This window comes from Prionailurus bengalensis, chromosome B2, assembly GCF_016509475.1.
Source record: "Prionailurus bengalensis isolate Pbe53 chromosome B2, Fcat_Pben_1.1_paternal_pri, whole genome shotgun sequence".
In the NCBI taxonomy this organism is placed as follows: Eukaryota; Metazoa; Chordata; class Mammalia; order Carnivora; family Felidae; genus Prionailurus; species Prionailurus bengalensis.
In genome coordinates, this window is record NC_057349.1 from 32,842,243 (window position 1) to 32,966,131 (window position 123,889).

The 123,889-nt window shown below is 42.8% G+C and overlaps 1 protein-coding gene and 1 non-coding gene across 3 annotated transcripts; one reads left to right on the forward strand and one right to left on the reverse strand.

The window, feature by feature from the left end:
* Nucleotides 1–21,656: 21,656 nt before the first annotated feature.
* ILRUN (inflammation and lipid regulator with UBA-like and NBR1-like domains) lies at nucleotides 21,657–118,297 on the reverse strand. Of its 2 annotated transcripts, XM_043591212.1 has the most exons (5): nucleotides 117,863–118,297; nucleotides 80,298–80,452; nucleotides 74,489–74,686; nucleotides 41,413–41,741; nucleotides 21,657–24,987 (listed from the first exon to the last, which is right to left on the reverse strand). In XM_043591212.1, the coding sequence occupies exons 1-5, from the start codon at nucleotides 118,018–118,020 to the stop codon at nucleotides 24,952–24,954; spliced, it is 876 nt and encodes a 291-aa protein (XP_043447147.1). In that variant the 5' UTR covers nucleotides 118,021–118,297; the 3' UTR covers nucleotides 21,657–24,951. The 2 variants fall into 2 exon arrangements, with proteins under 2 accessions (XP_043447147.1, XP_043447148.1); XM_043591213.1 differs by lacking the exon at nucleotides 74,489–74,686 and having other exon boundaries at nucleotides 117,863–118,265.
* LOC122490657 lies at nucleotides 46,235–46,337 on the forward strand. Its single transcript, XR_006299201.1, has one exon. It is a non-coding gene; the product is annotated as a U6 spliceosomal RNA (small nuclear RNA).
* Nucleotides 118,298–123,889: the final 5,592 nt, after the last annotated feature.

Sequence of the window (123,889 nt, forward strand, 5' to 3'; positions counted from 1 at the left end):
GCAGCATCAAATTCGGTGGTCAGGGCAGATCCCCTTGAGAAGGCGGGATTCGAGCAAAAACATGAAGGAGATGAAGGCATGAGCGCCGTGGTTATCTGTAAGCATTCCAGGCACCAAAGGTTGAGCAAAGGCCCTGAGGTGGGCTTGTGCCCTGTGGGCTTGTGGAACAGGGAGGGGGCAGTGTGGCTGCGGTGGAAAGAGAAGGCAGCGGAGGGAGAGGAGGCCAGGAAAGCAGTGTGGATGGAGCCAGACTTCAGCGCCTCGAAGCCCCGGCCCCTTCATCTCCTGGGTCCTCTCTGCCAAGCGCCTCACTTACTGGGGCTCACTTACTGTGAGCCAGGTGCCATGTCAATTGCTTTACAGCATTAATCTATTTCATCGCCTTAACAGCCCTTTGAGGTAGCACCCCTATCATTAGCATGCCCATTTTAACCTGAGTGAGGAAACTGAGGCACAGAGAGGGAAGCAGCCTACGTGGTGAGGCCTGGGGCCTGGCTCTGAAGCAAAGCCTGGCTCTTGGCCCCTGCGGGGGGGCCCCCTTGCTGCTCGGGTGCCTTGCGTCAGCCGCCAGCCGGTCCCTCCGGCCAGAGTGCCAGGTGCACCCCCCGGCCCGCCGCCGCGGGGGGTGGGGATGGAGGGGCCGCGTCACCGCCCACACCTGGAGCGCCTTTCCCCCCATTAGCGCAGAGCCAGCGGGGCCTTACAAAACCGCAGGCCCAGATAAGAGCACAATCGGAAACTGTTCTGCTCTCGGGCCGGCTGTGGGGCTGGGCCGCCGGCCATGAGGTGCAGGGGGAGGCCGCTGGCAGCACCCCGGCCCTGCTATCAGCAGCCCTGCCCACCCCCTTCCCCATTAGCCCCTTTGAAATTTACCCACCTTATCGGGGCACGAGCTTGCCCAGGGTCGGCTGTTATGCCTTTGTGTCCGGCTGCGGAAGGCCGCCTTCCTCCCGGCCTGGCCTCTGCCCGTAGACCGTGCGGGGGGACACGGGCTGGAAGGAGGACCCGGTCCTCAGACACCGAGGGGCCCTCCTTGTGCACACACAAGATTGCCGGAGGCGCTGCACGGCCCTCCCGACGCACGCCCCCTGCACCGAGCCTGCAGGACCCCGTGCCTTCCTCCCTTCCTGCAGACGAATCAGCCAGCGGTTCCTACTCGATGTCTGGGGGGCATGTACGGCCTCCTCCTCCTTCTCCTCCTGTCCCTGACCGGTTTCCTCGGCAACTCATGCCTCCAGTCACACCCTCAGCAAATGTTTATTGAGCACCTACTACAGCCAGGCACTGGGGCGCAGCCGTGCAGACTGACCAATGTCACTCTCCTACGGGGCTGACGTTGGCGTGCTGGGGAGAGATGATAAATAAACACAAATAAGTAGGACATAGAGTGTGTTAGAGGTGATAACTGCTGCTATGGGGCAAAAATAAGCAAAAACACAGGGTGTGTTGGGCAGTTTTAGGTGTGTGTGTGTGAGGAGAGTGACGGGTCCAGGGAAGGCCTGCCTGAAAGGGCAATGTTTGAATCAAGATCCAAAGGATTCTCCTTTGCTCCCTGTCTATGGGGTTAGAATCACAAACACAGACGGCAGAGCCAGGAGGAGAATAGAGATCAACCAGTCCTACAGACTCCTTTTTCACTGTGGTTCAGAGAGGGCAGTGAAGTGCCCAAGGTCACACAGCACAACAGCAGCAGAGCCCAATAGGAGTTAGAGCCCAGTCAGGACACTTCCCACCATTCCAGCTGCCCCTCACCGGGGGCACCGCCAGGGCCCTGGGCAGGACAGTATGGCCATTGCTGGGCAGCTCTGGGGAGTGGGCTAAGCCTGGAGGGCAGATGCTTGTGGCCATTTGACTCTGCCTTTTGCAGCCAAGGGACATTCCAGGTCTTCTCTGAGGGTGAGAGTCTTGCCCCCCTGCCCAGTGTCATGGTCCTCCTGCTCCCTCACCCACCCATGTATTCTCTGTCCTTCTCTGGATGTCCACGTCTACCAGGACCTTAAGGGTCCTCTAGGAGAGGCTCCTTTCTGCCCTCTACCCCTCACTCCCAACACACACTTGCTCTCCAGCAAAGGGGCGAGTGGCCTGGAAGGGGGGAGGGAGCAGCGGCTGCCTCTGCGGGCACATAGCACGTGCGGCCACGGGGCCGGGATGGGCAGACTTGTGCCCATGGGCTTTGAGGAGACAGGTGACAGAATGGAGGCTGCAGGCGGCTCAGGCTAGCAGGCTGTTGGGTGGGCCTTCTCCTTGGGTCGTGGGGTTGTGGGGCATCACAGACCCTCAGGGTGCCGTTTCCATGGAGCCGAAGAAGCCAGGCTGCTGGGAAAGAGGGCCGAGTCTCAAGACCAAGTTCAAATTTCAGCTCTGCTGCATTCTCGCTGCGTGACCTTGGGCAAAGCACTTGCCCTCTCGGCCTGCATCTCCGCTCAGTAAAAGGGGAACAAGGGTTCCTTCTTCAAAGGGGTGTCATAGAGAGCAAAGAAAAGGAGCCAAGGAGAGGCCAGTGGGCTCTCCCTTGTGGGGGCTTCTGGGTCACTCAACGAGACCATGGCCAGAGTTTAGGGAACACTCTGCATGTGCCAAGTACTTCAGAAGCTTTTCTTAAGGACCCATGTTAGTCGGACTTACCGAGATCCTGGCTTTATGACACCCACTCACTGTGCATGCATGGTCCTCTCTTAATTTTTAATAATATATTGAACACGGTGAATGCACTGCCCATCCAGGATCAAGGTTATCACCAGCAATGCTACATGTATTAACTTACTCATTTCTCACATCGGTCCTATAGTTTAGCTCTGAATTGTCCCTGTTTTACAGATGAGGAAACTGAGGCACAATTGAGGGTGTAGGGCACCCTCTCCACTGGGTGATGCTGGAGATGCACTGGGTATGTTCTTCAGGTTGACTTCCCCTTCTGGGCTCCGGGGAGACCTGCCCCTACCAGGTTGGGTAGCTCGGTTGAGGGGATTCCAGCCACCGGTCAGCTCTGCCCCCCTGCAGGGCGCCCTCTTCCACCTGGGGGAGCTGTGAGGAGCAGCCTGCCTAGTCCAGGGCTCCCTGCCTTATGGGCCTCCTCTGGCCCTGTTGGGGCCCCAGTGCTCCCCTTAGCCGAGCTCAATGACCCAAGAGCTTGTCACTCCTACGCTTTCTCCTATCCTCTTTCTTGGTGGAGCCCAAGAACAGATGAAAGAAATTAAGCACATGAATGAAGAGGGAAAGGGGTTTTAAAAAGAAATAGGGAGCATTTCTGAGAGGAGGGAGTGGGAGGGGTGGAGGTGGGCAAGGCGGGACTCAGCCCCTCTCCCGGCTGCCTCACTCAGGGAGCCCCTGGCCCCTTTGCTTGTGTGGATCTGACCTTCAGATCTTACTGCCTGAGTCCCGCTCCCTCTCCCGTGGTGATTTCCCAGATACAGTGACAGTCACGGTGTTCCCAGAAACCTCCTAAAAATAGTACGGCTGAGGTTGCTCCAGGGGCCTGGGTGGTGGGCGGGACAACCCAGCTGGGCATCAGGCACCACCAGCCAGGAAGGGCTTGGTGGCCCTCGCCTGCTGCCAGGAATGGCCAGCCCCTGACTTAGGGTTGGGGAGGGTTTGGCAGAGCCGAGGCTAGGCTAAGATTGGGAAGTTCTGGGGCCTGAGCTTTTTTGCAAGTGTCTAGATGCAATGTCAGGGGCAGGAACTTTCTGCCTCACACATGTGGGTCTTGACCTATATGGGGAAGTGGTCACTCTTGAGAACCTACTAAAAGCTGTGGACTCCCCACCTCTGAACTCTCTCTCCCTTCTTCCCGCCTCTCTCTCTCTCTCTCTCACACACACACACACACACCAATTCCAAGGGCTCACAGACCCCCTGAAACCTCTCCATGAACTCCGGATTAAGAGTCCTCACCCTAGATCAAGGGTAATTGCTGGCAGGACGGCCTGATTCACCTCCAGCTCACGGCAAAACATCTGGCTCGTGGTAAGTGCTTGATATGTGCTTACTTCCACAAATCCGCAGACATCAACTTGTTGGATGAAGGAAAGAGGAGCTGCAGGAACACACGCGGGATCAGAGTCAGGGGAAGGGAAGGGAAGGGAAGGGAAAGGAAGGGAAGGGAAGGGAAGGAAAGGGAAGGGAAGGGAAGGGAAGGGAAAGGAAGGGAGGCTGCGGTGAGGGCTCACTCTGCCACTTACCAGACTCCCGTGGCTCTCCGGGGCCCTCAGAGGAATTGGAAGAGCCAATTCCTGGGGCCATTTTGTGGGGCCTGGGAGGCTCGGTTGGACCTGCCCCAGTTGTCCGATTTGCAACCGCATGTGCAGGTCCTGCTCTAGGAGCTGCCGGAAGCCCTCCCTAAACATTTGCCCTTTCTTACATTTGCTGAGCATCAGTTGCGCGTCACACTGTTCTAGACGCTGGGGACACAGCGGCGAACAAAACAGAGGCCTTGCCCTTGTGGGGCTGACAGTGGCTCTTGCTTCCCAACTTGCTATATGCACTCGTACTTGGTCTTCAGAATCCGTGAGCATCATCTCCTCTGAGAAGCATTCCCCGATCCTACCATTCTTGGGACCCTGAGATGACAATATCCCACCTTAGCAAATTGTCCTTCTCTTGGTCTGTCTCCTGCACTGGACTAGGGTTCCATAGAGACAGGGCTTTGTCCTATATGCACTTGGACTCCAGTGCAGTGCCTGGAAAACAGCTGTGCATGGAGTAAAGGGATGGATGGTTGGATGGATGGATGGATGGATGCATGGATGGAATGAATTTATTAGGGCTGGGGCTATCAACCAGGAAGTAGAGGGGAATGAGGGCTTGGCTGAGGTAGACCTGGGAATGTCCCTGGGGAGGCCAAAGAGTGTCGGGAGGGTGCAGGGCTGGGTTCCCTCCTCTTGGTTCCCATGTGAGACCTAATTGGTCTGGACAACAATGGCTACAGGCGTGTGGGAAGGAAGGTCAGGGAAGGGGTGACAGAGAATAGGATCTGTTTCCTCGTCTGGGGTTTCCAGCTACTCTCACCCCACCCTCGTCTGGGGTTTCTAGCTGCTCTCACCCTTCCCCTGCAGTGACTTAAGCTCTGCCAAGCAGGGGGGGCTGTAAGAGAGGTGGGCAATACAAGACCACCTGTGTGGGGCTTCTGAGGGCGGGGGACATTGAACTCTTACCTCCTTGGGTTGCGACCTCTGTGTCACCAGCTCCAGGAGGGGCTGAGACATTGTCTACCCTGTGCTCAGAACTCAAGAGAGCCTCAGAGAGAATACGAGGGCTGCCCACGGTCACACGGTAGGCCAGGGCTTGACTCATTCTTGACTCATTGGCCTCTGCTGTCTTCATTCTCAGGCGGGTCCTACCCAGCTCTGTCAAGCCATGGAGGGGCTTCTTCTTTGAGGATCCCCTCTCCTCACCGAGGGGCAAGCCAGGCCTGCCTCTGAGGTCCCCAACCCAGCTGGAGATGAGCAGGGGCTGGGCCCATCCCTGGGATACCAGTGAGCAGAAACAGGACAGAGGGTTGGAGGGAAAGGATCTATCCCTCTCCTTCCCACCATCCCAACGCTGTGACTGCCTCCCCGTTTCCTTCACCACTAAGGCCACCTCTCTCCTTTGGCTGCCATCCTGGAGGAGGGGAAAGGAGACAGGGAGAGAGAACAGAAGCCGGGGAGGGGTCTTGTCCTCAGGTGTTCAAGGACGGTAAGAAGGGAGAGGGCATGGGGCGCCTGGGTGGCTCGGTCTGTTAAGTGTCTGACTTCAGCTCAGGTCGTGGTCTCATGGTCGGCGAGTTCGGGCCCCACGTCGGGCTCTGTGCTGACAGTTCAGACCCTGCAGCCTGCTTCATATTCTGTGTCTCCTTCTCTCTGTGCCCCTCCTCCACTCATGCTTTCTCTCTCTCTGTCTCTGAAAAATGAATAGACCTTAAAAAATTTAAAAAAAAAAAAAAAGAAGAAGAAGAAGAAGAAGGGAGAGGGCATTATGTGAACATAGCATGCCTCCACTCCCCAGAACTATGATCTCAGAGCTAGAAGGAGCCTCCAGCTGAACTAGTCTAATGATTCATTTTACAGGGATGCAGCAGAGGCCCAGAGAGGAAAGGGACTTGCTCAAGATCACACAGCACTCTAACTGCTCAGCTTAGAGAGTGTTTGCTCTGGTACCAGACATTCTTCCATGCCCTTTACACATATTTAAAAGAATTTTTTTAAACGTTTATTTTTGAGGGAGAGAGAGCAACAGAGTGTGAGCAGGGGAGGAGCAAAGAGGGGGACACAGATTCGGAAGCAGGCTCCAGGCTCTGAGCTGTCAGCACAGAGCCCGACGCGGGGCTCGAACTCACGAGCTGTGAGATCATGACCTGAGCTGAACTCGGATGCTCAGCCGACTGAGCCACCCGGGCGCCCCATGCCCTTTGCACATATTAACTCCTGAATCCTTCCAACACCCTTATGAGACAGGGGCACTATCATATCCCCATTTTACAGATGGCAAAACTGAGGTAGAGAGAGGTTAAGAAGGTTGCTTGGAATCAACAGCTTGAGTGGCAGAGCAGATCTTTGAGCCCAGGCAGCCTGGCTCCAGTGCCTCATGCATAATCCCATGCTTTGCTGTCTCGTGCTACAGATACTAAGTAGGAGTCTCCCTCCAGTCTCTCCTTGGCTTCTGCCTGCCGCGGGGCTTCAACTCAGTCTCATGGTCTCTGTGCATCTATACTGATAAATATAATAATAACATTGCTATTTGCACTTCCTGAATGCTTTCAGTGATCTAGGCACTGTGAACAAATGCCTTTTCTACAAAATGCCATCCATTCTCACAATAATCCTACGGGGTGGGTATCATAGCCTCCATTTGCAGATGAGGAAACGAAGCCCAGAGGAGTTAACTGACTTTCCAGGACACACAGCCGGTAAGAAACCGTAGGATGCAAACGCAGCCAAGCGCAAGCTGATCACCACCCGGTCCTGCCTGTACAGGGGCCGGGCTGGACCAGGGGTCACCGTCAGTCCCAGGAAGGTCGTTCTGACCAGGCCCTCCCTCCACCTTTGGACACCTCTCGCCGCGTGCGCCCTTCACTGGACCCAGCGGCCCGGTGGCCCGCGATCTGCCCTACCCCTTGCTGGTGACCCTTGCCCCCTTCTGCCGCCTGACGCCACTCCTGCGTCACGTCGGGGAAGCCAGCATCCCCGCGCCCAGTCTGGGACGCGGTTGGCAGCAGCTGCAGGAAGCAGGGATCAACGGGCATCTCAGGTGTCACTCAGAAGCCGTCACCCTGCTGTCCTCGCTCACGCAGTCTGTCACTCCTTCTGCATTCAGCCCCAGCTGCGTGCCGGGCCTGGAGCCTCGCCCCCGGGGAGCTGAGAGCAGCCCTGTGCGAACAGGAAGGACTCCAGGAGCAGGAAGGGGCACCTGGGAGGCTGGCCTGGCATTGTGGAGGGGGCGGCAGGGGCTAGGACTTAGAGAGGGTGCAAGGAAGTGGAGGGAACACACACGTGCTCTACTCCCCGAGGGGGTGCTGTGCTCGGAGCTCCTCACGTGTGAGCGGAGTGGAGGGGGGGACAGATGACTTACGCACCCTTCCCCGCGGTCTCAGTGCGACCCTCGCTAACTCAGAGAACGCATAGTCAGTGCTGTAAAGGGGGCCCTGGGTCACCGCTGGGTCCTCCTAACAACCCTGTGTGGGCTTCTCTTCTGAATCCCATTTCAGAGGTGAACAAGCTGAGGCAGGGTAGGGGCGAGGTGAGCTGCCCGTAGCTGAGCAGTAGCATAGCTGATTAGAGCCAGGGCCTGCCTAACCATGAATCTCAGAGCCTGAGGCAGGGGTGGGTGGGAAGTCTGGGGGCTGGAGGGAGGCTGAGGCTGGAGACTCTCTTCACAGCCCCAAGGTGGGTGGGCCAAGGGCTGGGACCCAGCCCTCAGACCCAGTCCTCAGACCCAGCTGTGCCTCTGACTTGCTGTGCAACCTCCACAAGTTCCTTTCTCTCTCTGGTCTTCTGAAAGCCAAGAGACTGGATTAGACAGTCTGTCACAAGGTCCTTTGTGGGCCCACAAAACCGTACCTTTGTGGGGAGGGACTCCCCATCTTCCCCTCACTGAATTTATTCTCCATCGCCATCCCCAATGCTGTCACATTGATTGGGCAGGCTCTTTACATATGTTGTTTCATTTCATCTCCACACACCCTTGGGAGGAAACCTTCATCTCCAGCTTACAGATGAAGAAACTGAGACCCAGAGAAGGTAAGTGGGTAAGAATGAGGAGCCTAAATCCCCATGCCCCTGCCTCTCCTCCCAGCTAGGTCACCTGGCCTAGTGGAGACCGGGACTGACTTGTCCTCCAGCCACAGACCTGGGGGAGCCAGGTTTCAGGACGGGGGTGCCTCTCACTCCGCCTGAGGCTGCTCAGGCCTCAGCCAGGATGGCGGGGGCTGCTCCAGCACCATCGCCCCATGGGTCAGCCTTTCCACATTTGAGGGCTGGCTGCGTGCCTCATGGGGAGTTGCAATTACTGTCCCTCTGCATTGCTGCATCTGGGAGCTTCCCTGGGGGCCTCCATGGAGGGTGAGCGCTGCCCTCGGGGAGGCCCCATTCTCAATAACTGGACAAGACTAACAACAAGACCATGCACAGACCCTCGAAATTCTCAGCACGTTAACACAGTTTAACAGTTGAAGCCACACATCGGCCCTAGGAGGTGGGCACCATTATCAACTCCCTTTTGCAGAGGAGGGAACCGAGGCAGAGGAGAGGTTACATTACCTCCCAGGGAGCAGGGCTGGCAGATGCAGAGTGAGGACTTAAACCTGGCAGTTTGGCCCGAAAACCACCATGCCCGACTCCCTCCCAACACGCGAAACAAAGGAAAGCGATAGTGGACACACAATCTGTAATGACCAATTTAACTGTACAGGACAGACTCTCCGTGCCCGAGAGAAGCTGAGGCGGGAGGCAGATCAAAGTTTCCGAGAAGGAAGCCCGAGTCCTGGTGATCGAGGTGTTGGAAGGGGTGGGTCCGGGTGGAGGCACAGGTCTTCTGGCAAGGGTGTTTGATCCTTTCAAGATACTGGGTCTCCGTCTCATAGGTGCCAGGCCCTTTACCCAGTCCACCTCCCTATCCCCACACCCACCTCAACACTTCCATTGCACAGATGGGAAAACTGAGGCCTGAGCTCTTTCCAGCGGGGCCCTCTGAGTCACAGAGGATGGGGGGTATCAGCTAAAGGGATGAGTTTCTGGGGGTCCAGGAGGAGGGGCTGTGGGCCCTGAACCTCAGGGCTCCAGGCTTCCTTTCCCAGCCCACGTGGGGAAGGATCACCCCTCCTCCTCTCCCCTTCTCCCTGCCCTCTGCCACATCAGTAGGCCATAGAAGGAGCTAGGCAGCTGGGAGGCCAGCATCTTTCAGCTTCCACAGCCAGCCCAGGAAGGGGGCCATTTCACAGAGGGAAACATTTAGAGCTCATCAACTTTTGGCCTTGCCCAAGGTCACAACAGCTGATGGGAAGTGGGTCAATTTGCCTCTCTTGACAAGGGGGAGGAAGGGCAGAGAACAGAGAGGAGAGGAGAGAGGAAGGGAAAGAGGAGGGGCAGTCTCAGGTGTCCTGAGCCCAGTTTTCACAGGTCCCTGCCCTGGCCTCAGTCTCCCCAGTTGGCTTCCCTCCCCCTTCCCATAAAGGACAGACCATAGCCTCAGCCCCAGGCATAAGGCATCCTGGGAGGGAACATGCTGATGACGGTTCCAGTGGGGTGTGGGTCCTGGGAGGGGCCAGGGAGGGACTGTTTGTTCCTCGGGTGGCCCAGGTTTGGGGACTGCTTTATGGTGCCATCTGGAAGATGTGGCCTGGGCGGGCCTAGCTGGCACAGGGCCATGGCGGGGAAGGGGGCACTGGGCACAGTGGGGAGCTGCCCCCCAGCTGTTGCCTGGCCCGGAGAGGAGGGTGGAGTCCCCTGGTGAGCATGAACCCAGCGTAGTCTGACAAAGATTCTGTGAAGCGGGAACTAGTCCCATTTCATGGGCCGGGACACTGAGGCCCAGCAGATCAGTGAACTGCCCAAGGTGACACCTGGCCAGGTATGAATGACATCTGAGCTCATGTCCTACCTTCATACCCGCCTCCCAGCACTGCCACACAGGCGTTGGGCACCAATGGCAAGCCTGGAACCAGAGGACCTGGCCCAGATGCTCTGAAACCTTGGGCAAGGGTCCCTACCTCCTTAGGGATCAGTTTCCTATACTGTAAAATGGGGAGAATATATGCCTTCTGGGTCGATCAATGGGAGAAACAGCCGAGATGGTATTTGGGAACACTGTCAGAAGGATGAAAGGACAGTGGTCCCAGGGATGGATGTGGGGGTGCTTTTTAACCGTGGAGCTTTATAGCTGACAGACCCATGGTGCTCACACTGCTGCCACGGGGTGAAGTCCTCACCTGGCATCCGAGACCCTTGACTGCAGGATTCAGCTGTGCCCTCTCGTCAGCCATTGCTGCTTTCCGTCTGGGGGAACCTGAGCAACTTTGTCCCTTCTCTCTGAGCCTGTCTTCTCCTGTGTGAGGTGGTGGGCAGATGACATTGTCTACAGAGGGTCCATGGGAGGCCCCAGGAAGCCCCTGCATGAGAAAAAGCATCATGTAGACACATAAGGTATTATTACTCGGTAACATTGACACCGTAAGCTGTATCAGTCCTTAGCTCCTAGGGGAAGAGTTTTGATCTTCCTAAGGCCTCAGAGACATTAGGGTGAGAGACAAGGTCTCTGGCAGCAGGACCTGCAGAAAGAGACGATTTGGGGCACCAGCCCATTCTTACTCCTTGCCTAGCACCCCGAGGCAGCTTTCTCCACGGAGACGTGTGCTCAGGGCTTAGGGTCCCTGCCCTTGGTGGTGAAAGTGACTTCTCTCATATGGCTGGTTTGGGCGTAGGGCTGGCTCCCTTCCAGGTCCAGTGAGAGGCCAGGAGGGTCTGCCTGGAGATGTAGGATCTGAGGGGAGGGAGGCCCTGTCTCCTTCATCACGTGTCCACCATTCAACCACACACATGGGACCCAACCCACCAGAGAGGACTGCCTAGGGGATCCCACTCAGACCAGTCTTGGACCCTCAGCATTTGCTGGGCAGCTCCTCTGAACAGCTTCGGTATTGATGCAGGAGCCCCTCCCCACACCTCCTTGTGAGTTTTCTTTCTGTCGCTTCTCCGGGCTTGGGCCAGCCCCTGGGCTGAGGACCCTCGCACTTGACATCTGCCCTGGGGCCTTCCCTCTGGAGCTGTGTTCTATCACCTGCCTCTCAAGGATCTACAGCCTTTGGATTCTGGGCCACTTTTCTGGGGGCTACACACATGTATCACACACATTTATTCACACACATTGTTTTTTTTTAAAGTTTACTTATTTATTTTGAGAGAGCGAGCATGCGGGCAGGGAAGTGGCAGAGAGGGAGACACAGAATCCCAAGCAGGTTCCACTCTATCAGCACAGAGCCTGACGTGGTGCTTAAACTCATGAAGTGCAAGATCATGACCTGAGCCGAGATCAAGAGTCAGACACTCAACTGCCTGAGCCACCCAGGTGCCCCTATTCACGTACATTTATTGAGTGCCAACTGTGTGCCTGGTGTTCCTTGACCACCTGGTTAATCACTGTCTACCTACCACCTTTCCCTGGTTTATCTTCTTGGTACATAGAGGAGGCTGAAAAGACCTTCTTTAGGTCTTGGTCTGTGTGATGCTATCTCTCCCCATCAGGATGTCAGCTCCTTGGAGGCAGGGATCGGATCGGGCTTGTCCACTGCTGTCTCCAGTTCTGGTCCTTGCTGAGCAGGGGAGTGGGGAGGCCCCGCACTGCCCCTCTGAGGGACATCATAGGTTGGTGTTCTGTGTTCTTACAAGTAACTCCACCACCCCCCCTTTCACTCGAGCAACCCTGGGGGGTTTCTATTACTGGAAACCCCAACAGGTTCAGAAAATGTGCTGTGGTCTCCTTACCAGAGAACAGAAGGGTGGGGGTGAGGACAGAGGGCCCCACAGGTGGAGGGATCACCATGGCACAGATGGAAGAGTGCAGGGCATGCATACAGAAGAGAGTGCTAGTTGCCTCCCCAATATCCATTCTCTCCTTTCTTACTAACAGAACCCCAATTTTCCTGGGTAAAGTAACGCCAGCATTCCTTGCAGACAGAAGGAATAGTTGTTATGGAGGGATTCCAGGACAGTTCCTTAGAAAGAGAACGGATTCAGTCTTTCCTCCTTTCTGCCTGGAACTGGGATGTGATGGCTGGAGCTGGGGTGGCTACATTGTGACCATGAAGAGGCCTTGAGGGTGAAAGCCAGACCTGTAATTGCCTTCAGACTTCACATATGAGAGAAAATAACTCCCTATCTTGCTTAAGCCACTGTGTTTCAGGACTATGTTACTTGCAGCTTAAATGTAATTCCTAAATGACTCCAGAGGGTCTGTCAATATCTTCTTCTTTGCCATCTCCTTTGTCTAGATGGTCTTGGGTGACCACTTCCCTTAAGGAGGCCTTTGAGAAGCAAAGGGGACGAAGCCAATTCATTGGATGTGAAGCCAATACCGGGAGGTGATCAGGGGGTACCCAGGAGAGAGTACCTATAGAGATGGGCCATGCCTGGGAGTGTCCAGGGAGAATAGAGTCTGAAGGGACCCTGAACTCAGTTCTCATCCACTGTTCCCCTCACCAATAAATCTGCAGATAAACATATGATATCCAAAGCACATAGAAATCTCCAGTAACACCACCCATTCTCCCAAATACACAGAGCCAATATCAGAAAATGCTCTCATATCCAGGAACTATGCCAGGGTCTCCCTTATGGCAATCCTGCCCACTACATCCAGAGGGGTCAGGAGCATGGACTGAGGCTGTGGCCAGCCCAGGAGTGAAGGCGGCTAGGCCAGAGGCACTGCTGTGGGACTCTGCTAGGCCCGGTGACCAGACCTGCGGGTGACCACAGATGCTCCTCTGCTGGTTAGGGCAGGCCCTTGAGGGCAGCGTGCTCAGGTGGACACAGCAGCTCATTGTCTAAGCCTCGAATGATGTGGGTGAAGAGACAGAGCCCAGAGATGGGGATTGCTTCCGTCAAAGTCACACAGGCCTAACGGTGGGGCAAGGTGAAATGCCAGAATCTCCATTTCACAGAAGCCACAACTGGCTCAAAATACAACCTTTTCCCCTTTCTTGGCTGTTCGCCTTTTCTGGAATGCTCTTTTCCCGGACATCACAGTGATCACTCCCTCAGCCGCTTCACACCTTGTCTTCACACATCACCTTCTCGGTGGGGGCCTCCCTGACCTCCTGTCTAAAGTTGTACTTCGCCTTTCCTTTCCTAACCTCTCTGTTTCTCCAAATCCCTTCTCATCATCCAATACACCACATATTTCACATATTTTGGTTCCATGACGCAGGGTAATTTTTTGTCTGCTTCACTTTTCATCAACACCTAGGACAGGGCTGAGCCCAAGGTAGGTAAGTGCTCCATATTTCTTTCTTTCTTTCTTTCTTTCTTTCTTTCTTTCTTTCTTTCTTCTTTCTTTCTTTCTTTCTCTCTCTTCCTTCCTTCCTTCCTTCCTTCCTTCCTTCCTTCCTTTCTTTTTAATGTTTTTATTTATTTCTGAGACAGAGAGAGACAGAGCATGAGCGGGGGAGGGGCAGAGAGAGAGGGAGACACAGAATCCGAAGCAGGCTCCAGGCTCCGAGCTGTCAGCACAGAGCCCGACGCGGGGCTCGAACTCACAAACCGTGAGATTGTGACCTGAACTGAGGTCGGTCGCTCAACCGACTGAGCCACCCAGGCGCCCAGTGCTCCATATTTATTTCTTAACAGAATGAATAAAAGAAGGATGTCAAGCTTCACCCATAGCACTTCCACACATGGAGAGCACGATGAAAACGCTCGAGCGGCTTCTTCTTCCCAGTGGATGTAGTCGGCCCCAGGGCGGGAGCTGTAGCCCCTGAGCGCACCGGAGCTAGCTGATCCTCCGGAGCCAAGACGTGCCCTTTTAACGGCAGACTGAAAACAAAGCTTAAATTGTGTCTGCTGCTTTCTTCATGGAAAAAAAAACAGGCCTTTCCACCTCTTTTGTAGTCATGGCCCTCTATGAACGTGAGGGTGTGCACGTGCACATTGCTGGGTATTTGTGCAGTGTCGTAGTCTGGAGTCACAGAGCTTCATCTAGGCCACACCTTTGTGTGTGACTGTGGGCCTGAGCCTCAGTTTTCTCACCTCTTAAATGGGAATAATAATGGTGCTTACCGTAACCAAATATTGGTTCTTCTTGTGTGGGCCATCGACTGGGAGGGCACACATGGGAGCCTGCTGGGGCACTGGACATGTTCTAGACCTTGACGTGGGTGATGGTGACGCAGGGTGTTGATAGGAAAGAGTTCATCAAGCTGAACCCGTACGTTTTGTGTTCCTTTATGTACGTAAAATATGCAAAAATAACAGCATTTGCAGTGAGGCTGAAACAGAAAAATTTCAACTACACTCGAGTTACAGCAAAAACTAGTAAAAAAAAAAAAAACCAACCCAAAACACCCCAGCTATTATTAAGTATGAACGTGTGCATAGGGTGTGAACTTTTTGCAGGCACATGGTGGTGTGAGACTACATGACCCTAAGGGTGTGGCGGTGTCCCTGGGTATGAACTAAGGTAATGAGCACGCACCTGTGTCAGTAGGTGGGTGCACGTGTGCGGTGTGAACACACTTGTGAACGTGCCCGTGCACGTGCAGGTGTGGAGGGCTCTGTTCCTCGGACCCCAAATACTGAGCCAGGGGGACTGGGACGCAGCTCACACCACACATAAGGTAGGGGCTGGCTGGTCCAGGGCCTGCTCCCCGTTCCCACCCCACACACGGGGAGGCGGGAGACCGAAGGCCTGGCCGAGGGCTCCCAGGCCCCCTTCTCTTCCCGTAGCTGTAACTTCGCAAAGATGCAAATTCCTCTTCACTCCATGCAAAAGAGTCCTGAGAGCCAAGGCTGCCTCCCCTGGAGCCCAACCACCACGACTGGGCCTCACCAGACACTTGGCTGCACGGCTTGGGGATCGGGGCCAGCTGGAGTCGGTTCTTGTTTCCCAGCCACTGATTCTTTCTCTCCCCTGGGGACTGTGGCTCTCCCTGCTGGCTCAGGTGTCCTGGAGACAGCCTGGGCTGGGAGTGACCCACACTGGCTGTGGGACTCTGGGGAAGGCAGTGCCTCCTCTGGTTTCTAAGGCTCTTCCTGGTTTCGTGTTTGGGGATGCTCTGGAAAGGTCACTGTCCCCAACCCCAGGCTGCTGGGGAGATGCCTGGCTCTCCCAGACCCTCCTGGAGGGCATATTTACTATGGGTCCCCTCACAGGACTTAGCTGAGCCAGTGGCCACTGGTGCTCACTTCTCCCATCTCGTACGTCCTGTCTCCCCACAGGGACGTGTGTCTTCATCAGCCCTGGATGACCCACATCGGGGTGGCGGGGGGCCTGGGAGAGGCCCTTCTGACCTATCTCGGTAACAACCGCCCCCAACCCCGAGCCTTCACCCCCATGGCTTCCGGTTAAAGTGTGCTCAACTAACCGGAAGCCAGGATGTGTGGGAGTAGAGAAGTGAAGGAAGCAGCACAGAAGCAAGGGCTGGAGATGTTCAGAGGATTTCTGCGCTCTTTGACCCCAGCACCTGCCATGAGGATGGGGTGCAATGCCCTTGTGGTGCCCACTTGTGGCCTGGACTCCATCCCTGGCCCTGGTTCTGATATGGGCCCTTGAGGGCACCTGGAAGCAAACGTATCACCTCCACTGCTCCACCCTCGGAAGTGGTAAACCACAGTGGCCAAACCAGTTCCCAGGCATAGGTTTCAGGCTGTCAGGCTGTCATTCTCAACCTCAGGCGCACCTGTGATGCCCCCTCCCTCCAGGAATCCCGCTGTCCGGGGTCTGAGCTGGGTTGGGCAGTGCCTGCCTCCAGAAATCAGGCCACACAAAACCACCTCTCCTACACGTTTCTCCACTCAGCACACGTGTGTTAGGAGCCTACTGCCCACATGACTAACACGGCCTCCGCCCTGAGAGCCTCTTCTTGGAGGGAATTAGGATCTCCTAGACTTCTTTCTAGAATGGTCCTTTCCTGCAACCCAACTCCAAACCCAGACCAAGAAATACCCACAAGGATTTGCTCGAAATAAAGGCTGTGGTGCAGGGGGAGACTCCTGAACAGGCTATGGATTTTTTTTGGACTCTGCCTCCCATATGCCCAGTGTCCCAGTCCCAGACCCTCAGGAGCCTGGGCCTCCCACATCTAGCAGGTCACAAAAATGGAACAACAGCTCACCTCATATTGGACACTTACCATGTGCCAGGTATACGGTGCTAAACTTTTATGATGGGTTTTAATTCTCACGAGACCTCTGGAACTGTCCTGAGGTTCTGGGCGCATAACCTGACCACTCACACCATGGAAAAGCAGCAGGGCCTAGATTCAAACTCAAGCTCCCCTACTTGGAGTGGAGAGCCGGGGCAACACGCCCTGGAGGAGTGGGTATCTGGAAAATCTACTTGGCAGGCGGAGCCAGGCCAGGGCAGTGTCCCTCCTTTCTGGACAGGGCCTGGGCCACATGGCGCCCTCTGCCGGCCTCAGGCCCACCCAGCAGCAGCTCGGGGTGGCCATGCTCCCGGCACCCCCAAGGGATGGCTCCTGCTCTCCACACATCCCCCTGAGAAGGCGTTCCTCATAGCTCAGCTGCAAACCCTCCCAGGCCCTTGCTGCCCCACTGCCCTCTTACTGTATTGGGGGGGAGGGAGGGGGAGGGCTCTCAGCTGCTTAGAGGCCCCATGCAGTGACAGCCCAGCCTTTCAGACCTCTTGGCAGTCTTGGTTGTTTGACCAGGGCTGGGGGCCCCCGCTCAGACACAGCCCCCATCTTCTCTCAGACTTCCCTCTCCCACAGCCCAGCAGGAAGAATTCCTAGAACTTGGCTCCAGGGCCCTAGGCCGTCCTTGGGAGGACGTGACCACAGGAACTAAGTTACAACCTACCAGGTCCCTGGCTTCACTTCTCCATGCCCCTGCCACCTGGCTCCTGGGTGGAGCCACCCCTGGCCTGGACAGCATCTAGCCCTCGTGCTATCCACGAGGATAGCATTCGTGGATTCGTGCAGATATCCATCTGCAGGAATGAGCTGCAGAGAGGGCTGGGACAGAAGAGTCTAGGGACAGGGACGGGAGAGGGATTGCCAGGAGAGGTCAACTGCAGTCATCAGAGCTCTGAGTCCAAGGAAGAGTCTTCTTGGTCAGAGAAGATCATCACAAGGGAGCTGGAGCAAGGAGCAGGCTTTGAGAGAGCGCAGCTGACAGATGAGGTCACACCTGGGGGCACTCCTTCCATGGAGATCTCCTTTGGTCCTGTGGATTTAAATTCCGCCCTCTGGTTGACGACTCCCACGCTGTCTCCCGCTCCCACCTCCCCGGGGGACCGGAGACTTGCATGTCCGGGGCTGCCCAGCACCTCCCACAGATGCCAACAGGCATGTCACACTGAACAGGTCTGGACCGGACTCCCGATCCTACCCACGAGGATCATGCAGTCCTGTCTGTCTTAGGGAGCAGCACTCCAGCCACTAGAGAGGTCCCAGCTGTTCAGGCCTCCCATCTCCCGCATCGTCCCTCTCCTCACACTGGGCATCTTACCCATCGGCAAATACCGGTGGTTCAACTTTCTTCCTTTTTTAATGTTTATTCATTTTTGCGAGAGAGCATGAGCTGGGGAGGGGCAGACAGAGAGGAAGACAGAGGATCCGAAGCGGGCTCCTCACTGACAGCAGCAAGCCTGATATGGGGCTTGAACTCACGAACCGTGAGATCATGACCTGAGCTGAACTTGTACACTCAACCGACTCAACTGAGCCACCCAGCTGCCCCATTGGCTCAACTTTCAAAGTGTTCCGAGGACCTAGTCACTTCTCACCACCCCACTGACAGCACCCAGTCAACACTGGGTCTCCCGGCTTCTGCCCTCGTAACCTACAGTGTAGTCTCGACACAGCAGCCAGAGAAATCTTTTAAAGGATGTCAGATGTGTCCCTCTCTGTGCTCACAACCCTTCAATGGCTCCTGTCTCTCTGTCTTGCCCAGAGTGAAAGCCAGAGCCGTTTCAATCACCTGAAGGCCCCACATGACTTGACTGCTTCCCCCCCACTCCCCGCCCCTGCTCTGACTTCATCTTACTATTCTTGTTCACCCTGCAACAGCCCACATTCCCACCCCAGGGCCTTTGCATCTGCTGTTCTGCCTACACCACATATCCATAAGGTGTACTTCATGCACGTCAGCGAAGGCTCCTCTGGCCGTCCCGTACACAGTAGCGATCCCCTCCCTCACCAGCGCTCCCTATCCTTTGCTTTCTCTCCACAGCACCTGTCATCTCTTGACATACTACATCTTTGTTACTTGTCTGACCACCCCGACTAGGATGTCAGCTCTATGAGCACAGGGATTTTTGTCTCTTTCGGTCACTGCTCTATCTCCAGCACCTAGAACAGTGCTTGGCACATAAGTAATGCCCAATAAAAGAGTGAGTCCATGAACTGAGAAGGGGCAAGGGCAGCAGAACTCTCCCGAACGGTAACTGGGATGGCCATTCTACCTCTTCCCCTCCAGACACAGACAGAAATAGGAGCACAGGACGGTCCTCGTACAGGCGCAGACCTCCTTTGTGGGTCTCGGTGCACCAGCCCCTCTCCCACCTTCCCGCAGGTGGCTTCCTCCACCCCCTTCCCATCTCTGCAGGTTCAGCTGAAGTGCCGTTTCCTCCCGGGCGGCCCTGGACTAAGCTCCACGGTACCTGCACTTCCATTGTCACGAGCCATGACATCAAGGAGTTACCTGTTCACACACCGAGCACTACACCGGCCTGCCCTCGACTGTCTCGTGGGTGTGAGGACTTAATGAGGGTAATTCACGGAAATAGTTTAATAGGGGCTGGTTAACAGCAGTCGACCGATATAAGCATAGTTGCAGTGGACACTCAGACATCTGCTGTTTGTGACAGAAAAGCAGTATGCTGGAAGTAACGCTTAAGGCAGAAATCACAGCCTAGGATAAACCCTGGGAAACTACTCACATTTTGAATATTACTGTTCTAGCTACTGAGTATTACTGTTCGACTCCCTCAAATTCTAGTGGGCCTGGGGCGCCTGGGTAGCGCAGTCGGTTAAGCGTCCGACTTCAGCCAGGTCACGATCTCGCGGTCCGTGAGTTCGAGCCCCACGTCAGGCTCTGGGCTGATGGCTCAGAGCCTGGAGCCTGTTTCCGATTCTGTGTCTCCCTCTCTCTCTGCCCCTCCCCCATTCATGCTCTGTCTCTCTCTGTCCCAAAAATAAATAAACGTTGAAAAAAAAAATTCTAGTGGGCCTGGCCAACACAGCCCTGGCTAGATCTGGCTCGGTCCCACAGACCCAGGACATGGGGGGGGCTTGCACCCCTTCGGGCCATCCTCCACTGTCCCCATGCAAAGTGCAGTCCCAGGACCAACAGCATCTGCTTGCCTGGGAGCTTGTTAGAGACACAGAACCTTGCCTTCTTCCCCAAGATCTACTAAATCAGAAATTGTATTCTAACACATACAAGCTTGAGAAGCACTGCCCCAGATCACAGCATTGCAGACTTAGTTGGGCTAAAAAGGGTATTAACTGCCCCCGACCCTGCCAAAACCCAGGAGCTCCATCTCAGTCCTGGTTTTTAAACACGTCCATGTGCATTTTTTAGAGGAGGCAACTGAGACCTGTCAGTCATGCTAGCCTGCCAGAAACCATTCTCTGGACATCTTGACTCCCAAACTCACACACACTCTCCCGTCTCAAGGCAGCCTCACCTGCTCCCTGCTCCACTCCCCTGAGTGCCCTGGGTGCCTGTTCTTGGCCACCAGCCAGGGCTGGACACCAGGTGGTGTCAGGGAAATGGCCGGGTCACAGCAAGCAGGTGAGCAGGTGAAGGAGGGGCCTTCTAGAGAACAGGGTGGGAGGCACCCAGGTACAACCTGAGCTGGGGCAGGGAAGTGGCTTCAGGATCTGTTTGCTCTGCCAGGAGGGCTGGGCCTCGGCCACTGCAACTGCCTACCCAACGCCACCCACCAAGGCAAGAGAGCCCCCTCCCTGTCACCTAGCCCCCGTGGGAATGGCTTGATCCAGGAGCTGCCATCAAACCTGCTCCCCTCTCCCAGGGCCTGGTGACTTCTTGACAGGTTACAGCCCCAAAGACAAACAGATTCTGCCAAGCAAATAAGTGTCCAGTGGTAGGGGTGCTGAAGAAGGCCTGGGAGGGGTCTGAGCTGCCAGAAGACCCAGGTGACAGGGTGGGGGCGCCTCTCCTGCAGAGAACAAATAGCCCAGGGCACCTGGAAGGAAGCAGGGTGCTGGTGTGCTGTCACAGTGCTGGCTGGGGGCTGGGGTAAGGGCAGCTCACCACAGGGGTCTCTGGGCCAGTCTCCCACACCCTGGGCTCTGTTATCAGGCAGAGAAACCAGTCTTGCATTTAGGCCCTTGGGGCAGAGGCCAGTTCTTATGCTGTGCCTTCATCTCTCATGAATCCGTGGCTACCGGTTCCCTCAATGAACCGTCCACAGGGAGATGGCCAGGGCATCCCCTCCTGCACTCTAGGTGGCACCCAGGACCACCATCATTTAGAACACACAGCTTTGCCAGCCAGGGTGAAGGCCCAATTCGGGTCTGCAATTAGGTGAAATTAATGCCAGCATCTGGGAGCCGAGGCCACGGGTCTGAGCCTATACCACCTAAGCCAACTCCCTTTGTCTCTGATCCCACTTTCTCTTCAACACAGGGGTGATCATGTGGCTTGAGTTCTGAGCTCTTACAAGTGCTTCAGACATGAAGAGATGGGTCCAGTGAACCCACCTGCCATCATGCCAATTAAGTTTTTTTCATGTTATCCGACCACCATGTAACCTGCCTCCCCATCTCCTGGCCAAGGTCACAAGTCTATCTCACAGAAGTACACGGGTAGGTTCTAATTTGTTTGCCAATTGCCTAGAATATGGTCCCTACCTGACTCAGGTTCCCAGGCCAGTCCACAAAAATTTACCTAATCCATTTTATGTCAGAAGGAGCGCCTCATGCATCCAAGAACTACACCCAACAACCACGGAAAACATGTAAGGGAAGATGCGTTCCCTCTTCTATCTAAATCCAGGATGCCAAGGGCCCAGCTGGGACTGAGAAGGAGGACTCCTCAACTCAACTCTTTCTTCGCAGGAGGAAAGATGCCGTGATGCTGTACCTTCTCCCTGTGCTATTTGCACTCCTGTGCTCTGGACCTGACACGCAGTAAATGCCCAAACAATGCCTGCTGGCTGATTGACACTAACTTGGCTGGCTCTTCTTACGTGCGGGGAACAGATGCACAATAGATGTGCTCAATAGATGCACAGTACCCTGTGAACCTAAGGGCCACCGGAAATTGTTTCCCCACCTTTTTGATCATTGAGCCAGGAAGGGCAGCAGATCTAATTATAAGCCCAGGGCTAATTTCCCAAACACAATGAACCTCAGGGTCTCGGTTTTCCCATTCGCAAAAGGAAGACCCAGAGACCAAAAAGCGCACATTGGAGTCACTGTGGGGGCAAGCTGGTACACAGGGTGCCTGAAGGTACAATAAAACTCACTGACACACATGAAAATAGTATTTTTTTTTTTTTTTTGGTGTGTGTGTTAATTTAATCATACAAATATTCATTTATACAGTAAGGAAAAGCCTCCCCATCTTCGTCTCCTCCCAGGCACCATGAGGCCCCACCACAAACACCCACCGAGCTTGCTTGCTACACACCACTGTCCAGGTGGAGAGGCAGCCACTGCTGCTCCAGCATTCATCCAGGGAAATGAAGGAAAGGCAAGGCAGGGTGTAGGGTGGGGAATCAGCTTGCACTTCTGAGCCCTGGCGACCCCACCATCCTCTCCTGCTGGGGCTCCGACTGAATTTGGGGATCCCATCCTGGCCACCCTCAAGCCACACTAGCTGTCTTGGTGAGGTTCTATGATGAGCTTAAGGTTACAGCCTATCCTAACTGGGGGAGAGAAGGCTGTTTCTTGTAGAAAAATACCCCGAATTCAACTGTCCCCATGGCAAAAAGAAAAAAAAAAAAGGCATGCACGCGTACACACATCCACACACACCTCACTCCATGCACACAATAGGTTCTTCCAGGTCTGAGCCTTCTGCCTCCCTCACTGGGCTCAGGCCCCTAAGGATGCTGTCTGCCTCATCTCATGGGTGCCAGACATTGGTGGTCCTGCCTAGAAGGCAGGCTGCCTTTTGCAGAAGAGTCCCAGAGGAGCAGAGCCTACTGGGGCTGAGAGGGTCACCCCTACTACCACTCTAGGCAGGGGGGAGGAGGGGGGCTCTAGGCACTGCTCAGAACTCAAACCAGTGAGAGGAGGCAGAACGAATGGTACTGATACCCTCCTGGTCCTGGCGGAGCCATGGACTCCCTCTACCCCTACTCTATGGCTTGTGCTTGCTCTGGCCCTCTGTAAGCAGCTCACCTCTTCAAGGATGTGTACAGAAATGGTTTGTTCTTGGGAGGGAAGTCAACGTGCTTGGGAAAGTCACCTTGCCTACAAGCAAGGAGAGAAGCAGGATGCCTCTGCAGGGTCAGACCCGCTACTGGTGACTTATTAAAGCTCCTGCTGACTAAAGGCAGGTAGCTCCCCTGGGAAATGGGGAAGGGGCACCCGGTGTAGGGCAGATGAGAAAGCCAGGAAACCAGGTGATGTAAAGCCTCCCACAATCCTGCCAGGAGCAGCTGGAGATGTGCTGTTTTCCTGGTTATCAAACCAGCAGAACGGTTGGGCGTGTGTGGGCTCCAGGGTGGCAGTGTCCCAGGAGGTTGGCACCAACAGTAGTGGCGATCTGGGCCTAACAGGCCCCTCAGACAAAAAGGCATCGCGAGCCCCTGGCTTGGGCCAGTGATGGCCTGAGCACCAGCAGGGACCACCCCCCTCCTCTGCTCTGCTCTGCTCTGCTCCAGAACGGAGAACTCATGCGCACTGCAAACGGGTGCTACAGTGTGAGCCCTATTAGTCTAGCCCCAGACCCAGTTGCACTGCCCTTCTCAGCGAGTTGGCTCCACCCTCCCCCAGCACTTCTCCCGTGGACCAAAGTTTATCCTGCCTTTTATTTTTTGGGAGGTGGGGAGGTGAAGGGGGAAATTTCATACGAGCTTTTCTCCCACAATCAAGCTTTAAAAAACAACAGTCTCAGAAGAGGATGAGGAGGAACAAACAACACACATTTTTGGAACTGAGATACCCAGACAGAGACAGACGGGCAGGCAGACCCTCACCCACACCCAGGCTATATGACCCCTTGCAGCCACTCATCACCTGGTCTCCCTGCTTGTCTCACACCCCCGGTGTGGGTGGGGGTGTGGTAACAAGCAGGTGACCCTACAATCACACCCTAGATCCATATCCCCGGCTATCAAACCAACCAAGACTCAAGGGAAGGAGAGGATGAGAAGGAAAGAGAAGAGGGACTTGCATATTCTTGTATCTTTGGCAGACAGCTGTTCTAGCCTGGTTCAAGCTTCCCATGGAGAGATCCACATCTCAACCTGCTTGGAATCCATAGGATGCTAATGGGGTCACATGCCCAAGTGAGCAGCCAGCCAATTAGCCTCTGCTCTGGCTGGGCTGCCCCTCGCCCACCACTTCCCAATAACCAAGCATCCAGCTTGGGGGAGGGGGAGGGTGGTGGTGGTGCTCTCGTTTCATCAAAATGCGATCTCTAAAATCATACAGTCAGTAACTGTGGCCCTTCCCCATGGCCAATTCCCCACTTGGGGCTGTATTTTCATACCTTAACAGCTCAGCCTCCACTAACAGGCTATGAAAATACCACAAAGGACAATGGAAGGGAAACACAGGGAAGGGAGTTGTGTGACAACAGAGAAGCCTGGACACCTTTCCACCCGCCTGCTGCACACTTGCTGGTGAGCTGCACCAACACCCAATATGTGTGTGCATGTGGCACGCACATACATACAGCACAGAGGCACTGTTCCCAGAGTGAACGGGGAGCCACTGTGTATGAAGAATCCAAAAGAGCATTAAGTGTGATGGCAATTCTCTCTGCCAAGAGAAACATGGAGGAAAAGCAATTTGAATTGATGTTAACTGTGTGCAGAAGGACACCTTTTGGGCTCAGAAATTCCCATGTTACTCCAGATCTGTCCTCAAGGCTTCCTCTGCTGGCCACACAGGGAAGTTTGGTCTTCAGAGAGGTTCTGATGGTAACAAGCCACAGGGATTGACAAATACAAATGTAAAGGTGTAAATCAACAGAAGATTAAAGAGAAAAGAAGAGGAAAAGGGTGAGAACTCATTGGCTGATGCCATTAAAAACGAATGGGGTCAGAAACCTCTGGAGTCATGTGGCCCAGGAGATGTCCTCCTGTAGCACTGACCCAAAGAGTCCCCACACATGCCACACCAGCTTTGAACCTGAATCGCTTCCAGAGCAAGCAGCTAATCTATAAAGGGCATGTTATCCCTTATCTAAAAACAAAAGTGGGGCAAGAGGGCAAAAAATGAACATGTGCTCAAAACTACAACCTGTCTGTAGGCAAAATAATTTTTGTTTAAAAAGATGGCTTTTTTTTCCCCCATTAAAAATTTTTTTCCTTCCCGAGTGACCTAATGACTTGTTAGACTGACACCTATTAAACAAAACCCAAGGTGGCTGCATGGATTTCTTCTTAGTAGCCTCAACACCATTCCTGCGGTTCAGCACTCACACATGCGCACTGAGTTTACTCAAAACTAGTCTGTTCTGCTTCTTCCTCTTCTTCCAGGATGGGGGGGGTCGAGCCAGGGGTCCATGCGATGTGGTCTGCAATCCAGAGGAACCCCTTGCCCTCCCCCCCACCCAAAGTCAGGCCTTCTGTCTTTTGTTAATTTTTCTTCTTGCCGACACCCGTTTAAGACTGGCCGAAGGGGTAAGGCCCGTGGAGCCCCTGGAAGAGAGTGAACATAGTCAGTGATGGTAAACAGAGAAGATACAATTAGACAATCAAAACAAGTAAAAGAATCTCTGGTTCCCCGTGAGCCAGAAGAAAATCCCAAGGCACAGACAAAGCCTGTGGGTTTTCCTTCCACGCAAAACCTCAAGAGGCCAAACATCAGCATTTCAAGTTGCTAAGTGTTCTCACTCTATCACACCATCCAAAGAGAGGAGAGGCTAGGGGGGTAATCCTCATTTTTCAGCTTCTAGATCAATCAGTGCCAACATTCCTCCACCCAGTTCACAAAGCCTTCCTCCCCTGTGGACAATGTCTCCACCTCTCTGCGAAAGATCTCTGTATGCCGTTTTCTGCACCTTAACTTCAGATGTAGGCTACTTCTGGCTAATGACCCTTATAGTAACAACAATACTGTAGCAGAAATGGCAACTGTCTGTTATCTATAGATAACAGACATGGTATGAGGACCTTTGCATGCATACATTGTCTCTAAGCCTCACCCTGAAAGCCAGGTGAGTGTCAGTATGCTCATTTAACTATGCCCATTGACTGCAGAGACTAAAAGACATGTTCAAAGTCACAGGGGTAGTAAAAGGCAGAGACAAGGTTCTAACCCAAGTCCAATTTCTGTTCTCCCCACGTTGCCTCTCCCTTGCCACATGATAAGGGTTTCTTCTCAATTCCCAAGGGTATTTTCTGTGCTGCTTGACTGGGTGGAAAAGGCTTCATTTCATGTCTCATTTTTCCCTCATGTTAAGAGAATGAGACACTAAGATATGCTAACACCAAAAGCAACCGCATGAACTTGCTGGAGAACGACCTGTGCCTCCCTCCACCTTCCCAGCCTCCTCCTGGAGCGTGCTCCCTGGAAAGACCAGTCGATGCCAAGACCTAGGAGGGCAAAAGTTAACTGGTGACAGCCTCACTAGGGTCCTACTCCTCAAAGTGGCCTAGAAGCAGCAGGGCCGTTGGACCAAAGGGACCAAATGGGTACCAAGAGCAGATGCCTCTGCCATAACCATGACAAATGACCAGAGGGTATTTCCTAATGCTTGACAACTATGTTAAGAATCCTGAATCTAGACAAAATTCGGGGTGAGACGGCATAAAAGTGATGAATATCAAATTTTCTATTAGCTTGATGGGATGTGGGCAGTCAGAATTTGGTTGTCTTTTTTAAAAAATGACATTTAAAAAAAACATTTTTTTAAATTTTGAGAGAGAGTGCATGAGCAGGGCAGGGGCAGAGAGAGAGAATCCCGAGCAGGCTCCATGCCGTCAGTGCAGAGCCTGACGTGGGGCTTGAACTCACAAAACGTGAGATCATGACCCGAGCCGAAATCAGGGGTTGGATGCTTAACGACGGTGCCACCCAGGCACCTCCCACCCCCAAATAACACATTTCTTTGTGGAGGGAAAACAGTGCTTGGTTGCAGGGTGGCCAGTGATTAGAATCCTTTTCAGTGTGACTTTGTTTTGTTCGCTTCCACCTCCTTAGCCCAACAGGTCCCCAGTAAACTCTTGGGGACTTAGTAGCTAAAAGAGGACAGGTATTTCCCAGACTACTGCCTGAGGTGTCAGATACCCCTAAGTCACAAGACTACTGGCTCTTCCAAAACCAATTTTTAAAACAGTTGCTTAGGCCTGGGCTCTCTGGAGGTGGTTAGGCTAGAGATGTAAGACCCTCCCTGTTTCCACTACAGTGGGGTGCAGGTCATGCAGAACTGGGAGAAGGGGATCTGGGTTCTACTCCCAGCTTTGCACCACCTCACCAACTGACCTTGAGTAAGGTCCCTTCCCCTCACAGGATCTCATCAGGTTCTTCTCTAAATCTTCCCAGAATTTAAAGTTCTAGGAGTCAACACAGTACCTGACTTAGGAGGCTGAAAAACAGGACTCCATGAAAGAATGGAAAGAATGCCCTTTGGTCATGCTTAGGCCAGAGGTCAAAGCTGCCAAGAATAGGGAACAGTAGATTAAAGTTTCTATAGTGTTCTCAGTGGAAGGTACTAAAATTGCTTCTGCTTTTTCCCCCTCACCCACATAAAGCCTCAAAAGACCAGAAGTGTGTGTCTAGCTGCTTGGTGGCCGGCATCACTGAACCAAAAATCCTGACAAGGTGATTTGGAGGCAGGCAGGCCAACACGGATTGAGCATCAATCCCATGCCAGGTGCTGCTGTGTCACTGTAACATATTCTCTGTAGTTCTCACAAAGATCCACTAAGACGAGCCAGACTCAGAGAGGTAACTGAATCAAGGGCACAGAACTGGTAAGAGCAGTGGTGTTGAAAATGGCCACATGTCGGGGCACCTGGGATGCTCAGTCGGTCAACTTCAGCTCCGGTCATGATCTCACAGTTTGTGAGTTCTAGCCCTGCACTGGGCTATGTGCTAACAGCTAGCAGCCTGGAGCCTGCTGTGTCTCCCTCTCTCTTTGCCCCTCCGCTACTCATGTTCTGTCTCTCTCAAAATAAACATTTTTTGTTTTTTAAAAAAAAGGTGTTTAAAATGGCCACATGTCTGCCACCCCTCAAGCCAACCACACCTCCAGCCGGCAAGCTGACGCTGTAACTATCTCAGCGGCCATGGTACCACCTGATTAACAAGGAAGGGTGGGTTGGGGGAGCGAAGGGCTCTCAGACTCCATTCTACAGGGCCTGGTTGGAGGTCACACACACCAGATGTAGAAAGTATGGAAGCTTAAAACAAGCTGTGCTCATTACTTTCCAGCATTTATTCATCTGGAACAACCCAAGGAAAGCAATAAAGCCCTACATCCCCATAAGATGTAGAACTAATACAATGCTCAAAGGTCTCTGTGCAGGAAAAAATGCACAGAGAAATGAAAACCTGAAAAACGAACAGCATTTGTTGTCTATGAAGTTTTTTTCCCTAAATGTAACTGTCTTCCAGACCAAAGCTCCACCCACTTCACATGGGCCTTTCTAAAGCAGGTACTACTAGCCTTGTGACTTGTGTAGAGTGCTTTAGGGAAAGGAGTTCGTGCCTTTGCCAAGAACTGCAGCACATTCCCATTTTACAGGTAAATAAATGGGTCCTGTAAAAGACATAAAGGCGGGGAGAGGGACAAAGACATAATGGGCATCTTCAGAGTTCCACCTGAGTGTCCTGAGTGACATCCGGTGTTGTGTGTAACTAGCTTAGATCATGAACTTGTTGACCTTCTACCTAATAGCTGAGGTTCCATGCCTTTTGAGGGAAAAAAAATGCTATCTAATTCCCTTTCACCCAGAGAATGGCATATTGGAAGTTGTTGATGTTTTAATTGGTGCAGAAAGGTGGCTTGAGGAACAAACTCTATTCTCACTCACCCCACACCCTGCCAAATTAACTACCATCCCTTCAAGGAAGGGAGAGGAAGCCAACTCTATTTCAAAACGATTTTATCATCTAGACTCCCCACACGCAGGATTATAGGTGTCACAAATGGATCACAGAACACAGGCAATGCAATACCAGTTGTGGAGGAAAAGCCTGGCAGAGATTCCAAGAACAGCGTGTCCAGGGCGCCCTATGGCAGGAGGCCAAGCAGGAAGTGCATTTCCTAACAGTGGGATGGAGGTATATTCGAAACGGGAGGCCCATCCACATTTCAGGTTGCACTGAAGTTCCAGGACCCAGTGTAACAGGTCCTGGTGGCTAATGTCTCCTACCCCAGCCTAAAAGTAGGGGTTGGCAACAGAGATAATGTTCATTCTCCTCTGGGGCCTAGCAACTCTTCAACCTCTAACCATTGGAAAAGCAAATGCCAAATATTTTAACTAACTTGGCATCAACTGACACCTCTCCTAGAACAGTTGTGCCTCTACGAATAAGGAAAACAGGGATAGGCGCATCAGATGGTAATTACCAGAGAGCCCTGAATTGAATGGACTAAGAGAAAAGTGAGGCTATCGGCATGACAGCAAAACTCAGAGGAGTCTGATGCAGAAGGCTACCCTTCTCTCTCACCACATAGGGACTAGCAGCAAGGCTGGATTTATCTATGCTAACAGAAGCTATGAATAATCAAATCTGAAGAGAAGTCCTGCATCTGACTCCAGGTCTAAAGGCCAGCTCCCCAGGGCCCACCTAACTTGCACAGTCCTCAACGCTTTCAAAGGCTATGTCTGCTAGGGGACAAGAAAGTGGTTCTGGCAAAGGAGAGACGGCCTTTAGGTCCATAAGGACTGAGGTGTTGCCTGTGTGCTTCAGCCTTCCTTAAGCTTTTCACCGAACAGCTGCAGTACCTATGAGCCCTGGGACCTAAGTTCTACTTGGCTACAGGCCAGGCAAGCCCTCTCAAAGCACAGAAGTGCCACCCCGCCAGCTAAGACAGAGGTGCCTCTCTGCTGGGGTCGGGAAGAAGACCTTGGCCTCAAGCCAGCCGAATCATCACAGTAGCTGGGCTAGGTCTGGAACTGCACTTCCACGATGCAAAAACAATGGAGAGCCATTATTTGGCTAATTTTCTAACATATTTTAACATATTCGTAAAAGACAACATTTACAGACATGAAACAGAGGCTCAGTCCCATTCACCACAATCTCCTAAAAAGATCCAGTACTTGTGATCTTGTTTTCAAGCAAACCTAAAAGTACTATCTCTCTGATTTTTCACAATAGTTTATCAGCAGAGTCACTCCTAGCCAGCAATCTGGTTATCACTGATCCTATGTGGGTGTGCACCTGCATAAGTTCTCCTAAAATTAGAGAGGAATCAGAATAACTTTTCCAAAAAAGAGTACTAAAAGTTGTCACTGAGGGAAAGCATTAACTGTATGTCAGAGTACCAGAAAGACAGGATACTGGTACTGTTTCAGCTAGAATATTTTTTAAGAGTTTCTTCATCAATTTTCAACAGTATAGTAAGTGCAGGGATATGAGAGCAAGATGCCCTTGAAGAGGGCAGAAACTGTTTCTGCCAATTCGTTATGCCTTACATATGGCAAAACTCAAATATCAGTAAAACGAATGAGTGAAAGAACGGTGAACCACTCTGCACTGGCGAGCCATCTGTTTCTTAACACTCCGGGGGGGTGGGGGGGGGGCGAATAAAGGGAGCTGAAATGTGTAATGAAACAAGGATGTCTTATAAGGGCTTTCTGGGTTACGCTTTTACTGTTTGAAAGCTAGTTGTTTAGATAAAGCACCACAACTTGGAGACTTTCACTTCCTGTCTTTATTTTGCTTCTTTAAATTTGTGATTTAAATAAATGAAAAGGTTCACACAGGTTGATAAAAAGACAGGACGTGTGCTGCAAGGCTGTGAAATAACATGCTCTCCCAGAGTATACTGATGGCAGCATCAGATAACACCACGACGGCCCTCCTCCTCCTCCTCCTCCTCCTCCTCCTCCTCATTTCCTGGGCCAAACCTGGTCAGTGCTGCGTCTACCTAGTGTTCCTCTTGTATCACTAAGTACACTGAATGCAAACATAGAAGAATACAGGGTTTAGTACTAAGTTCTGTCCTGATCCTGCATTGTAAACATGGTGTGGTGAGGTCCTGTGCACAGGGCTGCTTCGCTGGTAAGGGCCAGAGACTGACCAAGCCCTGATTAAACCTGTTAGTCTCTTCATTAAATAGAAATAAAATAAAGTTGGGGTGCATCTGGCTCTTGCCATTTCGGCTCAGGTCATGATCTCAGGATTGTGAGGTAGAGCTCCACGTTGGGCTCTGTGCTAAGCATGGAACTTGCTTGAGATTCTCTCTCTGCCTCTCTCTCAAATAAGTAAATAAATAATAAGCAAACAAACATTAAAAGAAATAGTCTCTACTGGAGTAATAGGAAGGACAATGAGGACTCTCAAGAGTATTCAAACAAGGACCCTTCTCTCAATGGCTGCCAATAGCTTAATGAGTCTTCCTAGTGGTATAGGAGTGCCAAGTTAGCAGGACAAGAACTTCTGCAGAAGCTTTAACACTGGTGTTCAAGCCACTTTCGTGGGACAGTCCTCAAAATTTTAAAGACACATTTGATGGACTGGCTGAGCACGAGTAGGAGAATCAGCCAAAGAAAAGCAAATAAACCAGGGCATGGCTCAGTCAGTTAAGTGTCCAACTCTTGATTTCAGCTCAGGTCATGATCCCAGGTTCGTGAGACTGAGCCCCAAGTTGGGCTCCACCTCAGTGTGGAGCCTGCTTGGGATTCTCTCTCTCAGATTCTCTCTCTCTCCCTCTCCCTCTGCCCCTCCCTACCTGTACTCTTTCTCTCTCAAATAAACAAACTTTAAAAAGAAAAGAAACCTATTTTTATGCACGAGGGCTGATCATGGGGCAGGCTCAGTTCATAGTCTTCTCACTGTGCCAAAACTGCTGCAAAGCTTGATTCAGTTGTAAGTGTGACAAATTTATTTTTTAAAAAAGCCCTGTAAAACCATTTTTATACTTACCTCTGTGGCACAGTTTTTCTGCTGCTCTTAACTGACTTTTATAGCCATGCTGGGGACCTCCTCATCTATCCATCCGTCCTCCCTCTACCCATTCATCCAATCCTTCATCATGCAGCCCTCATTCTTCCTCCCTTCATCATCCATCTCTCCGCCCCCCTTCCATTCTTCCTCCCATCCATCTAAAGCTCCCCATGGCCAAAGGCAACTCCCAGAGCCTTCACCTACTTCATGGCAAATGAAGAAAATCACCATAAAGAATAAAACTCAAACATAATTGTGAATGAAAACATAGTATTTAAAGTTCTACAGGAGATGAAGGATACTGGCTGGGTTTGATCTCCCCTTTCAGTAAAGACTTCAGAAAAAGTTATTTGCAGCTTGGAATTCTAGCTCCCAAATCCCAAGTAATAGCAAGGGTGCTAGAATCCAGGTGGTAAGCTGGTGGACAGAGCTCTCTCATGGCCATCTCCTAGAGTAGAGGAGATTCCTAAAAAGGAAGAAAGAACTGATAAGGGTCTCACTGGGGAGGATACCCAAAAGGAGAGAAGCTTATCCAAGTTCCTAGCCCTGTCATCACTCGGGCTGGCTGCACTGTCAGGGTTCTGCTAAGCACTGGGTGAGGCTGTTGGTCCCATTTCCTCTCAGAATTCCCATCCAAGCTCCTGTGACCTTTTGTCAATTAGCCTTCCCTTTCTCCCATCTCTCTTACAATTAGTTCACAGCATCACCCCCTGTCCCGCAATGTCTGGCTGATTGAGGAAGGAGAATAAATGGTCTCTCCTTGGTCTCATTCAGCTATATTTGCTTTCATCTTTTCATAACAGAGTATTGCTGTTACTATGCTTCCTTTCACATTAAACATTGACTCTCCTTTGCTTGGCTTTCAAAGGTCTTCCTCCAAAATTCGCCCCACCTTCTTTAAGCACACCTTACTCCACAGCCAGGCTGGCCAGTGTCCCATGAACACACCCTGCCTGTGGATGCCTCTGGGCCTTCCTGCATGTGGTTCCTCTTCCCTCCAATTCAGTTTGAGCCTATCATCTACCAAGGGATCACTTTCCTGGCTACTCTAAACCTCCCTGCTTTCTCCTTCCACCAAGTACATTTGTACAGTTACTCAAAAGTCAACTGGAACTCAATACACTCTTTACTGGCTGTTCTTTCCTATGAGCTAGTCACATGTATGTAATCAGACAGTAAATTCTTTGAAGCTAAGGATTAGCACCTAGAAGGCCTCACTTATTAACTACATCATATCAAAACTATCTCTGTGGAAAGCAAACAGTTTTAATTGGCTATTGGGTAATGAAATCACAGCAAAAAGCCCAAGACCCTCAAGCCACAGCTTTGTAAAAGGTCTTGCTTTCAGTTGAGCTCTAAGGAAGCACACATTTTCCCCGAGGCCCAATAGCTCTTCACCTCACATTCAACACCTGTCCTGCTACAACACAGCTACAGAGGACTTAACTGAGAACAAGACATTCAAAACTTAAGCATCTATACCAGGAGACAGAGTCTCACACTTGTGAATTTCACTAGTCCTACCTTGAGAACTTCCATCAGAAACGAAAATGCTAAACTCAGAATATAGGAAAGAAAATGCACCCTTACAACCAAAATAAAATATTCTGGCAATCCTGGGAACACTGGCTGTGTTTCAGCTACAAGACTGCCCGGCATCAGACCAGTCTAAAACAATGCTCAGAGCCCCAAAGCAAATAAATTGGAGTTGAACGGCTTTGAAGCTGTTGAGGTACAAAAGGGAGAGTTCTTGGAGATACTTTTTATTCTCAGTCGGATAGTAATGTTACAAACAACAAAAGACATTTTCTAAGGCTCATGGTGTTTGCTTAATTTATTTTTAAAACGCACACATGACCCATGCCAACGCAAACACCAGCAAGGCTGGGAGGACTTTCCTGGCTCCTCTGGGTTTTCAAAAGAGAGTCATGGTAATATCATTAAACCAGAGTTTCCTGACAATCCCCTTCTGGTACAGAATGTACTAAACGGCCAGCCAACAAGGACAGGTTCCTCTGTTCTGCATTGCTTCCTCCCTGGTCACAAATTCTTTGGGAGCTCCTAAAGATGAATGAGGAAGTCTCTACAACCTGACACTAAGGGTATAAACTACCTTCAGAGAGGGGCGCCTGGGTGGCTCAGTTGGTAAAGCGTCCAACTTTGGCTCAGGTCATGATCTCATGGTTTGTGGGTTCAAGCCCCACATCGGGCTCTGTGCTGACAGCTCAGAGCCTGAAGCCTGCTTCAGATTCTATGTCTCCCCTCTCTCTGCCTCTTCCCTGCTCATACTTTGACTCTCTTTCTCTCTCTCTCTCAAAAATAAACATTAAAAAAAAAAAAAAAACTACCTTCAGAGAACCAACAGACTTTGCTTCTGCCAGCAAACCTCATCACAGTATGGTCTAGAAGAACATTAGACTCAAACTGGGTCCCTGGGTTCCAGCCCATGGCCTACCCCCAATTTTCTATATGAATGTCAGCAAGTCACTTACAACTTCTTCATTATTTTGTCAAATGAAGAGTGTAACTACAGAAGTCACAAGACTGTTATGAATTAAGAATACGCGCAGTAAATGTGTTTTGGATAACACAAAGTTTGTTTACATGTTACATGGACAGTATTGGGTCCAGTTCAGTCTGTGAACCTCTTCTCTATCTATACCAGTGGTTCACAAGTAGGGCGATTTTGTCATCTCTCTGTCCAGAGGACAGTTGACAATGCCTGGAGATATTTTTGGTTGTGAAACTTGGGGGTGGGGAGGTACTACTGGCATGTACTGGGCGAAGGCCAGGAATGCTGCTAGACATCTTACAATGCATTAGACATCCCGCATTTCCTACTTATCTTCAAGACTTCTCTGGTCTAAAATTTCAATGGTCTTACTACTTTGATGAGAAACCCTGCTCTACACTCATCACTTAGTGGACTGCAGCTAGTCTCAGAGCATTAGAGATATAATCTATACGTCACAATTGCCAAATTTGTATCTTCACCCAGACCGCTCTACTAAACTCTAGATGCAACTCAGATATACAACAGCCCACCTGACATCTCCATTTGGATATCTAAAGAAATTGCCAATGTGCCAAAAATGGAACTCCTGACCTCTCCCCACCTCTACCACAGTCTTTTCCTTCTCCATTGATGGCAATTCCATCCCTTTAGTGGCTCAGACCAAAAACCCTGGTTTTTCACTCTTTACTTCTTTTACTTTTTACATCTTTACTCCATTCTCTCTTACATCCACTTTCCAAAGCAGGGGTTTTATTTATCACCTCTCTGCTCAAAGCCCTTTAATGGCTTCCTTTGTCCCTCAGAGCAGAAAGCCCAAAGCTTTACAGAAGGGTCCATAAAGCCCTCCATGATCTGGTTTCCATCCTCTGATTTCACCTTTCTCTACTCTCCTCCTTCACTCTGTTCTTTAAACAAACAAGGTAAACTTCTACTTCAGGGTTTGTACTGACTGTCTCTTTGCCTAAAATATTCTTTCTCTAGATAGTTTTTGCAGAAATAGAATCTGCCTTTAAAGGGAATAAGATAGCCCCTAAGTATGTTCTAGGTCTAAAACACTAAACATGTTCAAAGAGAGATTTTAAATTTGTTCCAGAAAAGTAAAATTTCAGAGACTGTATCTTTTGGCCTCTTGAGGCCTCAAGAGGTATAGGTGTTGCTGTTACAAGAGTGACTCAATGGAAATTTCAATGTCAACAAAAATCTAAACCCAACTAACTATGGAGGTTCTAGGCAATCTTTTCCCTTGGGAAGCTAAAGAGAAAGGCTGGTTCCTGTAGTTTGTGAGGGGAGGCGGTTTAGTAGTAGAGAAGTCATGTAATAGTCAATAATTGGCTTGATCCTCATTTGAAAGGCAGCAATATGTTATAGAAAGCATTCTCTCCCTAGCTCACAGCTGTTAGCTTGGCTAATAATATGTACTGGAACACTATTTGTGATTGGGAATCAATGCAGTACACTGTTAAGAAAGCAGGCTCAAGAGTAAAAAACAATTGCTTTTGTTCATATCCTAGTTTTACCATTTCCTAGCTGCCTGACCCTTGGGCAAGTCATGGAACCTGTGTACCTCAAGTCTCAGCAACTGTAAAGTAAGGGAAATAGCAGCGCCTGCACCATGGTACTGTTGTGTGCACCAAATGAAATAATCCATATCAAACACTGAGCCTGCTGCCTCTGAGGAACAAATACTGGGGGGAAGAGAGGTGACTGGTGTTTCTGTAATAAGCTTTGTAGAACTACTTGGCTCCTTAAACTATGTACACACTGATAGTTTTCACAATAAAAATTAAATTTAAAAAGTTCTCAGTGCAGTGCCTGGCACATAATAAGTACTCAATAAATGGTAGTTTCATAGCTCTAATTACTGCATTCTGATCAGCCTCTGCCTAGCTGTCGTGTGCCTTTGTTACCTGTCCCTTGCCAGAGGAAAACACAAGCTGGAAAACATATCAAGTGACCCAAGTTTTCCTTCTAGCTTCGCTTTGAACCATCTTTAAACCTTTCATGAAAGGGTCTGTGAGAACGAAAATTCAAGTTTCATGGCAGTGGGAAGGTTACACTGCCTGCTATCACCTCACACAACCAAGTAGCACAGCTGTGGACACCACCTACCTACCTTCCAGTCAAATCCAGTGCCCTCTGAACTGGGCAAATGTTGAACCCAATTCCATTACGTCACCCCAAACCCATCCCTTATTATTATGCGAAACCAATTAGCTACTTCAAAGTAGACAGTAAGATCCATCTGCCATTATATCCTCAGGCCTACAGAGCAAAAGATTTGCTTTTCCCAAACCTCCCCCAGTAACCTCTAGTATGATTTCTGAACTCTCACCTAAACAGAGAGAAAATAATTCCTCTATGCCTTTGTCAACACAGAAAGCAGCAGGTTAGGAGAGAGTTGACTTCTGATGTAATAAAAGCAGACTGACTCCTGCTCTAGCTCCAGATCCAAAACATACTAACGGGTGGCAGTCAGACAGAGATAGGAAGAGAAGCAGGTGGGAGTGTGGGCAGGCAGGGCAGATGGCACTCGGCAGTGGCTGACGCTGGAGGAGCACGATGAACCTCCCCACAAAGATAATAACAAGTTTCTCCTTCTGAACCAGCATTTGGCGGAAGTAATAACAGTGCCTCAGACTGTAATCCAGTTTAAAGGAGGACTATATGACATATACCAGCTCCAAAGATTTTTTTTTTTTTAAAGTAAGAGCAAACACAAAATAAAATCCATAGGCCATGTAACAAAATAAATGAATTTGGGATTCTTTTCAGTTCCCCCAGTGTAAATTATTACCCTTTTGTTTTCTTTTTTAGAGAAAGGAAGTGAAGCATTTGGCCTTCCTCAAGAACAGCAGCCTCTTGGTTTTTGACAGCCACATTCTTATTCCCATCTGTCCTGAATCAGATTGTTTGGCTGGTGTCTTTTTTCCCTCTATAAGGCCTTCTTAGAAAACATTTAGACATTAAAAAAATTACTGGCAAATAAGAAAACGAAGCATCTAATTTTAACAGGACTTATCTTTTCCTTCTGGACTTCTAGAAATTGGTTTTTTTTTTTGTTTTGTTTTGTTTTTACTATTCTCACACTGTACAAACAGAAGCTATCCTGGCCTCTAGAGAGGAGTCAGAGAGCTAGAATTCATGGTGAGACTGGCCTGGAGTCAACAGAGTGAGTACCTATCCTACTGCGACTCTGTCCTCAGAGGCTCTTGAGCTAATCACATAGAAAGGTTCATTAAAATAGCCCTACTCTTCACCAATACTTGATCTGACTGTTCATATGGCACAGGTCAACCATAACTGAGCTGACAACGAGGCCAGCCAATTTCTAACAAAAGCGAGGAGTCAGATTTATGAATCTTTTGTAGGTCAGCATATACTTACTTTCCTGACTCCCTCTGACAGCTCTCATGCAGGGAGGGGCCAGGCCCTCTGGATTGTGGGATGGAGCTAGAGCAGGCATTCCCACCCAGAGTTTCCCCCGAGACACGGAGTACTGAGTCCAGAGAGCTTATGGCTATTCAAGTGCAGCTGGGGAAGGGTTCCAGAGATGCCTAGTTCCTGGCACTGACATACGTGCCATTATGTCGACATATCCACGCAGCCCTCATGGAGCAGGTGCATGAAGCAATCTTTTTATTTCATCCTACCAACCTTAGCAAGTTAAACTGTAACTATGGAAGCAGCAGGGAATTATATCTGCCTACTACAACCATGATCATGGGCTTCTAGAGCATCATGTTCTTTCTCAGCCTTAATGGCAGGCAGGGAATTACTTTAGAATAAGTCAAATCTATTGCCAACTCTGATCCCGGACACCAAGGCATAAGGTATTCCTCCTATCCATCCAATGAAGACAACACCCTGGGGTGAACTGAAAACACATGTCCCAACTCTAGAGCCCCAAGGGTCTCTTTCATCCTTTCCATTCATTTATAAATAAAAGGGTGCTAATTATTATAAACACCACAAGGTTTATGTACCCCAAGAGTTATAAGAATAGTTCTTATTTTTATCAACCAGGAAAAGAAGTCACTACTTTAAAGATTCAACAAACAAGGGAACTCTCCAAACAGGCAATCTTCAGTTTACATTAGAGCCACTTATCTTATTTCAACTCTGCTTTCTTTTTACTCCTTCATGATATTGATCATCAGTTCAGTAAATGCTTTCACTCAACATAGCCTCCAGCCCAAAAGGAGGATCTAGGGAGAGCCCAGGTTCATCTACTAATAATGAGTTTTAGTAATGTGGCACCTTGGATTTGAATCCCAGCTCTGCCTCTCAATAGCTATGTAATATTGGGCAAGTAACCAGGTCGCTTTGAGCTTTTGTTTTCTTGTCAAAAAATGAGATGATACGTGTAAAGCACTTGGCAACACATCTGGCACATATGAACAGCTAAAAAGTAATTCTGGCATATAACTGATCTCATCACTGTGTCAAGTACACCCTTCAAGTATACCTTCGAACATACTTGAGCATGCCTGCCTTTAAAAATAAATAAATCTAGGGGTGTCCTGGTGGCTCAGCAGGTTATGTGTCTGACTTCAGTTCAGGTCATGATCTCGTGGTTCACGAGTTCTAGCCCCACATGGTGATCTGTGCTGACAGCTCAGAGCCTGGAGCCTGCTTTGACTTTGTCTCCCTCTCTCTCCGCTCCTCCCCATTCGTGCTTGCGCGCGCTCCCTCTCTCTCTCTCAAAAATAAAAACATTAAAATAGTTTTTTAAATTTTATAATAAATAAATCTATATTCTCAAGCCAAACATGAATGTTTAGAATTATGAATAAGCTCTGCTTTAAGATATCCATTTAAGTACAGTCCCAAATCTTTTCAAAGTCATTTATAATTATTTCATCCACTGCTCCTCAAATGAAAGCACTGCAAATGACTGAACCCTTCTCTCGTTGTCCATCATCCACATCTCCTGACCACACGTCTCTTACTCATTCTGCCCTCAGCACTTAAACTGTACCTCCACTCTCTTTCCTGTCTATCCTTCCAAATCTATCCTTTGAAAACCCTTTTCCATCAACCCAATCTCTTCTTCCTCTCTGCCCTAACTCTAATCCACAGTCATACACACAAATTACGAAACACACTTTGACTGTTGTTCTCAGTCCATACTTCATCTTGACTGAACTGTTCTCTAATTGCTGTGTACATGTTTCATCTCCCCTACTGTACTGTAAGCTACTAGTTGGAAGGGGTAACTTCATTTATTCAAGTCTCCTACTGAACAACGTACACTGATCTAAACAGTACACAGATGTGTTAATAAATATTTACTGATGACTGTTTATACCACTACCCTTGTTCCTAAGAAGTCTTAAGAGGTGGAGCTGACTCAACTTTAGCCAGAAATGCTTTTAGAGAACTTGCCAGATGTTCACCTAAGTGCATTCTGAATAAGATTCTGCTTAAATTAAGAAACAAGGGAGGCTCCAATTTCTCTTTGGCACCTAAGTGCCATATTCTCAATGTATTATAGCCAACAGTCTCCTTGAATATCATCTCCAATGAGAACCTTTTCTCTGAGGTTCTTGCAAATACTACTTCTAAATGATCCTACAGAGTTCATGACAAAAAGAAAAAATACAAAATTAGGTAACATACCATGAATTCATCAACCTCAGGAAATCTCAATAGTGTCACCTAGCCCAGCCCCTCCAAAAAAAAAAAAAAAAAAAAAAAAAGTAACATGGTAGGACCTCAATTAAGGCTTGTAGGTAATCCATTCTGACCCCCCCAGTCAATCTCTCCCCAGCTCCCACACCCCAGGCCAGGGTAATGATCACAGAATTGGCCAAAAGGCATCAGTCCCTAAAGGGGCTCCCTATAGGAGCTGCAAGCAACTGACAGGTTCACAATTTATGAAGATGAGTGCAGTGCCCTGGCCAAGAACACCAGCCCTCTCCTAAGACCACAGTGACTACTGAGCCAGGCAGCTCACAGTTGGGTGAGGGGGCTTCCATTATATAAAGTACTTGAACAACTGGTGTTGCCTCCTCCAACTCTCATCTTCCTATTAAACTCAATTGCAAGTTCCAGTTCTAACAGGGTAAGCTTCCCTAGGGCTTGGCTCACTTAAGCACCTTGAGCAGTCATACTCTGGATGATTAAATTTAAGGAAGAAAAATCTGGAGAAATAGGAGCTTGGAAGAAAACCTTTTATTATAGTGTTTTGACATGAAGTCTTTCCTCAAATACAGGCAATTTTCTGTCTTGCCAATTAACTTCTCTTACAGCCTGTGCAACTACCATGATTCCGCAGAATCTTTTAGAACCATCTAAACAACCAAAAAAATCAATCCTTTGTTACATCACTACTGAATGAAGTCTCTTACTAGACTGTGTGGGGGAAAAAGAATTCACATCTCTAGGTTTCTTTTTAATTTGTCTCTTGGTCTGGACCATATATAAAGCATTAGCCAGAAAAATACCATTCTTACAACAGATAAGCAATTTGTCTCTCAAATAAATATCAATTTTATTTTAAAAACTTGAGGGTAAATGCCAACATGAAGCAAGGGCAGACTTACCAGTTATATGATCATATAGGTGGGATGCTGGGCCTATTACACAGCATTATTAATCAGAGAAGAATGCACAGGAATGCTCACAGGCCCTGCCATACCAAACACCTCCAACAGTGAGCTCTTAGCATCAGGGCTTTATTCAGCCAACCAAAACCAACAACCAAGAACCATCATCACCTTAGCAGAGTGTGGAAGACACGGGTTAATCAGCTAGCATGGAGAGAAACAGACCAAGAAATCAAACACCCAGAAAAGTGTCTCAGAACAATCAGAATATTTAACATCATGGTGAACTTAACAATCAATTCTCTCACTGCCCCACACATAAAAAGTCAAAATATCACTTGGACCACTCTTGGTTGTGGGTGAGGAGGTAGATGGGCCATAACAGACTGAAAATACATCGATAAGAAGACATACAAACGAGGTAAACGAAGAGAAAGCCAACAACAATATTTAGGATAAATAATTGAGTTTGTCTTTTTTCCTTGGAAAAAACAAAAGCCCCACCCAAAACAAAAAACAAACAAAACAACAAAAAACAAAAAAACCCTAAAACCCCCAAAACAACAAAGTAGGAGGAAATTCCAAAGGTATGTTGTTGTTCTAGGTTTAGCATACATTTATACCAGAAGGACGGCTGGTGATATTTTGACTTTCTTTTTTTTTTTTTTTAATGCTAAAGGTAAAAAAAAGTGTGTTCTTTCAACACCCAAACCAGAGCAGAGAGACAGTAGTAAATTACAAATGTGGATAAAGTAACATCCACAGGACATGAAGATGGGGGGGGAGGGGAGAAGGGGTAGGTTTTTGTATTCTTGCTGTTGGCAGGAAAGCTAAGCAGTCTTAAAGAACATTCTAGGCTTCTAGGTTTGCCATGAAGGGGTATCACAAATCCCAAGGCCCACCACCTACCCCTTCTCCTCTTCTCCGAGGGCACCTACCTTACTGTAAGTCACTACTGATAAGTTGTTTGCGTGACTGCTGGGGGACAGATTTACAGAGTTCTGTGAGAGTCTATTCTCATCTTGCTCGGTTTGGTCAGGAGCAGGAGCCCATGTGTTTTTGCTGATCGAGTCGAACTCGGAACCCCCAGGGTCTTTTAAGTTGTTTTCATCTGATTGTCGGTTCTTTTGGGGAGAGGCAAACGGGTTGAAGTTTCCTTCTACCTTGCGATGCGGCTGTGTGTTGAACTCCGTTTCAAAAGATGACAGCTGCTGCGTTACTCCTAAAAGTCCACCCACCTCCACACTGAGAATCACCCAGATGACATCTGAAACAAAAAGGCAACTCACATCAATGACAGGCATACCCTCAAGGCCTACAGCAGCCACCACCAAAAACCCCAACCATCACACAAAGCATAAAGAGCTAATTTTAAAAGCTTGCCGACAAAGTAGCGCAGTGCATTTGCACTGCGTGATTTTCTACATTTTTGGTAATGTCAAGTTCAAACTCCAGTACACATTCAGTAGAGGTCTATCATAAGACCCATGAAACTATTTGTGAAAAGGTTACCAGCTGACTCTGATGCACAGCCACATTTGGAAATCACTGCTCCAGAGAACAATCATCTTTAGGTAGAAACCCAAAAGCTATTTTCCCAGAATTATAATCTCTTTGTGGTTTTTGCTTTATTTTGAATGTATATAACTTAGAAAACTCAGGGCAGGCATAATTCTTGAGCCAAAAAATGCTTATAATTACTATAATAAGCAACCTATCAACTGTCCGCTCCCTACCTCTAGCAATTTAGAGTGACTACATGTTGTCTGAACTAGGACAACTGAGAATAAAGGGGGAAGCTATTAATAATGATACCAGGACATAAGTGTAAACCAGCACTAACCCTGACTATTAAGACAAATATCACCTAGGGTGTTTTTTCTCCTAACAACCTATGTGATCAAAGGATACCAAAAATTTAGTCTGTCCCAGACTTTCTAAAATACTCCAATTCAACACCAACTTTGCCTTTGTTATAATAGAGGGACACCCCACCATCTACATTGAAACCATAAGAGATTTGTTTTAGAAGATGCACCACAGGACTTTTGGTCATAATTCAGTTATTTCCTCAACTGCCAAAGCTAAGTGTTCAAATAGAAGAATAAAGAAAGAGGCTGTTTCCTTTGATGTTTGGCACCTCAATTTAGAGAACAGTGACATCAACTTTCCTGCTGGAAAGCTTTTAAAAAGCAAGCTGCAGGAAGGCCAAGAAGTGGGAACCCAGCAGAAAAAATATGAAAATCTGTCCAAGGCTCTTAAATAACTGCTGAATGATTGATAAGAAAAGGCTAATAAAATTCATCGGTTACCTAAACAGAAATACAGGTAATATTAAGCCTAGGGGGGAAAAAACACTAAGAAGTATAGTGAGGAGATTGAGGAAAACCCTCTTGGGCTGTGCTTATTCTCAATTTTCAATTTGGGTTCTGTATCTGAGGACGGCCATAAATAGTCAGTTTGTGTTCAGTGGTTTGGGAGCTCTATTAAAAACTTGGTTGCAAGAGAACAGCTAGGAGCCAGAACCCTAGTAAGTGGAGATGCAGTGACACCTGCTGTTCACTTCTGGAACTAGCAATTCTTTGCAGCCACTAGCTGTGCTAGCATGTTAGGAATGGGGATCCATTCCAGACACTTTTCATTAAGGCAAAGGTGAATCCTCATGTAAACTAGTACCATAAAAGTTCAACCTGTTAATTAACATTGTAAGCCAGGATATTCAGCATGCCACTTCACTCAGAAATCTGGGACAGTGCCAGGAATAGTGGGTCAGAGAACTTTCATTCAAAGCTTGAAGTCAATCTCATAAACCAACATGATGTAGGCCTTAAAGAACAATTCAATGGCAGGCACCCGAGGGAGATTCATTCCATGCTTTCCTCTCCTAGCTTTCTAACCAAAGGCAACATTTCTTCGCTCTATTGTTTGTTTTCCCTAAACAGATATGCCCTGTCTTACAGCATATTAATTCTTACTTCTTCTCTTTCACCCCTCTGTTTTCCAAAATCCTTTTGTAAGTACATAATGTTTTACATACTCAGCTACAGGTCATGTGCTTCCTTCACTTTGCTTATGGGAAAGGATAGTCTTCTGAAGACTGTTATCAGTATATGAGGCTAATGACATTTTCCTCCCTGGCTTTAAGAGCTAAAGCTTCTTTCATATAACTCATAGAGCCACGTCACATGTAAGCCACTGCACTCTCTTCACCTTGGCTATTCTTCTGTACTGTTCACAGGCTAAATACAGTAGCTGTAAAGAGAAGGTCATTTAAGAAACCATTGGTTTATAAACGCCAACAATGAATACTCCAGTTCTGATCTTCTAAATATAGGTCTTCTACATGGTTCAATCTCAGCCATGTAGGTACTACCACTAGCCTTCGCATTTCAGAATGTGTCCATTCCAATCATGGTGTGTGTGTGTGTGTGAGTGTGTGTTAAACAAATAAAAACAGCGACAGAAATGGACCCAATAAGCTTGTTTCAGAGAGGCTGACCATTTCCAGTTCTTGCCAGATGCCTTAATTACTGAGATAAGAACTGCCAGCCACGTTATTTTATTACTTGTGATGATAAAATCATAGCTGTAAGAAATCTTAGGGGTCATCTAATGGAACAGCTGCACTTTCTTGATAAAGGATCTGAGGTCTGGAGGTAGAAGTGATGGGCCCAAGATCAGATTTCAAGTTAAAAGCCAACTTACATGGTGACTGAGAACGCTCAACTCAGAGTAACTGGTATAGCTCATATTTATTTTTCCTCAACAGGAACTTGAGAACCCAAGAATCCAGGGAACTAAAGCTATAGTTAAGTCAGTCTTATTTCCCAGGCCAAAGTATCTTTACCCACAAACATATATGATCTTTGGCACCAATAATAAGAACGGGCCAACATTCTAGGATGTCCTAGAAAAGTAGCCAATAAAGTAGAACCAAGTGCCAAGCCTACACATTCAGGGCTTAAGAGCAAATGGAGAAACTGATTTTAGAACGTGTTGCCTTAAGGTGGTTTTCAAAAAGCACCTGGACCAGGACTTTGGAACTAGATGGTACTGTAAATATTGTTTCATTCAATTCGTCCCTTTTACATATAAAACCTTCAGCAAGTATATAACTTTAATAAGTATAAACTTCCTTTTGTAGAAATGTATGATAAATTACTGAAGAGAGAACATGAACTTTTTATTTCTTAAGTTTAGATTAGAAATGCAGAATAAAAGGGAAATATTTTACTTGAAGCCCAACTCCATAATCTTAATGAACCATGGTGATATACAAAGACATCTCAGATTATCGTGGATATGTCAAAAACATATCTAAAAGCTAGCATCACAGATCAAATCACATTATAATAAACATAAATAAACATCTACAATTTGTCCACCAAAATAGAATTGCTACAAATCAGTACAATATTTAAACTGGTAAATTTGTTTCTTGTGGGGATATGGGTTATAAGACAGGTACAGCATGGGTACATGTGTACTGGGGATGAACAGTGAAATGGTGGGAGCAAGGTTCCTCATTGTTGAAGAAGGATATTATAGATGAGCAAGAAAAGAAAACATTCTAAAATGAACTCTGTGGTACTAAATTAAAGTCCAAGACATCAATATAAACTCATGTTTATCTTGATATATATGCAGATGAAGAAACACAGAAACAATGATATGTCGATATTCAGAGATTAGTATGTATACACATGCTACCCAGCTCTGCCTGCTGAGAAGGCCTAGAAGTAATGACAGCCCAGCAGCATTAAACATACCCAGTGGCCAGTGGTTTCTGAACTCCATTCACCAATAAAAAGAACAAGGGGTCCTCAGAAAAATGGCTGATTCTAGGGCTAAGTCACGGAAAATATAAAATGAGCCTGGACTATATTTGTAGTATCAAAAAGTAAGGAAGTGTTCAAAAAAAACCAAAAGGATAAGAGTATGTCAAAGGGATGCATGAGTCACCTAAAAGACCTCCCTCTGGCCAAAGCTGGAATAATTCGGGCAACAAGATAAATAACATAGTACTGGATTATAACTCAAAGTATAAAAAAAATACACATGAGTCCTTAGTGATATAAACAAATGATTAAATAAATTGATGAGAAGAGTCAAATTTCTTTACATAAGAACTCTAAATAAGGGGTCCTTGGCTCACTTACAACTCTTGATCTCAGCTCCAACTCTTGATCTCAGTTCAGGTCTTGATCTGAGGATCGTGAGTTCAAGCCCTGCGTTGGGCTCTGTGCTAGGTGAGAAGCCTTCTTAAAGAACTCCAAATAATATACGCAGATACTCCTCCTTCGAAGAGATGGAGTTTAATTCCATATATCTCCCAACCCATTTTGAGTATGGACTAGACTCAGTGATTTGCTTCCAAAGAACAGAGTAGGGAATGAAAAAAACAATAACTTTTACAACAGATAAACTGGCAACCAAACAATTTAATCAAGTGACCAATTTTAATCACTAGTGATGTTATGGAAACATCAGGTGCCCCCTGGGAGGCAGCATTGTTCCCCAAACCTGTAACATCAGTCTAAATTGAGGAAAACATCATAAAGGCTCAACTGGGGGACATTATAAAAAGTAATTGCCAGTATTCCTCTAAACTATCATGGGTCATGAAAAATATGGAAAAGACAGACAAACTGTCAGGGATCAGAGGAGACTGAAAGACAAGATAACTACATGTAATGTGGTATCCTAGGACAGATTCTGGAGGTCATGAGTGGAAAAACTGGTAAAAACTAAAGTCTGTGGTCACTTTGGCAGTGCATATATTAAAACTGGAACGATACAGAGAAGATTAATGTGGCTGCTGTGCAAAGATGACATGAGAATTCGTGAAGTGTTCCACATTTTTTCCAAAAATCTAAATAAAGTCTGGAATTTAGTTAATAGTAATGTGCCAATGTTGAGGTCTTCCTTCTAACGAGTCGTCCATTCAACTAGACACACGAGTTCACTCTTCCATGCAGTGTGATGTCTCTCTTCTTCTGTGCAACCCCTTCTCAGTACACCAGTAAGGGCCAGTTAACAGTTTTCGAACGAACGGCAACAACTATACAAATAAGCCATCATCTGGATGTGCATGTTGGGCTGAAGCTGCCCAACGACATCCAGAGCTTGCTTCTGTGACAGAAGTCACTTACAGAAAGCAATAATCTGCCACATCAATATGTCCCACTTGGTCTGGACATCCCCAGGGAAAAGGCCAGGAGACTTGAGAAAGCACAACTTTTACATATTAAGTTTACAAAGACACCTCAAAATGGTTCAAACTGTGTCTAGGACTGAAATCTTGTAGGCTTCTGACGCCTAGAGCAAATGCCTTAGACTTGTCCCCAGGAGTCGTGAAACAATGCCACAACACCAGGAGACACAGCCTGGCTTTAGTCAGTGTGTACATCGAAGACTACCATGGAGATCATATCTAGGTTTGGACGTCGTGAATTCAAATCCTAAAGCTCAATGCACCTTAAAGTGCAAGAGGAACATCACATTTCCCCTGAGGATTAAGAAACAACTTGGATCTGGAGAAGTAAAGAGGCTCTAATCGAACTGCTGGGCTAAAGCTATGGGTTCACATTTCATCTCTGCAGGAGGGCTGGATATGTACTGCCCAGCTTCCATGACAGAGGCTTGAAAGGAGAGAGTTTGAGCGCTGGTAGTCTATGGACCGAAACTTGCTAGACAGTAAGCAATTCAAAGGTCAGTGTTATGAGCAAGTCTCAACATACTTGTGTCTGTCTCTAGGAACTACCAAGGCAGCAGTGTTTGTGTACCACTGTGAAAAAGAGGCACTTCCAGTTGTCCTTGTCTCAACTTCCCAGTCTCAACTTCCGATCTACATTTCTACCTTATTTACTCCACACAGAGCCTTGCTCCCATGACACGTGCCCATATACTTTTGCTATGTTTACCAACACACCACCTATCGCAGCATCTAAGGGGGAAGAAGGCTGAGCAGGCTCCAGTTCATCAGCTGCTCAGAGTGACTGCTGAAGGATAGCCTCTACTCAAACCCTGTTCCCTACCCATCCTCATTCTCCACCCCATCTTGCCACAAAAGCATTAGAACCTTGTACCTTGGTTTCAGTATTATTCTTAGGAATTTCCTTTTAAAATGCAAATGCCCCTCCAAGGAATATATTAAACTACCTTAATATATTAAGGTCATTATCAAATCAACAACATTATCAAATCAACCAATAGGCACAAGTTCAAAAAGGGGAGAGGAAAGGGCCTAAGAAAGAGCAGCGAAAGCCTGGATGAGATGAGATGAGATGAGAAGGGTTCCTGGGGCCCTGTATAACAGGGAGAGGGGCTTGGAAAGAAAAGCTGAAACGGCAACAAAGAAACTATTCCTACTTCACAATTTTCCCAAATCATGCCCTATTTACCAGTTATGAGCTCTCACCTTAATTTAGGGGTGGGGTGGGAGACTACAGTGATCATTTAATTACTTAACTACTTGCTTCAGTCATAGGAAACAAAAATCTATACTTCCCAAATCCAGTAGATCAGTGCCATGGAACTGAAAGACTAAAAATATATCTGAGATAAAAGATGGAAATCAGCTCAGAATGAAAAATGAAAAAAAATAACCCTACCATGAACTGGGCTTGAAGTACAGACACTTACTTATAGATAGAGGCAGGTGCAAAGTTAACAGGAAACATTATTTCTCCCAAGGTCAGGCAGCCCCTATAAAATGCTGTTAACAACCCTCCGAGTGACTATTGCTTTCTTACCAATGATGCCCCCAGACCCATTCCGTTATAGCATCTATTACTGAGGATACCCAACTGTTAAACTGCCCCTGCCTCAAGATAGCATTCAAACCCTAATTAATCCCCCCTTCTAATCCTGCCTCAGAAATAGCTGCCAATCCCAAATTGATCCCCATTTCCCTTAGAGCTTTCTCAGAATCCTTCAGCAAGAACCCAAACCTTACAAAGGCTGCTTCCCTCCTCCCTCTTGTTGTGTGGCATTCCAGAGTTCCCCTGAAATGCCTGGCCTCACCATATTAGCATCAATAAATCTGGTTGTGTCAGATACAGGCTTGTTTCAGGTGACCTTTGAAACCAGAAGCCTTCATCTCTTCCCCCTCTTGGCTTCAACTTATAGACGCAGAGACTCCAGCCCTTCCTATTTCCCTTCTGGTACAGACAGCCCTCCCCTGAAGTGGGCCCAGCTGGCCCAGCCACCAGCTGACATTACAGGCAAGAGGAATGCATTCATTCAATGGTAAGACGGTGAAAAAAAAGACAGAAGGAACAGCCTCAAGAATGAAGAAAACACAGGGACACCTGGGTGGCTCAGTCAGCTGAGCATCCATCAGGTCATGATCTCGTGGTCAGTTCGTGAGTTCAAGTCCCACATCGGGCTTGCTACTGTCAGCACGGAGCCCACTTCGGATCCTCTGTCTGCCTCTCACTCTGCCCCCCCACCACTTGTGCTCTCTCAAACATAAATAAACATTAAAAAAAAAAAGAATAGGGGCGTTCGCTTTCAAATGTCCCCTCTCTGTAAAGAGAGCTTTCCTATTATTCTTACTTTCTTATCTTATTAACAAAACAAAAAATAAAAAAAGAACAAAGAAAACACAGAAGTAGAAGCCTAGTCACAAATGTTTCAAGCAGGACAGTCATCAACTGGGTCCAGTGCAACTAATAATTCAAGTAAGTTGCGAAGTGAGAACAAAGCATGGAATATAGCATCATGCAGGTCACTGGTGTTTTGGAAAGAGGAGTTTCAGTGGTGCGGACAGAAGCCTGATGGAAAGAATTCAAGAGTCTAGAAATCAGGAGGTGGAGACAGCCATTACTGATACAAAATTTTCCAAGGAATTTTTCTATGAAGGAGAGCAGTGAAATGGGGAAGAAACTGGAGGAGGAAAATAATAGCATTATATGTAACAGCAAGAATTTTTTAAAAACTTGAATGTCCATCAATAGTGACTGGCTGTAAAAATGATGACATTCTACCAGAGGGGATACTCCACAGTCATAAAAAGAAATGAGGATTTCTAGAGTGATCTCTGGAATATATTATTAAGTGGGGGGGAAAAAAGTAAGATGCAGATCAGTATCTTTAGTTATGATACTTTTGTGTAAGAAAAGGGTCAAATTTCTATGTGTTGGCTAGTATTTGCAAAACAACACTGAACAGATAAACCATAAATAAATAAAAATGAGTATCTTAGGGGGAGGAAGGGACTGGCTGAAGGAGGCAGTAATGGGAAACTTCTCTAAATATTCCTAAATTGTGACTTAGAAATAGTAGAAATGTCTTAGATAATGAAGAAAAAAAACCCAGCCAAACAACAACAACAAAAAGAAAACAAAAACAAACAACCTAGGTCAAAGGGAAACACAGTAAGGACTGGAGATCAATTCTGTAGGATGGTGATTGGCATAGGATAGGTGCACAATAAATAGCAAATTATCTATGCACAATTTAAGCAGCACCATTTAAGTAGCATTAAAAAAAACAAACAAAATATGTTTACGGTGTTGCCATGTTGGAAGTTAGTCAATGTTAAGAGTAATGTCTGATGACTGGCTATGTCTAGTTAGAGGACTATGACAATGACAGTAAACAAAAAGCAGATAAAGCCTCCTTACTTGGGCAAGTTAACATTTAATGTTGTAACTTAAAAATCAACCACTTTGATAAGACTGGGCATTAACTTGTCAGTGAACACCACCTGCGATATGGAAGACAACACCACAAAATAGTAGCCAGTTTTCAATCAAGCATATTACTTTACAGCAGACTGCTCTGCAGACCACCTACATCAAGAACATGAGGGCTATGTGTGAAAAAACAGATTCCTGGATCCCTAACTGCAATGAACTAAAATAGGTTTTATATATAAAATCTAAGAGTTTATGATACCTATAAAAAGGGTATTTAACCTTTAACTTTTCCTCCTCATTCATTAGTTTCACTGAAAGCAACTAGAGCACCAACTCCTTCCTCTAAAAATTGGCAAGCAAAGGTAAAGAATCAAGCACTGAGTCTAGCCTGACTGTAAAACTGAATTGCAAGATATCATTGTTGATAAGAAAACTTTTCTTTTTATCCCAGAACTACTCCAGCTAATAATGTGGGTGGAAGAAATAATCACTTTGTAACCCCTGATGAAATGACTTAGGCAATAATCATCAATGAATGAAAGCCATTAGGCTAAAGGTGGCTTGAGAAGGAGGACCTCCGCAACGGAGGGATCAGGCAGTCACTACTTGAACCCTTTGATCGCTCTCGGCATCACTAAAACCATAACAATTTTCAAAAGCCCAAACAATTTTGAAAAAAGAATGACATTGGAAGTCTCACACTTCCTGATTTTAAAACTTACTAAAATACTACAGTAATCAAAATAGTGTGGTACTGGTAAAAAGATGTACAGATCAACAGAAGAAAAGAGAGACAGTTCAGAAGCAAACCCTCCCATATATGGCCAAATGATTTCTGACAAGGCTGGCATGGCCATTCAAAAGGGAGAGGACAGGGCGCCTGGGTGGCTCAGTCAGTTGGGCGTCCTAATTCGGCTCAGGTCATGGTATCACAGTTCATTGGCTTGAGGCCTGCATCAGGCTCTGTGCTAACAGCTCACAGCCTGGAGCCTGCTTCGAATTCTGTGTCTGCCTCTCTCTCTGCCTCTCCCCAGCTCACACTCTGTCTCTCTCACTCTCAAAAGTAAAATAAAAATGTTAAAAAAAATTTTTTAAAGGGAAGGGACAGTGTTTTCAACAAGCGCTGTTAAATATCATATCATATTCAAACTGAATATCATATACAAAAGAATAAAGATGGTACCTTACTTTCACACTACATAGGTACAAGAATTACCTCACAACAGATCAAAGACTGGAGTGCCCGGCTGGCTCGGTCAGAGGAGGATGTGACTCTTGATCTTGGGGGTTGTGAATTTGAGCCCCATGGACACAGAGATTACTTAATACAACTTAAAAAAAATGGATCTGGGGTGCCTGGGTGGCTCAGTCAGTTAAGGGTCCGACTTCGGCTCAGGTCATGATCTCACAGTTCATGGGTTTGAGCCCCACGTCAGGGTTTGGGCTGACAGCCCTGTCTTCCTGTCTTCCTGTTTCTCTGCCCCTTCCCCACTCGCACTCTGTCCGTCTCTCTCTCAAAAATAAATCAACATTAAAAAAATAAAATAGGGGCGCCTGGGTGGCGCAGTCGGTTAAGCGTCCGACTTCAGCCAGGTCACGATCTCGTGGTCCGGGAGTTCGAGCCCCGCATCAGGCTCTGGGCTGATGGCTCGGAGCCTGGAGCCTGTTTCCGATTCTGTGTCTCCCTCTCTCTCTGCCCCTCCCCCGTTCATGCTCTGTCTCTCTCTGTCCCAAAAATAAATAAAAAACGTTGAAAAAAAAATTTTTTTAAATAAATAAATAAAATAAAATAAAATAAAAAAATGGATCAAAGACCTAAACATAACAGCTTAAAGTATAAAACTCTTAGAAGAAAATATAGAAGGGTAAAAAAAAAAAAGGAGGAAAATATAGAGGGAAAGCTTCATGACACTGGATTTGGAAATGATTTCTTGGATATGACACAAAAAGCACAGGCAACCAAAGAAAAAATAAACTGGACTACATCAAAATTAAAACTTTCATGCATCAGGGGTGCCTGGGTGGTTCAGTTGGTTAAGCATCCGACCTCCGCTTAGGTCACAATCTCATCTCGTTGGGCTCCGTGCTGGCAGCTCAGAGCCTGGAGCCAGCTTTGGATTCTGTGTCTCCCTCTCTCTCTGCCCCTCCCCCACTCATGCTCGCTCGCGCGCGCGCGCTCTCTCTCTCTCTCTCTCAAAAATAATCAAAAAAAAAAAAAACTTCTGTGCATCAAAAGACAAAATTGGGGCGCCTGGGTGGCGCAGTCGGTTGGGCGTCCGACTTCAGCCAGGTCACGATCTCGCGGTCTGTGAGTTCGAGCCCCGCATCGGGCTCTGGGCTGATGGCTCGGAGCCTGGAGCCTGTTTCCAATTCTGTGTCTCCCTCTCTCTCTGCCCCTCCCCCGTTCATGCTCTGTCTCTCTCTGTCCCAAAAATAAAAAAAATAAAAAATAAAAAATAAAAAAAAAGACAAAATTAACAGAGTGAAAAGATAACCCACAGAACAAAGAATCTGCAAATCATGTATCTGATAAGGGTTAATACCCAGAATATATAAAGAACTCCTACCTAAAAAAAAACCCAAAACCTGATTTAAAAATAACTTTAACAGATAAACTGAATAGCCAACAAGCACATGAAAAGATGTTCAACACCACTTATCATTAGGGAAATGCATATCAAAACTCATAACACCTTACACACATTAGGATGGCTACTATCAAAAACCAGAAAATAAAGTAACAAGTGTTGGCAAGGACGTGGAGAAACTGAAACCCTGGTGCACTGTTGGTGGGAGTGTAAAATGGTGCAGCCACTATGGAAAACAGCATGGCGGTTCTTCAAAAAATTAAAAATACAACTGCCATATGGTCCAGCAATTCCACTTGTAAGTGTATACCCAAAAGAACTAAAAGGAGGCTCTCAAAGAAATATTTCTATATCCACGTTCATAGCAGCATTATTCATAATATCAAAAGGTGGAAGCAATCCAAGTGTCCAGTGATGCATGAATTGACCTAAAAGTGTGGTATGTACATACAACTGATTATTACTCAATCTTAAAAAGGAAAGAAATTCTGATACATGCTACAACTTGGATGAACCATCAGGACATTATGCTAAGTGAAATAAGCCAATCACAAAAGACAAATATTGTAATACTGTATGATACCACTTATATGAGGTACCAGAAGAGTCAAACGCGTAGAGACAGACAGAACAGTGGTGACGTCAAGGGCTGGAGAGAGAGAGAAATGAGAAGTTATTATTTAGTGGGTACAGAGTTTCAGTTTTGCAAGATAAAAAGAATTCTGGAGGTAAGTGGTAACGATGGTTGTGTAATAAGTACTTAATGTCACTGAACTGTATACTTAAACATGGTTAAGGCGGTAAATTTTGTTATGTGTATCTCACCACAATTAAAACAAACCAACCAACAAAAAATACCCTGAGGCCCAGTAACTTTAAGTTAGTTGCTCAAGGTCAATCATGAATATATTATGTGGCAGAATCAAAAACAGAAACAGAAGTCAGCTCTTTTTAATCCTAATCTAGTGCTTATCTATAACACCATGCAGCACTCCCACCGCTAGTCAGTTTTGAGTGTTCCACCAATCAGGAAACAGATACTACTTATGGAGACAACTATTTCTGACAGAAAATATGTAAATATTAACATCCTCACTATTTACATTTCTATAGCCTACTTATAAAGCATAATCTGAGTGGGTAACAGCACAACTACAGAAAATTAATGTAGATTGCAAGTACACTGAAGCAACTTAAAATATTTAAATTTTATTATTATTTTTAAAATTCTTATTTATCTTGAGAGCCTGCAAAAGCCCAGGGGCGGGGCAGAGAAAATCCCAGGCAGTCTCCGAGCTGCCAGCACAGAGCCCGATGTGGGGTTCGATCCCACAAACCATGAGATCATTGACCCAAGCTGAAATTAAAAGTTGGGCACTTAACTGACTGAGCCACCCAGGTACCCCTTAAAGTAGGGGTGCCTGGCTGGCCCAGTCAGTAGAGCATGCGACTCTTGATCCTGCGGTTGTGAGTTCAAGCCCCACATTGGATGTAGAGATTAATAAATAAATAAATAGTAAATTTTAAAGTACAATTATGTTTAAAAATACTGCAGAGAATTCAAACTATAGCTATGAGCACATTAATAGCCAAACTTTTGCAAATGGCATAATATACAGATTAAACCGACATCTTCACAATCATTTTGGCAGTTATGTCAAAAAGCACTTAAATAAAACATTGGAGGGGTGACTGGGTGGCTCAATCGGTTAAGCATCTGACTCTTGATCCCAGCTCAGGTCTTGATCTCAGGGTCTTTAAGTTCAAGCCCTGCACTGGGCTCATGCTGGGCGTAGAGCCTACATAAAGAAAAACTTGGATAGAAGGACTTAATATTTAAATATTACCCATTCTATATGCAAACAGGTAGAAAGATGGCTGGTTCCCCCCCCCCCCCCAACTACTACTGCTGAATTTCTCAACCAGTTTGTTTGACTGGGACACACTTGGTATTTGCTGGTATCAATAGTATTTTCATCAAAGGAGAAGTTAAAATAGAATATTTGAGCAGAAGTACCTCCAAGTATTTAGTTCAACAACCAGAAAGAAAAATTTTAGACTATCAACTGATTTACCGAACTTACACACCTTAAACTTACACACCTTAAAATTAAAAATAAAAAAGACTGCTCCTCTTGGTACACATACTTCTAAGGTGAAGTTTAACTTAGGACTGTGCTACCTTTCTACAAAACTACTATGTATGTTTTGAATACTTAAAAGCATATCAACAAGACAGGGGTCCCATTCGCCTTTTTTAGAAATTTAAGCCTTGTCTTCAACATAATTATGGCCAGAAAGTATAAAAGAGCATTTCGGATGGTAATTAGTTACTCCTGGTGAAAGCTTTTCTGTCCTAGAGATCTGGTAATGCACTACATTAACTCTGTTGTCCCTTCCCCCTCCTCCTAAAAGAGGACAGGCTTTGTTTTCTGGCTTCAGAGAAACTGCTGCAAGTCAACATCACCATCCAAGCCAGACCAATGCAAGAACTAGCAAAACAACACCCTCCCCCTCAACATTCTCTCCAAAAAGAATTACATTACAGACATCACATTCACTGAGAAGTCAGAGTCAAAGGCAGTGACAAAGCAGAACCTCCTAAATGTTTCTTCATTCTCCCCCTAACCCATTTTTCCTTTTCTTCATTTCTTTGGTCTTACACAACTTGCACAAGTACCCTTTCCTCTCCATTTCCACTGCAGGCTCTTACTAGACCAAATTATCTGCCTGGCTCGAATCTGGGCACAGAGCTTTGGAGAAATGAATGAGTACTCATCCTAAACTGAAGTGGGTCTAGCAACATCCACACACACAGGATCACAGGGCTCACTCATGGCCATCTCAACTTCTCAATCCTACCAGAGAAAGTCAATCTCACCACTCACATCTGAGGTGCACGGACTACACAGATGCCCCTCACAGGCCTCTTAGTCTGGACTATGAGAGTCTGCTACCCATCTATCTTCCCGATAACTAGTGGTGTAAATATTCCTCAGAGCACTATGACCTCCAATCCACCTCCCAGTTCTTCCCACACAGCACCCTCACTCATGTCACTTGCACAAGTCACACTCCACCAGAGTTTATGTTATTTATTGCAGTCTGAAAATGCAGTACCTTCTCCCTTGTTACCAATCTGAATCTATTTAGTTAAAATATTGCAGATTGGGGAAAGCCCTTCTAGACCACTTGACCTAAAAAGTTATTTTCTTTTCTTCTGTTTTTAAAATAATGTTTATTTTTGAGAGAGAGAGAAAGAGAGAGAGTGTGAGTGGGGGAGGGGCAGAGGGAGGGAGAGACAGAATCTGACGCAGGATCCAGGCTCTGAGCTGTCAGCACAGAGCTGACGTGGGGCTCGAACCCACGAACCATGAGATAATGACCCGAGCTGAAGTCAGATGCTCAACTGACCGAGCCACCCGTACGGCCCTAGAAAGTTATTTTCTAATGTTTATAATTGAAGAGAAGCATTTTTAGTAGACTTTGTTACCTTTTAAGACTTTATTTCTAGGGGAGTTTTTAGGTTCCCAGCAAAACTGAGAAGATACATGTATATTCTGCCTCTACACATGTACAACCTCCTCCACTATCAACATCCCACACCAAAGTGATATATTTGTTATAATCAATGAACCCACACAGATACATCATTATGACCCAAATCCATAGTTTATATTGGGTTCACTCTTGGTGTTGTACATTCTATGTTTGTTTGTTTTTTAATGTTTGTTTATTTTTGAGAGAGAGACAGAGTGCGAGTGGGTAAGGGGCAGAGAGAGGGGGAGACACAATATGAAGCAGGCTCCAGGCTCGAAGCTGTCAGCAGAGCCTGACTCAGGGCTGGAACTCAACTGTGAGATCATGATCTGAGCCGAAGTCGGATGCTTAACTGACTGAGCCACCCAGGCACCCTTCTATGGGTTCTGATAAATGAATGATGTGTATCCACCACTCTGGTATCATACAAAATAATTTCACTGCCCTAAAAATACTCTGTGTTCTGCCTTATTCATTCCTCCTGCCCCCAACCCCTGACAATCACTGATCTTTTTACTGTCTCCAGTTTTGCCTTCTCCAGAATGTCACATAAGAATCATACAGAATGTAGCTTTCTCAGATCGGCTTCTTTCACTTAGATACATGCACTTAAGGTTCTTCCATGCCTTTTCATGGATTGAATGCTCATTTCCTTTTAGTGCTGGGAATTATTCCATTACCTTGATGTATCATAGTTTATGTGCCCATTTACCTACTGCTAGACAGACATCTTGGTTGCTTCCCTGTTTTTGCAATTATGAATAAAACAATTATAAACACAGCAAAAGTATTTAGTTTTGTGAGATACTGCCAAACTGTCTGAAGTGACTGTACCATTTTGCATTCCCACCCACAATAAATGAGAGTTCCTGTGGCCCCACATCCTCCCCAGCACTTGATGGTGTCAATGTTGTGGATTTGGGGCATTCTAATAGGTGGATAGTGGTAACCTGTTTTAATTTAACTTGCAATTCTCTAATGACATGATAATGAACATCTTTTCATCTATCTGTATATCTTCTTTGGTGCTATGTCTATTTTACATTTAGGTTTATGATTCATCGTGAGTTAACTTTTTCAAAGAATGTAAGGTCTGTGTCTGGATTCATTTCTTTGCATTTAGGTATCTAGCTGATCCAGTACCATCTGTTGGAAAGACTATCTTTTCTCCAGTGTATTGTCTTTGCTTCTTTGTCAAAGATCAGCCGACTGTATTTGTGTCCTTTTCTGGACTCTCTCTTCTGTTCTATTGATCTATTTGTTTTTTCTTTCACCAATACCACATGGTCTTAATTACTGTAGCTTTATATAGTAAGTCTTAAAGTCAGGGAGTGTCATTTGTCCAGCTTTGTCTCTCTCCCATATGAAGTGGCTATTCTGGGTCTTTTGCATCTTCGTATAAAATTTAGAATTAATTGGTTGATATCCACACAAAAACTTGCTGGAACTCTAATCGGGAATGTGTTGAATCTACAGATCAGCTGGGAAGAAATTACATTTTGACGATATTGTCTTCCTATCCGTGAACATAGAAAACCGCTCTACTTACTTAGTTCTTCAATTTATTTCATCAAGGCTGTGTTGTTTTCCTCATATTAATCTTGTTCATACTGTGATAGATTTATACTTAGGTATTTCATTTTGGGAGGATGCTAACATAAACAGTAATGTGTTTTCAATTGTTTTTTAATGTTTTTATTTTTGAGAAAGAGAGAGAGAGAGCAAGCGAGCAGGGGAGGGGCAGAAAGAGAGGGAGGCAGAGGATCCAAAGTGGGCTCCAAAGCAGGGGCAGAACTCACAAACCAAACTGTGAGACAGATCATGACCTGAGTTGAAGTCAAGATGCTCAACCAACTGAGCGTCCAGGTGCTCCTTTAATTTCACAATCAAGCTATTCACTGCTAGTATATAGGATAGTCATTGACTTTTACATATTAACTTTGTATCTTACAACCTTGTTATCAATGCTTACTAGTTCCAGGAAGTTTTTGTCACTTTTTTTTTTCAGATTATCTACATCATCATGTCATCTGCAAAAAAGTACAGTTTCATCTCTTTCTTCCCAATCTATATACCTTATTTCCTTTAATTGTCTTACTGTGTTACCTAGAACTTCCAGTATGATGCTGAAAAGCAGTGGTCTTTTTCTTGCCTTATTTCTGATCTTAGAGGAGACGTTTCTAATTTCTCACCATTATAATGTTAGCTGAAGGATTTTGGTACATGCTCTTTATCAAGTAAATCCCCCTCTATTCCTAGTTTTCCTCAATCATGAATTTTGACAAATGGGTTTCCTGCATCTATTGATAAGAACGTGTGATTTTTCATCTTAGCCTACTGAGGTAATGGATTCCATTTACTGATTTAAAAAAAAAAATTTTTTTTTTCAAATTGTGGTTTGTATACACAATGGAGTACTACGTGGCAATGAGAAAGAATGAAATATGGCCCTTTGTAGCAACATGGGTGGAACTGGAGAGTGTGATGCTAAGTGAAATAAGCCATACAGAGAAAGATACCATATGTTTTCACTCTTATGTGGATCCTGAGAAACTTAACAGAAACCCATGGGGAAGGGGAAGGAAAAAAAAAAGAGGTTAGAGTGGGAGAGAGCCAAAGCATAAGAGACTCTTAAAAACTGAGAACAAACTGAGGGTTGATGGAGGGATGGGAGGGAGGGGAGCATGGTTGATGGGTATTGAGGAGGGCACCTTTTGGGATGAGCGCTGGGTGTTGTATGGAAACCAATTTGACAATAGACTTCATATATTGAAAAAAAATTTAAAAAAATTTTTTTAATGTTTATTTATTTTTGAAAGGGAGACAGAGTGCGAGCAGGGGAGGGGCAGAGAGAGAGGGAGACACAGAATCCGAAGCAGGCTCCAGGCTTCAAGCTGTCAGCACAGAGCCCAATGTGGGGCTCGAACACATGAACTGTGTGATCATGACCTGAGCGGAAGTCAGATGCTCAACCGACTGAGCTACCCAGGTGCCCCAAATGATTTTTAAATGGTGAACCAGTCTTGTATATCTGGTATAAAGTCCTCTTGGCGATGGTATGTATAATTATTCTTATACATTTGGGTTGAGTTTGCTATTATTTTGTTAAGAATATTAGCATCTATGTTCATGAGAGATAATTAATGGTCTATGGTTTTCTCTTCTTGTAGTAGCTTTGGTTTTGGTATTAGAATAATGTTAGTCTCATAGAATGAGACTGCTTCTATCTTCTGGAAGAGATTCTAGAGAAGTAGTATAATTTCTTTCATAAGTGTTTAGTAGAATTAATCAGTAAACTCACCTGAGCCTGGTGTTTTCTGTTTTGTAAGGTTACTGATTTAATTTCTTTAATAGTTAAAGGCCTATTCACATTTCCTATTTCTTCCTGTGTAAGCTTTGGCAGACTGTATCTTTCAAGGAACTGGTCCATTTATATCTAGGCACAGAGTTGCTCATAATATGCCTTTACTATTCTTTTAGTGTCCATGGGATCTGTAGTAATGTCCCTTCTTTCATTTCTTATTTTAGTAAATTGGGTCTTCTCCCTTTTGTTCTTAGTTAGCCTGTCTAGAGGCTTACTGATTTAATTGATCTTTTCTAAGAACCAGCTTTTGGTTTTGCTGATTTTCTCTATTGATTTTGTTTGCAATTTCATTGATTCTTGCTCTAATTTTTATTATTTCACTTCTTCTGCTTAATTTGGATTTAATTTCCTTTTCATTTTCTAGTTTTGTAAGGTGGAAGCTTAGATTATAGATTTTAGGACTTTCTTCACATTAAGCTGAATATTCTTTTGCCTTGAGTACTCCACACAAATGTTCAACACCTTTCTGGTTTTAGGACTTAAAATATTTGACTCTACCCTCAAGATCCCAATAGGACTCTAAAAAAACCCCAGATCATTGGGATATATGAGGTGACAAAAGCTTTACAGAAACTTTACTAAGAAGTTAATACACAACAGGTTAACAGCTGAGGAATGATGACTACACAAGGTTTCACAATATAGTCGCATCTTTTAATAATAATAAAAATGCTAAAATAATAGCATCTAACATTTAATCAGAGCTTATCATGACATGCTGTTCTACAAGTTTTTATGTGCATTAACTCTTCTAATCCCCTCAAAACACCATGATGTAGGGTAATGTTTTCCTTGTAGATTAAAAAACTAGAGTCACTAAAAGATTAAATAATTTCCTAAAGGTCACATTGCTAATTACTATTGAACTACAGATGGTATGACTTCAGAGCTCATCCTACTACTCTATTACCCTATTTTACTTAAAAAAAAAAAAAAATGCATTTGTGAGCCAAGTTATTATTTGTTCATTCTTAGCAAGCAGCCCAGATTCTATTTTTCAGATGGCTGTCTAATACATTTATTAGTTGATCACTATTTATACACTTTGCCCGATCTCTAAGAATTAATAACCAATCCATAGAGACAGAAAGCACGTTAGTGGTTGCCAGAGGCTACAACAATAGGGAATAATTGTAATGGGTATAGGGTTTCCTTTTGGGGTGATAAAAATGTGTTGGAATTAAACAGATGACGATTGCACAATACTGTGAATGTACTAAACGCCACAGAATTGTACACTTTAAAATTTTACCCCAATAATGCGGCACCTGGGTGGCTCAGTCGGTTGACCGTCTGATTTCGGCTCAGGTCATGATCTCACACAGCTCGTGAGCTCGAGCCCCGTGTCGGGTTCTGTGCTGACACCTTGGAGCCTGGAGCCTGCTTCAGATTCTGTGTCTCCCTCTCTCTCTGCCCCTAACCCACTCGCATTCTGTCTCTGTCTCTCTCAAAAATAAATAAACATTAAAAAAAATTTTTACCCCAATAAAAAAATTATCTATAATATTTTGGTTATAGTAATCCAATGGAATGGTATTCAACTACTAAGTTTCTGAAAGTATTTAATAACAGGGGAAAAGATCCTAAAATATTAGCGAGTAGGAAAAAAGTAGATTATACAACTATATGTAACACAAGGTCAAATTTGAAAAATAAAAATTTTTGTTTTTAATATTTGGACACATACATTAACAGTGTTCATATAGAACAGTAAATGTTTTGCTTTGTTCTTTATATTTTTTCTATTTTCTATGTTTTATATTTCTTTTATTGTCAGGACAAATACACTTTTAAAAGAATTTAGTCACAAATAAATAATAAGTTTAGCACTGTAACGGACTTCCAAGTCCCTCAAATAAGAGAACAAATAGAAAACAAATAAAATAGTTTAAATTCAAATATATAAATAATTACATTAAATACCAGTTAGAAGACAGAGATTATCAGGTTAGGGGGAAAATGGCCCAACTATATGCCATCTCCAAGAAACTCCAAATACAAAGACATAGTTAGGTTGAAAGTAAAAGGCTGGAAAAAGATATATCATGCAAACAGTTATCAAAGAAAGGAAGAGTGGCTGTATTAATATCAGACAAAGTAGACTTCAGAATAAAGAAAATTACCAGGAAAAGGGGGGGACATTACACAATAACAAATGGGTGATTCACCTAGAAGACATAATCTCAAATATGTATGCACCTAACAACTGAGCTTCAGAATATATGGACCAAACACTGACAGAACCGGAAGAGGAAATAGACAAACCCAAAGCTGTAGTTGGAGACTTCAACACTTCTTTTTCAGTAACAGACAGAACTAGTAGACCAAAGAAACAAGCAAATAATAAAGACATAGAGGAATTAAACATCACCAACCAATTGGATCTGACATTTATACAATACTCCACCCAACAACAGCAAAATAGACATTCTTTTGAAGCACACATGAAATATTCACCAGCGGGAATGCAAATTGGTGCAGCCGCTCTGGAAAGCAGTGTGGAGGTTCCTCAGAAAATTAAAAATAGACCTACCCTATGACCCAGCAATAGCACTGCTAGGAATTTATCCAAGGGATACAGGAGCACTGATGCATAGGGCCACTTGTACCCCAATGTTCATAGCAGCACTCTCAACAATAGCCAAATTATGGAAAGAGCCTAAATGTCCATCAACTGATGAATGGATAAAGAAATTGTGGTTTATATACACAATGGAATATTACGTGGCAATGAGAAAAAATGAAATATGGCCTTTTGTAGCAACGTGGATGGAACTGGAGAGTGTGATGCTAAGTGAAATAAGCCATACAGAGAAAGACAGATACCATATGGTTTCATTCTTATGTGGATCCTGAGAAACTTAACAGGAACCCATGGGGGAGGGGAAGGAAAAAAAAAAAAAAAGAGGTTAGAATGGGAGAGAGCCAAAGCATAAGAGACTGTTAAAAACTGAGAACAAACTGAGGGTTGATGGGGGGTGGGAGGGAGGAGAGGGTGGGTGATGGGTATTGAGGAGGGCACCTTTTGGGATGAGCACTGGGTGTTGTATGGAAACCAATTTATCAATAAATTTCAGGAAAAAAAAAAAAGAAATATTCACCAGCAAAATAGACAGTATAGTATCTCCTGGATCAAAAACATCTTAACAAATTTAAAAGATCTGAAATCATATAAACTGTGTTCTCTGACCATAATGGAATGAAACTAGAAATGATTAAACAAGATAACAGAGGGGCAACCTGGGTGGCTCAGTTGGTTAAGCGTCCGACTTCAACTCAGGTCATTATCTTATGGCTCATGGGTTCGAGCTCCGCTTCAGGCTCTGTGCTGACATGACAGCTCAGAGCCTGGAGCCTGCTTCGGATTCTGTCTCCCTCTCTCTCTGTCCCTCCCCCACTTGCAGTCTGTCTCTCTCAAAAATAAACATTAAAAAAAAACAAAACAAGATAACATAAAAATCACCAAACACTTGGAAATTTAACACACTTCTATATAATCCATGGGTCAAACACAAAGGCTCAAGGGAAATCAGAAAATATTTCCAACTGAGTGAAACTAAAAATACAGTATTTCAAAATTTGTGCTATGTAGCTAAAAATAGTGCTTAGAAGAGAATTATAGTTGCTACAAACTAAGTGTGCCCCAGCCCCCAAATTTTTATGTTGAAACCTAATCCCCAATATGACTGTATTTGGAGGTGAGGCCTTAGAGAAGTGATTAAGTCAAGAGGTCTCAAGAATGTGATTACTGCCTTAAAAACAACAACAACAACAAAAAAAACCCCAAAAAACACACACACCCCAGAGAGCTCCCTTACCCCTTCTGCTATGTTGAGAGCACACAAGAACTATGAACTAGGAAGCAGTCTCTCATCAGATACCAATCTGCTGGAGTTTTGATCTTAGACTTCTCACCCTATAGAACTGTGGGAAACAAATTTCTGTTGTCTACAAGCCACCTAATCTTTTTTTTTTTTAATTTTTTAAATGTTCATTTATTTTGAGAGGGGGTGTGCAAGCAAGAGAGGGGAGAAAGAGATGGAGAGCACGGCTCCATGCTCAGAGCAGGGCTCAATCCCAAGACAACGAGATCACAACCTGACCCAGTATCATGAGTTGGATGCTCAACTGACTGAACCACCCAGGTGTCCCAGCACCTAATCTCTAACAGTTTGTTACAGCCGCCTGAACGGGCTAAGAAAATAGCATTAAACACCTACATTACAAAAGAAAGGTCTCAAGTCAACCTTAGCTTCCATCTTAAGAAACTGGAAAAACAATAAAATAAACCCAAATCAAGCAGAAGGAACAAATAAAAATAAGAGCAGAAATCCATGTAACTGAAAACAGAAAAATCAATGAAACCAAAAGCTGGTTCTCTGAAAGACCAAAAAATTAAGAAATCTATCAAGAAAAAAGGAGAGAAAACACAAAACATCAAGAGTGAGAGAAGAGATTATCACTATGGACCCAGAAGGCATTATAATAACAACGGGTACTACAGGGGTGCCTGGGTGGCTCAGTCGGTTAAGCGGCGACTTTGGCTCAGGTCATGATCTCACGGTCCACGAGTTTGAGCCCCACATCGGGCTCTGTGCTGACAGCTTAGAGCCTGGGAGCCTGTTTCAGATTCTGTCTTCCTCTCTCTCTCCCCTCCCCCACTCACGCTCTGTCTCTCTCTCTCTCTCTCTCTCTCTGTCTCTCAAAAATAAACATTAAAAAAAATTTGTTTTAAATAACAAAGGGTACTACAAACAACTCTACACACAAAAATTTCACAATTTAGTAAAAAGGACCAATTTCTTGAAATTACCCAGTCACATTGAAATAGATAACCTGAACAGATTTATAACTATGAAAATACCGAATTAGTAATCCAAAATTTTCCAAAACAGAACCCTCCAGGCTCAGATGGTTTCACTGGCAAATTCCTTAAAAGAAGACCACCACCAATTCTATATAATTTCTTAAAGAAGGAAAAATACAACATATTAGAGTTTATAGAGTTGTGCTGAACAATGAGAACACATGTAGCTACTGATTACCTGAAATGTGGCTAAAGCCTAGTACTGAAATGATCATATTTTGGCTATACTAACATATTATTAAACATTTTTTAAAGTCCTCAAATAAGACTTAGGTCAGAAGTAGGATGTGCTTTCTTAACCACTTCTGATTTCTAAACATAAAAAAGAAACTAAAACTAAAATGGAAAAATGACTTTGAAGTGGCTACTAAACCACAGCCTAACCCACTCTAGAATTCAATTGCTCTCAAGATCATCTCAAAACAAAGTATAAGCAAAAACTCTTAGAAAACAAGAGGGAAGTGGAAGGACACTGATCACTACAAAGCAAAATCCAGAGGTTAACAGGCTCACACAGCATTCCTTTCTAGAGCCCAAATGTCCAATACTGACATTCTCTTTGGAAATAAAGGGAAGCCTAAGCTTTTTAAACATAAAAGGAGAAAAATAAGAGAGCTTTTAAAAAAAGTATTTTTTTCAAGATAAAGATTATAGAATGAACTAGTTTCTAAGTGATAAATATCTTTGCCATTTCAAGGAAAAACCCATTCGAGTATTTTGTGGCCAGTGTCAAAGCATCATTACAGGAACAGAATGCAATTTGCTTTTCAGTAAGGAGCCATCCTCCTCACAGATTTCCACCTTTAATTACAAGACTAATGGGAAGTTTCTAAAAATAAAGTAATGGCTACATTCTGAGCAGTAACAAAGAATATAAACCACATGTGAAAAACTAAGATCTCAGGTAAAGTTTAAGAGACCAATACACTGATCATTTTAGACACTAATCATCATTCTGTTAAAAAATAACCACACAATTTTCAGCAGGTTTACAGCACATACTGACAAATTAAGTATTCACCATGATTTGAGTGGAAGGCAATTATGCTTGCTTCCTTACTTTCATAAGAGGTATGATCTGGCCTGATTCAGATGGAAGTATCTACAATGGCACTTACTAACAATTTCCATCACACAATTTAGTACAACTTTAAGAATTTCTTGGGGCGCCTGGGTGGCGCAGTCGGTTAAGCGTCCAACTTCAGCCAGGTCACGATCTCGCGGTCCAGGAGTTCGAGCCCCGCGTCAGGCTCTGGGCTGATGGCTCAGAGCCTGGAGCCTGTTTCCGATTCTGTGTCTCCCTCTCTCTCTGCCCCTCCCCTGTTCATGCTCTGTCTCTCTCTGTCCCAAAAATAAATAAACGTTGAAAAAAAAAAAATTAAAAAAAAAAAAAAAAAGAATTTCTCATGTGAAACAATTTCAGCATATATGTAAACATTTTTTTGTGTGAAGGAGAAATGTACTATATCTCCTCCATTGTTCTTTTTTTCCTCACTTTTATTATTTCTGAAATCAAAATCATACAATCAAATGTGTTCATTTAATGTAATGGCTCTACCCCTCCCCTTAATCATATAAAAATTGCTGTCACCTAAGAATCAGAGAAGCGCAGTTTTTAAGTGTTTTATTATGATAGGGCTATATACTAAGTTAACTAAATACTTTTTAACTAGCTCCAGCCTCAGCTATAGCCCTTACCAGTGCATACACACAAAAAAGGATTACATAAACATATTTTTAAAAGCAAATTATGCTTAACTATTTAATCTTTTAAAATTTTAAATCAATATAAAGGTTACTTTATAACTTCTTTTTATCAAAAAGTATATTAATATTTCAATGAAGAATCAGATTTGCTTAAAAACATTTTTTTTAATGTTTACTTACTTGAGAGAGAGAGAGAGAGAGAGAGAGAGAGAGAGTGAGTGTGTGTGTCTCAAAGAGAGAGAGAGTGGGGGAGGGGCAGAGAGAGGGAGAGACAGATTCCCAAGCAGGCTTGATGCTGTCAGCATGGAGCCTGATGCAGGGCTAGATCTCATCAACTGCGAGAACACAACATGAGCCAAAATCAAGAATGGTACGATTAACTGACTGAGCCACCCAGGTGCCCCTGGTTAAAAACATTTTTAAGGAACTGTCAATCCCCATATTTACAATCCTTAGAAACTGACATTCCAGGTCAGAGAAGTTTCTTTAACAAAAGAGCTTTACCTACCATAAGAAAAAAAGATGCTGCTTTCAAATTATATTTTTCCCCTTCTATCAAATCCTTATATATACATATTAGGCCTACTGAGAAATAATAAAACTAATTATGAAGCAAATTGTTAGCAATAACAGCACATGTTAAAACGACTCACAGTTGAATTTCAAAGTAGTTACATTTGATGCTTCATACTTGGACATGCAAATATTTTATTTACTATCCTTTATGGATTGATCATTGTTTCATCCTATTTCTTGATTATCTATGTTCCATAGAGTTTCATGACCCACATATGTGCATTTTAGAAGTTAATCTGAACAGTACAGCCATTTCACATTGCCTTCAACGCATGTAGAACTACCTAGACACAAATAATTACTCCATCTGGTGAGGTACCACTACCAACAGCAGGCTTCCTTCTCTGAAGCTGAAATAGCACATCACCTTATAGACTTAATATAAACCTTAAACATAAAGATATTTAAGGATTTCAGATCTCATTTACATTTTGAAATGTCCTTTCTAAAAATAAACATTTCCCATACAAGTCACATTCAGATTAGGCTAGCATTTCTTTATCAAAAAAGAATTCTGTTGTTTTCAAGGGCTGCTCTTATTTCTTTAAAAAATTTTTTTTTAACATTTATGTGAGAGAGAGACAGAGAGAGACTGATGGAGAGAAAGACTGCGGGGGAGGGGCACAGAGAGAGAGGGAGACCGAGAATCCCAAGCAGGCTCTGTGCTTACAGCCCACATGGGGCTCATTCTCACAAACCATAAGACCATGACCTGAGCCGAAATCAAGAGATGGACACTTAACTGACTGAGCCACTCAAGCGCCCCTCATATTTTTGATAGTGCAGAATTCTAGAGACCAGAACTGAAACAGTGCCTTACTAAGGATCTTCTAGAAGCAAATGAGGCAACCTTTTGAGTCCAAGATACAAAAAAGAGAGGTTCTAAAAGTCAAGTCACCTGAATAGACATTTTTCCAAAGAAGACATCCAGATGGCCAATGGACACATGCCAAGTGCTCAAGATCACCAACCATCAGGAAAACGCAAATAAAACCATAACGTAATACCATGTGAACCATCCACACCTGTAGGAATGAATGGCTGTTATCAAAAAGACAAGAAATATCAAGTTTTTGTTTTGTTTTTTAAAGTAGGCTCCACACCCAATACAGGGCTTGAACTCACAATCCCAAGATCAAGAGTCACATGCTTTACTAACTGAGCCAGCCAGGTGCCCCCAGAAATATCAGGTTTTGATGAGGATGTGGAGAAAAAGGAACCCTTATACACTGCCAGTATATACTGATGCAGCCACTATGGCAAACAGTATGGAGTTTCTTCAAAAAATTAAACAGGGGCACGTGGGTGGCTCCATCAGTTGAGCGTCCGACTTCGGCTCAGGTCATGATCTTACAGTTTGTGAGTTTGAGCCCCACGTCGGGCTCTGTGTTGGCAGCTCAGAGCCTGGAGCCTGCTTCGGATTCTGTGTCTCCCCGTCTCTCAGCCCCTCCCCTGCTCATGCTCTGTGCCTCTCTGTCTCTCAATAATAAATAAATGTTTAAAAAAAATGTTTTTTTAATTAAAAAAAAATTAAACATAGAACTACCATACAACCAGCAGGTATTCATAAAAAATTTTTTAAGAATGAAAACACTAATTTGAAAAGACATACACACCCCTATGTTTCATCACAGCCTTATTTACAATAGTCAAGATATGCAAGCAACCTAAATGTTGATCAACAGATGAATGGATAAAGGAGATGTGTATATACATACAATGAATATTACTCAGCCATAAGAATGAAATCTTGTCATTTGTGATAACATGGATGGACCTAGAGGGTACTGTGCTAAGTGAAATAAGTCAAAGACAAGTATCATATGATTTCATTTATATGTGGAATCTAAAAAACAAAACAATTTAACGAACAAAAGAGACCCACAGATACAAAGAAATAACGGCACATAAATGTGTGGCAACTGTATATAAATACGAAATCACTACGTTGTATACCTGAAACTAAAACAATACCGATTATGTTAATTATTCTTCATTAAAAAAAGAGAAAAAGAAAAAGAAAAAGAAAAAAAAAAAGAAAAAGAAAGGTGGGTTCAATATGGAAGAGGGCAAGAGAACTGGCAGAAACGCCAAGAAGAACAGCATCTACATAGAAGACACAAGTGTGGAATCTTGAAGTCTGTATAAAATCAGAGCTTCTTTGATATAACAACGATCAGTTAAAATATAGGAGAAGAATGAAGAGGGACAATCCTGCATCACCTGGCTACGAAGGACATTCCATAATAGGAGGAGGTGGAAGAAGAACTTAGCAAGGTTTTAGGAAATAAACAGTGTGGTTTATATAGAGCACCCAAGGGGGGCCTGGGTGGCTCAGTTGGTTAAGCGTCTGACTTCAGCTCAGGTCATGATCTCACGATCTGTCAGTTTGAGGCCTGTGTCAGGCTCTGTGCTCTGTTCTGTCAGCTCAGAACCTGGAGCTGGCTTTGGATTCTGTGTCTCCCATTCTCTCTGCCCTTCCACTGCTCATTTTCTGTCTCTCCCTCAAAAAATAAACATTAAAAAAAATTATATATACATATATATACATATGTATTTATATATAAATATATTTATATTTAGCACCCAATATGTTTCCTAATTACATGGGACCTATTATGATTTAGCAGCTTAATAAGGGGACGTCCCATTCCTAACCTCTGAGAAACTAAACGAATTATGTATAAGTATTTAATGTACACATACAATGTCCCCAAGGACCCATGTGAACTATTTAACAAGAGGAGCCACTTCAAGTGGGAGAAATCTTCATCGGCATGTGATGACCAGACCAGTACTTCACCTTAGCTTACTTCACAACTAGAACACCTCTGATTTAGAAGGAACCATCACAGTGCAGGGATAAAGCTCTCCTGTGGAATTTTGGAAGAGGGCACTTGATTAGGAGGAGAGAAACATGTTACTGTTGGTATCAAGACTAAAATGGTGACAACCCCTCATGTTGCTTACTGCTTCCCCAGAGTCAAGTGTCCTATAAGAACTGTGCATCTTCTAGCAGGCAGGAACTTCTTGGGCAACTGATAAACTGATATTTACCCAACTACCTAAGAGTTTCCCCACCAATATTAACCCTGCCTTCATTCCCAACTCACTCTGGAAACGTGGAGAAGATGTGGCAACCATAAACCCCATCCTGCCTAAACCCGGACAAGTATCAACACCCTGGGCCAAAGTTTCTTCACAAACCCTATGTAGCAGTGAGAGCTAAACTCATTAGCAAAGATCGTAAAACTACTTTTCTTAATTTATAACTATAATTTATAACTTTCACTGAACCCTAGACAAATTATTAATTATCTCTGGTCTTCAGTTTCCTCATCATAAAATGTAGCTCATAATTCCCTTATAAGGTGATTTATATGTACAGAGCCCAATACGACGCCTAACATACAGCAGGTATCAGATAACAGGTTGCTTTTATCTAAGAAGCAACAGTCTGTAAAAAGAAGGTAAAAGAAAATGTTTGAGCTTGAAAATAAATCTGCCAGGAATCAGATACTTAGTGGTACTCAACCAAGGGAGTTAGAAACGTGTGGTTGAAGAAGGTCGCTGGTAAAGATGAATATGCAAAGCTAAGGTATTTAGTGAGAGAGGGCCAACGGTCATATAAACATGCCCCACATAGGGAAGAACTGTCCACACAACATGCCAAGAACACCTCTCTTGACTCTGAGAGAGTACAACCAATCTAAAATGGGGGAAGGGGGTCCACTTTATAAATTATTAAATGTGGCAAAAAGCCTTTTTGAGGAAGAGAAATGAACTGAAACATGTTATTATGAAAATAAAGAGAATGGATTCTTTCTAGAGAAGACCATCTAAAGACTATAGAAGAGATCACCCACCAAAAACAAAAGCTTTGTTATTAAAACAGAAAGATGAAACGCTATTGAATAGTTACCTAACTTGTCCAAGTTTGTGCACAGGCAACCTAGGCTTTCTTTCCAAACTCTTACCACTATAATACACTCTATGAGTTTGCAAACTAAGAGTGAACAGAAAAAATGGGAAGAGCCAATCATGGTTAACAAGGCAGTTTATTTTTTTTTTAATGTGCATAGTTGTGGTTTTATGTATATTATATTCACATTCTGCCAGTAATTTACCATCTCTGCTATCAGAGAATGTGTTATAATCAACAGTAATCTGGATTCAATGAAATGTGGTAGTTTGTACAATGGAATTAAATTCTTTACTAGAGAAGATGAATTGTTTGCAAACTACTCCACAAAGCAGTGGAGGTCATCAGAGCAGGCAAACACAGGTTAAGGAGGCTCCTAATTTAACAAAAGCAGTTTCATTTTTTTTTTTAATATTTATTTATTTTTGAAAGAGAGAGAGCACATGAGAGTGGGGCAGGGGCAGAGAGAGAGGGAGACAGAGGAACCGAAGTGTGCTCCGCGCTGACAGCAGCAAACCCAACATTAGGGCTTGAACTCAGGAACTGTGAGATCATGACCTGAGCCAAAGTCAGACACTTAACCGACTGAGCCACCCAGGTGCCTTAAAACCAGTTTCACTTTTATGTTTCCCCTTTTTTTGAGAGGGCATTCATATATGCTTATTTGTAAAGGAAAGCATTCTACTGATTTAAAAAGATGCTTTGAAAATCATGGAACCAGATAAATTATTGAGATCTCTTGAAGATATTAGATTTCACAAAGTCCTAAGAAACAACTCCGATTATATGACCAAGAAAAGCTTTAAATTCTTTACTGCCTCCAAAGCTAGTATATTAATACTCTACCAACTTCTAGAATTTGAGAGGAATGTTACAAGTATAAATTTTAATGTCCCACATAGAGATAATTATTTTTATCTTAACAATAAAACACACACAGACACACACACACATACACACAGAGAATTCTCGAACACCAGAGAACAGTAGGAAGCAATATCTCTGGATCAAAGGGATTTTTTTTTTTTTTTTAAGTCACGTATGCAGTCACACCCCTCCCTTAAAAACACTGACATTCATTTAAAAAAATCTCCACTCCACTCCGCCTGCATTGGGCTCAGCTTTTCGAAGTTACAAAGATAAATTAAGACATATATCACCTTAAGTTTTAAAGGTGATATGAGACATTCATCAAATTAACTGGGTAGAAAGAGGTAAAGTGCCAAAGAGAGGCAAGGGAGCGAGAGGTAAAGAGAAAATGCAATGGAAAAAAAAATGCAATGGGAGCTCAGCAGTGGGAGAAATCAGTCAACCCTTGAAAAACACAAATTTGAACTGTGTGGGTCCACTTATATGTGGATTTCTTTATAGATACAGATATAGATATAGATATAGATATAGATATAGATATAGATATAGATATAGATATAGATATATAGATATAGATACAGATATACACACACATATATACATATTTTTATTACTGTAAATGCATTTTCTCTCCCAATTTTCTGAATGACATCTTTTCTCTAGCTTACTTTACTGTAAGAATACAGTATATAACACATATAACTACAAAATATGTGTTAATCGACTTAATGTTTTAATGTTATCAGTAAGGCTTCTGGTCAACAAAGTTATTAGTAAAGTTCTGGGGAAGCCAAAGATTACACATGGATTTTCGACTGTGTGGGGGTGTCAGCACACCTAACCCCCCACGTTGTTCAAGGGTCAACTGTATTTCCAACTGTGCAGGTACAAAGGTTTTTAGAAGTGGCCTGAAAAGAGAGTCCAGAAGGAAAGGGACAAATAGTTTCTGCATTCTAATACATGATTGCATATTCATTTGTTATTCAACAAATAATTCACGGTCTAGTAGGAGAAAAGGGTAAGTAAACAAACACCTAAGGGCACCTGGGTGGCTCAGTCTGTTAAACCAGTGGATTTCAGCTCAGGTCATGATCTTGCAGTTCATAAGCTCGAGACCCACATCAGGCTCTGCACTGTCAGAATTCTCTGCCTGGAATTCTCTCTCTATTCCTCTATCTCTGCCCTTCCCCTGCTTGTGCTCTCTCTCTCTCTCTCTCGCTCGCTCTCTCTCTCACGCTCTCTCTCTCTCTCTCGCTCTCTCCCAAAATAAAAAAATAAACTTAAAAAAAAAGAAACACCTAAAATACAATGTGTTAATAAGTATAACCAAGCCTGTGCATAATATTAATGAAAAAAGGAGGGATGGATTTCCATGGAGCAGTGAGGAGAGTGAGCAAGGCAGGAAGGGGGAAGAAGCAATGGTGACTTCATCAGGGCCCCAAGGATGAGCAGAAGTTTAATGGAAAGAAGAAAAAAGGGATTTCTGGCCATAGGAATATGAGCAAGAGCAGGGAGAAGTGAAAGCATGTGGCGTCTTTGGGGGCTGCTGTGGGGGAGTGAAGAGGAGACCGAAGATGAAAGTGAAAACGAGGCCAGATCGTGAGGAGCTTTAAGCCCCATGCCAAGGGAGTTGGCTCCATTACAGTAGGCACGAAGGTTCTAGGCAAAGAATGATGTCACATAAGCACTATGAGACACCCTTTCTAACATTAAAATTTCTTGAGGCTATAAAAATATATAAAGTTTCCACTGGCTGCAAAAACACATAGAAGAACACTGATTCCAGGACCCCCTGAACTCACTCCAAAGATCCAACTGGCCTTGAGTCCACTTAGGAACTCCCTGAGGGCAGTAACTATTTACCATTTATTTTTCTTTGGATTACCAGGACACGGGACATAGTGGAACCAACAGGAACTGATTTGTAATGAAAGACAGTAAGACAGAACAAAAGACCCCAACGATCCTGCCTGATCACCTCAGTGGGGTGCTGAGGAGAAGAATGTAAGTTTTGCCTGGGAATATTAAGATTCGGAAACCTACAGGATGTCCAAGTGTTCTGTCCATAAGCAGTTCAAACACAGGTTTGGAGCTCCAAAAAGAGTCTGCAGCCACAGATATGAATCTGAACATCGCCATGTAAGCTGTACTGCTGACAGCTGAACCCGTGTGGATGGATGAGGTAACTGAGCAGGAACAGGACCCAGCTCAGAATCTAGGAATCTCAGGGTAAAGATGAGACTAGACAGAGACAGAGAAAGATCATTCAGGGGAGGAGAAACAAGACTGATATCATGTGAGTCTAGGAAGGTCCACAATTCAAAAAACATTTGGAGTACGGTGCCCAACGAGAGGGTCAGTTAGTGCGAAGACTACGTGCCTATTGGATTTGTAAACTGGGTAGTCTGATTTTCATTTCACTGGAGCGGGTAAAGAACAGACTAGGCTGAAGAACAGATGAAAAAGGGAAGAGACAGTGTAGCTCACTCTGCTCAAAAAGTATGGCAATAACGAGAAGGAGTGAGAGGTGTCGACAGGGCCTCAGGTTGGGAGAAGAGTGCACATTTTGTGCATTATCTCTTTTCACATGAGTTCTATCTAGAGACTCTGAGAGCAAGGACTGCCTTCAGTATTCTTACAGCATCTACTAGATTATGTAAGAAAAAGAGCAGCACTACTAAATCACTGTTTAGAATGCAAGATATATATATATCTCATGCACTTTGCTAAATTTTAACTAACTTCCTAGTATGAAAGGGAGAGCACTAGACTGAATCAATTAGTCATTAAATTCAAGTCATTTACCTGCATGGGGTGACTGTTTAAAACAGGCCATGCCTTGTTATGTAATTTGACAGGCTCTGTGAGCAACACTGAGAATGCTGGAAGATATTACCTTAATTCCTTCACCCTGGGCTGCACAAGGACATACTCACCTCCATAGTAGAGTCCTGTAGCAGTGCACATCCGCCACTGTCCCTGATACATTCCTGCTCTGCTGGGGCTGCACATCTGGACGCTGACATCTGCAATCTCTTGGGGCTCTAGCGATCTCACCATCACCATGTTCACATGTCCAAATTGGTCTCCCCCGACATATTTAAGACAAACCCCTGGAGGCCAGGCCTCTGCCCCTGAGTTCAAGCAAAAGAAAAAAATGTTAGGCAATTAGTGGTCCTATGCCGGGTGCAGTTCATTACACAACTGTAGAAGAGGCCTCTTTCTCGGTCTTTCACACATACGTGAACCTAGCCACATATCCTTGAGCTAGATAATGTCACAAGACTGATCAGAAGGATTATCAGAGTTAACAACCTCTGACCAACAGTCTATCGCTAAGATAAAGGACATATGACCAAAGCAAGGCAGTTCCTCAAGAAGATGTGTTTCAGGGGACCCCAGGGAAGGCCATACGTCACACTGAATCCATAGAACCTAAGAATGATGTCCACGAAGAGCCATGGAAATGAAGCACAGGCCCACATCTTCGGAGGCCTGCTTTCTTTACTAAGAGGTAACACATGCCCATTTTCACTTGAACTTTTTAAGCTGACATTCAAAGTAAAAATACATACATCTGATTGTCCCTACTTTTTCTATCAAGGCAAGAGGATGAAACACATGAGGAATAATTCCTGTATTATTTTCATTTGAAAACATTTTCCCTGATGTATGACTTTTCTTCTGGCGTCCGTAACTATGAAAAGACCAAGGTTCAAGAGACTCTGCAAAGACAAGACAGAGGAGTCAAGTGGAAGTTTCTTTTTCAGAATCTAATAGTAGTGGGGAAAATAGGAACAGGTAACTCCCCTCGTTAATAACACAATGAACTGTGGTCTCAGGGGGGATGACAGCAGCCAGACATACTTATATAAAGGATAGGAACGGCAATACAGAGAAAAGGCATTAGCTGGAATATCTTTCCTCCTTTGGAAGTGACAAAGATCCTATTTGCGTACCTCTTCCTGTGTACCTGTTTTCATGAAAACGAATTCAAAATGAGAAATCCATATACTTTGTTCTGACAAGTCATAGGGCCACACAGTGACTAGAGGTTATCTTTCCTGTGAAGTTTCTCCAATATACTCCTTTTTTTTTTGCTGTAGACAGAAACCTCTATATATCTTTTGGGGGGATATATACATTCATTATAAAAATACACCACTGTGAAAAGATAGATATGGCCAGACTCTCAGGACAAAGCACGCTTGAAATTTCTCTTCTAAGAGTATTCTAGCATGCCTTAGTACCTAGTTCTCAAAGTGCCAGACTGGTTTTGATATACCTGATGACTCACGATCGAAAAAGGAACCAGAGAAAAAAGCAACTACAGCTCCACTGCTGAGACCTCAGCCCCATCATGAATAGCACACTCCGTGGCTCCTGGGTCTTAAGGGGTAGCAGATGAAGCAACGGGAGCTATGTTTTGTCGCACACTCCTAAAAAACACACCTGCCGGCAAAGTGCCCTACCAAGTTAACACCACAAAGGGCAGGTGCTGCCGGTGGAAAGGCTGTAGATGATACCCTGGCAATACATGCAAATTCTGTTTTTCATGTCTGGGGCCTATGGCCTTGGCAAAAGCATATTTGTCTTAGGTCGAGAATAGAAGCAGCTGGCATGAAGCACCTTGGAAAATGTCAGTCTTTCTAAAGACCAAGATCAAGAGGAAAATTACACTACTGTTTTAGGGTCAAATTCACAATTTTTCTTTCAAACACACACCCATATACACACACACACCTGAAACAAGACAACATCTATTTGTATGAAAACCCGAGAATGTATCTGTTTTTGAATGTCTAAGAAAATAAGGAAAACAAGCCTGTCTACATGTGGGACATACTGGGCTGTCCTGAGCAGACAACCACAAACAACCCAGTCAGTCAGATCTGTCAGCTACACGAAATAGGGAGTGCTGCCATACTCCAGAGGAACTGAGTTCGCTGGTAAACAGTAAATGATCAACAAACTATACAGTTACAGTCCTCATCTTTTTTAGTACACCAAATACTCTAGTAATGTGTTACCTAGAGGCATGTAGAAGAAAAAACTGGATGAGTTATCCACCATCAACTCCAAAGTGTTAATCTGCTATAAGTGAAGAACCAATCATTTCCCTTCTGAGAGTTACCAATAGAGAGTTCACAACCACGACATACAGTTTTACAGCCTGTTAGGATAGGTAAACTCTAAAGAGATCAAAGATACCGGTTCTTAATACAGAGGAAAGAGAAATACTGGTGACCTGTATGGACTACCAGCATACCTAAAATCTGGATTTGAGAAATATAATACAACACGGTTTCAAATTAAGTCTCAGTTACAAAATGGCTTAATGGGGGATAGGTACATCTAGGAGAAAAGAAAGACTAATTTGTGTTTTATAACTTCCCAAGTTAAGTACCATAAGCACGTATAGGATCAAGGCTGTGATTCTCCAGTTATTGTGGAGTATAATTTTATTCAAACAAATAAAAAGTAAATACGAGACAAAAAAATTCTGCAATATGGCAATTTTGAGATGATAGAGAACATGGCAAAAATGAGATAAAAGTCTTATCAGTTCCAGAAAGCCTGGGCTTACTAGGTATAAGTGATTATAGAAATAGTTTGGAGACAGTAAGGAACATCCAAAGAGCAATGAGGAAGTAAAAAAACCTCAGTGAAGCTCCTCTATTCTTTTTAACCCCCATAAGCTTGGAGATTACATTTCAAATTAAGCTACATGCAAACAGGGACTTTCATTGATCTTGTCACTATTTGCTGAATGGATGAAGCAGAATTACCTTCTCTATAGTCATACTGAAGAGAAAGGTAGAAATTAAATATTTTAAGGAGCCAAAAGAAAAATGGATAAAACAGTTGTTCTCTCTCAAGGACTTTTCTTAACCCTTGTTTTATGTTCACAAAAAATAAAGTTGACTCTGAAGCCACTTTCTCACATCACAAGCTCAACTACTTCACCAAAGTCCACGAACACCAGAGTTTACCGTAACATGCTCAGCTTAACATTCACTACAGTTGGACAATAAAGCATGGCTGTAACAACTGGGAAGCTGTAAGTGTTGGTAAGGAAAATTATCTACTTTCACCATGGAGGGCAGTTTCAAATTTTTACTTTCCATTTTAATGGTAAGATTTCCTGATTGAGTTTCCCAAGCTTCTAGTTCTTATATAGTGCCAAAGGTTTGGATCCTGGGATTCTGCGTCTGTCATTAAATGTCTCGCTTCTGTTTTTCTATGGCCTGAAACCAAGGATTTAAACAGTATTAAAAGTTGAATTTTAAACAATGTGTGACATCCATCTTCTTTGGGGAAACTGTTGGGACAGCTACATGCAGTTCCTATCAATCTCACCTGTTGTATATTTGAATGCTTGGCATGCCTAAAACATAACAGCAGAAAGATGCCATGAAAATTATTTGTGAAACTATTTCAGTAAGCACTTATCTCTTAGAGAAGGTTATGAATGAGAGGAAAAGAGTCAGAGGAGAAATAGCTAAGGCCTGCCCTTCTTCTGTGTTACTCTATTTCCAGAAAGAACTCAGGCCAGATTAGAATGATGCTAAAGAACCAGTACACGTGCATGTTTTCCCTCTTACTCTTTAAGAACATACTGATTCCTTAGTTATGGGACGCCAGTTTCTCCTTAATCAAATGGAAAGTATTTAGTGTACAGATACAATACTATTTTACAACTGGATGAACAATTTCCAGAAGGATACAAAAATCTGCATGTTTAAAGTAACCTGAAGGGTAAAATCTCCAGCCAACTGCTGTCCAACTTTTCAAGAGGTGTTCAAGCAAAAAATGTCCTTTCACAGGAAGAAAGACTGCAGACCCAGAGGCTACTTTAAACTGGAGATACTACACAAAAGTAGGCAGAAAATGCAGCCAGGCCCACCAGTACAGACTCTCTCCAAGTCAAGATGAAAGGCAGGCTCTTTGGGGCTCTGATTTGACATTCTAGCCATTTTAGATCAATCTCTCCCAATCTCCCATTAACTCAAGGAACTGTCTAGTGAGTGAGTGGATGTATCAAGAGCTTTTCTGAAATACAAAATGGTTTCTGCAACCAAACAGTATTTTAAATATTTCAACAGTACTCTAAGAACTTTCAATATTTAAAAACGCAATGAAGAACTCACGGAAAGCCTGACCGTTTTCAGTGTTTTCAGTACAAATAAAAGAGGTCTTAGATTAAATTTTTTCATGAAATAAAACCTATTCATGTATAGGTTTCAAAAGGAGTTTTGACCAGCAACACAACAGGTTTTAGTAATTCAGAGCAGAAATATGATGAACAGAAGCTGAACTAAAGAGGCTGTTATAATATTTTTAAAAGCCCACAACATTAAGAAAAGTGAGAAAGAAATCAGACCCTCTCAAAAGGGAAAGAAATTAGACAAAAATAAACGACCTTAAAAAAAAAAAAGAATTTCAAAAAAAATAGAAAACATGCCTATTTTTCCATATTACCATGTGCCTCTCAAACTAACGATGCCCCACACCATTGTAACCAAAAGGGAGAAGAAGCTACTAAAAATTTTATAAAGCCACAAATGTCCCCTATCATCTACAACACTGGGGTCAATCCAGACTATATGCATTTCCTCAGTGGCATACTGAACCTCCATCCAAGGGAGAGTTACTTCTAAATAAGCCAGAAAAACTAAGAATAACAATTTGGTACGTTATATATAAAAGGCTAGTGTAGTCAGTTTTTTCCCATCATAAAAAAATTAAAGTCTAAAGAACTGAAAAGTAAACAGTCAATAAAAGGTCACTTTTACAGGTTTGAGTCCCAAGAGTTGAATCAGCTCACATCACACCTTGCTAGACAGGGTTCCCCCACACCCACAGATTTTTAGCTAAATATGCCTTTTGCCTAGTTTTCCATCTCTCAGAATTTCCCTGTTCAGTCCTTAGCAACAAGAAAGTTAAAGCATCCTCATCCAGTCAGCAGCACTGTTACTGGACGAAACTAGCAATACTAAACCCATTCAAATTTAAAAAGTCATTATAATAATAAGTAAAAGATAATTAACCGTTACCAGATACCATTTTCAAAGAACTACTGTTAACTTATTTTTAATTTTCCTTAAAGTCAGCAGTACATCAAAACAATGCTTTAAAAGAAAACTTCTCAATCTTTTCATCTTTCCCATTCTGAACAAATCCCCACATTTCTTACCCTATTTTTCAAAGTGGTATTAATGTTGTAGAGAGATACCTCAAGGAAATTTCATAAAGAATCATCCTTATGGTTATAAAGAAATGAGCTTTCAAAAGAGCAGATGCTCACAGCTCTTTCTAACTACCTTGTTCTATTCAAGGATGTACCTCCTCTAGTCTGCTGGAAAGAACTGGAAGATTAATTAGAGCAGAATTAAAATGATGGAGTAGAACTGTACAGGTGAAGATAACACCATCACCACACACAGGCCTAGCTCCTGGTATCAAATGAATATTGAATTGTTTAGAGGCATCAACACTTAAATTGAAAGGAAAAAAAAAAAAGGATGAAAGATCTAAATTATTTTTCCTGACCTAAAGCAGGGGACATTTCACTGATGTTTGGTCATCACACCAGCATAAAAAAGTACTGCATCATGTATATGAAAAAGCTCAGAATTACAAAAGCACATTCCTGAAGCTAAAACATTTCCCTAATTCTTTTAACTACAAAACAAAACAAAACAAAAAAACTGGGCAATGAAGAATTGCCTGTTATCCATTTACCAGAATTCTGGATCCGCCACGTTTTTATAAATTGAGTATCTGGAGGTATCGACTCCCCTTCTCCTATGGTGACATCTTCAACAAACGACATAGAGGGCACACTGATGTTTGGGCTCTCAAAGTCATAGTAGGCGCCAATTGCTGCTTGTAGGTTCCTATAAACAAAAAGAAAAGACAAAAGACTTTAGTCTTGTCCAGAGTATATTATCCTAATTGTCAAACAAATGAAAAAAGCTTACTTCTCAGGACTTGTTATCGAACCGAAGGCTCTTGGTATATAAATCTTCAGAGCCACCAATTCTGGCTGAGGAACAACAGGGAAAAACCCAGGACTAACAAACCTGTGCAACACTTTTCTCCCAGGGTGCCCACATAAAAAGTAAGAAGCATCAGCATCATCAGCAACAATATGAAGAAATCTCTCTTTTACCCACAAGGATAGCAAGTACGGGTAAAGAAAAAGAGAGCTCCTCTATAACTGTGCCTGGAATTCAAAAAAGCTCGATTTTAAAAAACATTCCAAGTACTTAATTTTTTGAAAAGGCAATACATGCAGATGGTTCAGAAAGTTTTGTACAGTGAAAACTAGCCATCTTATCTCTTCTTTCCTATACACACATACCCATAATTGTTCATATCACTTTCTTAAATACCCTTCCAGAACTTCCTTATGCATATACAAGCAAATGATATTCTTTCTTCTTCCCCTTTTACACAATTAGTGATATATTATACATTGTCCTTTGCTTTATTCCCTTTATTCCCATGAAGACATTCCTCTATCAGTACATAGCGAATATTGTTTTTTATAGCTGTATCCAATGTACAGATACATCATTACTTACGTAACGAGTCCACTTATGAGTTTGTTTCCAATCTTTAATTCTTCCATAAATAAGCTTAAGCACATATCGTTTATATATATATGCAATATATATATAATATATAAAATATATTATGTATATATATAATATATAAAATATATATGTGTGTGTGTGTATATATATATATATATATATATATATATATATATATGCAAATGCATCTGTAGGATAAATTCCTATAAGTGATTCTGCTAGGTCAAAGAGCATGGATTTGTGGTTTTAATAGATGTATCTAAACTTCCCTCAATAAAGCTGTACACTTAGTGAATGCTCCCACCAAGAATGTATGAGAGTGTATATTCCCTCATTTGTTCATCAACAGTGTTCCTCCAAAATTTTAGATCTGTGTCAATCTGACAGGTAAAAGGGAAGATCTCATTAAGGCCTTAAAATGGTTTTCTCTTGGGGTGCCTGGGTGGCTCAGTCAGTTAAGCACCTGACTCTTGATATCAGCTCAGGTCATGACCTGGTCATGGGATCCAGCCATGTGTCAGGCTCTGGGCTGAGTGTGGAGCCTGCTTGGGATTCTCTCTACCTCTTGCTCTGCCCCTCAACCGTTAGCGTGCACGCGCGCTCTCTCTCTCAACATAAATATTTTAAAAATAAATAAAAAATTAAAACATTGATGTTTCTTATTTTAAGATGGTTTTATCTTATTACTAGAAAGGTTAAGTATCTCTTACATGTTTTATAAGCTTTTGTAGTTTCTGTTTTGGAAGCACCATTTTGTAAATGTTGGTGTTCTTTTTAATTACTCATAAACCCCTTATGTCAGAAGGAACTACCAAGCATACACACCAGAGTCCCTAATTGAACAGAAACACATGATTGACAGCGTGTTCATCCATGCCAGAAACCAAAGGCCACTAAGGGGTTTGAGCAAGCTGTATTCATTAGAAAGATCAAAGAAATTGTTAGTAATTACATTAACTGCTTCTCTTAAGGTCTTACTTAAACTAGTGACATCATCTCCAGTCCCCACAGTAGACAACAACACAAATTGCATTTTTCTAAACATAACCCAAACATAAGCCAATGGATCCAGTGGGTTGTTTTTAATTATACATAAACATAGCATGAAATAAGCTCTGACAGTATACAACTGTTCAACAGACATACTATTAACAGCAAATACTTTTCTGCTGGGGGCCTGCCTGCTCCTCCAGGTGTTTGCAGCTGCCAGAAAGGAGGGCTATATTTAGAGCAGCTGCCTCAGGTCAAGTCTCATGCACTGGTGGCCTGTCATATTAGTCAGTATTGACTGGAATTACACCACCAACAACTGCCTGTCTGTTGTGTGTGTACTAGATAAAATATACATGCAGCAGAGCTGGGCCAGGGGCCAAACTGTTTGCTTGACTATTCAATAGGAAGGCTTGGACTTTAGTCTTCTCAGCAACTTCCTTCGCTAGCTGACTGTGATCCAAAATGAGTAATACGTGACTGGTCAAACTTGGGGACGCCCAGCCTCTACCACCCACAAACAGGCCTTAGGAGTGTATCTGGAATCAGTCTTACACTTAGGAATCAGGGATAAAATGAAGAAAAGAAAAATAAGCCTAGTTTGCATTTTGTTCTTCTGAAAACTCTGTGTAAAAGCTATGTGTCCACCCTTTTGTAAAGATGATTTTTCTGCCACAGAACTCCAGCAAGTAGCCTGCTGAATTGTTTTCTGTTCACTTGGCTGTAAAATATGCTCGGGAGGGAAGAAACTATTTGTGCACTCAGGACAATTGCCAATTCTCATCCCCAGCATGTGTCATATTTCACCACTTGGCTCTGCCTGATATCAGAAAGGACTTCAAGACCACTGCAGCAGAAACATGAATAAGTTCAACTACCTTAGGCAGATCTGTCCCCCTAACTCAAATCTTGTTTCACACAGACCAACTCATCCCACAGCTAAGTCAACAAAACCATTCCTTTGTACCTGTATTATATACATAATTCAGCCAGAGAAAGATTAAGAAACACTTTTAAATCCCAAAGTGAAAATGAAAGTACTAAACTGGACTCCTGGCAGGAAGCAGGAGTAGAGGATGACAAAGCAAATTAACTTCCCAAGTACAAGGCCAAGAGTGGACTTTAGCCCAGTGGCGCTCTAACCCCTATGGCAGGTACACAGTTCAAAATGTAGGTACACAGTTTCTCCCACTTGGACCACTTAGATCACTGCCTGACTGGACCAAGTAACGGCAGAAATAGACCAAACAGCTCCAATTCAACGTGAGAACAAGTAGATATGATAGCATGTATTCCCGTTCAAATCAACATACTCAGCTATTATTAGCCAACAAGAAATTCTACGTGAAATAGAGCTGGCTGAGGAAATGGGAAAAGGGAGAACACAGACTCTGTATTCAGCCTAGTCTGAAAGTTTAAGCATCCAGGTTCTTTCACTGTTTGCACTCGAAGAAGTTTTAACCTGATTTCATATTAAACCAAAAGCACCCTGAAGAACAAAGGAAGGCAGTGTACCAACGGGGAAAAGGGCACAGGCCAAGATGATGGTGATGGCTGTGAATAAACTTAATGCCACAGAACTGTACACTGAAAAATGGTTAAAATGGCAAAATTTTACATTGGCTTTGTTTGGAGGCAGCTCCTACACCTGGCTGTGGGTCTTTGAACAAGGGGCTATGCATCTGTGTCCATTTACTCATCTACAAAGCTGAGTTTTTTGTATCAAAAGGCTGACTTATATTTTATATTACCAAGTTGGCATTATAGGGCTGGCTGTGCAGACTGCATGAGACAATGTGTGTAAATGCCTTAGGGTTGGTGTTCAACCAACATTTAATTATGAGCATTTATTCATGTGCTAAGCACTCAACCTGAGACTAGGGATACAACAGCTAGCAAGACAGGCGAGGCCCCTACCTTTACAAAGCCTATAGTCCAGCAGACTGCAGCAAACCAGGGACATTCAAAAAGGGTAAGTAACACCAACTGCCTCTCACACTGAGGCTATCAGCCCAAGGCAGCTTTTCCTACTTGAATAAAAAATGGGCTTGGTGCACAACAGCTTCAACTATTCTGATAATCAGGTTAACCTGATTCAGTGTAGAAGAATTTGGTGATGTTGATAAGTGTTCTCTCATGAAGTGCAGTTTTGTAACTCAGAAGCAATATTGCCAAACATTAATTTTATAGAGGAAGCCTTAATGCACTGACAGGTAAATAATTTGCCCCAGGCTAGACGGTCAATTATTAGGAGAATTTATTCAAAGGCATAAAACTTTTAACTTATCCAGAACTTTCCAATTACCTAGTAACACTCTGAACACTTTGTTTTCTTTTATACATATATGTGAAAAAATAATATTTTATTTATTTTATTTTATTTATTTAGAGCGAGCAAGCGAGCAGAAGGGGCAGGGAAAAGACAGAATCCCAAGCAAGCTCCACACTATCAGCATGGAGGCTGATGTGGGGCTTGAACTCACAAACCGTGAGATCATGACCTGAGCCGAAGTCAGACACCTAACCGACTGAGCCACCCAGGTGCCCCTGAACACCTGATTTTAAGAACATAATAATTACCATCACAAATTCTATAAACAAATTAGTTGTAACCTTCCCTTAAATTGAACTACTGAAAATGGTCAAGTATCTAATCTTGCAAAAATTCACAAACACAGAACATTTATTTTTGTACAATGTATATACATACATAGGTCAGATTACTGATATTATGAAGAAAATTCATCTATGTGCTGCATATATAGTCAGGAACATCATCCAAAAATATGGAGGTAGAAAAGAGTTAAGAAATTCAGGAAATCAGAATTTAAGAGGGAGTATCAAAAGTCTAAGTATTAGCTCAGATTCCCAGGAAAATAAAATTAGGTATCTTTTCTTTCCATTCTCTGAACAAAAAACTTAAAAAGATCCAAATTATTTAAGAGAAAAATAAAACTACCCAAATTTTGGGCACAAATGGGAAATCAGAATAATGAACTAATCAAGTTAAGCACAAACAGTAGCATCTTTGGACTGTAAGCAATACTTATTCCAAACCACAAGAAGTTTCTCTCACCTTTGCAATGCCAATGACACTGCTACTAAGGCCACAAGCCCACGAGTGTGACTGCAATGATCTCTGAATGACTGAAAAATCTGACTAGAAAAGGGATCAATAAAATAGGTAAGGGTCTTACTAGGGCTTTCCAACGTCAACTCAGTGGGAATTAAACACAGAGACCAGAAGAGTCAATAAGTAAGTACTTGTGACTACTGTGAAAAACTAAAAATTCATTAAACCAAAAAGATGACTGCAGGTAGGGAACAGGAGTGGGCTAAAGAAGACTCCATATTTTCAAACCTAAAAGTTAACTTGTGGATGCCACTATTTAGTATGTGAACACAGTGAGAAAAAAAAAACTTGTGAACATTTCATTAAGAGGAGCAAGTTCACACCAACATTTACCCACTTCTTAGAGCCTTAGCAAGTCCAAGATTGTTTCTTCTCTCCTCTTTTCCTGGCTATCTATTGATCCATTATTTTTATTACTTTTTAGAATTGATCCTTTTTGTTGTTGTTATTTATTTTTGAGAGAGACACGTGCAGGGGAGGGGCTGAGAGAAAGGGAGACACAGAACCCGAAGCAGGTTCCAGGCTTTGAGCTGTCAGCACAGAGCCCAATGCGGAGCTTGAACTCACGAGCAGTGAGATCATGACCTGAGCCGAAGTTGGATGCCCAACTGAGCCACTCACGCGCCCCTAGAATTGATCTTTCTACCTACCATCAGCAGTTATACCTTTTCCAAATAGAAAGTAAAAACCAAGCATTCTGCCATGAAAAGGCAAGGTGGTGGCACTGTTCTAGATTTAAAGAGATATAACAACCAAAAGGAATACACGGTCCTTGAGGTCCTTGATTGGGGTCTGATTTATTAAAAACACAAAAAAAGGGTTATAAAAAAAACATTTGGAGACAACTAGGGAAACTTAAACACAGATTAGATATTTCTTATTAGTAAAAATTTTTGTAAATTATTTTTGTATCCCAGTATGTGGTTACTTGAAAGAATACCTATTTTTAGGGGTACCTGGGTGGCTCAGTCGGTTAAGCGTCCGACTTCAGCTCAGGTCATGCACAGTTCATGGGTTCAAGCCCTACATTGGGCTCTATGCTGACAGTTCAGAGCCTGGAGCTTGCCTTGGGTTCTGTGTCTCCCTCTCTCTCTGCTCCTCCCTCATTCATGCTCTGTCTCTATCAAAAATAAGTAAAAGTTAAAAAAAAAATTTTTAAATGCCTATTTTTAGGAGAAGCATGATGAAATATTTAAGGATGAAGGGTTGTGATGCCTACAACTTTCAAATGATTCAGAAGATGTTTATACAGAGAAAACAGATTATGACAAAAATGTTTACTACTGTTGGATCTAGGTGGTAAGTATAAGGGTAAACACTACAATTCTTTAAATTTTTCTGTAGGTTTGAAAAGTTAATAAAAAGGCAAATGAAAAAAAAGAGAGAAGGAACCCTTTTTCCTGCCACTGGAAGATATCAAGAAAATTCAGTAAGTAGAATTCACCTTGGAAACATGAGAAGACCTACTGGGATGGGATGAGGTTGATATGTTAAGGATGATCAATCAGAAAGAGGGAAATAATTGTTGTGTGCTTGATGATATAAACCACTAAATTAAAGCTGGCAACCCCAGAGCCAACTTACATTGGGTAATTCTTGTCATCAGAGATAATAAAATTAGCTTATTGTTAGTTTAAAAAAAAAAAAGATTCTAAAGACACTGCAGATTCAACACTGGCATTACAGAAGTTTAGTTTCTAAGTGCCTTTAGATAATGTCATGATCAACTATTTTCTTTTTAAAAAAAATTGAGGTGAGATTCAAATAACATACAATTAACTAAAGTATATACTTTAGTGTTATTTAGTGTATTTACAATGTTGTGCAACCACTACCTCTAGTTTCAAAACTTTTTCATCACCTCATACCCAGTAAGAACACCCATTAAGTAATCATTACTGATTCCTCCTTCCCCCTATTCCCTGGCAACTACTAATCTCTCTGTCTCTATGAATCTGCCTTTTCTGGATAACTTATATGAAAGGAATCATATAATATGTGACCCTGTGTGTCTGGCTTCTTTCCCTTAGTGTTATACTTTCAAGATTCATCCCAAATTGTAGTATGTTGATCAGTATTTCATTCCTTTCTATGGCTGAATAATATTCCATGAAATGTACACAACCACATTTTGTTTACCCATTCATCTGTTAATGGGCATTTGGGCTATTTCTACTTGTTGATTATTATGAGTAATGCTGCCGCAAACATTCACATACAACTGTCTGTGTGAGCATATGGGTTCATTTCTCTAGATATACACCTAAGAGTAAAACTGTTAAGTCATATGGTAATTCCATGCTTAACTTTTAAAAAAATTTTTTAATGTTCATTTATTTTTGAGAGAGAGAGAGAGAAAACATGAGCAGGGGGAGGGCAGAGAGAGAGGGAGACGCAGAATCTGAAGCAGGCTCCAAGCTCTGAGCTGCCAGCACAGAACCCGATGTGGGACTCGAACCCACCAACCATGAGATCATGACCTGACTGAAGTCGGCCGCTTAACCAACTGAGCCACCTAGGCACCCCTATGTTTAACTTTTGTGTGTATTTTTTTGGTTTTTGGTTTTTTGTTTTTGTGTTGAGAGGGGAGGGGGGAGAGGCAGAGGAGAGGGAGAGAGAATCCCAAACAGACTCCATGCTCAGTGCAGAGCCCGATGGGAGGATGGATCCCACAAACCTTGAGACTATGACCTGAACCAGGCACTAAACCAACTGAGCCACACAGGCACCCCATGCTTAACCTTTTGAAGAGTCACCAAACTGTTTTCCATTTTACGTTTGCACCAGCAATGTACAAGTGTTCCTATTTCTCCAAATCCTCGCCAACACTTTTTTTTTTCCAATTATAGCCTCCTACTAAATGTGAAGTAATATCTGACTGTGGTTTTGATTTGCACTTCCTTAATGACCAATGACCATAAACATCTTTTTTATTTACTTGTTGGCCATTTGTATATCCTCTTCAGAGAAATCCTTTGTTCATTTTTTGACTGAGCCATTTATCTTCCTATTGATGAGTTGTAAGAGTTCCTTATATATTCTGGACAGTAGACCCTTATCAGATAGACAACTTACAAATAAGCTGGTTTTTCTCTTTTTCAATAATGTCCTTAGATACACAAAAGCTTTAATTTTGACAAAGTCCAATTTATCTAGTTTTTCTTTTGCTGCTCATGCTTCTGATGTCAAATCTAAGAAACGATTGCCAAATCCAATGTCATGCTGATTTATCCCTATGTTTCTTGTAATAGTGCGATTGTTTTAGCTTTTATATTTAGGCCATTTATCTGTTTTATTTAATTTAATGTTTATTTATTTTTGAGACAGAGAAAGAGAGAGAGCATGAGAGAGGTTGGGGCAAAGAGAGAGGGAGACACAGAATCCGAAGCAGGCTCCAGGATCTGAGCTGTCTGCACAGAGCCCCACGTGAGGCATGAACTCATCAACCGCGAGATCATAACCTGAACCAAAATCGGACGCTCAACCGACTGAGCCACCCAGGTGCCCCATTTTATTTAATTTTTGTATAAGGAGTAAGGCAGGGGTCTAACTTCATTCTTTTGCCTGTGGTTATCCAGCTGCCCCAGCATTGCATGTTGAAGAAGATCAACTATTTTCGAGGGAAAAAAACAAGCCAGACAAACTCTTGGGTGTGGGTAGGATCCTTCGCTATTTAAGACCCTAGCTCTTGGTGACTCTTGGTGACACTTTACATGTCAAGTCCAATCAATGGTGAAGCTCAGATTTGGGTTAAGTGGGAGAGCAAGTTGAGACACGCGTGGCACCTCACCATACCTCAAGTGTGGTATATCCGTATGCTCAAGATCACCCTAAATGATATCTCCTAATCCCACCAAACAGTTTCTAGGACTAAAGGAACCAACAGTATTTATCTTAGAATCTGTCAAAGTATATTATAAGCACAAAGTTTTTCCTTCTTTGCCAATCAGTAAGTATACAACATTTACTCTTTTTTTTTTTAAGTTTTAACTCATTCATGACTGTAGGTACTGTAAGCATAAAAATAAATAAGACAAAGTCTTTGCTACAAAGGAATGTAAAATCTATTAAGAAAGATTTGGGAACAGATAATCACAACTCAATGTGATAAATGTCAGAGAAGAAACAACCAAGGAATATGAAAGTACAGAGGAGGAAACACCTAATTCAAACTTAGTAACTGAGGGAAAGCTTCATTAACCAGATAATATCAAAACTGATGGACTTGTTTACCACCTAGAGGAATGAAGGAGCAGTTAAATAGAGGGAGAGTGCGTGCAAAGGCCCACAGATGAAGAAGAGCTGCCTCTTCTCTCTGGGATTGCTGTTCTTGTCCACAGGAAAGCACATATAAAATAAGAACATAACGTATTAATAAATCAGTCTGCTCCAAGCCACAACTGATAGTCCAGGAATGAATGCCTGACCCAAAGCTGAATCTATCTGAACGCTTCCCCGAAAACTTTGGGACTGGAGCCGAAAGAGATGGCAATCTCTCCCTGTACTGGGAGCTTTTTAGTGCCATGTTTTGCCCATGGGACTAAAAGACACAGAAAAGCAGTCTTCAGAGAAAAAAGACCACAAACTCACAAGCAGCCAGAAAAAGAGAGGACTGACAACATTCAAGTCCCTGGTTCTGGTTGTTTCTGAGGCCCAAATGAATTTCTAACTTAGGTTCTAAGATATCCTCCCAGTATCCTCATTATTCTCATTTTCACTCAGGCTAGTGTGACAAGGTTCTGTTCACCACTTCTAAAAAGTCCTAACTGATACAAGTACTGAGGTATTGCAAAAGGAACAAACCCTAAGTGTGTGACAAAATGAAAAGAGGCCTCTCCCACCTCAGGCTGAGAAGCCAGCAGTCCTTGTGTGTGGCAAAGCAGTTGGTTACACTCCTTATGCACTCCAAAGCTACATGGTGCTTTAGGAGCTTTGGGCAACAAAAAGAAATTGCCCACAGAAGACTATGCTGACTTCAGTAAGGTTCTACAAAACAATCCAATCTGCAAAACTCCATCCTGTCCAATCCAGTCTCCTAGAGGGGAGATATGACAAATAAGACAAGAATATAATGATTAAGCAAAGGCCTTTCTGCCCTAAAGCCATGGATCCGAAACCTCTATTGATCAGATAATTACTCTGCTGAAATTCACCAAGTGAATTCCTTGTGCCACTAAGAAACAGGGAGACCCTGATGAATAGGATGTAGATAACCCCTTTCAAAACCTTTGCATAGGGTTCCCCCAAACTGCCATTCCCTCCCCTCATTATAAAGTGTATCTGACAGAAATAAGGCTGGGGAGGGAGTAAATTTATGGGGATAACATTCCACAGAGGTTTGAGAAAGCTCTAAATCCAGAATTTTCCACCTGCCCTGAGGTAGAGACCTTTAAGCCGGGAAGATAAGCAAAACTAAGGAGAATTAACCTGGTCCCAGGTATTCTCTTCAGCAATCTTATAGACTAAAAAACCTAAATATTACTGGGGTTGGGTTTCAAAGGGAATGCACCAATATGCAATGGATAAGCAGTGAACTGAAGTTTGAAAAGAGTGCCATCATCAGGAGGCTGTAATTCTTTAAGTGTGAGTTATTTTTGAGAGAAAGAGCGCGCAGCAGAAGGAGAGAGAGGGAATCCCAAGCAGGCTCCACACAGGCAGTGCAGAGCCCTACGTGGGGCTCAAACTCACAAACCATGAAATCATGACCTGAGCCAAACCAAGAGTTGGATGCTCAACCAACTGAGCCACCCAGGCACTCTAGGAGGCTGTAATTATTACACTCCTAGTCAAACCCGAGGTCCAAAAAGTGGCATCTTATTGCAAGGAGAAAGCTAAAGCAGCACAGCCCTCATAAAAAGAACTATCTCCCATCCTGTCCCCTGTGCTCCTCTCAAGGATGGTCCTGAGTAATATCAGACATGGTAAATCTTTTGGGGGCAAGCCAGGCTAAAGCCTTCAATCTTCTAACAGTGAAATGAGTTAACAGGTGACCACGAGACTTGTTGATTGTATTTTACTGCTCCTGTCCTGTAGAAGATAGCACATGCTCTATATTCTTTCTGCTTATAACCCCCAGCTGAGAATAGTGCCCGGCACATAGAAGGTGCCTAATAAATGGAATAAACTGTAACCAAAATATAGTATTTTTCCTTTCTCCTTTTTATCTGCTTTTCCTCTCATGATGGGATTATATTAGAGAGGGTAGAGGAATGATAACAATAAAAAAAAAACAACTATCATTTAGCCTACAGGCTGCAGGATCATGCAAATGTTTATCTGGACCAATCAAGAAGAAAACAGGGAAAGCACGGCTATCATCCTGAGGCCTTCAGCTGGTGGGATGGGGCACCTTTAACAATAAGTCAAAGTATGATAGCTGGACCTGACTAGAATCATATCCCATTGGGGAGAGATATGACAGCATTTGTAGTTGTTACTTGTTAAGACAATGCTCTCATTTCCACATATGATTCTTCAGGACACAGCGAGGTCATTCCACAGCTAAGTGAGGGTGGGGGCACCCCAGAATTTAGAAGTGAAAGTTTTTCCCACAGTATATGAACTATAAACTACATATTTGGGAGCTTTGGACAGTCACAGTTCCATTCAGCAGAGACAGAAGACCACTGCAAACACCTACATAGAACAGACATACAAAGAAACGAGAAATATTAAAAAAATTGTTAATATTTACTTATTTTTGAAAGAGAGAGGGGAAGAGAATGTGCACATGAGCAGGGGAGGGGGAGACAGAGGATCCCAAGAAGGCTCTGCCCTGACAGCTGAGAGCGCGATGGGAGGGCTCAAACTCACCAACCATGAGATCATGACCTGAGCTGAAGTCAGATGCTTAACCAACTGAGCCACCCGGGTGCCAGAAACCTGAGTTATTTTAAAGTCCAGTTTTTCCTGAAGCCCAAACATATTCAGGTCTTTGGGTTCTGTGTAACATAGCAACATCTTTAAGATACCTCCCCCAACTCCAACATACACACCTTTAGCATTATCCAGTTTGAAGTGAGTTTGGGAGTGCCTGGGTGGCTCAGTCGGTTGAGCGCCCAACTCCTGATTTGGGCTCAGGTCATGATCCCAGGGTTGTGGGACTGAGCCCCACGTTAGGCTCCACACTGAATGTGATTCTCTTTCTCTCCCTCTGCCCCTTTCCCGCTTGCACTCTCTCTCTCTAAAAATAAATGAACAGGGGAGCCTGGGTAGCTCAGTCAGTTAAACATCTGACTCTTGATTTCAGCTCAGGTCATTATCTCATGGGTCATGGGATCGAGTCCCATGTTAGGCACTATGCTGTTAGCATACAGCCTGCTTAGGATCCTCTCTCCCTCTTCTCTCTGCCTCTCCCCCATTCACACACTGGCATGCTCTCTCTCTCTCAAAATAAACTCAAAAAAATTTTAATAAGTAAATGAAATTAAAAAATAAAAATGGAGTGATTCTGTTACCTACAACATAATAGGTCTAGATTAATCCAAAATTACATAGTGAGTTCCAGGGATAGAGTCTGTACATGTGGTGCAAAGTCTATTATAAGAGGCAGAAGAGGAGCTGAAAAGGTAAATTAAAACTTAACTCAGATCCAGGAATCCCACTTTGGGGTATATACCCCAAAGAACTGAAAGCAGAATCTCAAAGAGATAACTGCACATCAATGTTTAGAGCATTATTCGTAACAGCCAAAAAGTGAAGGAAAGCAAGTCTCCATCAACAGGTGAGCAGATGAATAAAATGGTATACACATACAATGGAATATTATTCAGTCTTTTTTTTTTTTAAGTTTATTTATTTTGAGAGAGATGGAGAGGGGGGAGGCAGGCAGAGAGAGAGGGAGAAAGAGAATCCCAAGCAGGCTCTGCTCTGACAAAACAGAGCCTGATGCAGGGCTTGAATTCACAAACCCTGAGATCATAACCTGAGCCGAAATCAAGAGTCAGATGCTTGGCCAACTGAGCCACCCAGGCACCCTAAAATATTATTCAGTTTTAAAAAGAAAACCTGGGGGCGCCTGGGTGGCTCAGCTGGTTAAGCATCCAACTTCAGCTCAGGTCATGATCTCACAGTTAGGAGTTCGAGCCCGTAGTCGGGCTCTGTGCTGACAGCTCAGAGCCTGGAGCCTGCTTCAGATTCTGTGTCTCCTTCTCTCTCTGCCCCTCCCCTGCTCACGCTCTGTCTTTCTGTCTCTCAAAAATAAACATTAAAAAAAAAAAAAGGAAAATCTGGGGTGCCTGACTGGCTGAGTCAGAAGAGCATGCGACTCCTGATTGTGGGGATTGTGGGTTCTAGCCCCGTGTTGCATGTAGAGATTACTTAAATAAAACTTTAAACAAAATAAAGGAAAATCATACTAAACTTTGAAGACGTTATACTAAGTGAAATAAGCTGTCACAATTGTTCCACCTATATGAAAGTAATCAAATTCATAGACACAGAAAGTGGAAGGATGACTAAAAGGGGCAGAGGGAAGGGGGAAATGGAGAGTTACTGTTTAATGGGTTGAGTTTCAGTTTTGCAAGACAAAAAAGTTCTGAACGTTGGTTGTACAACATGCTTCCCACAACTGAACTGTACATGTGAAAACGATTAATATGGCATCTTTCAGGTTATATGTACTTTACCACAACTTTTAAAAAATTTAATCAGGATGGGACCAATATGTTTCATTAAGAAATTTGGACTTCTAAAAGCAAAAGAGAGCATCTAAAAGTTTGCCAAAGAAACTTTATTGAAATATAGTTTACATAGCATAAAATTCACCCATTTCAAGTTTACAATTAGTTTTTAGTAAAGTCACTGAATTGTAAAACCATCACCATGTTTTAGAACATTTTCATCAGCCCCATAATGTCCTACTCTCCATAACATGTAAACATTAGGGTACATGAATTAAGGCTGCTAATCAGCTGACCTAAAATGGGGAAATTATCCTGGATTATTCCAGGGAACTCAATGTGATCACTTCTTTAAGAGTGGTCTGAGGGAACTGGAAGAGAGAACCAAGGAGATAGCAACAGGAGGACTCACTGACTTTGAAGATGGAAAAATTAGGCCATAAGCCAAGGAATGCACGTAGCCCCTGGAAGCAAGAAAAGACAATAAAAGGGATTCTTTTAGCAAGAGCACAGCCCTGATAACACCTTTATTTTAGCCCAGTAAGACCCATTGGGACTTCTGAATTCCATAATTATAAATATAAAATAAATTGGTGGTTTTTTTAAAACCACTAAGTTTGTGGTAATTTACTACAGCAGCAAAAAAACTATGAATGTCTATTTGTTATATTCTATTTTGCTATATATTTGAAAATATTCATCACAAAAGGAAAAAAAACTATGAATATGAAGCAGACTAAAGAAGGATCACAATTTAAAAAGTGCTGAGTCATTTCCTTCATCATAACTCCACTTTTAAGAACCCAATTACCCATTAAAGATGCATATTTAGAAATAATTCCCATTTTTCTTACTCCCAACTTAACAGTCATGAATATTTCCTAAAAAGTAAACAATCACTAGGTTCAGTGCCAACTGAAATTTTTTAAAATACTAACTAGAAGGGCCCAGAGGAGACATGAAACGTATGATACCCAAAAAGTCCCAGAATGACGAACAGAAAACATGATTCAGACAAAAAGCTATCTTCATAAACAAAACATCTGTGGTTTATTGTTGTTCATGAAACTTTCTTTGGGACATAATTTTAAGTAGCAGTTACGAAATGATCAGGTAAATCTATAATTATGGTTTTCAAAAGTATGTTTACCTAACAGAAAACTTACAATAAGCCAGAAATGGTCAAATGCATCTTATCCTGCTGCCTAGTCAGAGCTAACACTAGAAACTTCAGGGGGTGGGGTGGGGGGGGTGGGGGGGGGTTGTTTTTTAAAAAAGGACAAAGTGCCTAAAAGCTAAACTATAAACAAATACTCCATTCTCAAATGTTTACGCATACAGAGAAGAATGCATGGGCTTTGAAAAGAAATACTTTACACCTTTGATTAAAATGCTCTATACCTGTCTAAGTGTCTTACCTTTGCAATTTCTTGATGGCATGCTACAGAGGCCTGCTTCAAAGCCTCTTCAGTTTCACCTCCCCTAAAGAACAATGCCAACCACACCATCTTTGGAGATAATAAAAAGTAAACCTCAGTATACCTCATCTCCAAAAATGCGTACTATGGTACACGTCTAAGAGTGAATCTAAAACCCTTATGTTTTCAATCTTATTTTCCCCCTTAACAAAAAGGTAAATAAACCTTGACCAAGTTCTATGTAATATGATAAAGCCAATGCAATTTATCATCACTACCAAATAATGCCACATGGCATTAATGCCAACTCTACTCATTCTTCAGCCAACCCATCTCCAAATACTCTATGGTTATATTTGGCTACTCTCTGGTACATGAGATAGGTACCTTTAAAAAGCTACATACTTACAGCTAGGAGACTAAACTAAATTAGATGAAACTTGGTGAAATACAATAAATGCAGATTTTATGATAGCTCGCAAACCTGAGAGGAACAAGCCCCTCCCCCCTTTTTTACACACTAATAAAATGACAGTATAAATATGTCAGAGATTGCTGCCATTTTTGGTAACCACTGAGAAAAAACAAGGAAGACAACATTTAAAGACTATTTCCTTTAAAAGTTCTATGACACTTGCAAACAATCTCACATACTCTTTAATGTTTTCATGTTCTCGGCAACTAGCTACAGATGACAAATAGTCTAGATAGCTCATCCAACTATGGCATTTTTATACATTACAGAAGAACAGGATTTTTTAAAAAACAGCTACTTACATGACACTGCATACTTACCACCAGTTAGATTACTACCAAAAAATCACAAATCCATCCAAAAGAAAACAGGAAAAAAATCTATCCAATTTGGTTTACAAAGAAAAACTAAAAAATTGAGGAAAAAAATGTTCTATAGCTTTTGCTAATTCTTCCTTAAAAAGAGTGGCCTCTCAAAGAGAGAAGAGCAGCAAACACCCCAAAATAATGGAAACACAGCAAAGGAGCTTATATATTTCAGGCTTCACAAAAGTCAAGGAGATCTCTCTCTTCAGTACTTTTCTTGGGATCCTCTGTGTCTGAGGGTAAGGCAAATAAATACACTTACTTCCACACTATTAAGATACACTAAAAAATAAGCATAGGGGCGGGCGCCTGGGTGGCTCAGTTGGTTGAGCATTCAACTTTTTTTTTTTTTCAACATTTATTCATTTTTGAAAGAGAGAGAGAGAGAGAGAGAGAGAGAGAGAGAGAGAGACAGCGAGCATGAGTGGGAGGGACAGATAAAGAGGGAGACAGAATCTGAAGCAGGCTCCAGGCTCTGTCAGCACAGAGCCCAACACGAGGTCAAACTCAACCCACAAACTGAGAGATCATGGGCCGAAGTCAGATGCTTAACCAACTGAGCTATTCATGCACCCTGAGCATAGAACTCTTGATGTCAGTTCAGGTCATGATCCCAAGGTTGTGGGAGTAAGCCCCACATTAGGCTCCAAGCCGAGCATGGAGCCTACTTGATTCTCATTCTCTCTCTCCCTGTCTCCCCTTTTGCTCCTCTCCGCCACTCATGCATGCTCTCTCTCTAAAAATAAACAAATAAATAAATAACCTACCAAAAATCTTCATTCCCCATAAAATCCTTCATGATCGAATTGGTAAGTTCCACTTAAATATCAACAGTAACTTTACAAAAGACTTGCCAATAAATGAAGAAGGAACAACAAAATTAGAAAATTACCTTTTGCAACCCACTCAAGCAATAAATGACTCAGGGCAAGGATCATCAATGGATACTAATACAGTTGGGAGAAAGACTGCTGGGGAAAAGGATACGCTCAGTCTTTCACAGATTACTTATTAATTACAAAGGAAAAAAAGAGGTAGATGCTATCTTAACCAAATATTCAAATTTAGCATAATAATGGGACAAACTACAACATTTACCTCCTGATGTGATGCAAGAGAAGACATAGGATCATCCATGTATTCTCTCTAACAAAAAAATGTTTAACCTGAACCTGTGAGGAAACAATCAGACTAATCAACAATATAGGACACACTAGTGGACAAATGGGCTGGACTCAAAAAATGTCAATGTCATAAAACATCCAAATGACAAAGGTGAGTGAAACTTGCTCTAGATTGAAGGCAAGTAAAGAGACATGACAACCAAATATAGCATGAGATGTATGAGAAGATCCTGGATTACAAAAAAAAAAAAAGTTATAAAAAACATTTTGGGAACAAATAGGGAAATCTAAATATGGAATGTATATTGGATAATACCATTGTTTCCATGCTAAATTCCTAGAGAGTGACAATAATATTACAGTAATACAGGATGAGACCACTGTTCTTAGAAGATCTTTACTGAAGGGCTAAGGGCTGAAATGCCAACCTCTCTGCAATTTATCTCAAATGGTTAAACAAAAAATATATAAATCTATAAATCTAGACAGAGTATTCTTATATATTGCTGGTGGGAATGTAAGTGGTAGTTGCTTTGGAAAAGAATTAAATATAAAATGGCAGTTACTTCGTAAAAAAGTTAAATACAAAATAGCAATCCAAGGACTAGGTGGGCTCAGTCAGTTAAGCATCTGACTCTTGATTCTGTCTCATGTCATGATCTCACTGTTATCGAGTTCAAGCCACAGGACTCTGCACTGGCAGCATGGAACCTGCATAGGATTCTTTCCCTGTCTCCCTCTGCCGCTCCCCTGCGTGTGCTCTCTCTCTCTCCCTCTCTCTTTCTGAAAATAAATAAACCTTTAAAAAAAAAAAAGTTGGGGTGCCTGGGTGGCTCAGTCAGCTCAGGTCATGATCTCACAGTTCCTGAGTTCGAGCCCCATGTCAGATTTTATGCTGACAGCTTGATGCCTGGAGTCTGCTTCAAGTTCTGTGTCTCCCTCTCTCTCTGCTCCTCCCCTGTCATGCTGTCTCTCTCTCTTTCTCTTTCAAAAATAAACATTAAAAACAAAAAATTTTAAAAAATAAAAGCAATTCATTTCTAAGTATCTACTCAAAAGAAATTAAAACATATGGGGCACCTGGGTGGCTCAGTTTAAGCCACCATCTCTTGATTTTGGCTCAGGTCATGATCTCACAGTTGTGAGTTCAAGCCCTGCGTGAGGCTCTGTGACGGCAGTGCAGAGCCTGCTTGGGATTCATTCTCTCTCTCTCTCTCTCTCTCTCTCTCTCTCTCTCTGCCCTTCCCCTGCTCTTGCATGCTCACTCTCTCAAAATAAATATTCTTAAAAATATATAAAAATTAAAAAACATGAATGCTTCACAAACAATATGCTAAGTAAAAAAAGCCAGATACAAAACACCACCTATTATATGATTCTACTGATATTAAAGGTGGAGAAAAGGCAACTGTTTAAAGACAGAAAAAAGATCAGTGGTTGCCTGATGTTGGGGCATGGTAATGGGGATTAACAGTAAACAGGCAGAAGAAATTTTACTGTATGATGAAATATTATACAACTGGATTCTAGTGATGGTTCCTCAATTCCGTAAGCTTACTAACAATCATTCAAGTATCCACTTCAATTGGGATAATTTATGCTGTGTAAGCTGTACTTCAGTAAAGGTACTTAAAAATAAAACAAATGTGGTAAAATGGCGATTATATAGGTATTCATTGTGCTAGTCTTTCAATTCCTCAAAATAAAAAGTTGCGAGTAGATCAGAATGAACTCCGCAAAACACACGCACACCCCAAATTTAGTGTTCATTAACTGCAGATTACCTAAAGGAGGTAAAGAACACTGGGATCTAGAGCCAATTTTTATCCAAGGATTTGATTAACAACTTTTCTCAACTTAGGTGTTATTTTTTCCTAATTACATTTATTTATTGTAGGAAATTTAGGAATTAAAGAGAAAAAGATCAAGAATTAAAGTATAAAAAGGAAATGAAAGTATAAAAAAGGAAATAAAAGCCAACTATAAGCTCATAGCCAATGATAACGATTTATAATTTGTTCTTGATCCTTCAGGTAAAACAGTTCCATTTCACCAAAGAAAAGCTATCTATATATGTAACATCATTACAACCTGATCAATTATTCAATTGGCATGTTGAAATTTTATATCACATCCCAATCATATAAATCATAATACAAATGAAAAGGCAAAACAGAAAATTTTTGAGACAAATCCAATGTTTCCTTTCAGTTTCCAATGAAAAATTGCATGCACTGGCGTCAACTCTCCCCCACAATCCCTCCTAAAATACAGGTATGCAGGGTGTGTGGATGGCTCAGTCGATTTAGCTTCCCGACTTCTTTGTTTCTGCTCAGGTCATAATCTCACCGTTCGTGGGTTCGAGTCCCTCACTGGGCTCCACACTGACAGTACAAAGCCTGCTTGGGATTCTCTCTCTCTTCCTCTCTCTGCCCCCTCCCCTGCTTGCTTGCTCTCTTTCAAAATAAATAAGTAAACATTTAAAGAAATAAAATAAAGGCAGGGACTCCTGGGTGGCTCAGCCGGTTGAGCATCTGACTTTGGCTCAGGTCATGACTTTGCAGTTCACAAGTTTGAGCCCTGCATCAGGCTCTGTGCTGACAGCTCAGAGCCTGAAGCCTGCTTCGGATTCTGTGTGTCTCTCTCTCTGCCCCTCCCCGACTGGTTGGCTGGCTTGCTTGCTTGCTTTCTCTCTCTCTAAAATAAACATTTAAAAAGCTAAAATAAAATAAAATACAGGTATGATGCTATAGATTGGATGAATGTTTGTGCCCTCAAATAGTCACATGTTGAAACCTAACTCCCAATGTGATGGTGTTACAAGGTAGAGCCTTTAGAGATAATTAGGTCATGAGGGTGGAGCCCTCAAGAATGGGATTAGTGTCCTTATAAAAGACACCCTAGAGAGCTCCCTCACCCCTCAACTTTGTGGGGTTACAATGAGAAGTCAGCCATCTGTGAACCAGGATCAGACCCTCACCAGATACCACATCTACTGGCACCCTGATCTGTGATTTCCCAGCCTCTAGATCTTGTGAGAAATAAATGTTCGGTGTTTATAAACCACACAGTCTATGGTGCTTTTGTTATAGCAGCCCGAACAAACTGAGACAAATGGGGAGAAAAGTCATAAATTCATGAGGACAAAGTGAACAAGTGAGGAGGCAACATTTGATGCTCTGGAAGGTAGACAAACAAGTGGTAAATGACTTAGCCAACCTGAGAAAGCTGAATCCTCATCAGCCAGCAGTGGGGAAAAGTAGAGAAGCAACCCGACTTAAAATGAGGATTCCCAAAAGGTTCAGGAATTAACAGCACCGGGTACCCTACAAGTGAAGGTGAAGATATGGATAAAAACAGGAGAGGTTATGCATTTGCCTAAACCCAACCGTTAGATCTGTCTAAACACTGCACACGTAGCCTGGTGAATGCCCCACCCTGGAGGAAATGGGTGGGGCTTTTTAAAGCTTTCACTTAAAAACTACAATCAGGTCCACAGCTTCCAATCCACTTTCTGTATCCTACTTTTAAATAGGAGTAGACAGCCAAGAACAACCAAATACTTAAGGTAAAGCATTGAATATGAAAGAAAAAGACTTTCATTGAATATGAAAGAAAAGAAAAGTAAGCAAACAAAAATGGCAACTTGAAGATCTCCCAGAAAACAGAGCAAAAAAAAAAAAAAAAAAAAGTCAAAAGATGAAAAGAGAAAAGACAGAGGACCAGACCGGAAGATCCACTATCTGAAAAATAGGAGACCTAAGAAAAGAGAACACAGAAAATGAAGGGAAAGAAATCAAAGGATTAACTTAAGAAATCTCCCAAGAAAAAGAAGACAGTTTCGGGACTGAAAGGGCTCTCCAAAGCTGAGCACAAGGTATGAAAATACATGTTGAAATGTATCCCCATCAAACTTGAGAACACCAGGGACACAGCAAAGTTACCAAAAGCTTCCAGAGAGGGAAAAGACAGGATTCATACAAAGCACAAAGTATCAGAACAGCATCACATTTCAACATTTCCACGGAAAAAAAGAAGACAAAAGAGCAGTGCCTTCAAAATTCTGAGAAAAAAATATTTCCAACCTTAAAACTGTTACCTAAGCAAACCTGGATATCAACTAAGCATCAGAGTAAAATATAGTTTCAGAATACAAAAGTCTCAAATTTTATCTCCTCTGCACTCTCAGGAAGTTTAAAAAAATGGGGTCCAGGAAACAAGGTTTCCAACAAAGGGTGGGGAGTAGGAGGAGTGTGAAAGAAATCCCCAGGGTACCCAGAATAAGAGCTGTGCAGCACACTCAGAGCTCAACCAGTCCAGATTAGAGTAGGTCAAATGCTCTGAAGAAAGTTCTTCAAAAAGGTTAAACTGATACAACACCGTCTGGAACCTATGAAGAAGAGATTCATGGTTGGTAAGGACTTTGAGAATGACTTAGGAAAAAAATATCTAAGAGACTGAACAAACCAAAAGCCTACACAATTATTACCCTTGGGGCAGCAAAAGATTGTACAGAAAGGGAAAATGAATCTAAGTACACTAATAGCTCGAGTGTCAGTAAGCATTTAAACAGTTAAAACAACATAGACACTGAAAACTGACTTCTCTAAATTACAAACACTTAAAATGGGAGAATGGGAGACAGGGTAAGTGAAACTAACAATTACCATGTGCCAGGGCACAGCTCTAAATCTTTACACATGTTAATTAATTAATCTTCAGATAAAAAAGGATATTGTCTTTATATATGAGGAAACCAAGGCACAGAGAGGGTAATAACTTGCCAAAGTCACACAGACAGTACATAGCAGAAACTCTGAACTTTGCTCTTTACCACCACACTGGCTATCAAAGAATGAAATCCTCATCTCCCTGTGGGAAATAAACAGATTATAGTTAAAACAAGAAAAAAAAATCAATAGAGAGGGAAAAATCTCAAAATCAGTTGAAAGAATTGAAAAAGATTGCTTCTGGGAACTGAAAGAAGGAAAAGGGGGTCTGGAATTCCTGGTTCTTTTAACAAGCCTGTAGAAATTTACTTTACTCTTGGAAACTATGTGCATTTATAACTTGGAAAAACTGAAAAATTACAAGAAGATGTACTTGCCTTTAAAAATATTTTAAGCAAACCTTAAAACTCTTATTCAACCCTAGAAAACTGGAGATAAACAGAGGAAAAAGTGCAAAAACAAGCCCAATGTGTGTGTGTGTGTGTGTGTGTGTGTGTGTGTGTGTGTGTGTGTAAGCATTTGATACATGATAAAGGTAGCATTTCAATCTTTGGGAGGAAATATGATTTTCTCAAAAAAATGGAAAACCAACTAATCATTTGCAAAACATGTTAGGATATCGACCTCCCACAACACTGCCAAATACATTTTAACTATATAAAAGATTTATGTAAATTATGCAATCATAAAGAAAACAGAGGTAAATAATAATTATGTAACAATTATGTGGGGAAAAGATTTATAAACATGAAACCAAAAGCAGAAATGAAAAAAGAAAAGATTGCTGGATTCAATTTCATAAAAATTCACAAAGAAAGCACCACAGAGTTAAAAAAAAAAAACAAAAACAAAAACAAAACATTATAAGCCAAGTTAAAAGAAACTGGAGAAAAGGCAAGTATTTAATAAGTCCATTTCCTTAATATATAAACAACTCAAACAAGTTAATGAGAGAAAGAATAACACTCCAGTTGAGACAGAGAAGAAAACACAAATAAGTCACAGAAAAGTACAAATGGCCTCAATAAAGCTGGGGGAAAATACAAACAGCCAATAAAGATATGGAAAGATGTCCTACCTCATTCATAATTAAAGCAATACAAATTAAAATGAATACATTTTAACCTGCCAACCAGCAACAATGTAAAGACAAAGATCATTCCTGGTTGATAAAAGTGTGGCAAAACAAGGACTCTTGGGGCGCCTGGGTGGCTCAGTAGGTTAAGTGTCCAACTTCAGCTCAGGACATGATCTTGCGGTTTGTGAGTTTGAGCCCCACATCAGGCTCTGGGCTGACAGCTAAGAGCCTGGAGCCTGTTTCCGATTCTGTGTCTCTCCCTCTCTCTGCCCCTCCCATGCTCACTCTGTTTCTCTGTGTCTCAATAATAAATAAACCTTAAAAAAAATTTTTTTTTTAAAAGGCAAGGACTCTTTTTTATTTATTTATTTATTTATTTATTTATTTATTTATTTATTTATTTAAATTTTTTTCAACGTTTTATTTATTTTTGGGACAGAGAGAGACAGAGCATGAACGGGGGAGGGGCAGAGAGAGAGAGGGAGACACAGAATTGGAAACAGGCTCCAGGCTCTGAGCCATCAGCCCAGAGCCCGATGCGGGGCTTGAACTCACGGACCGCGAGATCGTGACCTGGCTGAAGTCGGACGCTTAACCGACTGTGCCACCCAGGCGCCCCAAAAAGGCAAGGACTCTTGTGCAGGGACAGTAAAAATGAAAATTGTTACAATATTTTTGGAGTGAATTTGATGTTACCTATCAAAATTTAAACTGCCCATACACCCAGCCCCAGCAATTCCACTTCTAAAACTGTACCCACAAGTATACAAAGATACCTGTACCAGAGCAGCTTTATAAAAGCAAATACTACCTGGAAACTAGCTGTCCATCACTAAGGAAATATTTAAATTAAATATAGTCAGCCACAATGAATAAATACCATGCACCCATTAAAAAAAATGACGTCCACAGTATACTGTGAAGTTAAATAAGCTAACGTATATATACTATATATAATACGTATACCTAGGTTCTGTGTGTGTGTGTATGCGCACACACAAGTTTTCAAGTGTAAGGGAGGAGAGAAGACCTCTACAAGAGATGGTACACCTACAGATCATGCTTTCAGAAAAATTCTTGACAACTGAAGTAGATGATGGATCTGAAATGACCTGGCCTAAAGTCCGTACTTAACAATATACCAAAGTTTGTTTTAAGGCGCTGTGGAGGAAAAAACTTCCCAAAAAGACCTAACATTTAAGATCTAAAGACATCTATCAGGAACTACTTTCACTGACAAAATTTTAAATATCTATGTAGAAGACAGTTCTTTTTCAGGAAAAAAAAAAAACTGTAAGAGGAGGGATTTAAATCTGCATGTAGAATGGAGGAAAGTATAGTAATAACTTACTAGCATACATATGGACTCTCTGATCAAATACAGGCCCACAAAGGTACACAGTGTCTCTGAAAAAATAGACTAATGGCTACTTTTGCAGAGTGAGTTGAGGGAGGGAAACACAGCGATCTATGTACCATCTAAACTTTTCATAAGAAACACATATCCATTTTATAATTACATATCTAAATAAAATTTTTAAGAAGTTAAAACACAAACAGGAAACTGGAAAAACATGTGCAAAATCTAACTTACAAATATCAATTTTTAAAATGACAAAGATGCAAGTGTGTCTGGGTGGCTCAATCAGTTAAGTGTCCGACTCCTGATTTCAGTTCAAGTCACGATTTCATGGTTCGTGAGATTGAGCCCCATATCAGGCTCTGCACTGACAGTGCAGAGACTGCCTGGGATTCTCCCTCTCTCAAAAATATATTTAAAAAAATGACAAAGATGCCAAACAGCAAGGACCTTTACAGGTATTAAAGCTATGTAGAATAACATCTGGAAAGGTACACAAGAGACCAATCAGTAATAGGTACTGTCTCTGGGAAGAGACACAAAAAAAGACTTACCTTTCACTGAAAAGTCTCTGGTACTGTTTGAATAATGATTTTTTAGTAACAATGATTATTTTTCAATGTCTGTAGAATATTCAGCAGTAAAATAAAACAGAATGAACTTCCATCAATGATCCATGCTGCAATGTGGATAAACCTTGAAAACATTATGCTAATGAGGAAAAGAAGCCAGCCACAAAGGCCACATACTTCATGTTTACATTTACACGAAATATACAGAAAAGGCAAATTCAGAGAGACAGAAGTCAGAATGGTGGTTGCCTGGCACTGGGGATGACTGACCACAAATTGGCATAAATCTTTTTTTTTTTAATTATTTCTTTGATATACTTTTTCAATGTTGTATTTTTGACAGAGAGAGACACCAGGTGCAAATGGGGGAGGGGCAGAGAGAGAGAGAGAGAGAGAGAGAGAGAGAGAGAGGGAGGGAGGGAGACACAGAAGCTGAAGCAGGCTCCAGGCTCTGAGCTGTCAGCACAGAGCCTGACACGGGGCTCAAACTCACAAACTGTGAGATCATGATTGGGCCGAAGTCGAACGCTTAACCAACTGAGCCACCCAGATGCCCCTCAAACTGGCATAAATCTTACTGGAGTGACAGAAATGTTCTAAAACTGGCTTGTGATGATGCTTATACAAATCTATAAATTTACAAAACTCACTGAATTTGTACACTTAAAATAGGTGAATTTTAGGATGTGTAAATTGTATTTCAATAAAGTTGTTACATTTTAAACACCAAAACAAGTAGCCACCACATAGCTGAAATCTGCTTTAAAAAATACTGTTCTTTAATGAGGGAAAAAAAAAAAGACAAAAAAAAAATTAATGACTGAAATCAAGATGATGGATACACAGGGTTCATTAGAACCTTTTTTTTTTTTTAAATAAAAAGGTCTATAAAAAAATAGCCAGCACACACACATAAAACTTAAGATTTCATCAGCAAAGAAATGCAAACTAGAGCAACAAACATTTATCTATCAGATAAATCTATTCAGCAAAAATTAAAAATCAACATTCCAGAAAGCAAGTTTTCTAATGCCGAAACTGTTTGGATTATTAATTGTTACATCCTTCATGGAGGCAATCTGGCAATGTCCATGAACCTTCAAAAGGCCATACCTTTGACCTGGCAATTCCACTTCTAAGAATTTCTCCAAAATAAATACATGGGCTATATGTCACAGTTTTTTAAAATACTAAGAGAAAAGAAAATAATCAGGCAAATATGAAAAGATGTTTCTAATAGCAAAAAACAACAAAAACCAATAAATGGCTTCTCAACTAAAGTACAGAATACCCAAGTAATGGAACACTAGCAGCCATGAAAAGCAGACATGGAAAGATATCTACGTTTAGTGAAAAAGCAGGCTATAAAGCAATATGTCTTCCTTCAATATTTCTGAACTTGCTGATTTTTTGTATTTCAGTATTACTACTTTTACAGTCAGGAAAAAAAACTCCACTTTCCAAAAAAGGCAAACTTCCTTATTAAAAAAAATGGACAAAGGGCATGTTCAGCCAATTCATAAAAGAAATACGGTGGACATTTAGGACATAAAAATACTCCTCAGAAATGACAAAATACAAATTAAAACAAGGTCACACTTTTTATCTACCAAACTGACAAAAGAAAAACATTTTTAATTGTAATATGCTGCATTGATGAGGTATTAAAGGAACAGCTACTCACACAGTAGCTGGCAGAAATATAAATTAGTCTGACCTTTATGAGGGAGACAATTTAGCAATTAAATATTAAGAGCATTAAAAACCATGTTTATCTTTAGCCCAGCAATCTAATTCTATGAAAAAACTCTAAGGAAACAATTAAGGTTGCAAGCAAAGATTTACCTACAAGAATTTCAATACTGAGTTTATAGTGACAAAAAAATAAAAATAACCTTGATATCCAACAAAAAAGGATTATTAAGTTATTTTATATACACTTAATACCATGAAGCCTTTAAAAGTATAGAATCATATTTATTAAAAATGAATAATTATCGTAAGAGATTTTTCAGTGAAAGATTACAAATTGTGTTTGTAGTGGTTTAAGAGTATCCACCAAAATTCACATCTACCCAGAACCTCAGAATGCAATCTGATTTGTAAATAGTCTTTGCAGATACAAGTAGTTCAGATGAGGTCAGATCAGGTTGGACCCTAAATCCAACTGACTGGGGATTGGGGAAATCTGGGGAGGAGGAAATCTGGAGACACAAGGAAGAAGGCCTTGTGACTATTGAGGCAGAGGTTGGGAGTGATGTAGTACAAGCCAAGGAACACCAAGAAATGCCAAAAGAAGGGAGCCATCAAGAGCTAAAAAGAGTTAAGGGAGGATTCTTCTCTAGGAACCTTCAGAGCGAGCAGAGCCCAGCTGATGCTTTGATTTCAACTTCTAGCCTCCAGAACTGTAAGAGAATAACTTTTTTGTTTTAAGCCACCCAGTTTGTGGTAATTTGTTATGGCAGCCCTAGAAACCCACCAAGTGTATAAAACACAGCAATCAGGAGCACAGACTCTAGTCCGAGACTACTTACATCTGAGTTCTATTTCTACCACTTATTACCCACGTAACTTTACGTAAGTTACTTAACCTTACTGAGCCTCTTTTCCTTTTCTGTAAAGTAAGAATAACTGTATTTATTTCCTAAAATTATTGTGAGCATTAAATTATGTAGTAATCACTTGAAACAGTACATGGAATACAGCAAATACTCCACTTTCATAAAGCAAACACAGGTACGCACACAAACACATGCAAGTATGTACTAGAAAAATACAGATGAAAGGGTTAAAATTGTTTATCTCTGGCTCCTGTGAGTATGGCTTGTTTTTGTTTTCTTTTTGCTTACTGGCACTTTCTAGCTTATCTGCAATGATTTAAGTCACAATAAAATTTTATATCATAATAAAAATTATTATTTTTAAATTAAAAAAAAGTTTAAACACAGTTGGTTCCCCAGTTATATAGCTGTATGCAAAACCCCATCCCTCAGCCAATGATTTCTACTGTCCCAAAGTCCGTTATCAAAGTTTTTTTTTAGTTAAAAAGCAAAATTTACTTCAGAAAATAAATCCTGACCAGAAAGCATTTTAGAAGCACACTGTGTATCATTCAATCAATCGAGTAGTAGGCTGTTGATCCATAATAGGCTGTGAATCACTGACCTCAAGCACAATAATTCAAGTGTGAACCCTTGGAAATACTTCATAGAGCCATGGTTCACACATAAGAAGACACAACTGTTCATTTTTTAAAGTGAGTCTTTTAAAATCCAGTACATAGTCAATTCAGTGGGGCTGAGTTCCAGATTTGGAATTAACTGCTCCTCTCCAAAGACATACATTAACTCTGGCAAATCATGAGAAAACCACTCACAAAATCAATTACCCTTACAAGTGAAAAATGTATCAGTTTCATCCGCACAAGGTAATTCAGTAAGAGTTAAACCTCTTCAGTAAGTTTCAGTCTTGTGTTTTGGGTCCCTTGTGTTTAGTCAGTTAAGCATCCAACTCTTGATTTCGGCTCAGGTCATGATCTCAGAGTTCCAGGAGTTCAAGCCCCGCATCAGGCTCCACACTAATGGTGTGGAGCCTGCTTAGGATTATCTCTCTCCCTTTCTCTAACTTTCTCTCTCAAAATAAATAAATTTTAAAAAAACCTTATAAAATGTGTTCTCTGAAAATATCTCATAGGCAAATTCAGATGGATTCACTAGTTTACTTAACACATTTTGCTCTTAATACAGCAAAACAAGTTTTAATAATTACATGTAATTACTGGATGAGAGTTGGTTGCTCAATACAGTGAAAGAATTCTACTGAACTTGAAGAGATCAAATCTGAAGAGATAAAATCTACCACTACGCTATTATTTAGTAAAATATAGATCTATTTGATCATCCTATCCAAATATCTTGACAACTACTTCAGTACAAGGGCTGTGGTACCCACTACTCTGGATAGGAAGAACAATTATTCAAATTGCAATACCACTGCTGTTTAAAAAATACACACACACACACACACACACACACACAGAAAATTCTGTAAGTATACATACACATGCAAAATTCTACAGGCATGGAAATTTTCTAAAAGGTACAGAAAAATAGATAGTAGTGGCCACATCTGGAAAGAAGAACAGATTTTTGCTTCTCACTTTTAGTCCAGAGGTTGCAAATTAGTGGTCCAAGGAAAACATCCTACCTATAGATGAGCTTCATGTGGTCCATACAGTGTTTTAAAATTACTTGAAATTGTTTTCATGCTTATTTATTTTTGAGAGACAAAGAGACAGAGAGTGGGGGAGGGGCAGAGAGACGGGGAGACACAGAATCGAAGCAGGCTCCAGGCTTCAAGCTGTCAGCACAGAGCCGACACGGGGCTTGAACTCACAAACTGCAAGATCATGACCTGAGCCAAAATCGGACACTTAACCGACTGAGCCCCAAGGCACCCCAAGATGGGGCCAACCTTTAGAGGGCTCAAATTGCTTCCAGAAACAATATTCTTGCTGTTAACTTAAATTTTAATTTCTTTCATGGCACATATATTGACAACATTTACATCTCATGGCAAACCGAATCTACAAAAAAGCCTGAAAAAGAGCTTAGATTATAGGACTTGTTTCTTCTAACAGCACTGGACCACAAAGTCTCCTTAAAAATGAAGTCTTTAGTCCATCTACTCTCACACCTTACTGAATCCAATGTTTAGGGAGAACCAAAGGCTGTTAGGGTATATCTTCCTCTCCAGGGTATGTATCGTATGTGATCAATGTTATCAAAAAAGCAATGTTCAGAGAAGACAGCACAATTAGTGTCCCAATTTCAAAAAAACAATAGGATTTCATGAGGCATAAGAAAGGGAAAAACAACATCCCAGGCAGAAGAAAAACGTTTAAAATTGGGAAAGCAAAAGTATATGTGGGAAATGAGCAGCAGACCAGCTTGAATGGAGCAGAGAGAAGCAAGATATCCAGCATAAAGGTATGCAGGAAAGGTAGAGGCAGATAAACCAGGACCAATCTTTGGAAGGCCCTGAATGTCAAGCTAAAGCCCTGTTCTTTATGTGGTACATAACTAGGGCATTATTAAAGGTTTCTGACCAAAAAAAAAAATGGTCCAGATCAAAGCTGTGATTTAGAAAGATTGGTCTAGTAGTGGTATGTCCACAAAATGGATTGGAAGGAAGAGAGCCAGATGTAGAAAAACAATTTGGAGAGTATTCCTGTTAGGGTAGTCGTGCAGGGAATGGAAAACAAGAGTTGGAAAGTGCACTGTAGAGTGGAAACGAACAGGGTTTGGCAAGTGATTTGAGGTGTCCAGGAAAGAGAGGGCATTGGATAGAACTCAGTTCAAGCCTAATGTCTGGGAGACCAATAAAGCTATTAACAGGGAAAAATCAGAGAGAATGGCTGGTAAGATGGGGAAAAGGATAAACTGATCTTGTAAATACACAATTAGGGGCACCTGGGTAGCTCAGTCGGTTAGGCATCTGACTCTTGATTTGGGTTCAGGTCATGATCTTCCGGTTCGTGGATCAAGCCCTGTGTTGGGCTCTGTGCTGAGACAGTGCAGAACCTGCTTGGTATTCTCTCTCTCCCTCTCTCTCTGCCCCTCCCCTGCTTATGCTCTCTCTCTCAAAAATAAATAAATTAACTGATACACATTTAATTTTGGTTCCTAATAGAACACCCCTAATATTTTCCCCCATTAGGAAACCTTGCATACTTTCCTGGCCCAATTTTTAGGGGTGTTCTGAAGAAAATATGTATTTAATACAAGTAAAGGATATATTTAATGCAGTCAATGAGAAGCCAGTCCCAGAGCATGTGACATGATCAAAACTAAGCTCCACAGGATTAAGTTGGACTCCTACCTCACACCATATGCAAAAATTAACTCAGAATGGATCAGTGACCTAAGTTTAAGAAGTGAAACCATAAAACTCTTAGAAGAAAACATACAGGTAAATCTTCATGACCTTGGATTATTAGATATAACGCCAAAAGCACAAGCAACAACAAAAAATTAGATAAGCTGGGCCTGATCAAAATAAAAACCTGTGCACTGAAGAACATCATCAAAAAAAATAAAAAGACAACCTATAGAATGGAGAATAATGTTTGCAAATTACATATCTGATAAGGTTCTAGTATCCAGAATATATAACTCTTACAACTGAACAAAAAAGACAATCCAACTAAAAAAAAAGTCAAAGGACTTGAATAAACACTTCTCCAGGAAAGTATGCACTGACCAAGAAGCATAGAAAAAGACATTCAATATCATTAGTAATTAGAGAAACACAAATCAAAATCACAGTGAGGTACCACTTCATACCCATAAGAATGGCTGTAATTAAAAAAAGGAAAATAACAAGTGGTTGGCAAGGTATGGAGAAACTGGGACAGACCCTTGTTCATTGCTAGGAGGATTATAAAATAATCCAGTCGCTGTGGAAAACGGTTTGGTGGTTCCTGAAAAAGTTACACATTCAACTCCTAGGTATATAACCAAAAGAAGTAAAAACAGGTATTCAAACAAATACATGTACACATATTTTCATAGCAGCACTATTCACAATAGCCAGAAATGGAAATGGCTTAAATGTCCCTCAAGAGGCAAATGGATAAATTGTGGTATACACATACTTTGTTGAAACATTATTCAACCATAGTATTGACACATGCTATATACAACATGGATGAAGCCTGAAAGACACTAGACACAAATGGACACGAATATTGTATGACTCCATTTATATGAAATATTCAGGATAGGTACATCCATAGAAAAAAAATTCAGATTGGTAGTTGTCAAAGGCAAAGGGTGAAAATGGACCTGGGTGGTTTCCAGGGCTTGGGTTTCCAGGGAATGAGGAACAACTGCTTAACGGGTGTAGGGTTTCCTTTTGGGGTGATGAAAATGTTTCAGCTCGATATATATGGTAGTTGTACAACACTAGGAATACACTAAATGCCACTGAATTGTTCACTTTCTCATGGTTTAACTTCATGTCGATTTCACCTCAATTTTTTAAAAATCTGCAATATCCCAAGCCAAAAATAAAAATAAGCTCCCATGTCTTGTTACTCCTGATCCCATTAACTGCATTATAGCCAAGCCAATATTCTAGATGGTTCTGCTCCACTTGCTCCTTCCTGGTTTCACTCAGGAAACATCCTCTACCTATATTACACTACTTTCTCATCAGTTCAAATCGCCTAATCATTTCAAAACTTCTAAGAAAGCAACCTGCCCATAGCAGTCATTCCATCTTTGTGAATCATTCCTTCTACTTGACTCAGTCCATTCCTACCTGTTCTGAAATTCAGCTAATTCAGTACTGACATATGAATGTTTCCTCATTATTCCGAAACTTTTCTCTCATCATTTCAGGCATGTTCTTTTCCTATCAGAACACAAAGTATAATACAGGCTGTTTTCTGCTTCTGTATTACACTATCTGCTATCCAAAATACCTTTATTTAAATACTGTCTGGTTGATAGTTTTTGTTGTTATGCGTTACACAAATTTTGTGTGGAAGGAGTGGGAAGATAAGAAATGGTGAAGAAACCATCTCCACCCATCCTAGCTACAATGGAGATTAGTTTTCACTTCATCTGTGATCAGAAATACAAGGCCCACAGCAATACTGTTTATAAAGACTTCCTGCAGGACAACAATATACTTTTTACTGTGCTCCTTTTAAAACTAAAATGAATCTAAATGCTCTTTTTATAAACTTTTTTTTTATACCCAGAGTCCAAAACTTCTATGTGCCACTCAAAAAAGATAGAAAAAAGTGGAGAAGAATATCCAAAGAACTCTCAACCTTCTTAAAAATGTTATAGACTGTACAACACTCTATCACTGAATGTTATGCAATCCTTCCCTACCCTCTTCCTAAAACTGCTGCTTGGCACACATTTTTTTCAAGGAACCCAGTACTAACATCATGATTTATGTTACAAAAGTCTGGCTGCCAGGCTTTTCCTAGACTCATACACATAAACCAAAGAGTGGATCAGAAACTCATTTACCATGCAGGTGACTGAAAAAATGGATTAAGACCAGGCAGGGGAGGTACTATGAAATACAAGGTACAACTGATTTTTACATCTAGATCCTGATTTCACTTCATCAGTTATACCTTTATTTTATCCAGTGGGGTGCCTCTGACAATGCTGACAAAGTCAGCAGGACATGAGTGTACAAAAATGTTTTTCCAAGTTGCTTTTCTAGAACACATCTGTTCCATCCACTGTGGGCACATGTAATGTTCCAAAAAATGTATATTACTTCCTGAAGACACCAAGAGGTAAGCTAGAACGTTGCAACACCACAACTGCAAAGGGCCAGCCAAATAAGTAATCAACAGTGTCTATATGCTAGTCAACTATTATTTATACTTATAACTGAGAAATAAGGCCAATACTGACTCCTAAGTTAATACCCTCTAAAAATCTAGAAGTGTTAAAAAAATAAAATCTAGAAGTGTTACTTGCCTCTTGTCACAAATGCTAAAGAACAAAACTCACTTTAAAATCATAAGAGACAAATGATTTTGAGGACCAGAAGAGAATTTGAAATCTTACATAACACTAAACTGTACACTTAAAATTGGTTAAAATGGTATCTGTTTTATGTTAAATTTTCTAAAAATCATATGTAAATTCTCCTATGAATCATGTCAGTTTCCCCTGGAAAAAAGATAAGTCTATTAGACTACATTAAAGGATGAGAAACCATTAAGTTGAATGTGTTTAAATTATAAATAGTGAAAAAATTTTAGTGATTTCAATTAACAGAAACTTTCTGACCTCTTAAGGAAGGTGTTTATTAGATAGTCTCCATCTCCAAGGAGGGCATAAGCAATGAAAAAGTTTAAACTGTGGTAAGTAAGGGAGATTTAGTTTTGACATAATTCTAACTAGAAAAGTAATTAAACACTATAATAAGGTACCATGCAAATCTCTGCCCTCAGGGATGCAAAAATAAACTGTCTTGGAAGGATTATATGCAATTCTTCAGGAAAAACTGGAATGAACTGGAGAATCTCTTAAGCCAACTTCCAGTTTTAGAATTCCAGGTTCTATACTCACTGTCCAATTGTGTCTCTGCAAGACATTCCACCTATAGAAAGTTATACTAATCTACAAATCATTTCAGTTGGCTTAGCATACTGGGTTTTTTTTTATCACACCACTTATTCACTTTCTGTACTTACTGAGGAACTGAATATTGGCTACTTTTATTAAGTATCCCAGCAGCATGGCTGCCAACTCAGGTATAAACACTACAAAAAGCTTAAGCTGGGGGCGCCTGGGTGGCTCAGTCGGTTGGGCATCAACTTCGGCTCAGGTCATGATCTCGCAGTCCGTGAGTTCGAGCCCCGCATCGGGCTCTGGGCTGACAGCTCAGGTCATGATCTCGCAGTTCGTGAGTTCGAGCCCAGCATCGGGCTCTGGGCTGACAGCTCAGAGCCTGGAGCCTGTTTCGGATTCTGTGTCTCCCTCTCTCTCTGCCCCTCCCCTGCTCATGCTCTGTCTCTCTCTGTCTCAAAAATAAATAAATGTTAAAAAAAAAAAAAATTAAAAAAAAAAAAGCTTAAGCTGAAACAATACGTCATTCCAAATTAAAAATTAGAAATATCTACAAAATGCACAATGAACTAAAGACTAGAGGAAAAAAATATTTTATAGGGTAGATAATTGACAAGGCCAAAACATTCAACTTAGTTTTTTGACAGCTTCTTAAAAAGCTAATACTTACTTTTGAAAATAAAAGCAAAGTCTTTCCAACTTGAGTTTCATTTTAGAAAACTCATGGCCTTTGTTTTAAAAGAATGATTTTTAATTTACCATAGTATTTTCTAGCAGTCATCAAACAACCGAATGGTGGTTATTTATTACAACCAATAGCAGGCACTTAAGAAGTCACAGTAAAGTTAATCATCTCAAATTCAACAGGTTAATCACAGCAATTTGAGAGATTTTGCCATCCTATATTATAGGACCATCTCAACAAAGTTAGACATTAAATGACATTTAAAAACAATACATTTCTAGACCACATATTTCTTAAACAACACAGACAAATGTTTTGACCAAGTACACATGCATGACTATATTTATTTTAACTAGATTGTATTAATCAAGATGAGCATTTGTTTAAAACAAAAATCTAATGAACTTAACCAGGTCAAAATAGAAATCAAAATATAATACTGGGGCTAACTGCTTTCAATAGAAAGAAAAGAATAGTAAGCCTTACTTCCTTCAATTCACAAAAAATTTTTCATTTTATAATCAAAGACAATATGACTTTTACAACCAGAAAATAAGGTGGCTTAAAGCTGAGTTACCACTTAATTGCCTGCATTCCTAAGAAGCTACTAACTTCTAACTGCTTTAAAACCTGAATACATCTGGGGTGCCTGGGTGGCTCTGTTGGTTGGGCGTCAGACCACAGCTCAGGTGGTGATCTCTCAGTCCACGGGATTGAGCCCTGCGCTGGGCTCTGTGCTGACAGCCCAGAGCCTGGAGCCTGCTCCAGATTCTGGGTCTCACTCTCTCTCCACCCTCACCTGCTCATACTCTCTCAATCTCTCTCTCAAAAATAAATTAACATTAAAAAATTAAAAAAAGAAAAAAAACCTGAATACATCTTTTAATGGCTCACTACTTTGCTCAGAAATATATCACACCTTGTTTCATACAGAGATGCTACATCATTAGAATACATGCTACTCTGTGCCATTGAGCTTAATAATTTTTTATAAAAAATTCAAATAAAATTTTTATAACGCAACTATAATTTTTAAGTTATTTTTTTCTTGCCCACACTGGGCCTCACCTTTCACAAAACCTAAAAACAAACAATCTTAGATGTTAAACACACACACCTCAAACACATAAAATTCATTACACTGGTTTTGTAGCCACAATAATTATACTAATAAATACTGACTCTAAAGAACCAAAAACTTATTAGGGCAGGGTTTAAATGGTACGACTCACAAGGGGGTGGGGAGAAATAATGATCCTCCCCTACCAAACTGGCAGCAACAATATGCCAAGTTTCCTATGCTGAACTAGTGTAAACAAGGAAGAAAAAGAGCTGGGGGTGGGAAGCTGGCAGGCAAGAGAACAACCCTCGTCAAGATATAGCTTTACTTCTAAATTTCACTAGGGTAATACCTGTTCTCAGTGTTTTCAATAACCCCTATCAAGGACTCTTTAAACACCATAAGTCGGTGTTCAGAAAACTACTGCAGGCTGTAGTCCCTCTCTTCCCAGACGTAAAAAGATATAAGTGGGGATCATAAATGCTTCTTTAATTATAAAGACTATCTCTCGCATTCAATGCCTCAAAAAGTTTTCTAAACATCTAGCAATTCAATCCCACTCTTGCTGTAACAAGTTTAAGGATAAAATAGTAAGACCCACCAATGATGCTACACAGAAAAAAAATTCACACATCATCTTTGGTGTGACCATAGCTACAAGGAAGACGAGCACCATTCCAGACAGGACTAGATGAGAAATGGGATAAAGACTAAGCTTACAGCCTCTTTTTTCTGGCATTGCCTGAGGCATTCAGTGGACATGGAATAAAGGCGAAGCTGGTTGTATAAGTGATGCCAAGAGAAACAAGATTCCACATGTCAGGGGACTGAATGCCCAAACACAGAGAGCAAAGGGCACTCATCCCATGGCTTTCTGACCAAAGAAAAATGAGTTGTTTCACCTGAAATCTTTTCAGAAGAAGTCTAATGGTCTGTACTTTACCACTCACCCTAAGTGAGTGAATTCAACAACCCCTCCTCAGAGAACAAGGAGAGAGCCTTGCTTATCAAAAATAGCGAGGGCTACATCCAAAGCCAAGAAACACTCCTTTTGGTCTAAGCGCCATGGTCTTCTGCCCCAATTCTACAAGGAGACTCCAAGCCAAAAAACTTGGTTCCTAGTTTTCCTAAGCCAAGTTCTCCATTTTCCCAAACAACCCAGTCTTATTTCAGATAAGCCCCTCTCCATTCTGGCATTCTGGAATCCAGGGCTCCAGTTCTCTCAGAAAGTTCCCTCCTCCAAGATAATCTCCTTTCCTTCACTTTTCCTAAGGCTTTCCCAGACCCTGCCCCCAAGCACTCCCGGTCCTCCGTTAGATCTACTAGCAGATCCCACTCCTCCCTGGCACAACTCTTCGGAAAGTCAGCTCTCTTACCGTACTCACTTGTCCTTCCCCAAAATGTTTCCTTTTTCCCTGTCTTCGAATGAAGAAACACAACACACACGCGCGCGCGCATAGTATCTGTTCTCATCTCCTAACTCCCAAGTCTCTCCAGTGCCCCACGTTCTTCCAGAACACCTAATTCTCTCCCGGAGTTTCCTCTCATCCCTGTCTTCCTCGACCTTAACTCCATACCCCAGGCTTTCCCCCCACTCCCCAAATTCAGATTTCCTGTGCTGTGTACTCTTCACCAACACCACAGCCCTCCTGCTCACAGGTCCACCCCTATGGTCTCGATACTCAAGTCTTTCTCCTCTTCCCATGTTCTTCGGCCCCTAATTCTCCGCAGAACCTCGGGAAGCCCTCCCCAGTCTCCCTTCCGCCCCTCCTGCACTCTGTGGCCCCCCACTCCCCTCGTACGTCCTCTCTACTCTTGCTCAGCCCCCAAATTTCTCCCATGTCCCTGAGGCTCCCCCACTCTCCCTCCACGCCCCGGGAAGAGGGTGCCCCTCAGCGCCCGCCCGCCCGGCCCGCCCTGCCGCTGGGCTCGGGTGTCCCTTCCCTTCCCCGCGGGCCCCAGTGCTGGCGCGATGGGGCCGGCTCACCAGTTGGTCATATCCAGGAAGAAGGCGCAGCCGGCCGGGTTGAGCTGGAAGCCGAGCAGTCGCTGGAACTCAGAGATGAGCACGTCCTTGTCGGTGGTGCCCAAGCAGCTGAACTTCTGCATCAGCTCAGGGTCCAGGTCCACGTCCATGCCCTCCATGGCTGGGGCCGGACACCCGCTTCCCCGCCTCCTCACAACCGAGCCGCCGCCGCCGCCGCCGCCGCGCCGCCGGGCCCGGGGACCGGGAGGGGGCTCGCTGCTAGCTGGCGCCGCGACCCCGCTCCTTTAAGGTAGGCCCCGGGCCTCTCACCGCCTCATAGGGATAAACTCACTCAGCCACTCACTCACTCTCTCGCTCCCCCCCCTCCCACCCCCCCCAGCGCCGCCGCCTGCGCCGCCGCCGCCCCTCGCTTCTCTGCCGCCTCCGCCTCCTCCCGCGCCGCGCCCACTGCGCAAGCGCCGCCCGCCTGGGCCCCGCCCCTTCCTCTCCCGGAGACCCGCCCCTCAGTGGCGTCACAACCTCGTGACGTCTCCCGCGTGACCTCACCGAGGTGGAGCGAGGGGGCGGGGAGTGGCAAAGAGGAAAGGGACCGCTCGGCGGCTGAGGGTGACTCCTGGCCTGACCTTCTCCTCTCTCCGCCCCCACTTTCAAGGGGAGGAGTTAAAGTCCGGGGTTTGGGGAGAAGCTCCGGGATCTTGCTCTACCGCAACTCCACCATTTTGCAGGTGAGGAAACAAGTTCGGGAGAAGAGACCATGGCAAGGTCGAGTAGCAAAGTGCAGGCAGGACGCAGTCCTCTCGGCCAGGGCTTTGCCCCTTGTCCTGGAAGGGCTTGTTTGCACAAGTTTTAAGAGCTGTTTTTCCAGGTCGATAAGTGCCGTGAACGCTTGGTTACCAGCCATCCTCGGCGATGGTTACTACAATTTGTTAGTGCCGTTTCTGTTATGCAACAGCAGTGTCAAGTCTCGGAAGTTAAGGAGGCCTCGATACAAACATCAATCAGAAGTCCAGACAGCAACATACATATCCTCCCACCCACTCTGTCAAGACCAGCCCTCTCAAAACAAAGGTTAAGTCACGAGGATTTGGCATGCCTTGTTCTGTTTTTAAAATAGGAAGCAAAATACTGCTGTAAATTTGGTACACCTGCCTGGTGAAGGCCCCATTTCGAGATCAGAGAATGAGAAAGGCAGCGTAGGGACCATTTTGTCTACCCCCTTGCGTTCCCATTTGCTCAACACCGCCACATCCAAAGAGGAAAAGATGAGGAAGAAATGGTCTTCTGCCTTTAAGTAGCTCCCTGCTTTACTAAAAAGGAAAGTGAGATCTGGAAAGCTTATATGTCTTGTCCAAAAATACAGAGCAGCCAAACTAAAACCCAGCTTTCAGTTTCCTAATGGGTTATGTTTTCCATAACAATTTCAACAACACAGCACTGGAATAAGTGAACCGTAGTGTCCGGGTTGCTAGGAGGTTTTACAAATGGACAGTATTCTATCTCTTTCTGTTAGTAAAATAAAATATCTTTAAAAGCCTGGGTTCTGGGTCACACACATTTAGGATTCTCATTCTGCCAGTTATTGGTAATCATAGTGCCTGCCCAGATAGGACTGCTGTAGGAATTAAATGAGATAAAAAATATAAACTCAACACAGTGCCTGTTCCATAAAAAACACTTAAAGAAGTGATAACTAGTATTGTGGCCATAAACATAAGACGACTCTGGAAATAGACAATGATACAAGTAGCCCAGGATATTTCTTTACCTGACTCCCCTTCTACTTCATTTCCCTTCCTTGTGCTCTATTACAATATGAAATATATGCCCTTTCTCATTTCCTACTAAGGGACCACCCTTCTCCAGTGATATATTATGGGAGATAACTTTAACAGCAGATAGTTACAATACTTACAAACTCATATAATAGTTCTGAACTTTTTTTTATAAGAAACTGTTCTTAGGCCTCTAAGACCTGAGCAGAACTTAAATCATTGCCAAGGCCTAATTTTTGGGTGACCACAATGTTGGAATATGTTACTAATATTGAGGAAAATTCTATTTCAGGGGTGAACACATATTGTCCCAATCTTATGGATGGTGGAATGGGAACACAGATTATAAAAATCCCAGTATTAGAACTGAAAGAAATCTAAGACTGCCTAGCCCAACCTCCCCCATTTTACAGATGAAGAAACTGAAACCAAGAGGGGGGAACTGATTTACCCAAGATTACACAATTAGTAAGGGGTGTTCAAACTCCCAATCTAGCACTGTACCCATTATATCCTACTACAATTCCTTTTATACTTTGAGTTCAGTTTGGCCTTACATACAAAATAATCAGAAATTGATATTACTCTATTAACCAAAACTAAGTGTCTTAACTTGCAATATCCATGGATTAATGTTATGTTGACCTAGGACCCAAAAGAAGAAAATGTTATTTTGTTATAAACCTGACAACTCCATTAGAATGCTGACCCAAGAGGGGCGCCTGGGTGGCTTGGTTAAGCGTCCAATTTTGGCTCAGGTCATGATCTCACGGTCCGTGAGTTCGAGCCCCGCGTCAGGCTCTGTGCTGACAGCTCAGAGCCTGGAGCCTGTTTCAGATTGTGTCTCCCTCTCTCTCTGCTCCTCGCCTGTTCATGCTCTGTCTCTCTCTGTCTCAAAAATGAATAAATGTTAAAAAAAAAAAATGCTGACTCAAGATAAACTAACAACTCTTGGCCAACACCATGTAGTATTAAAGTCTTGACTCACTCATAAACAGCCCACATAATGCAAAGAGATCCTTGCAAATAAGAGACCCAAGTGGCCCAGAACTTCAGTTTATGACAGAAGTTATCTCAAAAGAGTATAACTACTCCTAAAGTGAATTCTGAACATTGTGGGAACATTTGGGGTTCTCATGAGATTGGATGTGGTACCCTGGCCATTAATTCCCTGGGGACTGAGGATGATAATCTTCTGCAATTCTTGGGACAGTCACACACAATAGAGGACTGACCCATCCCTAATCACTATGCAAAAACACTGACCAAGGTGGCTGGCACATTAGGTTTGAAGGAAGAACCAGCCGCTCCACCTTCCATTGAATTGTTCTTTTGCGGGATGAGATATTAAATGGAGAAAATGAGGTGTTACCCATCAGGATACTCACAGAAATGTGAATCTCCAGTTGAATCTGGGGGGATATTAACATGCATGGTTCTGCTATAATGGCTCTGCAACTTTGTTTTATTTTGTTGGAAAGAGGGCATGCAGAAGGACTAGTTGAGAGACAAAAGAACAAATTGCTGAACGCCACCCTAAGGACAAAAAGCTGATTGATGGCAGTATTCCAAAAGGGCTTCTAGGTATTATCTCAGAACTATGTCAGGTACTTTGCCCAGAGATGCCGCTGCCTGGGATATCATACAACCAGCCAGTTTCTTTCTGAATTTCTTGGGCTGGTGATCACATATAAGAAATTTAAATTAACCCCAGATCCCCAGACTAGTTCAGTTTAAAATTTCTTAAAGGAGTTAAGCCATTCAATCTTTAGAAGTTAAAAGTCTGGGAGAAAAGTGATTCATCTCACCAGGGCAGCCTAGATTGGTTCCAAACCTCTAAGTCCCTAAGATTCAGAATTGCCAAGCCTGGCTAGTACTAAGATTATGCCACAGCATAACCGATTCAAGGAACAGACAGAGTCCAAATAGATGTTATGCTACATTATATGATAATAGCAACTTGTAGTAGAAACCTTTTGGGTATATATCCAAACTGTGATGATCTCTTTTCTGCCAACTATTAATGACCCTCTATGTGGCCTCCAGCAGCCATATGTATCCTACATTGCCCTTTCCTTTAGCCTCCATTTGATTGGACAAAAGGGATATGCTCAACCTAGGATCAGCCAATCAGATTCTCTCTCTCTCTCTCTCTCTCTCTCTTTCTCTCTCTCTCTCTCTTTCTCTCTCTCTCAGGAATTTGGAACTGAACTCAATGAGTTTGTGGAACAGGCCTGGGCTGTTTACTTGAAAGTCAGTGATAGAAATACAGAAAAGAGACTATCTTTGTGGGGCACCCATGAAAACAAAATAATGCCCATCTGCAGAAAGAGAGCCACAAGGCAGAGAGAAACAAAGATGAGAGACCTGAAGGCTTAGGAGAGAGAAGTTCCTATCACTTTGAGTCCTGGTTATTCAGCTTCCCTTAGATTCCGTTAGAATCTCCAGATTCCATTCAAAATACATTATCTCTTAGATGAAGTAAAAAAATAATCAAGTTATTTTAAAAAATTAAGAAAATCATGTGAATACAATGTTTGATTTCTAGATAGGGATGGACGTCCTACTCTTAAAAACAGTGAAAACTTGGGGGCGCCTAGCTGGCTCAGTTGGGAGAGCGTGTGACTCTTGATCTCAGGGTCATGAGTTCAAGCCCCACACTGGGTGTAGAGATTACTAAAAAAAAAAAATAAATTTAAAACAAATAATGAAAATTCCAATTGAAAAAAAATGGCACAAAAAGGCAATTCACAAAAGAAGAAATACAAATGGCAGATAGACATATTAAAAGATGTATTATGCTACCCATATTAAAGAAATGGATTAAAACAGCAATAAGGTAGGGGCGCTTGGGTGGCTCAGTCAGTTACGCATCTGTCTCTTGGTTTCAGCTCAGGAACCCACGGTCATGATCTCGCGATCATGAGCCCACCTCCGGCTCTGCACTGGACTTGGAACCTGCTTAAGATTCTCTCTCTCCCTCTCTCCCTCTGCCCCTCCCCAACTCTGCATGCTTGTGTGCTGTCTCTCAAAACAACATTTTGCCTAATCAGATTGTCAAAGCTTCAAAAACATTTAAAATAGCTTTAGTTGGCAAGAATATGGAGAAATAGGTGCTCTCAAACACCACTGCTTCTGGGAATATAAATTGATGTAATTTTTCCTAAAAGTGAGTGGACGTGAATTCAGATGAATTGATGTGAGTAACCTTAATAATGTTCATATATAATAGCCCCCAAATCTTAGGTTTATAAAAAAGCTTTTTGTTAGAAGTATTATAATACATATGATAGTAAAAAAGTGGAATAACCCAAATGTTCACCAATAGGGGAATTGTTGAAAAAATATATATGGGCAGGAGTGGATTCATTCTTTTCACCAATATACTTTTACATGAATCTATGACCAAAAAAGTAAATAATTAGAAAGAAACCTGAATGAATATTTCAATAATCTTAGAAGAAGAAATCTCCAATCATAATATCAAAGAAAAGATCTATAGTTTTGCCTGTATAAAAAATCTAAGAGGCACCTAGGTGGCTCAGTTGGTTAAGCGGCTCACTTCAGCTCAGGTCATGATCTCACATCTCATGGGTTCCAGCCCCGCGTTGGGCTCTGTGCTGACAGCTCAGAGCCTGGAGCCTGCTTTGGATTCTGTGTCTTTTCTTTCTGTGCCTCCCCACTTGCACTGTGTGTGTCTCTCTCTCAAAAATAAGTTAACATTAAAAAAAATTTTTTTTTTATTTAAAACTTCTTTGCTTCAAAAGTTAAAAAATAAAAATAAAAAATATCATGAGCATAATCAAAAGACAAAAGGATAATTCAAGGACAATATTTATAATACACAGGACAGAGTACTAATATCATCATTTAATAAATAAACAGCTCTTGGGTCGCCTGGGTGGTGCAATCAGTTGAGCGTCCAACTCTTGATTTCAGCACAGGTCATGATCCCAGGGTCATGGGATCGAACCCCGTGCTGGGCCCTGTGCTGAGCATGAAGCCTATTTAAGATTCGCTCTCTCTCCCTCTGCCTCTTTCCCCTGCTCATGGTCTCTCTCTCTCTTAAAAAAAATTTTAAAATAAATAATAAGTAAATAAACAAACAGCTATTAGGATAACCAAGGAAAAAACAATCTAAAGGAAAAATTGGTAAAGGACATGAATGGGCAATTGACAAGAAAAATTATATAAATGGCCTGTAAATGTATGAGAATATTTTGAATACCATGAATAATCAAGAAATGCAAATTAA

Bases quoted from the DNA above. Each gene is read 5' to 3' on its own strand.
- ILRUN (XM_043591212.1), bottom strand. From the start codon at position 118,020: ATGGAGGGCATGGACGTGGACCTGGACCCTGAGCTGATGCAGAAGTTC. The intron at 80,453-117,862 runs GTGAGCCGGCCC...TTTTGTTTATAG, and splicing joins TTCCTGGATATGACCAACTG to GAACCTACAAGCAGCAATTG. The intron at 74,687-80,297 runs GTAAATGGATAA...GCTTGAACTCAG, and splicing joins GTGGCGGATCCAGAATTCTG to GGGCAGAGGCCTGGCCTCCA.